Source organism: Gossypium arboreum, chromosome 5 (genome assembly GCF_025698485.1).
Source record: "Gossypium arboreum isolate Shixiya-1 chromosome 5, ASM2569848v2, whole genome shotgun sequence".
Lineage (NCBI taxonomy): Eukaryota > Viridiplantae > Streptophyta > Magnoliopsida > Malvales > Malvaceae > Gossypium > Gossypium arboreum.
This window is the reverse complement of record NC_069074.1, coordinates 4,774,110-4,908,081: the sequence shown is the minus strand read 5'-3', so window position 1 is coordinate 4,908,081 and position 133,972 is coordinate 4,774,110. Positions and strand designations below refer to the sequence as shown.

Here is a 133,972-nt window from a genome sequence, read left to right as displayed (position 1 = left end):
GTCTTCACTGTTTTGTCCTTGGACATATGGCGTTATTATTTGTATGAAGATTGCCAAACTGCACTTGAAATGAGGTATTATTCGCTTATTGTCATCATAATTTTGCCCTTAAACAAAAGGCATCATTGTTTATTAAAACGCACTTGCAATTAGGTATTATCTATTTCGAAAGTAAATCCATTCTCAAAATTTTATCCTTTCAAAAAATGAAACCTCAACGGAGCAAGTGATTGAGAGCTTTGTACTTACATTCAAATTCAATGTTTAAGTTTTTCCTTCTTCAAATTGTAATGTTCCAAAAAAAAAAAAAAAAACACCTCGTGAGAAAAAGGTAACCTTAGCATATACAACTTCGAGATTATTCTCCCCTCAATCATTATTGATTAAGAGTTAGTGATATTTTCTATGAACTAAATGAATAAATCAATGGAAAATAAATAATTAAAAAAAATGTCCACTTGAATGTAAAGGTTACATGGAGAGTTTCACTTTAAGAAATCATAGAAGTGCAGTAGTACTGGAACTCCTGCTGCAGTCTAAAAAGCCAAAGCATTTGCTTTTCTAAAATATTTTGACAGATTATGGGCGACTTGCTTTGCTTTGCTTTGCTTTGGATACAATACAACACAATGGCCAAAGCAAAGTTAGATAAAAGCTGCCACATATTTTTCCAGAAGAATCCATCTTTTCCTCTGACAATGAATTTGGCTTCCACCTTAACTTTTCCTTTCGTTTGCTATAACAATACAATGATCCAAAGCTGGTAATTCGGATTTGAATATTTGTTTATATTTGATTTTTCACAGATTTGGGATATACGACATAGTTGACCATACCTAAACAACTATCAATTCTTAGATATCTTTTATCGAATTTGAATATTGTAAAATTTGTAGATATTCAGCCCGCAGCATAAGTGAGAGGGGTGATCAAGTAATAAATTAACATTAGTGGAAAGCAATCTAGTGCTTGACAAATGACATGCATGCATGCATGCAGGGGTAGCTTTTTCCATTGTTGATCCTTTAGTAGTACTAGCTAAAGCACGTTGAAAAAGAAGATGCTAAGAGGTTAGCCGTTACCTTCAAAGTCTTGAGATACGTATATACTGCCTTTAAAGTTTAAGCCTTTTCAGAGTATTCGATCGACTCTATAATTTATTTATTTCCCAAAAGAATATCCTTCACATCACATGCATGTATTTTGGAAAAGGAAATATCAATTGCAATTTCTCTTATAACCAAAAGGGTTTATCATCTTATATACATATTACATATCCTAATAAGTAATTTGTGTCATCATTAGTTCACTCTTAATTCAATAATTCTTAACCTGCTTTTTTTTATAAAAAAAAAATCCAGTTGATTTTGCTGAACCCCACGTGTTTCTTATCTATATATACACCAAAAGTAATTTAATGTTAAAAATGAAAAAGCAAAAGATAAAAGACGTATATATAATTGAACTTAATTGATTCATGTAATAATTTTTATAAAAAAAAACAATATCTAAAATTTTGAAATTTTAATATCAATTTTTTATTACCAAATTGTGACCTCTTTTGTTAAAAAGAAACATTAATAATATGGCTTTTCATCCTTCTTGTTGAACTGCTTTTTTCTTTTCTTTTCTTCCATTTCTCCATCAATCATGTCCATGCAAAAACAAAGAAAAAGTAATAAAATGAAAGAGTAATGGTAATAAGTTAAAAACTTTTTGAGCAGTTAGTAAATCATCTTTAAGCCCAACAGGATCATAATTATTTAGCTAAAGCTCAGGCCACCACCACGCCCCCTTCAGATTCTAATGGCCTCAACTCAGCACTTGTTTCATTTTTAACCTTTTCACATGTTCTCTCTTTTTAGCAAAACCTAGGATACCCTATTAAGTACACCCCTCGATCAAACCCAAAATAAATAAATAATTTATGAATCATATTATGTACGAATGCAGCTAAAATTTTCAAGATCCACATACATGATGTTTTTTTCTTATTGCTCATTGATTTAGATATAAAATATAAATTTATAATTATTTTAGTGATTTTGAATGTAAAATATTTAAGATTTTAAAAGATGAAGGGAATGGAAGCCAACGTACGGCCCCTCTGTTCCTTCCCTTGGCACCTAATATTATGTTAACAATATGATGTTGGATTATTTCAATATTACTATAATAATTAATATATATATATATATATATATATATATATATTGGTGGCAATTCCATGTGGAGAGATGCTAAAATAGGATGATTCACATCATAAATGGTGTGAAAGGCAGTTAAAAATAGTGGTTTGAGAAAGAGTATAGACAATGAGATCGATTCGCATTATACTGAAAAAGAGCATTTGTAGGAAGTTGACTTGGCATGAGTCTTCGCCTTTGAATTCCTTACTCTATTGATGGGTACTATTAGAGACAAGTTAGAGGGACTAGATGAGTGGTTCATCAAGATAGGGAGATGATAGATTTAATTAAAAAGTCAATTCAATTCTTTTCTTTTGGACTAATATACCGGCCAATATCTAATTAATTAATTCCAATAACACAATAATTATTATTAATTAATTAAGAATTATTCAGCGCCATGTGCATATCATGAATAAAATTAAAATGAATTGATTTAATTATGTTTAAAATAAAATAACTATTTTAGCATTCTAAGAATTTTAATATCTTAATTTTTTAGTATAATATCATGATATTCTTATAAAGTTTTTTTTTTAAGGTACATACAATAACATTTTACAATTATATTTAATATATCCGTATAAATACGATTGAAATCAATAAGCACATAATATAAGATTGAGTACTTTCTGTATTTTACATTTTATATGAGATATTTCAAACAAAGTATCTTATAATAATTTAAATTCAAAACATTTTCAATCGAGATTATAATTACAAACGCTTTAAACCATATTTTCTAAAATTTTAATTTCTCTTGCGGTAGAAGGAATGAAAAAAAAAACACTTGAAAATCCAATTTCAAAAGATATAAATCTTAATGAGATGTGATATTTTTATGCAATGATTCTAATATTTATCATGAAACATCTATTATATTAATTTATTATTTAGTAATTTTAAATAGCTCAATTAATTATAATGTATTGTATTATTCAAAATAAATTTAATCAAATTAAACATGTACTAATAAATTTATAAAAATTATAGTTATTTAACTTTTCTAAAATATTATAAAAATTATCCCCATTTAATATTTTTTAAAATTATATAAAAATATTTAGTAATTATTATGGAAATAAAAAACTGAAACAACTATAATTTTTAAAAATTTATAAAAAAATGAAAATATGTGAATTAAACAATCATAACAAATTGTAATAAAATTTTAAGATATAATAAGTGATAATTAAATTAAAGCAATGTTGTAATTTAAATACCAATTGTACCAAAAACTAAATACTTTTATCTTTGAAAAAATTGATAAAAAAGATATTGTTGTAACATATTAAAATAATATTTTCATGCTTTTATTGAAAGTTTAGTGATTGTTATGTAAATAAAAAACAATAAAAAAAATTTTCTTTAAAGGAATGAATAAATAAAAAATCTAATTAAAACCAACAAACGTCAATTAAACAATCATAACAACTGAAATAAAAAATTAAGACATAATAAGTGATAAATAACTTGTAGCAATATTTTCATTTAAATGCTAACCACAACACAGTACAAACAAATCAAAAGTAAATTATAAGTGAAAATGTCAGTTTTACCCTTGTTTATATAATCAATAAACACAATTACTAGAGAGAAAATTTTGAAAATTAGAAAATATAAAAAGTAAACATGTTAATTATATGCATGAAAATGTCTAACAGTAAAAAAAATTTAACGCAATTAAAGTTACTGTAATGAAATTTCTATGTAATCATCAACTTTTAAAAAAAAAAGAGAATAAATAGAAAGAAATGGGTAAAAAGTATTACTCAACTAATAACCTTTTAACATTTTTAAACAGATAATCAATTAAATAAAAATAAGTAAAAATTTAAAATATTACTATAAACCTATTTTTAATCTCTGTGGTTTTCGGTTTTATTATTATTTGGGACGAAAATTACTTATTAGGGTACTAATTTGATGGGCAACTTCGGATTCTACAAAAGTTGGCAAAGCGGATACTAAACGAATTCATGATTGGAATGAAAAAGTAGAAGTGACATGTACCCATCCATATGCACCTAATTAATTTCATTAAAAAGCACCTAAATTAATTGGATCAACTGTTCATTTTATATCATTAATATCCCTCATTCCGAGGTCCTCTTCCACTCTTTTCCTCCCATTATACCCACACAAGGTACCATTTTATTTTGTCTTTACATTTTTTATTTTCAAACAAACTAGTACAAAAAGTCTTCGTGGATTTATTTTATTTATTTTTATTAAAATATGTTATAAATTTTATATTTTTTATAGATTTATCTTTTTATTTTCAGTAATTTAACTTTTTTTATTTTAGATTTCAAAATTTAAGTCTAATTGTTAATATTGTTATCTTTTGATTAAATTTTTAGTGTGGTATTTTGAAATAACAAATATTCACTTAATAGTAATGTAATTAAAAAGTAATATTGTAATGAAACAAAATTTAACAAAAAAATTAATAGTGTTAACAATTGGAATTTAATTTTGAAATTTTAAAAAGTAAAGGGACTAGATTCTTAGAAAAAAGAATTCGAAAATTAAATTCTAAATTTATGAAAAGTATAAAGACTTGTGGCATATTTTAACCAACCTTATGTATTTACAATTATTATTTTCCAACTGATTTCAAATTGTTATACCCCACCTCAGCACAACACATGGTGAGTTGTTGGACTGTCTACTTAATTATGACCCTTTGCAAGAAACTGTTCATATCAATCGTTCGTGTGGGATGGACTATAAGCGACCCCTCGCAAATTTTGTGTAAGTTAACTTAGAGACAACTCATTACGCACTCTTTCTAGGGACCATTGAGACATAACAATCTTGTACAATCCCAAAGATGAGCATGTCATAGTAGGACCACATAGCACGCTCCATTGCGACAATTGACCTATAACAACCTTGCCATCGTACCAATGTAAACAACCATCAAGACATTGTACTATCGGCCACATGGCACTACAAGATAAGGGGTGGCCTCTATATAAACTCGAGTGTACAAGAGACCAAGGATCAACTCCTTCTCTTCTAAAAATCCTATACAACATCTCTAATAAACTCTCGTCCATATAGGAGTTCTTTGTCTATCACAAATGAACTGACACTCCTCTCTATCATCTTCTCCTCCTTATTGGTGACTTGTATCAACGCAAACATATTTAATGATTACTTTTAGCATTATAATTATATATTAATAAAATTTTAATATGTAAACCATTTTTATTTTTTATTTTTACATTTTATCAGAACTATATACTTTTTCTAACATTGTATGTTAGTAACTTTTTCATCTGAGTAAAATTATGGAGAAACATATTACAAGCCACGGCAGACTCATGACCCCATATGTATGGTCATAATATTTATAACCAACAAGCAATGAACTACGACATTACTCTTTATAAAAAATTAAAAAAGGGAAAGAGATCTCATCCCATCATTGAAAGTTGAAAGCAACCATCTATATCCCTTTTCTTCATCATCATCATCATCATGATCATGATCATCATCATCATCATCATCATCATCATATATATTAGAATTTGTAATACACATATGAATGGAAAAAAAATATATTTTAAAAATATAATGATAATTAAAAGAAACGGGTTATCACTTGTCACAATGTTGTAGACAAATAAACTTTGAAACTAAACTAGTTTTGTCTTGCTTCCAAGTCTCGATACATTCAAACATCGAAGCTAAAATAAAATAAAATAAAAAAAAGAGGTTGGTCTTGAGACTCAGTCTTGAGACATAAAAGACCTTGCCTCGAGACACAATTTCTAATGTCTCGAGACAGTTTAATTTTGAAGCAAAAATGCTTAAAATAAATGGAAATTTATCTCGAGACAAGAAGTTTCCTGTCTCGAGACACAACATTGAAACTTGATAATTGAGTTTGGATTCGAATTTCAACTCCTAAATTGACTTAGTACCACCCTGTAAGTGGATGAATTAAACTATTATATTGTATGAAAATAAGACTATGATTGAAATGGATGATTGTTTTAATATGAATAATATTATGCTTTAAATGATATGATAAAAGAAGTAAGTTAGCTTCAATTGTTTCTACAACATAATGTGACATTACACATTCGGATCCGACAATTTAATCGAATGTGGGGTATTACATTTAGTACTCTTAGTATTATTGTACTTTCACTAACTAAATTAATGTCACTTGACTAGTAACATTAAACTTAGTTCAAAAATTTTATGTAGTGTACATGTTTATTTTCTTCCTACAAATTGTGTATGTGTTTATTTATAAATTGCAACAAAAGAAAAGGGCTTAATTAATTATGATATAACATTAACGGTAGTATTTCATATTCTATTATTGAAGGGTTAAAGTAAGTGTTTAATTAAAATAATTATATTTTAAAAGAAAATAAGATTAATATAAAAGTATAAAAGTAGTTTTTAAATTAGTGAGTTATGTTTTCGCAATTTGTTATTTATTAAACATTAAGTCTTAAAGTCAATTGAGTTTTAGCTCGACTAGTATGGACATTATTGTCAATATAGGAGAACGTGAGTTCGAAAAGCTTAAAACGCATTATTCTCCTATCTATGGGCATTGTGTAAAAAAAATAGATAATCAAAATCTATAATAAAATTGTTCAAAAGAAAACATTAAATCTTTAATATCCTCTCTTTTATTTTATTGTTGCAGTTATAATTTAAGTAATTTCCTTAAACTAATATAATTTTAATTCATAACATTAACTCAATAAAAAATTAATATTAGTATATATATATTAAAGCTTCTAAAAATTTTATATTTATGCACCAATGATTTTAACTAAAATGATAGATAAATGAAAATATATATATTCATACCATGGCATTGCCCACAAAGGTGAATGAAAAGCAAAAAAAAATGGTTAAATAACTGTACATGATGGAAATTTTAAATAATACTAGTAAGTGATTTTTTTATATCTCAAAAGTTAAATTACTCCTTAAATATACTATTTTATTTCATAATTTTATTTTTATTTTTATTTTATAATTTCTCTCCAACCCTTAAATAAAACAATAAATGCGCTTCTACATACTTTAAACAAACGTCGTCTTGCACTAACAACAACACTAATACTAACCACACTAAAACTCAATAGGTCATAATTTTATTTTATTTTTATATAAATGAGTTTATATAATTAAATCATGTAGTCGTAAACTCATTCTAACAAAATATATATATATATATGTTAATATTAATATCTCATCTTTGTGAATAAATTAATTTAAATAATAATAATAAAAGAATATATACTATAACAATAATCAAGTAAATTAAATATATATATATATATGGAAATTATGCATTCATTAATTACATGTTTTTATTTAATACATTATCAATAATTAATTATTTGAAACTTAAAACTTAAAATATTTATTTAAAGCAAAATTTTAAAAACTTTTCAGGTTTTTTTTTGTAAGCAAAGGGAAAAAAACAGAACTTAGGTATGAAAATTTAATTATAAAGGCAGGAAAAGAAAATTCCATATGATATAGTAAATTTTCATATTTTCATTAATTAAAATTTAAAATAAATCTTTTAAATTTCAATTGATTTTTTAATAAACTATACAGTGGATGATCCAATTTTATAAATTTTTATTTTGGACATCAAAAATAAAAAGTATGCAATATGGTCACTATTGTTACATAGTATATTATTTTAACTCACCATTCATTTTTCATTATATACACTCATTTTAGTCACTCAATTTTAGTATATATTTTCTCATTTTCCATCACCAAAAATAATAAAAATATGTAATGACAGTGTTAATATAATAAACTCTTTATTTTTAGTGCAAAATGAAAACGTTTGAAAATTAAGTGATTAATTATGTAATTTATTTATTTATTTTTCAAATTCTTCTAACTAAATAAACATACCGATTTTAGCATTTTTGTATTTCATCCATTATTTTTATAGTCACTGAGTTGATTGAAAGAGTTTAGATCACCATTCAAACTATCAGGATTTGAGAAAAAAATGGAGATACTAATATGAGAACAATAAAATTAAATATGAAAGCCAACTAAGGTTGGAATAGAGAACAAAATTTTTAAAGTAATTAAATCAAAAAAAGTGAAGTTAAGTGAGTTGAGGACAAAATTGGGAGTGGGATTTTTCTTATTAATAAAACTCAAATTCCAGATATTATTTAAATGGCATGAAACTGAAGGGAAAAAAAATGTTGGGATTTTGCAGTGAAAGGCGCAAGAATCTCTTCATAGGATTCTCCTAGCAAGGGGACGCTGGGCAGAGCTCAGACACCCGTCTCAACCTCAGGAAAAGAAAAAGAAAAGCTTTAATTTGGGATGTTGAGCAGCCGACTTCATCCATTTTATGTTCTTCAACAGTTGTTGTACGTGTTACAGTCATGATCTCAAGGGAATATTCTTTTAAATAATATATCTATCTCTCAGGCTCAGCCAGTGCCAGTCTTCACTCTTCACTCCAAAACTAGAAGTAAAATACGTGGGTTAACCCATTAATCACCGGATATTAATATATTTTATAGGAATATATCTTCAAGTATTTGTTACCCAAATATTATTTGCTTCCGAGATATTAGTTTACTGATAACAAACTTGCTCTATTGATCTGTAAGTTAATATCATGAACAATAAGAAAAGAAAGCACACAGGACAGGAAGAAGTATATATTCTTTCACTTTCTCATTTAACAAACAAAAATCACACTTTCAAACTTCAGATTGCAATCCTAAATTTCAAAAGTCATCAATATTGCTTTTGAAAAAGAAAGTAGGAATTAAAGCTAAATTTGTGATTACTGTACCCTACAAATTTGAAACTCAACTTATTAAAATTAATTAATTAGCACCAAAAATACTAGGCTATGCCTACCACCTTCTTCTTCTTCTTCACTCAAAACAGTAACTTCTCACACTATAACAAAACTCTTGAATTATATTTATATTTATTTATGGAAAGCACTTATCATCAGACTGAAATATCTCTAAATGCAAAGAAGAAGAAGAGCTCTAAATCTGGAGAAGCAAAGAAAGCAATAGGAGGAGTTCTTTGTAAGGAGCAATTTGACGGAACTGATCTTCGCTTCTTTGGTGCTGGAGGGCATGTATGGATTTCCGGTATTCGATACCTTTGAGCCTTTGGTGTAGAGCATGGACTTGTAGTAGAGACATCACCATCTCCTTCAATATTATGATCCAATGCAAATCTATCATCAATCTTGGAAGCCGAATCTTCCAACGTTGCTGATGTGGACGTTTGAATGTTGATGCTCGGCTTTACGAGCTTCTTCGTGTATTTACTTCTTCTGGGCTTGCTTGCGTTTCTTGTTGTTTTGCCTCTTCTGCTGCTGGGTGCCATTGAATGTGTAAAAAAGAACAAAGAAAAGCCAATCAAATTAGCATGAAACCGCCCAAAGAAAAACCTGTTTGTTGTTAACGTTTTGTAGGTAAGGAAAGGATTGAAAATCTAATTAAAAGAAAGAAGCTAAGTTAAACGAAGATGTAATCAAAATCCAAGAGAGAAAAGATGAATAGATAGAAAGATTTTTTAGAGAGTTGTGAAGGTTGGGGTGTTAATATTTGATTTGGAGAAACTTTGGGCAGGGTGTGACCGCTGCCCAAATGAGTACTAAAAAAAAAAAAAAAAAGTTGTAGGTTTTTTTTTTCAAATTATTTTTGTGCCAATTTGGTTTTACTAATAGAGGATGAGAGGTAATAACACACGAAGTTTTTTTTTACGTAAAATAAAATAAATAATTATTAATAAATTGTTATAACCATGCTAAAATAAAATAAATAATTATTAATAAATTGTTATAACCATGCTTTACAATAGAAATGTTCATGAGCTGGGTCGGATCGAGTTTAGATTGAGCCTAAATCGGGCTTATGCATGATTTTAACACACTTCATACTTACCCAAGCTTGGCCCGACTCAAAATATGAGCCTAAATTTTTATCCGAGTCCATCCTCATTTGTAAATGGCTAGCCCAAGCTCATTTTAGGTTCGCTCATATTGTTTTTTAAAATTATTAATTTTATATTTATTTATTTATTAAAAATTTATTTCTAGCCACCTTAATAATTTATAAGTCAGGGATAACTTGGCCTTGGTGGGACAATCTCGCACCCTATGAAGACCTTAACATAAGAAGCAACTAAGTGGCTTTCTCTCGCCCACCTCCTTCACGGTTGCCTCAGGTCTTACCTTATCTCGCTAGGGTTTCACACGCCCTGTCTCCTCATCCAACGAATGGTCATCGACTCCCCCACTTTTTTCTCTGCCACAACTCTTGCGGAACTTCATTCGTTCCTTGGGATACTTGACTAGGGACTCTACTACCGCCATGGCTCGCGTAAGGTCTAGAATCACTACGTTGAAGCTCAATCTTTAACCACAACTTAAGTCCATCGAGGAAATTAAATAGGGCTTCGCTTTCACCCATATTTGATATCTAAAATATCAACTCAACAAACTCACACACATAGTCGTGCACTGTCCAACATTTGGTAAGCCGCTTAAGCTTCGATCGGGCCTTTTCGTTTGCATACTTGGAGTAGAATTGTAGCCTAAACTCCCTCCAGAAGGCCTCCCAAGTATGAATACAGGCCATGTATCGTCACTCTTACAATGCCAACAAAGCAAGGCAACATCAGTTAAGTGCATCGAAGTAGTGCTTACCTTAAGAGCTATTTTTCTCAATTCTTATAATAGCCTAAATTTTCAGTATTGTCGAAACAGTGATTCGAGATCACTAAATTCGACAAATGAGTAGAAAATATTAATAATTTAGAGAATATAAGTTAAATGTGAAGTTAGGAAAATTTTTGAAATAGCGAATAGTATACTAGAAATAAATATTTAAAAAAAAATTAGAATCGGAAACGAGATATCGAGAGTTTGAAAATTTTAAAACGAGCCATAAATATTTTTATAAATATTTATGGAGTGTTAATAAGTTAGTATTAAAGTTTCGTCAAGAAATTTTAAAGTTTTGATAGGTAATTGAATAAAAAGGACTAAATTGTAACAAATGTAAAATTATGAAAAATGATTAAATAGCTTAAATGATAAAAGAAAGAGGGTTTAAAAGGAAAATAAACCCAAGGTCTACTTGGGCTGGACGGCAAGGGCATGAAATCAGCAGGAAAATTGATGAATTAAGGGCAAAATTGGAATATTTCAAAATTTACTTAATAAAGCTAGGACTAAAGTGGAATTATCTAGATTTCTCATTATTTTTCTGCATTCTCATCAGCAAAAACACCATAGAAGGGTTTTATTAAGCTGGTTTTTCATTTTTTACTGCAAGTAAGTTCAATTCTTGATTATTTCTTGAAATTTTTGTGATTTTATGACTTTTACAACTAGGTCCACTTGTTGAATTCATTAGTTTTTGATTTTATGAAAGAAATTGGAAGTTGCGATGAATATGTGCTGGAATTATATGATGATTTAGTATGGAATTAGAGCTTTAAATTGTTTATATGCTGATTTTATTGAAAGAATTGAACAGAAAGTGAATGTTTGGGACTTAATGGTGAAAGAGTTTGAAGTTAGGGTTTTATGTGGAAATTCTGAATTTAAATAATTTTGAAATAACTTATAATGTCTAGGTAAACCATTAATTGGGAAAAATTAGCTTCATTGAGGGGTAAATTGATCAAGGACTGAATTGTATGAACTGTGAAATTTGGGGCAAAAATCGAAATCAACATTTGCACTAAAACAGTTTTGGACAGCAGCAGTAGTCTAACTTTAAAAAATTACCAAAAATTTTAGAAATCGAATTATAGAAAGAATAAAATATAAAATTAAAGCTTATCGAGTCTAGTTTCTTATAGAAGAAACGGTGTAAGCAACGGAATTGTAAATAATGAGATATAATATATTTTGTAAGACAATGTCAGAATGAATTTGGGTTCCCCTGTTTTGACTTTGAAAAATCATAAAAAATTGAATAAAAATAATTAGGGGCTTAAATTTATATGTTTATAATCCTGAATGAGTCTATTTTTAAGAGAAACAAACAGGAAAATCATTTGAATCCTGTACAAGGAGATAATTAATTTTTAGTGAAGAAGGGTTGGAACTGTCAGACAACAGAACAGGGGAGATTTCAATGAATAAACTGTATTAATTGGCCCAACCAAAAATCATGAAATTTTTATGGTAAGAAGATATGTGAGTCTAGTTTCATAAAAAATTAGCGGATCTTAATTTTGAATTCTGTAGCAAAAGATAAAAATAATTTAGTGACTATGACACGGATTGACAGCATTGGAATATACATAAGTAAATAATGAAATTATAGATAATATTACTTATAAGCGGGTTGAAGATGAAGCCAATACTGATAAGTGAATGATTTTACAATGATAGATCGAGAACCCGAAGCAAGTCGAGGAAAAGAAAAAGTAGCTGATTAGTCCCTGAACTTTCACAAATTTTACAAATCGACCCAGGTAAGTTCATATGGTTGAAGTTTAATGATTATATGTTAATTTTATGAATTATATAATGTATGATGAAATATATTTATTGATGAATAGAGAATAAAATAACAACCCGAAAATCGAATAAATGATCAAATTGAGTGGAACGTCGGATTTGAGTACTTCTGATCAGTGACAAGTGATAAGTGGTAGCTTTAGCTACACTTATCTGATCAATGACAAGTGATAAGTGATAAGTGGTAGTTTTAGCTACACTTATCTAATCAGTGACAAGTGATAAATGATAAGTGGTAGCTTTAGCTACACTTATCTTATCAATGACAAGTAATAAGTGATAAGTGGTAGTTTTAGCTACACTTATCTGATCAGTGACAAGTGATAAATGTGATCAGTGTAAGACCGTGACAGGACTATGACTTCAAAAAGTGATAAGTGATCATACGCAAGACCATAGTTATACTATGGCAAAGTGAAAGTGAAATACTCAATTTTCCGTAACCATTCCCTAATTTGGTTAAAGAATGATATGTGACAAATGGGCCCAAAAGAATTAAAGGAAAAGAATTAAAGGGAACTCACCAATGACTGTGGTTGACAGGTGAACTTAATAATTGTATATATTGTATAAGTGTATAAATATTTGGTAAGATTTATGTTTTATGCCTATGAACTTACTAAGCTTCTATAAGCTTATTTGAGTGTATTCAATGTCTCTTGTAGATTGACGTGGAAGTATACGGAGGATCGGATTAACACAGAGGATCGCACTATCTAGATTATCTCCGGTAGCATTTGTAAATTTCCTTTTTGATTTATATGGCATGTATAAGGTTTGATGATTATATAAATGCTAAGACTTGTTTAATGAATATATATTAAAGTAAAGAATGATGAATATGTTAAATAGTATGATTATAATAGAAGAATAATTTGGTATCAAATTGATTGAAATGAATTGGTTGGTTGGATTGGTCTCGGTTTTAAAATTTGCAGGGAAGGTTAGATATTTATAAAGAGGTTATATTGAACAAAAAAAAAAAAACTTTGTAACATTCCGAAATAGGGCCTAAACGGAACAGTTGTTGCGAAACCACAAATTCAGGGTAAAAAAAATATTTTATTATTATTTTGAGGTTCATGGTATGATTACATGATTGTGTGAAAATTTCGTGATAAAATTCTATGCATAAAGTGCTTAAATTGAGGTTAGGGACTAAATCGAATAATTTGCAAAACTTGCATTCTAGAAGTTTTTAGTATGAAATTATTTTGGAATATTAATTAGGAGATCTTAAATGGTAATTTGACCAATTTTAAGTTCATGGACAAAATTAGGACATGGAAGGAATTTTTGAAAGTTTAGTAAGGAAGGGCATTTTGGTCATTTGGTTATTAACATTAATAAAAAGGTAAAAAAGATGATAAAATTGTATCATCTTCTTCAAGTTACTAGCAGAACCTTACCTCTCTCCATAGCTGGGGTTTCTTCAACTTTCAAGCTTCATAATCAAGAAGAGCGAAATTCGAGAGTAGATCGGGAAAAGAAAAGTAAAGGACTAAATTGTAAAGTTTAGTCACATTTTGTATCGAGGTAAGTTTACAGTAAATAAATGCAATATTCTTTTATTTTACATTATTATTGTCAATTTCAGCATTTATATATTTATGTTATGAAAATATTTAAAGTCGAATTTAAGGTGAAGTGTGAGAGGAAAAGTGTTAGAAAGCCGGTTGAACCACAGGAATGTTAGGATATTAGGGTTGACAGGACGAGCGAAATGAGCCATGTAAGTCCATATTAGAAATATGGCTTTGGAGACAGGATTGAGCCATGTAAGTCCATATTATATATGGCATTGGAGAGAGAATAATTCATGTAAGTCCATGTCAAAGACATGGCATTGGCGAGATATTGATAGGCAGAAGCGACCCTAGTATCCTTAGTATTCCGAGTGGTTCAACGGGTCAGGATACGAGTTAAATTACAGTGAATTAACAGCAAAGGAAAAGTAGATTATACTTATGAAAAAGGAAAGGTCAGGTAAGAAATAAGGTAAGGGAATAAAGAAGAAGATAGAAATTGAGAAGTAAAGAAATTTATGATGTTAGATGATATTATGCATAATTATCCATTATGTTGAATGTTGTGATTTATTTGCTTGTAAGCTTACTAAGCCTAGTGCTTAATCTCTTTATTTTCTTCTTCTTATAGTACTTATCTAGCCACTCGGGGATCGAAGGAAGCGTCGGAGGCCGATCACACTATCAAAGAAATAACTCGGTATAATTAGGCGTTTTGTTTTGTGTATGGCATGTATAGAAACTTAGCCACTTTTGGTATAATATGAACAATGAATGATGTGTAAATACTTGCTAGTGATTAGCTAATAAAATGGCCGATGATATGCATGTTTATTAATATGTATGATTGAATGGTGATTATCACATGAAAATTATGAAAATGTGAAAGTAACCTAAAAACAGATTCAAGTAACAGCAATGACGTAACTTTGAAAAATCACTAAAATTGTATAAACATAGTTTGAAGATGAATAATATATGAAACTAAAGCTTATTATGTCTATTTTCTTATGGAATAATAAAAATAGGTAAAGGTATTATATTTCATGATATATTTGAGTTTTAGTGAAACAGGGTCAGAGCAATTTCTGGAACCCCTGTTTCAACTTTGGAAATTCACCATAAATTTTACAAAACTAATTAGAAGGTATACTTTATATGGTTATAATCCTTGTTGAGTATAGTTTTAAGAGAAACAAACGGCTTAGTGATATGAATTTTTTACAGGAACAAACATGGTTCGTAGTAACAAGAGGTTAGTGCAGTCGAGTTTTGAAACAGGGGAAACTTTAACTAATAAATTGTACTAATTGGCCAAGTCAAAAATCTATGAAAAAAATTAGTAGATAGATATATGAGTCTAGTTTCAGGAAAAATTTACGGATCTTAATTTCAAGTTTCGGAACTCAAGATATGAATTTTTAGGCGACTACGACGCAGAATGGCAGCACATTCCGAAATGCTTAAATAAACAATTTAAACCTATTTAAGGGATAGAATAAGTTTAGTAATGCCTCGTGCTTGATTCTGGCAACAGTCTCGGGTAAGGAGTGTTACATTTATTGGTATCAGAGCAGGTTTAGTCAGTTCTCGGAACAGTTAGTGTGAGAAAAGTCTAGCTATACATGCCATACTTGTATTTTGATAGTGTGACGACTCGGCGATTTTTTTAAATATTTTGTTTTATAGTAATGGATCCGGGCAGCCGGTGATGATGATGTAGAAAGTAATGTGCCTGCTTCCACGGAGGGCGGCGCCATCGAGAATAGGCCGATAATAGTTGATCGGGGAGGAGTGACTCGAGAAGCTCTCTTCCGAGCTTTGAATGATTTGTTTGCCGAGTTCGTTAAATGCGAATCCGGATTAGACCTCCACCCCTCATGATTCTCGGGCTACCCATGTAGCTCAAGCTTCCCGATCACAGTGCATGAGTAGAGAAAAACCACCAGTTGATAGAATCAGGAAACAAGGGGCAGAAGAGTTCCGAGCAACAAAAGATGATGATGCAGAAAGAGCAGAATTTTGGTTAGAAAATACTATCAGAGTCTTTGACGAATTATCTTGTACACCCGAGGAATGTATGAAATGTGTAGTATCACTTCTTAGAGACTCAGCCTACTACTGGTGGAAGACACTTGTATCAGTTGTACCGAAAGAGAGGGTCACTTGGGATTTCTTTCAGGAAGAATTTCGTAAAAAGTACATCAGTCAGAGGTTTATTGACCAGAAGAGAAAGGAATTCCTGGAATTGAAACAAGGCAATATGACGGTGACCGATTATGAGCGTGAATTTGTCGTGCTCGATAAATATGCTCAAGAATGTGTGTCCACAGAGGCTATCCTGTAAAAGGTTTGAGGATGGGTTAAATGATGATATCCATTGTCGGTGGGTGTCCTAGAAATAAAAGAGTTCGTTATTTTAGTTGAGAAAGCCTGTAAGGCAGAGGAGCTATTAAAAAGAAAAGGCAAAGTTGAGACAGAGACACAAGATACAAAGAAGAGACAGATGAGCAGATCATTTCAGGCTACATCCAAGAGGCCCAGAGAGTTTTCTACCAGATCTAGCTTTTCGGCAGGACAATCTAGTCAGAATAGAGGTAGCATATTTAAGGATCCGAAGGCTCAGACCACCTCGACTACGAGTGTAGGTAATGTCAGACAGGGTAGATCAGGGTGTCCACGGTGTGGTAGACTTCATTATGGTCCTTGTCGGGCAGGCGAAAATGTTTGCTATAAATGTGGTGCTCCAGATCATTTTGTACGAGAATGTCCAGAAGTGGCTAGCCGAGAGGTAACACAGAGTGCTAGATCCGGAAATGCTCCTACTAGAGGCAGATCACCGAGGCAATCGGGAGTAGGAGCAAATAATGAGGTACCTCTAGAGATTCTATTTGTGAGACCGGATGTTAGAGCCCCTGCAAGGACTTATGCTATTCGTGCACGCGAAGAGGCATCCTCCCCCGATGTGATTACGGGTACATTTTCTCTACATGATATTAATGTCATTGCTCTGATTGATCCGGGTTCAACTCATTGTTATGTTTGTATGAAATTGATGCCTAGTATAAGTATGCCTATAGAATCTACAGAATTTGTGATTAAAGTATCGAATCCATTAGGCAAGCATGTATTAGTAGATAAGGTATGTAGAAATTGTCCTTTAATGATTAGAGGCTATTGTTTTCCGGCCGATCTCATGCTATTGCCATTTGATGAGTTTGATGTGATTCTTGGTATGGATTGGTTGACTACACATGATGTGATAGTGAATTGTGGAAAGAAATTCATTGAGTTGAAGTATGAAAATGGTAAAATTCTTGGGTTAATTCGGAAGAGTCGATAGTTCATTTCCTATAATTTCGTTATGTCCGCTCGTAAATACTTGAGAAAAGGGTATGAAGCTTATCTTGCTTTTGTGTTGAACACTAAAGATTGAATTGAAAATTGAATCGATGCACGTGGTATGTGAGTTTCTCGATGTGTTTAGGAAGAACTACCGGTTTGCCTCTGTTAGAGAAGTTGAGTTTGGTATTGAGTTGATTCCGGTACCACGCCCATTTCTATTGCTCCTTATAGAATGGCTCTATTGGAATTGAAAGAATTGAAAGCTCGATTGCAGGAATTAACAGATAAAGGCTTTGTAAGACCCAGAGTTCACCATGGGTGCACCAGTGTTATTTGTGAAAAAAAAGACGGATCGATGAGATTGTGCATAGATTATCGGCAACTTAACAAGGTAACGATGAAAGAACAAGTATCCATTGCCTATAATTGATGATTTGTTTGATCAATTGAAGGAGCTACTGTGTTTTCAAGATAGATTTGAGATCCGGATACTATCGATTATGAGTTAAAGAGTCGATGTCCTGAAGATCGCTTCCGGACTAGGTATGGTCATTATGAGTTCCTTGTGATGCCATTTGGCTTGACTAATGCTCCTGCCATTTTTATGGACTTAATGAACCGAATTTTTAGACCATACTTAGATAAGTTTGTAGTTGTGTTCATTGATGATATTTTGATTTATTCTCATGATGAGACTGAGCATACAGAGCATTTGAGAACAGTTTACAAATTCGAGAGATAATCGGTTGTATGCCAAGTTCAAGAAAAGTGAGTTCAGTTACGAAGTTGGTTTTCTTGGACATATTGTCTCGGTGAAGGTATTAAGGTTGATCTGAGTAAGATTTCAACCATTGTTGATTGGAAGCCTCCTAGAAATGTATCGAAGTTAGAAGTTTTCTTGGTCTTCGGATATTATAGACGATTTGTGGAGGGATTTTCCATGATAGCTACCCTGATTGTGAGGCTGCTATGGAAGGATGTTAAGTTTGAATGGATGAGAAGTGCCAACAAAGTTTTGACAAGTCAAAGGCATTATTGACTGAAGCTCCTATCTTAGTACAGTAGGAACCGGGTAAAGAATTTGTGATTCTGATGATGCATCCTTGAATGGGCTCGGTTGTGTACTCATGCAGGAAGGAAAGGTAATTGCTTATGCCTCTAGACAATTGAAGCCACATGAGAAAAATTATCCGACACATGATTTAGAGCTAGTGCTATTGTATTTGCATTGAAGATTTGGAGACATTATTTGTATGGTGAAAGGTGCTGGGATATTTACCGATCATAAAAGCTTGAAATACTTGATGACTCAAAAGATTTGAATTTGAGGCAAAGAAGATGGTTGGAATTGCTTAAAGATTATGAGTTAGTGATTGATTATCACCCGTAAGGCAAATGTAGTTCTTGACGCTTTAAGCAGAAACTTTTATTTACATTGCGAGCTTTGAATACCAATTTAGCCATGTCGGATGATGGTTCTATTTTAGCTGAATTTAGAGCTAAACCGGTATTTCTTGAAGAGATTTGTGAAGCTCGGAAAGATGATAATGAGTTACAAGCTAAAAGAGTTCAATGTGAGTCGGGCATAGAATCGATTTCGGATTGGTTCGATGGTTGTTTGATTTTCGAGAGGTAATTTGTGTACCAAAGAATGATGAGCTTATTCGAAAGATTTTACGGAAGCACATAGCAGTTCTTTATCTATTCATCCAGCGGTACAAAATGTATAATGATTTGAAGAAATTGTATTGGTGGGTAGGAATGAAAAGAGATATTTCGAGTTTGTTTCTAGATGCTTGATTTGTCAACGGTAAAGGCGAACATCGGTACCTCGGGATTATTGCAACTTTGTACTAGTTAGGAATGGAAATGGGACAGAGTTACTATGGATTTTGTGACAGGATTGCCATTAACACTGAAAAAGAAAGATGCAATATGGGTTGTGATTGATAAGCTAACTAAGTCGGCTCATTTTATCCCAATCCGTATGGATTATTCACTTGACAAGTTAGCCGAGTTATACATTTCGAGATAGTTAGACTACATGGAGTGCCATTATCGATCATTTCGCATGAGATCCAAGATTTACTTCACGGTTCGGAAGAAGTTACAAGAGGCTTTAGGTACGAAGTTGAGTTTTAGTACGGCTTTTCACCCTCAGACCGATGGTCAGTCAGAGAGAGTTATTCAGGTACTTGAAGATATGCTTAGATGTTGTGTATTAGAATTTCAAGGTAGTTGGGAAAAATACTTACCATTGGTAGAGTTTGCCTACAATAATAGTTATCGATCAAGTTTGAAGATGGCACCTTATGAAGCTTTGTATGGACGTAAATGCCGCACACCTTTATATTGGATGAGCTTAAAAAAGCCGATTCTGAGGTTGATCTAGTTAAAGAAACGGAAGAAAAGTGAAAGTTATCGAAATTGTTTAAAAGCGACTTGAGACGAGCGTAAGTCGTATGCGATTTAAAAAGAAAGAGATCGAATATCAAGTTGGTGACAAAGTTTTTTGAAAGTATCCCGTGGAAGAAAGTTCTCGATTTGGCAAGAAAGGCAAACTAAGTCCACGTTTTATTGGACCGTTTGAAGTGATTGAGAGAGTCGGACCATTAGCATATCGGTTAGCTTTACCGATTGAGTTAGAAGATTAATAATGTATTTCATGTGTCTATGCTACGTCGTTATCGTTCAGATCGTCACATGTGATTTCTCAAACAGAGGTTGAGATTGAAAGACATGACTTACGGTGAAGAACCCAGAAAGATTCTAGCTCGAGAGGTAAAGCAATTAAGGAACAAAAGTATTGTACTTGTGAAAGTACTATGGAATAGGCATGGGGTAGACGAGGCTACATGGGAACCCGAAGAGGCTATCAAAACAGTACCCATATCTCTTCACGGTAAGATTTTGGGACGAAAATCCCTAAAGGGGAGAAATGTAACATTCAAAATATGGCCTAAACGGAGCAGTGGTTGCGAAACCACAAATTCAGGGTAAAAAAATATTTTATTATTATTTTGAGGTTCATGGTATGATTACATGATTGTGTGAAAATTTCGTGATAAAATTCTATGCATAAAGTGCTTAAATTGAGGTTAGGGACTAAATCGAATAATTTGCAAAACTTGCATTCTAGAAGTTTTAGTATGAAATTATTTTGGAATATTAATTAGGAGATCTTAAATGGTAATTTGACCAATTTTAAGTTCATGGACAAAATTAGGACATGGAAGGAATTTTTGAAAGTTTAGTAAGGAGGGCATTTTGGTCATTTGGTTATTAACATTAATAAAAGGTAAAAAGATGATAAAATTGTATCATCTTCTTCAAGTTACCAGCAGAACCTTACCTCTCTCCATAGCTGGGGTTTCTTCAACTTTCAAGCTTCATAATCAAGAAGAGCGAAATTCGAGAGTAGATCGGGGAAAAGAAAAAGTAAAGGACTAAATTGTAAAGTTTAGTCACATTTTGTATCGAGGTAAGTTTACAGTAAATAAATGCAATATTCTTTTATTTTACATTACTATTGTCAATTTCCAGCATTTATATATTTATGTTATGAAAATATTTAAAGTCGAATTTAAGGTGAAGTGACGGAGGAAAAGTGTTAGAAAGCCGGTTGAACCCTAGGAATGTTAGGATATTAGGGTTGTGAGGAGAGAACGAAATGAGCCATGTAAGTCCATATTAGAAATATGGCTTTGGAGACAGGATTGAGCCATGTAAGTCCATATTATATATGGCATTGGAGACAGGAATAATTCATGTAAGTCCATGTCAAAGACATGGCATTGGCGAGATATTGATAGACAGAGCGACCCTAGTATCCTTAGTATTCCGAGTGGTTCAACGGGTCAGGATACGAGTTAAATTACAGTGAATTAACAGCAAAGGAAAAGTAGATTATACTTATGAAAAGGAAAGGTCGGTAAGAAAGAAGGTAAGGGAATAAAGAAGAAGATAGAAATTGAGAAGTAAAGAAATTTATGATGTTAGATGATATTATGCATAATTATCCATTATGTTGAATGTTGTGATTTATTTGCTTGTAAGCTTACTAAGCCTAGTGCTTAATCTCTTTATTTTCTTCTTCTTATAGTACTTATCTAGCCACCCGGGATCGAAGGAAGCGTCGGAGGCCGATCACACTATCAAAGAAATAACTCGGTATAATTAGGCGTTTTGTTTTGTGTATGGCATGTATAGAAACTTAGCCACTTTTGGTATAATATGAACAATGAATGATGTGTAAATACTTGCTAGTGATTAGCTAATAAAATGGCCGATGATATGCATGTTTATTAATATGTATGATTGAATAGTGATTATCACATGAAAATTATGAAAAATGTGAAAGTAACCTAAAAACAGATTCAAGTAACAGCAATGACGTAACTTTGAAAAATCACTAAAATTGTATAAACATAGTTTGAAGATGAATAATATATGAAATTAAAGCTTATTATGTCTATTTTCTTATGGAATAATAAAAATAGGTAAAGGTATTATATTTCATGATATATCTGAGTTTTAGTGAAACAGGGTCAGAGCGATTTCTGGAACCCTGTTTCAACTTTGGAAATTCACCATAAATTGTAAAAACTAATTAGAAGGTATACTTTATATGGTTATAATCCTTGTTGAGTCTAGTTTTAAGAGAAACAAACGGCTTAGTGATATGAATTTTTACAGGAAGAAACATGGTTCGTAGTAACAAGAGGTTAGTGCAGATCGAGTTTTGAAACAGGGAAATTTTAACTAATAAACTGTACTAATTGGCCAAGTCAAAATCTATGAAAAATTAGTAGATATATATATGAGTCTAGTTTCAGGAAAAATTTACGGATCTTAATTTCGAGTTTGAACTCAAGATATGAATTTTAGGCAACTACTGACGCAGAATGGCAGACATTCAAATGCTTAAATAAACAATTTAAACCTATTTAAGGGATAGAATAAGTTTAGTAATGCCTCGTGCTCGATTCTGGCAACAGTCTCGGGTAAGGAGTGTTACAAACTTTGAGATTTTGCGAAAAATTCCCTATGGTTTCGATTTAATTCTGGTTTGGTCTCGAAGTATGTTTTGGGCTTTGGAGGCCCATCTAAAGGACGTCATGACATGTTTTAGTAAATGAATAGTATTTAACTCGTATTAACGAAAAAAATAATTCGGTAAACTCCGGTAATGCCTCGTACCCTATTTCGGTGATGAATACGGGTAAGGGGTGTTACAATTCTGGTTACACGAAAGTATTGGTCAGCACTCCAAAGGAAGTTGTCCACATCTTTGGCATCCCTTGTGCCTTTAAACTTCTTTGGCTTCCACACATCTCAATAATTTGACCATATTGGCACACCACTATCCTTGGTTGCCTTGATGCTCGAAAGCTCACTCTTGAGCTTCTTGATCTCGCCTTGCGTCAGCTCCACTAAAGCTTCAAAGTTTTCGTTCTTCCGGACAAACTCGCCCAATGCCTCTCTTATAGCCCAATTAAACTCCTCCATGAGTTGCTCATTTAGCCTATCTTAAGACACAATCATCTCAGACTTAATCTTTGTAAGGGAATCTTCGATGTCCTTTACCCTTATAAGGACATCGCTCACAATAAACTCGACCTTAGCCATCCTGGTCTTTACAGTATTCACAAAGTCCATCGACAAAACCTTCTAGCTCTTCACAGTATCTTGATTCTTAACCACGTTGTCCTATTGCTCGTCCATCTTCTTAATCTTATTAACTATCGTCACTCACCACCACGGTGCTAGAAATGCAAACTCTGATACCACTTGCCATGTGCCAAGACTTTAGCTTCAGTCATGTGCTGCCTTAGACTTGGATTTCTTGCCCATGAGCCTAGGTGATACATGCATGGATGGGATGAAATTTATTAAATTTCATTCACCGAAGCTACCAATTTTCAAGATTAAGAAATCAACAGACTTGTGATGACTTTTTGGATGGGATGTAACACCCCCTACCCGTATCCATTGTCGGAATAGGTACGAGGCATTACCGGAGTTTACTGAATATTTTCAGATAATTCTGAGTCATTTATTATTCATATTTTGAAAATAATCATAACATCTCTCTATTGGGCCCTCGAAGCCCCAAACATACATTAAAAACCAACCGGAATTAAATCAGGATCATAAAAAAAATTTTTGCAAAATCTTAAATTTTATTTTTATTTAAGTACTTACCATTTCAATGTTTCTTATAATTAAACATGTTATCATTCAATCAATAGCTTGGCACTTGTCTAAGCGTCAAACAACATCATTGTTAGTATACTTGCACATATTTCATATAAATTCAACATTGATATACTTATTTTCTCGACATGTCACACTTGAGTTTAATAATTGTCTTTATTTACATAATTTCCTTGTATCAACATCTCAAAGATAATCATATGTACATGTCATGAAACATATCATTCTCTTACCGTTTCTTCATAAGTATATATCAATCATTTCATTATATCAATATTTCATGCTCCATCATTTCCATATATTTTATGCATATTTATTACGGTAAAGTTTATATCAAACTTAACATAAATTATATTCCATGTACTTATTCTTATTTCGTTTATCTATCTTCATAATTATTTCATACAACTATTATGTACATATATTTCCACATGATCAGTTATTGTAAACATTCCACACAACCATTTCATATAACCATTCGTCATCTGATACATATTACCTGAATATCAATTGTTTAATAGATGTCATCGCGTCTCCCATCCACGGTCTTATTTATCTTTGACATGATGCCATAGTGTCTTTCAACTATGGTCTTACTCATTTTCTGTCATTTTGCCATGGTATCTTTCAACCATGGTCTTATTCATTTCATGTCACGCTGCAATGATATCTTTCAACCATGGTCTTATTCATTTCCCGTCATGTTGCCATGGTATCTTTCAACCATGGTCTTAATCATTTCATATCACGTTGTCATGGTATCTTTCAACCATGGTCTTACACATTTCATATCAGGTTGCCATGGTATCTTTCAACCATGGTCTTACACATTTCATATCGAGAGCACACCCATGAACCTCATCCTTACGATGGGATTACCGGTCGAGCTAAATCCGTAATATAAACTCATAGAGTATTGTCGGGATTACCAGTCCAATCCAGGCTAAATTCAGACCCTGATTCGGATTACCTGTCCGGGCTAAATCCATTTACACGTATTCTTCGGGAGGGTTATATCAGGATAGAATCACCCGTCCGGGCTAGATCCTTTTTACCGTCAATTCCTTTTCAGAGATCCATCGAATTTTCCTTTCATTCAACCGGGATTTCTTCCTCTTTTTATCAAATATGTTAATGTTTCATCAATTTTCATACAATGAACATTCAAATCATATTTATATCAAAAACATACATTTCAAGCATTTAAGAATATAATTCAAGTTATACGAACTTACCTAGCGAAATTGTAGAAATATCAAGATTCAGGGATATTTTGGTAATTTACCATTTTCCCAATTTTCACCCAATCTTAAATTGAAAATTTCTTAAATTGAAAATTTCTTAAATTGAAAATTTCTTAAATTGAAAATTTCATTCAATTTATTAATTTAGATAATAAAACAATTCATTTCCTTCAATTTGGTCATTTTGACATTTTTTTACAAAATTGCCCCCTAAAGTTTTACTTTTATTCAATTTAGTCCTTAAGCCTAAAACATGCAAATTAGCCATGCTAGCTGAATATTCATATATATTTTCCTCCTCCTCCTCTCCATTCCACATCCTTAATGTATATAACACATTTGTAAGTAACATTATCTATAATCTTTATTATTTACTTTTATGAATATTCAAGTTGTCCATCTGTGTCATAGTCACTAAATTATTTATATCTGGAGCTCTAGAACTCGAAATTAAGATCCGCTAATTTTTCCTGAAACTAAACTCATATATCTTCTTTACATAAAAGTTTCAGAATTTTTTGTTTAGTCAGTAAGTACAGTTTATTCTTTAAAGTTACCCCTGTTCTGTTGTCTAATAGTTGTGACCCTGCTTCACTAAATATTAATTATATCCTAGTATAAAATTCAAATGATGTTTCCATTTATTTATCTTTAAAATAGACTCATTCAAGATTCTAAAAATATAAATTTAAGCCCATAATTATTTTTCTCCAATTTTTTATGATTCTTCAAAGTCAGAACAGGGGAACCCCAAATCATTCTGACCTTGTCTCACAAAATTTACTATATCTCATGATTTACAACTCCATTTCTTACATAATTCTTCTATAATAAAATAGACTCAATAAGCTTTAATTTCATATTTTATTCATCCTATAATTCGATTTATATAATTTTTGGTGATTTTTCAAAGTTAGACTACTGCTGCTGCCCAGAACTATTTTAGTGCAAGATATTAATTACCATGTTTATAACACCCTTATTTTATTTTTCTACACTATTTCTTATCACTTTCTCTTATTTTCTCTTCACTAACATGACAAGAACATAAGACCATATATAAGAAAACTCTAAATCAACATCAATTCCATGCTTTTTCAACAATATTAAACTTAAAAATATATTGAAATCTTGATGTTCTTACCTTTTCTTATTGACTTCAATCTTTAACTTGATTTTTCTCTCTCCTCCAGCTTCTATTTCTTGAATCCAACTTGATATTCTTACTCCCCATCATCTCCTTGCTATCTTTCTCTCTTGATGGCTATGGAAATTCTTTCAATTTTTAAGTGAAAATAATGAATTTTTGGTGGAAGGACTAAATTGTAAAGAAATAAAACTTATTTTCTTCTTCTTCTCTTACGTTGGTTTGCATGGGAAAGGAAAGTTGATGATAATTCTTCATCTTTCCTTCCTTTTATACTAAATAAATAATAATATAATAGTAATAAATATCTCATAAAATATTAATAAAATAATATTTATCTAATTAATTAATTTAAAATATCATCAACATAATCATTACATTCTAGAATTATCTCTCTTACTAATTGACCATTTTTCCCTTCATGATCTTTTAGAATTCCATCCGTGAGTCATCATTTAATTTGGTAAAATTACAATTTAGTCCCTCATAAATTTTCACCTATTCAATTTGGTCCTAATTCATCAATTTTTCTTGGTTTCTAGATCATTCCACCCTTAAAATATTTACACCATTAGTCCTTCAGCTTTTTTATATTTACACTTCAACCCCTTAAATTTTGAGTATTTACTCTTGTGCAACAAAACTTTTCTCATCTTTGCAATTTAGTCCTTTCTTGAATTAATATATCATAATATTCTTCCCAATATTGGCATAACTCAAAATTTCCCCTTTTTTCACTTTATTTCCTTATTTTACTATATCACGGATAATATTTTACTGTAAAAATTTTCGGGGTATTACATGGTATCTAGGCATTTCTAGGTTGAGATTTCTCATGGCGTTTGAAGATCTATCTCTTAACTTCAAAACGAACTTTGAATCACTGAGAAAATTTCAAGTTTGGGAGCTCAAGTTATGATCATTTTACTGAAGACTGAGCGAGCATAATTTTTGGACGAGATTATGACGAGAATTACGAGCTTTGAGCTTTTAATTCAAGTTTAAATCATATTGGGTTTGGGTTTTAGGCTTAATTTTGAGTTTTATGTCAACAAAAAAGTTTAATTTAAAACTACTTCTAGTATACTTAAAAGGAGACAAGTTGTTTTCATTAACAAACTTTTTAACTCTAGGAGTTTGTTTCTTTATGCAAGATTTCTTTTTTTGTGATTTTTAGAAGTAATTTTCTTCTTGATTTTCTTCAATGAGCCATGGGAATTTATTGTTCACCTCTCAATTTGCCAATGATTATTTTTTAGAGGGTTGATTAGAGTCATTAATTGACTTTGTTGGGATTTATATCTCAAAGGGTTCAATTGGACATTTATGCTTCTATCCATCTTATCTATCTGTTTATCATTCGATCTTCCACTTTGCTTTAATTTATCTTTTCTCTATTTAGTTGTTATTCTGAATATTTATCTTTTATTATTTTTTAATTTTATTATTTTTTTTATTTCCTTTGTTATTTTCTAAATTTATTTAGTTTCTTCCTTTCAGGTCACATCCAAATCTTTTTTTTTTCGAGTCGAACAACTTGAATTCGATCCTCCTTCCACTTCCTCCGCTCCAATTCCGTATCACTAGGTCAGCCTTCAATAATCACTTGAGAGAGGCTTGGCATATTTAACCTAAGCAAGTAAACAAGGGAACTTACATAGCACAAGAGAAGAATGCAAGAGAGAGTTGGGAGAATGTGAAAGTGTCTCTATTACTTAAATAAGTTAGCTTGGGTACCAAATGAGGGAGGGGAGTCTCTCCTTTATATAGGCAAGCCCCAAACAATCTAACGATTACAATTAATCCTAATTGACTGTTAAGATCTAATTTTAAATCCATATCACCTAACTCATTAAATGTTATATAATGGTGGAGTACTCTAGAACTTTCAAAATATTCTACATGGACCTGGCCCTTCTTTAGACTTCTAGAGTCTTCCAAGGCACTCCAAGAACCTTGTGACTCAATTTTTTCATGCTCGGCTCATTCCAAACTTGATGAGGCCTTGCTCACTCTTGAGATGTGACACTTGCAATTACTCCAGATATGTCATACTTGAGTTGTGACAAAGACAATTGTCAATGTGTCATAATGTTCTATTGATTTTGAGGTTGAAGCTTTTGTTGTGTTGATGGAACTTATCATTCACTACCTGCAATAAATTTTTGTTGTTTTTTTCCTGAATTATATAATCTCATTCATGGAATGAACTAATGAATTTTCCTTTCAAAAAAAATTGATTTCTTTTGAAAGCTAAATAATATTTTATTTCTCAAATATACAACATCTCCAGCTTACTTTGGCTGATCCTCTTTGATCAATATGGATAGCCAGAAATATTTAGAATCATTTTGAATTATTAAAAAATAAGTAAATTGGTTAAATATCTGAATAAACCATAAGCCTTTTTAACAAAAAGTTTTTAGATTTTCATTATATTTTAATTTATCTTTGGTTTTTAAATTCATAATATATAAGTGTCAGACATCAGCTTCATTCACTATTTAAAACAAATTTTTTATTAATTTTAATATTTTTAATATATTTAAGTTATTATTAATTATTTATTTTAACTATTTTAAATAGGGACGGTTGAATCGAAAAAAAAAAAAAGTTTACCCCGCTACAACAAGAAATTGTAACACGTATCCATCTATAACCTAAAACCGTTTTACACTCCAATTTACTATCATCATTCACAATTCCGTACTTTGTAACACGTTTTTTATTTTCAGTAATGAATGAAATCACTATTTTTTCAATGTCACTCAGGGTTGGAAATCAAACCACTCTCAACTCAACTACCATTAAAGATTTCTGATAAGAATCCATCAACGAAAATCTAGATAATTGAAGATAAACAAACCCCACCTTATCCGCAAAAACTCCAAGCCCAATTACCGTGAGCTCCCAAAACACCACCCTCAAATCAGTCTCTTGTCGATTTCATTTGTATTGGATCCTGAAATTTGATTTTTCCTTGCCTATCTCCCAAGGCTTTATCCATTCAACTCTCCAAAGGCCTAACACCTCATACGGTTGGTTACTCCATACCAATATTTGACCCTTCCCAGCTCCCACCCCAATCACTTGTCCCTCCCCCCACCGAACTGCACCCAATCCTTTCCTAAATTCCACGTTGCATTCTCAGAAATTCTCCTTTTCTTCCCTTTGGATGATGGAGGACTCGAATACAATTTTTTATACAACTCACACTCTACTATATATTTTATTACTGGGCATTTACATGATTTCAATTATAAAAAAATGGTAAGTGAACTAGTTTCGCAGAAATTTTAATATTTTTAAAGTCCAGATATGTTCCAACCTGATGATTTATTCCACTCTACTACTGGAGTTAATGATTTTCGTCGAATATATTGTTATTCTTTCTTGATTTAACATAACTAAAAAAATTGGATTAATTAATTATAATTAGAGTAGAGAGTAGCGGTGTAGATAAGCGGAATTTGAATAAAAAATTATTATTATTCTACTCTAAGACCCTAATATGGTAAAATTTTAAGTTTAGTCCTTTTAAAATTAAAAAAGATTTTTTAAAGGATTTTTTTTAGACAATATTAAGGGTAGGGAATAGGGATAATACGATTTGAACCCGTACCAAACAAATGTTTGATAAGAACTTTAATCACTACTTTATTCAAGTCAAGGCATAACAAAAATAACTTAGGATCAAACCCATTATAACATTTGCAGTAGACAAAAAACCATGACATATGCACATGTTGAAAGTGAAGACAACATACATTATAATTACAAAAGGTGTAACTCAAACCTAGATCCAAAACCCCCCACTTTAACCAAATAATGCCAAAACTTCTTTGACTTAAAATTAAAAAGTTGCATGAAGTGTTAATACAATAATAAATTTACATTTGCGGACCTTTTAAAAAAGATTCGTTTTACCCCTAATTTGAGTCTTAACTTTTTTAATATTTGAAATATATTAAAAATATAAAAAATTAAAATAAAATCTAAATAATTTCTTTTTAAAATGTCTGACTAATAATTTTAACAGAATAAATTAAAATGATAAGAAAGTGAATCTATTTGAATTGAAGAATCCAGATAAGACAAATAAGGTGACTAAAAGTGGTTAACAAGCTATGGTGTCAAATTTGAATACTGTTTTTGCGGTTTTGAAGTAATTGAAATTGTAAACATAACACATACAGCCGCATTGCGTTTAAATTTGAAACATTAAGTTGAAAAAAAGAAAGAAAACTGTGCTTGATGAATTTAACACGTTTAGACAGACACCCCGCAACTAGATTAGATTCAAACATATGGCAAAGAACAAAGGGAGCCACCAAATTTAGGCAACCGTCCAGGTGGTGCTTCCCTGTTGGACTTAACGAATAATCAAACCCATGCAACCTATCTTTGATTTTGCCTCTTTAAAAGCCTTTTTGGTTTTATTTTTTTCCCAACCATACTGGCCTGGACAATTTTGGACCTCAAAATCTACGTTTGGTTAAGCTTTCACCTGCCCTTGCAAATACACCACATTCTTCACACGTAGCCTTTGCCTCCCTATTTCCTTTTTCATCTCTTCCTGTTCATGAATCTTTGACTTCCCATCTTCAAACTCCATTTTCTTGGATACCAACTATACCATACCATACCATACTCTTTAATTCTGTTTAGTTGGTATCCTTTGTTCTCTTGGGTTTCAAGTTCATACAAATAAAAACGAGAGCAAAAACTTTTTCAGCCAAGTTGTCAACTGTTGTTCGTTTAAGCTCAGGCCAGCAAGAAAAAAAAGATGGTGGGGGCTTTATCAATGGTGGGTTCATCAGTTATGGACTCTCAAGCTGGTCCTTGTTTGTGCTTGGATGCATTGCCATCCACCAACATGAACCTGAAAACCGGTGCGGAGTTGGTGATGCAAAGGAGGCATTCAATGAAAAGAAAGCATGCGATGGCAAGGCCTGGGTGTTTGGAGTTAAGCAGTTCTTTTGTAGATTCATGGCATGATTCGAGGTTGTCTTCCAAGGTGATTCCAGGTATCATGAGTAAGAATTCAAGGAAGCAGCGTAAAGACCGGAAGCTTGCGGTGGTCGACAACTTAGGAGGGCAATATGAAGATACTTTTTCGGATGTTAAAACGGTAATTAAGATGTTTGGAGCTATCTTTTAGGCAATCAACAAACCCAAGTTTTAGCCCTTGTGATAATTTAAGTTGTATTAAAATAGGTGACTTTTTTTTCTTCTATTTGCAGCAATTGCTCAACTATTTCACATACAAAGCAGTGAGGACTGTTCTTAATCAGCTCTATGAGATGAATCCACCACAATATACATGGTTCTATCAGTAAGTAGCATATCTGGTGGCCACTGTTTTATACAAATATAGTTTTGTTTGTTCTGTTTCTGATTTCCCTGTTGCTTTGTGTTTTTGCCCCATCTATATTATAAGTAACCTATATTATCCGGATTATTCATTTTTCTTTGCTACTTGTGTTCAACACCTATGTTCTGTAATTGTACACATTTGGACTTGAGCACAAGGGCATGGTATTCCAAATATATAAAGAGAAATTAAGAAAAGTACCCCATATTATGAACTTCTATCAGCGGAGTTTGAATAATCTTATGGGGGTTTGAAAATGATTCTAGGCCCTTTAAATTGGAAACGAATCCGGCCCGAAACCTCGTACTTGTCTGTTTGTTGAATCATTTTCCGAAAGCATATTATCAGGTAGGGGACAATAGTAACAGAAAGTGGACGTATAGAAAGCTGTGGAATTAAATTGTTGTGGTTTTGGCAGGTTTGTAGCAGCAAATAAGCCCAGTGAAGGCAAGCGTTTCTTACGCATCCTTGGCAAGGTGATTTTAAATAGTCTTCTCTGCTTTATGTTTTCTGTTTCACCAACACTTGGAGGTCAAGAAAATTTTCTTGATTCTTCTGAGTGACAGAACTTGAATTATATAACATGTATAATATCAACCAGCTAACCTAATGTAGAATTTTGAATTTGACGCAAAGTATTCTTAAAAAAAAAAAAAAAAAAGGAAAGAAATAAGGGTATTCATATTTGGCAATGACAGGAGAGGCAAGAGCTTGCTGAAAGAGTAATGATAACAAGACTTCATTTGTATGGGAAATGGATTAAGGTAATGAAAATTTTCTTAGTATAGCATTGGATGCAGAAAATTAAACAGTTGAACAAATGTCTGTTATGTTGGTATAGAAATGTGATCATGCTCAAATATACAAAGAGATCTCGGACGAGAACTTGGAACTGATGCGGGAGCGGCTCATTGAGACTGTGGTTTGGCCTTCTGATGATACAAACACTGAGAAGATTGGCTGAGGGACCCAATTCTATCTGATTTCTTTTCTCCTTTTCTTTCTTCTCTTTTATTAGAATTAGGCATCCTTTCTCTAGAATCATCAAGTCAATATGGTACCAATGACTGGTCACTCATGTATATAAACATTACCCATCATTTCAGATGGTTCCAATGGAAGGAATTGAAGCTGTGATTGCTCAATGTGATTTAACCTTTTTTCCTTTGGCAGAAAATAGACACATGGATTGCAGATGTTGTATTAAAATTCAAATTTGTTGGATGAATTAAGTTTCAGAAAGTAACCTCTTTTTCATTTATTTGATTTTGTGTAATTTGAGTACTTTAAAACCTCTGAATTGAAAGGGAATAACAAATAAGCTAGTCTAGATGACTTGAATAACCGCACAAACAGTTTGTACAAGAGTTAGTAGTAGGAGAAGAGTAGCTGCTATAATAGACAGGCTGCGCCATGGAGAGTTGAAGTAATCTTGTTTCAAGGTCGCATTCCACCTATGCCATCGAGATTTACAGTATGCTCTCATATCTTCAACCACACGAGCAAGCTCAAAGTTTTTCCTACTGACTCGAACCTCTTCAACAAGGCCCTTAAAAAGGGTCGAAACTTCTTCACTATCCTTCAAAAAATTTTCAATGATTCCATTTTTAATAGGCAGTTGTGCATCCCTCGGAGACTTGACAAGGAAACTGATCAGTGTCACATAGTCGGTTACATAGTTTCTGGAACAGTAATGTTGCTCGTACGCCATGAGATTTCTGAATATAACTTTGGTTCGGTCCATTACAAGCAACTGCGGAATTTCCAAAACCCCATTGTTGAATCTTATGTCGAACAAGTTTTTACTCGACCCTGGTCTAAGTTTGACTCCTGCTTGTTGGAGCTCCATTGCACTGGGAATCTTGAAGTTTTTTATTTCAGTTTTGAAAGAAAAGGATGTGGGTTGAAAACAAAGCCATAGCAAGTCCACAACATGTTCAACATGAGAGAAATCTTGTTGCAAATTTTCCTCTCTGACATAAGGTCCCCATGCCCATATCCCAAATTTGAGGACCATGTTTTTTATGGAAAATTCGTCACAGTAAAACGCGGATTCAATGGCCAGATTAAACAAATCTTCGAGAATGAAAAAGGGGAGCTGATTCTCAATCATGCACAAATCTAGCTGAATATCGTGTATCATCCGAGGGCAGCCAAGTATATGATCATTCCAAAGTTCACCAAAATTGTACCTAAACAAGAGTTCAACAATGAAGACTGCATCAAACAAGACCATTTTCAGAAAGTCATCACTGGAGAGCTCAATAATTTGGGCAAAGCAATCACGCAATTTGGCTTCTCTGTCTTTAACAATCATAACACAATCCTTAACACTAACCCTGGTTCGTACAAGAAAATCTCTTAGAAACCTTCTTTTGTACAGTTCCATTGGCTTGAAAATTTGCTGGCCATGGTGAAGGCGACCGATCGAAATTACTCGAGGCGTATAGGCCTTATCGTTCAACTGGCGAAGCCGGTCGGGAACTTGGAAGATGCAACGTTTATGAGGTAAAGGAAGCAAGGTTTCCAACTCCCTACGCACTGAAGTTGCTAATGCTGCGTACGGGTCCTCCTCCTGCATGTCAAACATGTCGAATGGAATTCGTAAGCTTCCATCCATTTGATTCCTCAGCCTTTTTTTGAGTAGTGAGTCTTTGATGATCAAATGGATGCTTGAATTTTATTTTATTTTATTTTTGAAGAGCTCCCCATTTCTCAAATTTAAGAAAACAAAAGACAAAATATCACGCCATTGAGGATTTGAGGTGGTAAACCGAGCAGGTACGTATATTTACAATAATAAATCTGTTTTTCACCATTCCTTGAGATAGATGTTAATGCATATTTATTATTGTTTTATAAAACAACTTAATATGTTAATTTGGTGGTATTACTATGCTTTAATGTTGATGTCTCTTCATTCACATCGATGGTTACAACAGTTTAGATTTGATTGTTAAAATAAAAATATTAAAAATTATAAGAATTTAGATTTGAATTATGTATATATTTTTATTTTCTATATAAAGATATAAAATGATAAGAATAGACTTAACTTTGTAAAATAGGATACTTCTATCCTTACTCTATCGAGATGATATCAAATTGACTCATAACATTAATTCAATCAAATGATTAATATATAGTATAGATTTGTGATTAAATATGTTTAACAATAATATAAGATATAATGATAAATTTAACCCTCAATGTTTACATTTTTGTCAATTTGATTTTTATTACTTTTTAACTAAATTTAACTCTCAATCTTTTAGAAAGAGTAAAATCACTTTTTTTCAAAAAATGTTGATTAAAACATTATTTTTAACAATGTTGGCGTGACAATCTATGTGTACTTCATACTGGCACTATTTGTCTTCTATATCACGTTAAAAATACTTTAAAATTATAAAAATATTTTAAAAATAACATAATTTAAAATTATACCATGTTTAAAAATTTAATGTTTTAGTCAATATTTAAAATAAAAAAACAACAATTCTACTCTCTTTGAAAGGTTAAAAGTCAAATTTAATTTTTATGAAAGATTGAGGATCAAATTTAAATAAAATTAAAATTAAAATTAAATAAACAAATATAAATATTAAGAGATAAATTTATCATTATATCATAGTAAAATAATAATAATAATTGATGGTTAGAAAAAAAAAGGTTAAAGGGGAACGAGCCCAAAAGAAGCCCACATTGTAATCCATACCCAAAAACAATAAAGGCCTACCATATCCCACCCAACTCATGTGGGGTGCCACAAAGTTTAATAAATGGGCTCTTACCACAAGTTTGGAACCAGTAGTCTTCGATGAGGGAATTTTTAGGTCTGCTGTTTTCAACATATAAAGAGGCAATGAATGCTGTTGTTCATCTTATGGCCGAAGAATAGTCTAGATTGCATGGGTAGTTCATATTGTATGGAGGGATTACACTGTTCTTCTTCTCCAAACTATATATTTTATATTTTATATCTAATATAAAATATATACATATAATATAATATGAAAAAAAATAAAGAATATGCCATCAAATTAAATAGAGGTATTTATATTTTAATAGACAAAATTATTCGTAAACTTTTTAAAGAATAATTTGTATCTTTTCAAAGAGACATAAAGGTATCTCTTAATACTCTATATATAGACAACACAATGATCAAAAATTGACAAAAGAATTTAGTTCATCAATTCTTGAATAAATATTTCTTTCTTTCTTTCTTTTGAGGATCTCTTTAGATTCATTCTAATTTGTTAAAATAATTTAAGTGCGGTTATATTATTTTAATCCGAGATAAAGACATTGTATCATGGGATAATGCGTCTTAATTTATCTGCACAATATAGAGGAAATAAACTATTTATAAGATAGTTTCTACTTAACGCCTTACAATTTATAACTTTATAAATTTACTATTTTAGATACAACCAAATTTTTTTATACAACAATTACTACATAATATGCTAATATTTTATTATTTTCTTAAAACAAAAAACTAATAAACACTTATGAACCCAAGGTTTTACCCTAATTGATTTGTGCAATCACTTTTAAAATGTGGCATTTGATAAGTTTAGTTTTAGAATTTTAATATTTACAAACTCCTCTTATCTTTTATTATTATTTTTAAGAGGAATAGCAATTTCATTAATTCAAAACATCAATAACAAACTAAAATGACAACACAATCTACTAAATAACAATAGCTAAGTACAAATAAGAAAAAAAATCTGATAAAAGAAAATTAAAACAAAAATGACATTCAAAACCGTCAATTCTCATCGTTATAACAGTTGCATACTTCAATGCTCATGAATTACTAAATTGTGGGTACCAAAAAACTACCAATGACGCACCATTATTACCAACCACTAATAATAACATTCTAGGCGTGAATGTTAAACTGGCCTAACAATAAACTTCTGCTAATGACAATGCTAGATATCCCAAAAAAATTCTTCCAAATTCAGTTCTCAAAACCAAGTCAATAGATGATAAATTGGCCCAATTTCTTTCAAAACGTGTTGAAAGCAAAACTAAAAAAAGCAATTAAAAAACACTAAAAAATGAAATTACTATATTGGTAGCGCTTTTAAGGAAAACATGATTAACACCACTTCCGCAAATCTATTGTGATTTGAGAAGGTGGTTAACAAAAGAAACTGTCAGGAAAAATAGAAAGAAAGGGAAGATTCTGGCTTATTCCATCTTTAACAATATGTTTGAATTTGTTAAAAATTAAGGAAAAAAGCTAAGCGATGATCATTCTCTTGTTTAAATAACATATTTTTATTAGGGAAATTTAGGACAATGTGAGACGAAAGAAAATATCAGTTTTGCACTTTAAATATTTTAATTTTAAATACAAATTTTTCGACTTTATATTATCATAAAATACTATTAAAAATAACAAAATAGAACCTGGAATATTTACTCATAATAAACATTTCCGCAATAAAATAATAATATGGAATAAAGAGATTATCTTTTGGATTTTAGGTTTCTATTATTTAAATTTGTTTTATAGAGATTAACAATCATTTATTCGAAGTTTTAAACCAAAATATTTCCATGTATTATGAGTAGTTTTTTTTATAATTTAATTATTATTTATGGTTACATAAAAAGATAAAATTGGAGATTTATTTTAATTATTTTATTTCCATAATTTAACCAAACAAAATTTGTTAGAATTTCCATTCCTTTATTTCATTTTATCAATTTTAATATCCAAACCAAAATAAATATATTCTTTTTTACTCTTTTAATAAATTTTATTAAAACATACAGTAAACTGCAACCTCCTTCTAAGTTTGAAATTGTTTAACTACATAATTGTTGAATTAATATTTATTTTTGAACTTTGTTTAACCTGTAAATAAATCAAATATCATGAATAATATTAGATCAATTTTTAAATATTTTCCAATATAAACATAAATAAATTTGAGCAATCACTGAATAATATATGCATATTAGCAGTTCATCAGTTTCCGTGGACATCGAATTAATCAAGTGGAAAAATGGATTTCATGCCCATAAAATTACAGAAAGCAATTTCAGGGACAACATCGCTCATTCATGCCCTTTATATTATTAATAAAGTAATTCTTTAGATTTTGAAATTGATCCTATAAACCACGACTATTAGATTTTAGAGTCCCAGCTCTTCCCTATTATAACACAGTGCAAAAATCCTCTCACTCAAAGCTTCCTCTGATCCCATTTTCCTACTTGTTTCCAATTCCATCTGCACAATCCAAAGCAGAAATAGTAACAACTCTAGTACGCCTGTGTATTTGGTCAATATATATATAATACAAGTTATAGATATTAGTACCTGAAGGTGAATATTGTAGAAGACGACACCTCCAAATGACTCGAAAGAAGAAGCATTTAATACGAGGAATCCTTGTTGCTCTAAGTACTGCAACATCTCAGATAATAATCCACTTCTCTTGTCAACTTCCCGAATTGATATTTGAATTGCAACTTCACCGTCACTTGACCTATTTATGGAAACACCAACTCCACCTAAACAACTTCCCTGCTTCCTGTTGTTTCTTTTTCGCGCCTCTTCTTTTTCTTCACAAGGCTTAACACCACCCTGCTCAGATATCCTTAACAAAAGCTCTTCTTTTTTCTGAACCAATCTCTCCACTTGCTGTTGCAGCTCTGGTATATATTTCAGTGCATGTGAAACTGTGGCCGGAAAGCTTAACTTCTTCTGAACCAACAAATATATTAAATGAGTTTGCATATTGATATTATGAAGGATGAAACAAGTAACTCATAAATAAGTACCATATTGAACATAAATTGATTAGTACCGTTTGATCAGCTACCGGCAGCAATGAACGGAGGGATGAATACATATTGTTAACTTTCTTCCGCCGGTCCCGTTCGCTTGCATTGTGGTTGAGTTTCTTAACTATGCAGGGGTCAGAATTACTGGTTTGGGTGAAATTAGATGTAGGAGATAGAGATTCAAGTGGAATTCCTTCTTGTGGTGATGGAGGAAATTGAAGGAATGACTCTAAACATTCACTGCCGCCTTCATACATCATATAGTTGTGTTCGTATCCAATGGGATTAACTAAGGGCCAGTTTGGGGTCGGAAAAGGAGCTAATGCACACATCTTGGATTGGTATAATTTCTTGGAACTTTCTTGACGAACTGAAATAATCGTTACATATGTATATATACAAACTACCCTCAACGATCATGGGGGATTTTAAAAAATTGATGAACATCTTTCATTAGTATTTAAAAATATATATTAATTCTTTTATTTATGTTTAAGTTACACGAGTCTACGCGTGTTTATTATTCTTATAAATAAATTATAAATTAAGATTAAATAATTAACTTAAATATATTTTAAAGTAGCAAATTGAGAATAACTAAAAGAATGAGAAGGGGAAGACACTCTAGTTCAATACCTATCAATTATTTAATTTAATGTTTTCACTTAGAATAATGGAAAGATTCAGCTGCATTGGGTTATAGATTTGACTTTTTGTAGGGAAACTGAGAGACTTATCCATTTATATAGAAACTGACGACAGGCTTTTCCAAATTATATATATATATATTTGTTTGTAGTTGTTGTTAAATTATATATGAAGAGAAACAGGCAAGATGGATTAGAAAAATTGGGAGAAGCAAAAGAGGGAGGAGGTGCATGGATTCCACAAGCCAGGGGTAGGGTCGCCACCTAAATACATACGCTAGATTGCGCAAGTCATGTGGAGAACATGTTCCCTACTTGAGGTGACAAATTCCTTTTGTTAAAATTAGAGCCAACTACATGACAATGATGTGCAAGCAATTGATCTCCCACCAAAAATAAATAATAATAATTTGCTTAAATACTGTTGCGATTTGAGCCATTTGATTCCAGTAGACGTAATCATTATTTCTTGTACAACATTAATCATCAAAACCTGACATTTTGCTAAAATAAAATTAGAAGAAGAGGAGGGAGTAGAGGTGGAAGTGGGGGTAGTTGACAGTTTTAGGAGTCGTTAGAGGTTCTAGATGTCTTGATATTTACTCAAATATTTTTTTTTTTTGAACAAGACTATGAGAATATTCTTGATCCTTCAATCAAAATGAATATTATAAGATTTAGTTATTAAAATAAAAAGCTATAATTAATTACTTCATCTTCCAATTTTATTAAAAAATCATTTTAGTTTTTATTTAATTTTCTCTTCTTTTAATTTTAAATTTAAAAATATTTTTATATTTTTTAAAATAATTTTATTAATTTTAAACTTTTAGAATAATTTTTATATTTTTAAAATTAAAATTTTAAAAAATTAACTAAATAATAATATGTCTTTCACCTAAATGACATGTCAATAAAGTTAAAACCCAAAGCAAAAATAAAATCCTGCACAACTCCTTGGGTTTGGAAATTTCATATTGAAGGACCGAAATGGTAGTGATCCCGCTAACTTCCTTTGGCAGAGTTTTGATTATCCTTGCAATACCTTTTTATCAGGAGTGAAAATTGGAATAAACTTTCCCCAAATTGGCAGATTCATGGTGAGAGACCATGTGCAGCAAAATTCATCAATTGAGACAAAAGAATGTCGACGTTCAATTTTCCTTTAAAAACTTATTTCTTTTTTTTTTGTCATTTTTAAATGTTTTTTTTATTTCAAATTTAGGGTATAAATATAATTATTTTATGTTTTAAAATTACATTATTTTTTCTACATCATTTAAATTTTGTCCACGTCAAATTGTCACATTATCACCGTTAAAATTTAACAGTGCAATCAATATTTCCTGTTAAAAAACAATCAATTTGGCTCAAAATGTAATGTTGAAGGCCAATGTGCTAAAAAAAAAGAAGAAGAAAAAACTTTGACTTTCTTTTCTATGTTTGCTTCTCTTTTTCCTTTTTATTTTTTTATTTTTTGTTAATGATTTTGGGTTATTTGGTTTTATTAGGTTTGGGATGTTGAGTAGAGATGATGAGTGGGGCAATGATGGTGGTGCTCGAGTGGTGAGGTGATGGAGGGTGTTGCTATGGTTGTTTTGAGATGGTCGATTATTGGAGACTCTATTTCAATTAAGGGAGAGAGAAAATGATGATCGATGATAGAGGGCTCTTTTTTCTTTGTTTTTTTCCTTGATTCAAATTCTATTAAACAATCTTACTAAACCATCATTGAAGAATCAGTTCGGATGGTGATTGGAACTCTGGATACCGGCAATGAGATGTGGTATAGTGTTTTTATTGTTGTCGTAATCGTGCTGAACTGGAATAAGAGCGAATTGCGAACGAGAACAAGAAGAAGAACTAGAGTCGAAGATAAAAAAAGGACAAAGACCATTGGCGGAATATAAAGAGAGGACATTTTTAATATATTTTTAAAATTAAGACATCACCATGATATCATTAATGCCATGTGTCACAATACTATAGTGCCACATGTCTTAAACTTAATTGTGTTACAAAAAAATACTAATTTAGTTGACGGGAAAAAAATTCAGATATCAATGTGGGAAAAAAAACTCTAATATACTAATTTGGGAGACATGCACAAATTCAAGTATTAGTTTTATATTTGGCCCTTGTGTTTTTGTAAGCCGATAAAAATTCATGGAGGCATCCAGAGCGATTTGATAAAGCGGATTAAATTAGAGAGTTTCTTTATTGTTACACATAATTAGAATAATTTAAGGAACCTGTAAAAGCTGAAAAAGTAAGTTGAAAAACAAGTGAAAAAGAAATTATGATGAACTATATAATTCTTAAGTGTTAAAAAAAGTTGAGAGAACAGCTTAAAAACACTTACTTACAACATTTATTTTTATTTGGTAAATTATTAGTTTATTATTTACTTCTCTTGGGGTGTAAAATTTGTTCATTCATTATTTGTGAATGAGTTAATATTAATTTTGTTTATTTTCTGAAATTATTAAAATTTTATAGCTAATATCATAACATTTGATCATTTCGTTGAATCCTATTGCTCTGTATTTATTTTTTAACTAAAAGTTAATTATTGTTATTAGTTTCAACTGCACCGAAGAGTGTGCGTTTTGGCGCCAGGGGAAACCATTATCTCGCCTGGTAATTAAAATTTTACATCTCCATTTTGAGATTTTATTTAATGTCTCATAAGTTCTTATATTCTTTGTAAACTTGAAATTTAGATCTTATATTTTCATTTTTGAAAATTAAATCCTTCTACTTTTTAGATTTCAAGATTCAGGTCGTTGAGAAAAAGTATATGGACTGATTCTAAATTTTGTGATTAGTTCAGGGACTGATGTCAAATTTTGACCATAAATAAAAACCATAAACCCCCATCTTCCTCTTTCCTTATTCCTTGACCCTTACCCTCCCAAACATGGCGAAATTCATCGTTTCACCTAAATTGCTGAGACTGAAACCCAGGCTAACGCCAATAGTCTCGCTTCCTTCCTCTCATTTCCTTCACTACCACTTCCCAAAACCAACCTCGTCTTCTTCCACTGCTTCATTTCCTCAAACTCTCCCAACATCTTATTCTCTTCCTCCTAAACCTGTTTCTCCACTTAACACTGCTGCAACTTTCAATAACGTTATACTCGACCCGCGCCATCTCTCCTGCTGTATGCCTGATAAACGCCTTAAAGTGGCCGTTCTGCTTAGCGGCGGTGTCGATAGCAGTGTCGCTCTTCGTCTCCTTCATGCCGCTGGTCACTCCTGCACTGCTTTCTACCTCAAAATTTGGTTCCAAGTAATCCATTTTTATGTTTAGGGTTTAGGGCTGTTAGTGATCATAATTTGGACCGTTGGTGGCTGACTTTGTTCTGCATTGAAAAAAACAAGTGTATAAACAAGCTGATAAATTTATTTATGTTTGTTTGTCATTGTTGGGTCTAGGTAAAAAGTTGTCCTTTGGAACGGTAGTTAATTGATTTTCTATAATCAAATTACGATTGTTTTTTAAAAAGAAAAAAATTTCTGTGAGCATTGTTATTAAAGGAGTATAAGGTTGTCGACTTCATATGTAACCATTAAAAGAGGGTTTAATAGAAAACTTAATCAGGACTTCCTAGTATATAGAGTCTACAACTTACTTTGTCATATGGGATGTGGCATTATGGACGTAGCATGAGGATTGCCTTATGATCCAAATTTTGTTTTTGAAAGTTTGTTCTTACTGTTTGATTACATCAGATCCTTTTTTTAATTTGAGTGGTAACATGAGCTTATTTATTTGGATTATATGATGATCTTTAACTGATATAAGTAGTGGATACAATTTAATCAAAATAGTGGAAATATTGGTACACGATCTTTATGGAGTATGCATCTATACATACATATATGCAATTTCATCACATTGCTTGATTTGTTGAATTTCGGATAGAGATCATAGCATGATATTGTCAGTTGAAAAGAGTTACCTTTTAGTTTTTGGGAAAAAAGAAAGAAAGAAGATGTCCTTCATAATTGAACTGACCAGATATCGTTTAATAAAAGAATGAATCCTCACAGTTGACAGGAGTGTTGGTCTCTTGAATCATCAATCAACAAAAATAAGTAGAAGTTCAACAGTGGCATGATAAAATTTCTGTAGCTTACTTTTGGACTTAACTTTAAAGCATGCTAAGTGTCAAGATATAGTAGTAGCTTGTTTTGGAAAATGCATTGGAAGCGTATGGATGCAAGTTGAGGTCCTTTTTGAAGGTTTTTTTTCTATCCACTAGAAACTAAAAGACTTGACCTGATGCTTGGTTTTGTGTAGGAAGACTTTGAGAACTACTGGACAGAATGCCCCTGGGAAGAAGATTTGAAGTATGCTAGGGCTGTTTGTGATCAGGTTATTTTATTTTAAGAATAGTTCTTATCATTGTTCTTTTCTATTTTTGAAAAAATCTATCTTGGTTGAAGGTGGAACGGCTGAGTTGGATAAAATGCAACTATTCAAAAATCTTTGGACATGTAGATTTTTTTGTTGAGTTTTATTTATATTCTAAATGATTTTGCAAATTTTTTTGGTATTATTCTCACCTCATTGTTCATATGTTAAATATCTTCCACTTTCATCTGCTTTACTGTCATTTAAATCTCTTGCATGACCGGTGCCTGTCTACACTAATTTTGTGGAAAAGCATTTTGCTAACATGGTATTGGAGCATGAATACTTAAACTGAATGTTAGTATCATGTTGGTTTTCAGGTTGATGTTCCTTTGCAAGTTGTGCAGTTGACTGATGAATATTGGAACAATGTGGTACGTATTTAACCTTTTGAGTTGGATTTTCAACTTGTCTTTACTAAAATATAATAAAATGGACTAGAAGTCAACTTATCAATAACACCCTAAATTTAAATTTTCAAAAATTTCAAAAGAAAAAAAAAACCCAAGAAAAACCACTAAAATATCAGAACATATAAAAATATATTATCAAAATACAATATACTCATAAATTTATACTCAATTTAGTAATTATTGATTGCCCCAATTTATCATAAAAGTTACCTCTCTTTCAGGTTTCCTACATTATTGAGGAGTATCGATGTGGCCGTACTCCAAATCCAGATGTTCTTTGCAATACAAGAATAAAATTCGGTATGGACTCCATATGATTTTTTAATTTATCAATGTAGAAGGTGTTTGGATGTGTTTTGTTCTTCTTTTTGGGATCGGTAAATTGTTAGTAGTGACAGTTATAGCTATGCTATGTTCATTTTGCATTTATGTTAATAGTGGCTTTCAGGTGCATTTATGGACGCTATCTACAATATGGATTATGACTATATTGCTTCTGGGCACTATGCCAATGTTGTTCACCCATCTGCTGATCAAAGCAATAAGGCTTCTATCTTAGAACTATCACAGGACATGGTACTTATGCAATTGTTCTTTTCAATTCTGATGGCTGTCTTGATAGTGGCTTGTTAGACTAATATAAACTGGATGCTCAACAAGTGGTTTGTATAAATGTTTCGTCTTTGCTTATTGGGAATGTATCTGGCAACCATATGATAGATAATAAGGGATGTGCTTGAAGTTGAATTTGCTTTGATATAGAAAACCTGAGTTTGATACCATGATTAAACATTTTCTGGACAAATTACATTGTAAACATGTTTTCTACCATTTCTTTTAATGTTCTATATCGTGCTTTGGATATAATCAGAACTTTGCACTTTCTAATGGAAACTATTAATCAATTCTTCAAATTCATGATAGGAAAATATTTTACATATTTAATTTTCATGTGAGAAGTGATTTACTGGAATATTAGTTCCTTTGGTACATATGAATCATATATATATATTGTTGTACCAGTAAAAGATGCAAAGCAAATTCATGTGTTTTTTAATTACAACAATATAATATTCTGTTGATACAAGTTTGGTATAATGATTTGTTCCGTTACTACAAAAGGCTTTTTCTGAGATCTATAATGTTAACTTTGCAGGTCAAGGATCAAACATACTTCCTTTCGCATCTCTCACAGTTCCAGCTCAAACAACTTATTTTCCCACTTGGATGTCTCTCAAAGGTGAGTTGCACTAGATTGATCCCAATTTGGTCAATTGGGATGCTATTTTCACTTTCCCCTCTGTTTCTCACTTAAGGTGGCGCCTGCTGTGTTCTTGTTGTTTCCTTTTTGCTTCCTAACTTTCCTGGTCTTGTGTTGCATTTTAGTTCTGATTTTCTTCTGTATACGGCCATATTATCTACAGGATGAAGTTCGCCAACTAGCTGCTAAATTTGACTTGCCTAACAAAGGTAGGAAGGATTCACAAGGAATTTGCTTTCTTGGGAAGGTATATAATGTTAGCACCTGTTTCAAACCACATATGCATGCATTTTAAAATCTTTCATTGAAATATATAATTGAAGTTATTTATCCCCTTTTGATAATAATTTGGTACTTTGTAGGAAAGCTAACACGTGTTTCCCCCTAAGTTCTGCTTAGAGGTGTTCATGGGTCAGGTCAGGCCAGGCCTATGCATGATATCAGTACCATACACAGTTGCCCAAGCTTGGCCGAACTTGAAATATGGGCCTCAAACGTTGCCCCAGTCTGCCCATATTTGTAAATGGCTAACTCAAACCTGTTTAGGCCCTTCCATATTATTATTATTTTTAAATATAATTATGTTATTTAATATTTAGTAATTATATATATTTACTACCCTTATATATTTCTTTCTTTTATAAATTTTTAAACATAAACAACTTAAACATACTATTTAATATTTATGTTATAGTATATTTAATTTGATTTGATGTAAATTGCATGATATATAAAAGAAATATCAAAATGGGCCAGCAACGGCTTTGAATATTGAAGCTTGAGCTTGAGCTGTATTTTAAATGGGCCTACTTTTTTTTGTTTGACCACATGTTTTCGGGCTTAATATTTTTTGCCCAAATCCTCTCAAATTTCGGGCAGGTCTTCAGGCTTGGGCTGATAGTCCAGCCTTTCAACAGGTTCATAAAGAAGCAAATACTTTACATGAGATAATTGAGGAAAATTTAGAAAATATTCTAGTGGTCTTTTATGCACATAACTGGAATTGGCCAAACAGTTCTTAGTAATATATGAAATATTTTGCTGATTGGATATGGTGGTTTGTTATAGATAAGGTTCAGTGATTTTGTTGCAAGGCATATTGGGGAGATGGAAGGAATCATATTAGAAGCCGAGACAGGAGACTTCCTTGGGAAACATAGAGGGTTTTGGTTCTACACAATTGGTCAACGCCAAGGCCTACGTCTCCCTGGGGGACCTTGGTATGCTATATAACTATTGACCTTTCCTATCAGTAAGTCATTGTCATATTATCCTGGGTCATGAAAATTATTGTTTCAAATTTGTGGAAGAATAGCTTTAGCATCCCATGCTCAACAGTGCTTTCTCCTTTTGTTATACTTTGGAGTTTCAAGGAAGGATTCTTTTAAATCAAGCTTGTATGATAATTTGTATATAACATTAATTGCATACATCTTAAAGATGCATATGTTGATGGTTGGTTCAATTTGCTAGCATCAATACTCAATACATTCCTCTGCCGAATTGTCTGGGCATCCCAACACAAGTTGGCTGAAACAGAGACGCTTCTATTAAGTAAATATGCAACCTTAGCTTTATCAACTTGAGATGATAAGATCATGAAACAGGGGTTAGGTCTGCTCGAATATGGATTTAAAGTAGGAAACTGAAAATAAGATGGTATTATGTAATGGGGCTCACCTGGAGCATAAGATTCTAGGAAAACCTTCACTTATCACTGTATTCTTTGACTATTTGTTGATAGACATTGTTGTAATTCGCTTTCCAATATTTTTAAGATCTTAGGCACTTGAAAATTCCATTTCTTCCTACTTTTTGATCTTGTTTCCAACCGTATCTTTTATGTTTCCCTCAGGTATGTGGTTCAGAAGGATGTAAAAAATAATGTTGTATTTGTGTCAAGAAATTATTTCTCGTTGGACAAAAGAAGGCGTGTGTTTCGTGTTGGCTCTTTGAAGTGGTTTAGTGGGTCACCTCCTAACCATATTGATCAGCTCCAATGCAAGGTAAAACAATCTTTTATTCATTGACAGTCTTGAAATAGCATAATTGTGGAAATATTTTTACTGCTAGTATAATGGTTCAATTTTAGCTTAACTTGTCTGAACTCTTCAGGTCAGACATGGTCCTGGCTTTTATAACTGCAATTTTAAAATGGAGCATGGTGAAGATGGCAATGACGATATTGCGGTTGTCCAGTTATATGAGGATGATCAAGGTCTTGCCGCTGGGCAGTTTGCAGCCTTCTATGAGGGACAAACCTGCATAGGTTCTGGTGTGATACTGGAGTCCTGGGATGATCGGGGATTTCCCGTTTGTGCAAAGGCTCTTGAGATTGCAAGAATGGAAGATAAATCAGAACTTGGGAAACCAGTTAAGATCATGACAAAACCAGGAACTCTTGCATAAATATCTGTTGCCAATGACTACACTGAACCCTCCCCAAGCTCGATTGGTTGCTGAATTTCTGTCTCAGATAAAAGGGAACATGCAACTGCAGAGCATGCAATGAGCAGAGTTTTAGTTGATAATTTGGTTGCATCTACTTGAGGTTACATATGTGGCCTCCTAATGCTGGGAAATTTTAATGGACTCTGGAGGTGGGGGTTTATGTTTCGTCCATATTTTCTTCATGGAGAGCTCTTTTTATGGATTAGCTCCTTCAATTAAACTTATTTCACCCATATTGTTCTATATCACTGCTGTTAAGTAATTTATGGAGCAAGTCTTGTTGCCATTGTTTGGAAACGAAGTGTAGATAATGATGGGTTCAAATTTGAAAACATAAAAATTTACCACCAAAAGAGGCGATTAACTTAGAAAAATGGTAAGGTAACAAAGCTCACAGCTTGAGTTTTTATTGGAGGAGGACAAGGAGGACAGTTCCTGTGGGCTTCTTTGGCAATAGTGATAGAGCGGTTCACAGGATTAATTGTGAGGCAATAAAGAAGGATTTCGCTGGAAGCTGGGTCCTGTTGTTTTCGAATTTATGAAACAAAGGCACAGAGGAGTAATGATGGAGCAGAAAGTTGGCAACCTAATTTCTAGATTAGGATACATTAATTTTGATTTGGTAATATTATACACATGATATTTTGATTATGGTTTAAATATATATTTAAAAAATAAAAATATTAAATTATTTTTTATTAAATAAATAAAATTATTTTTGTATATAATACAAATATAAAATAATGTTATATCAATAATTATGTTAAAATTTTGTGAGAATTTTATGAAATCAAAATTATATAAATAATAACACAATTTATAATTTTAAGATTTAACCCTTCTTGTGTTTTTAATTTTATAAATTCAAGCTTTGTTTCGATATTTTAAGAAAAAATAGTTAAGATGAAAAGGAGAGGCAAGGACACATCAACTTTGAAGGGAGGACATGTGCTTCTTTTAGTCATTTCAAATCAAATGTGAGAACCAAAAAGAAAAAATCAAATGTGAAAAATAATTTTCCAACTTCTTGGTTTGGATAATGAAATTGATGAGCCGCCTCTTTCACATTACTACAAACCACCACCTTGTCAACTCTATTATTAGCACTACTATTATTTTCCCATAATAATCTGAAAATTGTTACAGTAAAAAAGTGAGATATTATCTTTGATATAGTAAAATAAAAACATAAAATGATAAAAATGAAAAATTTGAGTTGCATCAACAAAATTTGGCTAGGAAGAATATTGTGATGTATTAATTCAAGAAAGAACTAAATTGTAAAAGTAAGAAAAGTTTTGTGGTTCAAAAGTAAATACTCAAATTTTGAGAGATTAAAGTGTAAATATGAAAAAATTGAAAGCAAATAGTGCAAATATTTTATGGGCGAGAGGATTTAAAAATTAAGGAAAATGGATGAATTAGGACCAAATTAAATAAGTGAAAAAAGTATGAGGGGTTAAATTATAATTTTATTAAAATGAGTGATGATTCAATGGAGAAATTTTAAAAGATCATGAGAGGCAAAAAGATCACCTAGCAAGAAAATAATGATGATGTTGGTGATATTTTAGATTAATTAAATAAATATTAGTTTATTAATATTTTGATTTGACATTTAATTATATTTTCTTATTATTTTACTTAGTATATAAGAAAAGAAAGATGAATAATCTTTCCATGTTCTCAACGTGAGAAGAAGAAAAATAAATAAATTATTTTCTTTATAATTTGGTCTTTTACCAAAAATCTACCATTTTCACTAAGAAATTAAGAGAATTTCAATAGCCAGCAAGAGAGAAAAATAATAAGGAGACTATGGGGAGCTAGAATATAAAGTTAAATTTAAGAAAATAGAAGTTGGAGGAGAGAGAGAGAGTTAAATTAAAGGTTGGTTTCAAGAGAATAAGGTATGGATGTTGAGGTTTTATGTTTTTTTAAGTTTAGTAGTGATAGAAAAGCATAAAAATAATGTTAAAGTAAAGATTTCTCATGAGGAAATATTGTGTTTTTGACATATTAATAAAGAGAGAAGTTGAGTAAGTGAATCAAATGGTAGGAGAAGAGCAAAACAAGAGATTTTGATAGAAAAGGTAAGTACCTATGAACTTCCTTGTTATTTAAAGATTAAAATGTGATCTTTGTAAACTAATTGGTAATTAAGTAAATAAAAATAAAAATAGTGTGAAATAATTTACTATGTGAAGTAGGAAATTATAATAAAAGTATAATAGTTGGGTTATGTGTTAGTGACAAATATACAATGTATTAGATAAGTGAAATCATGGGAAAATATGAAATTTTATAGGACAAGGACTAAATTGAAAGACTTGAGAACTACATGTGGTAGAAATAATACAAGTGAAATACATAGAAATTTGATTGGAAAATAAGATAATGGAATTAATTATGTGAATTAAGTGAGTTGTGAAAGAAAAATTGTTTAATAATGAATAAAAACTTTTAAAAAAGTTACTAAATTGGAAAGTTATAAAAAGTTTACAAGGAAATATTGATAATAAAGTAAATAATGAAAAATAAAAGAATATATGTGTAACACCTATAACCCTTTTCTGTCACCGGAATAGGGTTATGAAGCATTACCAGACTTTACGGACTAATTACGAACATTTCACAACCATTAATATACATATAAAGAATTATTCATATATCACTCATATTGTCCCTTAGATGGGCCCTCGAGGCTCGATATACACTTTAGAAGTGAATCGGGACTAAATTGAACACTCAAGAAAGTTTTTCCAAAATCTTAAAATTTTTCTTAAGAGCAGGGGACATACGCTCGTGTGGCCAACTGTGTGGCTTACACGATCAGGAGACACGCCCGTGTCTTAGGCCGTGTGAGCATTCGATGTGAAACACATGGATGTGTCCTAACCCATGTCCAAATTTAGGTAGCTACTGACTTGGGTCACACGACCAACCCACGCCCGTGTGCTAGGCTATGTGTGAAGTGCAGGAGTCACACGGCCAAGTCACACACTCGTGTGCTAGGCCGTGTGTAAAAACCTGGGCATTTTATTTTGAAATTTCAAGGTGCAGGGGACACACTACCGGACCACATGCCTATGTGCTAGGCCGTGTGTCAAACACGGCTGAGACACACGCTAGTGTCTCTACCCGTGTGGATGAAAATGTAGCTCCCCCACGCCCGAGACCGTCGCCGGAATCGAGCTTGAGGTGTTACCGAACATAATTTATCGAATTAAGAACTTCGAATCATTTATTTCTACATTCACAGCTTTCTAGCTACCTGCGTCACAGTTACAAGAAAAATCATATCTCGAGTTAAAAAACTCAAAATCAAGATCCGTAAATTTTCCTTAAATCTAGACTCATATATCTATTTACTAATTTGTTTCTAGAATTTTTAGTTAGGCCAATTAATACAGTTTATTAGTTAAAGTTACCCCTGTTTCAGGACTTGACTGGACTGACCTCTGTTTACTATGAACCATATTTCTCTCTGTGAAAAGTTTATATGACTATGCTGTTTATTTATTACGAAACTAGACTCAATAAGGATTCCAAGAATATAAAATACACCACCTAATTATTTTTGTACAATTTATGGTAAATTTCTAAAGTTGGAATAGGGGATCCAGAAATCGCTCTGGCCCTGTTTCACTAAAATTAAAATATCTTATAACATATAATTCCTTTACTTGTTTCATTTGTTTTATATGAAACTAGACATACTAGGCTTCAATTTCATATTTAATCCATCACACAAATTCAATTTCTATGATTTTTAGTAAATTTTCAAACTCATGTCAGTGTTGCTGCAATATTCTGTTTATGACAAATTTCATCTTTTCATGAGTTTTTATGATCTAGATAACATATTAAACTTCCATGACATCAAACATGATCTAACTTAGCATTTTCCATGACTTATCATTATTAAGCATTTTCTCAACCAAATCATGGCCATATCACAAAATTATTTACACAAAATAGGTATATTGCTATACATGCCATACTTAAGTTTTACAAGCCATTTACCAAAAAGAGTCCTTTGGATAGTGTGATCTAACCTTCGACCTGTCCCGATTCCTAAGCCGGCTTGTTCAAAACTACAGTGAATGAAAAGGAGGGAGTAAGCATAAATGCTTAGTAAGTCATATGCAAATAACAAGTAACATAACAATACAATTATACCAAACAACCTTAGCATGGTATCACCAAAACATATATCACATTTCTAAACATCATTAATCATCTTACCACCTTATCGTTGTTGTATCTATTTTCAACCCGAAGGTTAAGTACATACCTGTCCAAAGTGTCCATTTCACAATACTTACCAATACGTCACCTGCATCTTAAGTGTTCTTCCATTTCACTAGAAATTTTACCCGTTGAACACATCAGAATATAACTTCGGATACATGGATAATTTGCACATAAGTGCCACATTTGTAGCCAAGCTACCATGTAACCCGCCCATAAGTGAACTCGGACTCAACTCAACGAGCTCGGGCGTTCGCATCCATAAGTGAACTCGGACTCAACTCAACGAGTTCGGATGCCTAGTTACATCTCACGAACTCGGACTCAACTCAACGAGTTCGGACATTTCACATCCATAAGTGAACTCGGACTCAACTCAACGAGTTCGGATGTTCAACCATCCTAGTGACATGTCACTTGTATCCTAATCTATTCCTAAGGTTCAAACGGGATTTTCCTCGAACACATCTCCTTGCCATCTTCCGTAAAATACCGAAACCAATACTCGGTAGCACTTTATATTTAACAAATAATACACTTAATTTGCATTTTATTCGAAAATAACCACAAAGCATATATTTCATGATAAAAATCAGCATATCATATATTTAACATCAATAACTTAAAAATAACAATTATGCTACCTTATTTACACATGAACTTACCTCGGTACAAAATTTTTAACAATCGAGCCTATTCCTCAGTAAACTTTGTTTTCCTCGATCACAACTTGAATCTCGTTTCTCTTGATCTATAATACCAAATTAATCTTATTTAATACATACATTCATTAAAACAGTCCTTAATACGAACTTTGGCAAAATTACCATTTTGCCCTAAACTTGCATAATTACACTTTTGCCCCTAGGCTCGGAATTAAACTTCATCCCTTATTATTATGTTTTATGACATTCTGATCATTTTTCCCTTCTATGGCAACATCAAATTCTCACTCTAATATGTATTTATGACTACTAAATATTTTTACCGATTAAGCCTTTTTACTCGTTTTTACTCAAAACCGAGTAGCACAAGTTGTCTAACAAAATTTAAAACCTCATATTCTGTCATAAAACACCAAAATACACAAATTTCACCTATGGGTATTTTTCCAAATATGAACCATAGGTTGAATTATTGTTAACATAAGCTAAATCAAGCTACCAGGATTTCAAAAACATAAAAATCATTAAAAACGGGGCTTGAAATCACTTACTATGAAGTTTGAAAGTTGAAGAAACCCCAGTTATGGAGAAGAGCAAAAATCGGCAGAACAATATGGAGAAGATGATCATTTTGGGTTATTTTTCCTAATTTTATTTCATTTAATATCCAAATGACCAAAATGCCCTTACTACTAAACTTTCCAAAAATTCCTTCCATGTCCTAATTTTGTCCATGAACTTAAAATTGGTCAAATTACCATTTAAAACCTCCTAATTAATATTTCAAAGCAATTTCATACTAAAAACTTCTAGAATGCAAGTTTTGCAACTTATTCGATTTAGTCCCTAACTTTAAATTAAACTCGTTATGCCAAAAATTTCTTAACGAAATTTTCACACAATTATGCAATCATATCATAAACCTCAAAATAATTATAAAGTAATTATTTTTATCTCGAATTTGTGGTCACGAAACTATTATTCCGATTAGGCCTTAATTCGGGATATTACAGAAAATAAGCTATTTTAAGGCCATATTTCTCACCCCTTGTGATACAAACCTACACACAAAATTCTCATATACTAATATATCCCAACCAAACAACCAATGCAAGCCAAAGATCTTGTTTTAACATATTAAGGCGTCACAAAACTCATTTATATAGACTTACCAAAATAACTTCATTCATTGATTTACTAAATACCAGTACTAATTGTATGCATACAAACATATATATATATCATTCGCAATCATAATTCAAGTTTAAATCTTTTCTATCCAACCTTATACATGTTATATGAACCATAAATTGTATTACAAAATATACTAGAGTAATTTGGATAGTGTGTCCCGATGTGTTGATTTGATCCTTCGAACTTCTTGAAATTTACAAAGAACATTGAACAACACAAGTAAGCTTAATGAAGCTTAGTAAGTTCATTGGCTTAAAATATAAATCTTACATAACATACTATAACAAATCATTTAGGTAAATCATTTCATAAACATTTCCTGCCAATCACAACTCAGTTGATGAATTCATTTGTTTGAGCTCAATAACAATAATAACTTAACTTCTTCCATATAAATTTCATGTGGCACTTACCAATCCTTATCAAACCAGAGAACTTCTTACGGATTTGAGTACATTGTAAACAAAAGCCCGAGGGCTACACAGAAGCACATAAGTGCTAATCGGAAACCCGTAAGGGTTAAACGGAAGCTCTTAGGAGCTGAACGGAAACCCATAAGGGTTAAACTGAAGCTCAAAAGAGCTAAACTGAAACCCAAAAGGGTTGAACTAAAACTCATATGAGTTGACTGAAGCTCATGAGAACTAAACAGACAGCAAATATGAAAGTTTTTAAAAATTGCTGAACCTTGGTTTACTTGGGTAATTTACCATCAATTCCTCTTTTGCAATGAACGATTGTACTCAATCCTGCATTTCGTTTACTTTGAATATTTAATTCAATTTCATAATTTTTACAATAGGTTTATTTTCAAAAAATAACATAAATAAATACATATTAACATTCATAAATTTAACAAATAACATTATAAATTTAACCATACGAACTTACTGGGCTAATTTGTAAAATTTGTTATAGCTTAGGAATTATTAAGATAATTTCTCTTTTCCACGATTTTCTTTGGGCTCTTAATATAAAATATAAAATTATTTATCCATTAGCATATATTTCAGCCTCATTTCACTTTACAATTTATACCCTTTAATTTTTGAAATTACATATTTACCCTAACTTTTTACAATGTTTACAATTTAGTCCTCGTCAATAAACCCATCAACTGAGCTAATTTGTCTCAATTAACATTTTATATATTATACAGCCTTTTATATTCATAATTTCAATACCAAACCCTAATTATTAGCTTTTTCACAATTAGGCCCTAAAATCAATTTCTATCAAAATTACTTAATAAAATCATCATATAACAAAATTAAAGCTTCAAATCCATGTTAATTCATCATAAAATAATAGCACTCATCAATGGTAACTTTTAAAATTACCCATGAAATAAAAAACAAATGAAACATATAGTTGGACCTAGTTGTAAAAGTCTCAAAAAAATAAAAATTTCAAGAAATAAACAAGAATTTAATACACTTGGAGTAGAAATATGAAAAAACAGCTTCTTGGGGGACTTCCTATGGTGTTTTTGGCTCAAGATTTGTGAAGAAATATCTAGATTTCTATTAAGTCCCTTTTTTATCTATTTAAATTTTATTTTATTTCCTATTTTGCCCCTTAATCACTTAATTTCTTTGTTTTTTTCTTGCTTATACATTTCAGCCATTTTTATTTAGGCTAATATACCCTTTAAGTCCTCCTTCAACTATCACTTAAGCTATTTAATCACTCTAGTAAGTTTTGCACCTTTTTTCAATATAGTCATTTTTATTTAATTAACTATCAAAACGTTAAAATTTTCTAACGAAACTTTAATATTAACTTATTGACACTTTTTATATATTTATAAAAATATTTTCGACCCGGTTTATGAAATCGAGGTCTCGATTTCTCGTTTTTAACCCAATTTGCTTAATAAATTCTTTTAAATCACGAAATTCACTAATTTAATAATATTTCTAAGATTGCATTTGACTCATAAATATTAGTTTACTCAAATTTCCAAACTTAATCATTAGATTTATTGATCTCGAATCACTATTTCTGACACCACTGAAAATTGGGCTGTTATAATGTGAATTGTGTAATCCAAACTACAATTATTTCCTAAGTTGTGGAAATTAAGGGTTAAATCATAAATTTGAAAAAAAATTAGAAATAGAAAAGTGAAGTGTATAACACTTAAAATGTGAAAAGTTGATGTTGTAGTAAATTTTGAATATTAATAAGAATTGAATTAAATTATATGTGATATTAAAAGTAAAATATATTGCTACACGAAATATTGTGCTAATGACTAAATTACAAAATATATAAAAGTGATATGTGAAATACATGATAATGATTATTAGTGAGTTATGGATAAATATTGAATTTAGAAATATATTACATGTATTAAAAATAGTGAATATATAAGTATATGGATTATCGTTACAAGGATTAAATTGTAAAGCATGTAAAAGCATTATGCGAAAGTGTAAAAGTGATATGTGTGCATGATATAATTTGTCCAAGTAGATGAGATTAGAACTATTAGGATATTAGTGGCATGCCATTAAGGGACCTTAGTGTGCTCTCCGATTATTAGCGCATTAGTGCTCTCTGTTCAATAGTGCACAATAATGCACCTCTGTATCAGTTCTGTATATCCTAAGTGTTTTGTTTAGTTTACTGGGCCTTTACTAAAAAGGTAAACAATTTTCATTACAAGGTAAAGGTTTATCTCCGGTTAATGTTCGAAATATTGAATCTGTAAAGTGAAGATGTAAATAAATTGAATGTATTTAAGGAAGTATAAGAAAGACGATGACTAGTAAGTTAAATATGTAAAAAAAAAAATTCGAAAGAATAGTGAGGGAATTATGAAATTTTACACTAAATGATGAAATATGATATATGTATTAAAAGAATAGTAAGTTTTATAGATTGATTTGAGGATTTAAGGACTAAATTGTGAAATAAGTAAAAAGGTTACAAATGAATATGATAATAAGTAAAAAGGTTACAAATGAGATATCGAAAATTAAGAAATTTAATAGAATTTAAATATCATGGGTACTTACTAAGTCTTCACCGACTTAACGCGTTTATTTTCATTGCATAGGTAAAGTGATTTTGAAGAGTCGTAGTTGAGGTAGTGGACATCCATCTCATCACATCTCCAAGTGCCAAGAGGGTATGTTTAATAATTTGGAATAGAATGGAATTTAGGAAAATCAAATGTGTTCCAAGTAGTAGGGACTAAAATGTAAGTTGTTAAAAATTTACTTATTTTAGGGTCTAAAGAAGAACTTGGTGATATTTGCATTGAATTATAAATATCTAAATGCATACATCCATAATTAATTGAATATATGTTAAATAAGGTTGATTTGAGAATATTTTGAATTGATTTTAAACTTTGAAATGGCTTGAAATTAGTGCAGGGGGTTTTTAGCAAATTTTCCAAGTGTTTTGTCCAAAAATTTACCCAAGGTATCGATACCTAAAGGTAAAGAATTGATACCTAGAGCTTGGCTTTGAAAGATTCCAAAACATAATGCACTTTTGGTATTGATTTTTATATTGGTATCGATAATGAAGGAAAAATATCGATACTTTGCCCCTGTTTTGTGCAAAAATTATATTTTTAAACATTTCCAGGCAAAGAAGAAATTTCGGTAATGTCCTTGAACATTGAGAATGATAATATTTAATTAATTTAGTGAAAACTTTTATTTCTAATGTTAAAATTTATTAGTGTTTAGCCAAAATCATTTTGGCACCAAATGTAATATTCTTATATCAAGTTCCTTGGGTCGAACCAAGTATAGGCGTGATACAGGCTTGGTACCTTAAGGTTTATTACTTGCATGGCTTTTAGGTCGTTAGGTATGAAAAATCGAATACTTTACTTTTTTCCTAACATTTATTTAATGAAAAACTAAATTTTCTGAATTATTCTAAATTAGTCCTGAATTGATTCTGAACTATTTTTAGGGCCTTGAAGGCTCGATTTTAGGCCCAAATGCATATGTTTGCTAGGTTTGTAATAAGTTTTAGGTTATTTTTATTAAATGATATTATTGATCTGTTTTGAAGTTAATTGTTTTGATTTGGATGGTAATGGTCTGTAACCCTAATCCGACAGCGAAGATGGGTTAGGGGTGTTACAACTTGGTTTTAGGCACTTGGAAGATCAGAATATGTCTTTCGTGATGAAGCTTAGGTTCAATGTTGTATCCAACTCAAATGCTTTATAGGTTTCGGTTCTCAAGTCGAAGTATAAAGTCCCTAATGGATTACCTGGGTCCTTAACTCATGGGGTGATGCTATTTTCTTTGGAGAAACCTTTAGTCTTGCCACTTGTCAGAGTGAATCTTCTATGGTCTGTCTATGATGGTAAATTGATCAATTGTTGGCATGATCCTTGGATTTCGAATTATGGTTATTTGGTAAATCATATCCCCTCCCATTCGAATATGGAGAAGGAAAACTTGCTTAGTGAAATGGTTACTGAGGATTGTTCTTGGAATCTTGATTTATTTCGTTTATGGGTGGTGGAGGATGTGGTGAGGCACATTATGAGTATTCCTCCACCTCAGCTAGAAGTCAAACCATATAAGATCATTTGGGTCGAGTCCTCAAAAGAATCGTTTTAAATCAAGAACGCATATTAGAAAAATCGGGAAAGGTCATGTCATAGCCCAAATTTCAGCGATGTAGGAAATAGTGGTTCGAAACCACTAAATTTGGAAAATGAAATCGTAAATTATATTATTTAATATTTACGATTCAAATGTAGTTTTTAAAAGATTTTTGAAATAGTAAACTGTGTTTTATAAAGATTTATTTAGTTAAGAAATTGAGAAAAAAGAGGTATTGAGATCTTGGTGTTATAAACCAAGCCATAAATATTTTTATGAATATTTACGGAGTGTCAATAAGGTAGAATTAAAATTTCGTCAGACAATTTTAACGTTTCGGTAGTCAATTAGATAAAAAGGACTATTTTGAAAAGGTGCAAAACTTGCTAAAGTGATTAAATAGCTTAACCATTAAATAAGGAAGGACTAAATGAAAAATGGACCATTTTAAAATGGTTGAGGCGGCATAGCGTGAAAAAAATCAAAGATTTTTTTGTGAAAAGGATAAAATTGGAATTTTAACAAAAGTTACATGGCCAAAGTTGATTTTAAGGATTTCTAGGTCATTTCTTCTTCAACTTTCTATTAAAAACAGCCATGGAAGAGGGTTTTGAGCTGATATTTCATATTTTATCTTCAAGTAAGTTCAATTCTTGCTTTTTCCTTGAAATTTTTATATTTTAGACTTTTACAATTAGGTCCAACGTAGTATTCTATTAGTTTTTGATTTTGTTGAAAATTTTGGAAGTTATCATTGATAAGTTCATATGATTTTTGTTATTTTATGATGAATTTGAGATGCTGATGGATGTTTAAAGGTGTTTTATTAAAGAATTTTGGATGAAAACATGTTTTAGGGGTTAAATTGAAAAGTGCTAAATCTATGGTAAATTATTAAATTTCATGGAATTCATGGGCTGTGATTGGTATGTATGAGAATAATTAGGCTTGGAATAAGGATTAAATTGCAAGAATTTCATTTTTCGAGCCTAGGGACGAAATCGTCATGTATTAAAAGTTATGGGAAAAATGGTAATCAACATTTTGTATTAAAACAGTTTTGGACAGCAGCAGTAGTCTAACTTTAAAAAAATCACCAAAAATTGTGGGAATCAAATTAGAGGATGAATAACATATGGAATTAAATCTTATTAAGTCTAGTTTCTCATAAAAAAACAGTGTAAGCAATGGAATTGTAAATCATGAGATATAATAAATTTTGTGAGACAAGGTCAAAATGATTTTGGGTTCCCCTGTTCTTACTTTGTAAAATCATCAAAAATTGGAGAAAAATAATTAAGGGCTTAAATTAATATGTTTAAATCTTTAATGAGTTTATTTTCAAGAGAAACAAACGGGAATATCATCCAAATTCTGTGTTAAGAGATAATTAATTTTTAGTAAGCAAAGGTCAAAGCTGTCAAACAGCAGAGTAGGGATAAATTTGAAGATTTTACTGTACTAATTAGCTAAACTATAAATTTTGGAATTTTTATGGTAGAATGATATATGAATCTAGTTTTAAAAACATCAAGCGGATATTAATTTGGAGTTCTGTAGCTCAAGATAAAAATAATTTAGTGACTACACGGATGGACAGCTTTGAATATACATATAAGCAAATAGTGAAATTATAGATAATGTTACTTATAAGCATGATATATATACAGTAAGGATATGAAATGGAAAGGAGGAGCAGGAAAATATATGAATGACTTGTGTATAAATTGATCACATACCCAATTGTAATCGATAAAGGTTGAGTTAGAAATGATATAATGTTTTATTTCATATGTTCATTATTAAATTTTAAATATTGTAAAAGTATGAAAATTGAATTAAATGTTCAAATTGAGTAGAACACAGGGTTAGTACTTTTGTTCAGTGGCTAAGACGAATTGACGGAAAAGACCATGGTTGAATCATGGCAAGATGTGATTATGTGTATAAGACCATAGCTGGGCTATGGCATCGATATGTGATTATGTGATTCTATGTAAGACCATAGCTGAGCTATGGCATCGGTATATGATTATGTGATCTCGTATAAGACGATAGCTGGGCTATGGCATCAATACGTGATATATGATTACGTGTAAGACTATAGCTGGGTTATGGCATTAATATGTGAATATATGTAAGATCATAGTTGGGCTATGGCATTATTATGTGAAGATGTGTAAGACCATAGTTGGACTATGGCATCGAGGAAACGAAGTACTCAATTCTGTAAGACGTTCACTAATTTGACAAAGTTTGGCAAGTGTTACATGGAACTATGTGTTATAAGGAAGTATGAGTTGATAAGACATGAGTATAGAACTTGGTTGATGAATGAATTCATTTGTGATTATATATTTGTACATCTTGAGTGTACTGTCCGTATGAATTGGTATTTCAAATGATTTAATGAATAAAGTTCCGACATGGAATAATCTGAACACGAGACAAATAATTATGAAATTGAACTCGAAATTCATGAAAATGATGGTTATTGATATATGGATACATGAGACTATGATATATAAACAGAGAATATGTTTGATAAATGTGTTCATTCATAATTATGGAGTTATGTACTTCATGTGTACTGTTTGCATAAAGATGATATTTCAAATACTTTGATGAGTAAAGTTCAAATATAAAATAGTATGAAATCAAGACGAGTTGTTATGAAAATGTATTTAAAATACAGAGATATGATTGCTATATGTTATATAATTACATAATGTGAAATTGTTTATATATATAAGAAATTTAATGAGAGTTGAGCCCAATAGAGGGACATTATAAATACATTCGGAATATGAACAGTAAAATGACTAGGTTTAATGAAAAATGGTTCTATAAACTACAGAAATGCCTTGTACCTTATTCCGGCGACTGATATAGGTAGGGGGTGTTACACATTTTAAGTTTTATTCGTTTTTATTCCGGTTATATACATATTAAGCTTTACTGAAATTTTACTGTCTGGATTTTAAATGATTAAATGTTTCGATTCGACGTGACAACTTGCTTTGTAAAAAAAAATTACCTACGATCACTCCGGTGGTCAATGCGACATCCGAGATTTGGTCTAAACTTCTAGGCCGGGTTTAGGGTGTTACAGGTCATGGAATCTTAATAATGGCATTTGACACTTCCCTTGGAAGTTTCAATGGCCTCAGAGGGTTGGATATTTTATTTGGTTTATTCTCAAGCAACGTCTTCTTACTAATTCGGAGCATACGAAAATAGGGATTGGCCTAGATAGTTCTTGTTGTCTCTGTGACAATGAATATGAAGATATCTAAACGTCATTCGCGATTTTCCTGCAGCTAAGGATACATGGACACAAATGTACCAGCAATCAAACTTAATTCTTTCTTCTCAGGTAATTTGCATAAGCGGATTACTGATAATCTTCAGAATAATCTTAATTTGCAACTGGATAGGGTAGATTGGTATTATTTCTTTGGAATGGTAACTTGGTGTATTTGGAAGAACCGAAACTTATTTTTTTCCAAGGAATTACGTGGAATATTGAAGATCCGATTAAAGTTTCTTACAGTTTAGCTAAATTGTAACAGCCCGTTTTTAGTGAAATCAGAACAGTAGTTTCAGGACCACAAATCCGAAGTAAAAAAAAATTATTATTATATATGGTTTAAAGTATGATAGAAATACCGTATACAAATTTCGTTAAGAAATTTTACTGTTTACATACCTAATTTGATGAAAAGGACTAAATTGCATTAAGTGCAAAGGTTGAGTTCGAATAGCTAAAAGTATTAAATAGCTATAGAATTTTAAATTGAAGGTCCTTATATAGTAATTAACCCATTAAAATGCTTAGTGGATAATTATGAACTTTGAAAAATTTTAATATTTTTCGAAAAATTCTTTGAGTATTCGATCTAGTCCCGACTTATTTCTAATGCGTATTTTGGGCCTCGAGGGCTCGTATAAAGGACAATATGTAAGATTTTGATTGGTTATTGATATGAATAGTATATGATATGAAATGTTTACATTTTCTGTCTGTTTGATTTGTAAACTTCTGTAATGCTCCGTAACCCTGTTCCAGCGACGGGTTCGGGTTAAGGGTGTTACATAAACAATATACCTCTTCACTGAAGGTAAATGTTTCCAACTGGCAAGTTCCAATACCAGTTCTACCTATGTTCGAGAATTTGATTCAATTAAACTCTGATGGGGCAGTAAAAGAGGATTCCGATTTAGCTATGATTGGGGGAATTCTTCGTGATAAATACAGTAGATGGATTCTTGGGTTTAATCGGTTTGCGGGCATTAACCGGTTTGCGGGCATTTGTTCAATTTTAAATGCTGAATTGTGCGGAATTTTTATAACACCCCTAACCCGTATTCGTCGCCGAAACAGGGTTACAGAGTGTTACCAGTACATACAGAACATTTACAGATTAATCGAAACATTACAATTCACTTTTTGAGATCATATATATATATATAATGACCTTTATTTGGGCCCTCGAAGCCCAACATGAAGGTTAAAATCAAGTTGGAGCTCAACTGATTTCTCATAAAATTTTTCGCTTAAATTTTTTTTAAAAAAAAAAATTACTTGTGAACAGTACCCACACGCCCGTGTGGCTTGGGACATGCCTATGTCCCTTATCCGTGAAGCTTTTTGTTTATGACATCATCATCAATTTAGGGGCACACGGCCACATCGCACGCCTGTGTCCTAAAGTCGTGTTCCATATACGGCTGGGACACACGGCGTGTCTCTGCCTATGTGGTCAATATCTAAGCTATTTTCCAAGCCTTGGTCAACCTTAATCTCTTTCACACTTATACAAAATCAAAAGCATATAACATGGTATTCATTTAATGATTAAACATTCTCAATTAAACTAAAAACATAGAATTTGTATGTCATCATACATGTGTCTCTCATACTCATTTTACCTTGTCTATTATGGTACCACTTATACTTTTATACCATGATTATCATCTTACCAAATATTTTCAGCTTAATCATCAAGCATTCATATTTAAAGCTAGATCATATCTTTATAAAATACCATATTTCAGATGCACAGAATAAAATACTTGCCTTAGACATTTTAATCCAACTTCATACCCAACAAGCATCATATTGAAACTAGTCATATATATACATGTCATGATATGTATCATTCTCATACTGTTTTCTTATAAACATATATCATTTGTTTTCCTCCTCCTCCTCTCCATTCCACATCCTTAATGTATATAACATTCTTGTAAGTACAATTTCACAATTTACTTATTAATGCTCACATCAAGCTGTTCACATGAGTTATAATCACTCAATTATTTAAAATTCGAGCTAAAGAGCTCCAAATTAAGATCCGTAAATTTTCCTTGAAACTAGACTCACATATCATTCCACCATAAAATTTTCAGAATTTTTGGTTTATCCAATTGGTACAGTTTATTCATTTAAGTTTCCCCTGTTTCACTATCTGACAGTTCTGACCTCTCTTCACTAAAAATTAATTATATCATAGTACAAAACTCAGATAATGTTCCCGTTGATTTCTATTGAAAATAGACTCATTAAGGATTCTATGCATAGAAATTTGAGCCTCTAATTAATTTTATCCAATTTTTGGTGATTTTCCAAATTCAAAACAGGGGAACCCGAATTCATTCTAACCTTGTCTTACAAAATTTATTATATCTCATAATTTACAATTCAATTCGATTTTTACAATTTATGGTGATTTTTCAAAGTCAACCTACTGCTTCTGTCCAAAACTGTTTTAGTTCAAGATGTTTATTACCATTTTTCCTCTAAATTTCATAGGTCATACAATTCAGTCTTTGCTCAATTAGCCCATCTATTAAGCTAATTTTTCTCAATTAACATTTTATTCCATCATTCTAAACTATTACACAACCTTTGAAAATCATAATTTTAACACTAAACCTTAATTCACAACTTTTTCATAATTAGGTCCTAAAATCAATTTCTATTAAAATTACTTGATAAAGTCATCAAACAACAAAATCAAAGCTTCAAATTCATTTTATTTCATCATAAACATCCAACACTTATCATTGATAGCTTTTAATTTTGTTCATAAAATCAAAAACTAATGAATTAAACACTTGGACCTAATTGTAAAAGTCACAAAAACATAAAAATCTCAAAGAAAAGGGAAAGAATTGAACTCACAAATGTCAAAGTATGAAAAACAGCAGCTTTCAGACTTCCCATGGCGTTTTTGCTGAAGAAAAATGATGATATCTCTAGATTTTTTAAATTTGTCTTGTTTTATATGTTTAATTTACAAAATTTCCCATTTTGCAATTGTTTCTCCTTGTCTTTTTTGTTGATTTTCTTGCCCAACCGTCCGGCTCATACAATTTGTGTCCAATTTCCTTTTAAATCCCTCCTTTTTAATCACTTAAACTATTTAATCATAATTTAATAAATTTTGCACTATTTTCAATTTAGTCCTTTTTAATTAATTGACTAACCAAACGTTAAAATTTTCTAACAAAACTTTAATACTAACTTAATAACACTCCATAAATATTTATAAAATATTTATGGCTCGGTTTATGAATCCGAGGTCTCGATACCTCGTTTTCAACCCAATTTACCTGATTAATTCTTTTAAAATCGCAAAATTCACTAATTAAAAATAATTCTTTTAAGTTCGCGCTTGGCCTATAATTATTATTTGTTAAAATTTCTAAACTTACTCGTCGGATTTAGTGATCTCGAATCACTGTTTCCGACACCACTGAAAAATTTGATTGTTACAATTTTGGAAGGCTTAATATTAGCTAAATTGGAGTACTGGTTGATTCAACATGTCTCCAGAGACCATAACAAAGAGGCTGATAGTCTAGTTAAAATTTTTGTTGGTAATAACGGTGGTACTCAATTTTTTAAAACGCCTCCAAAAGGGCTTGGATGTTTTTCTAAGTAGTTTTCTTATATTGATTTTTCATTAAAAAAAAAGAAGAAGCTCACAAACTTTATTTAAGTCCAAAAATAATTCCAGCTTGTATTATGCTACATTTAAGGTTGAAACTTGTGAGTTTGTTAATTCTATTTGTAAAATTTTTAAATTTTATTATCTGTCTACAAAATAATCCTATATTTTTGTGGGTTCGATTATGAATTTTACATTTACATTATTGTAAAATTATTATATTGTAAATTCATAAAAACCTAAAAAGAAGACGAAGAAGAAGAAAACAGTGACATAAATGGGTAGGAACTAGTGACATAATAATGATTTGTTTAAGTAGTTTGAGGGTTTCTTTAATATATTAAAGTTTTGTGTTTTTTTTTTGTTAATATCTCAATTTATCTTATATTTACCAAAGTAATTTGCTTTCAACTCTAACTTTATTTTCTTAAGATATAAAAATTATTTAAATATTTCAAAATCATTTACTTAAAATTTTTTAACTAAAGTATAACTGACTAACAATTTCTGGCAAGTTAATTTGGAGTCCATATCTGCCCAGCTAGGAGAAAAGTTAAAAAATAATATTTATATTAATTGTAAGTGATGTAACCATATAGGTTGAATCACACTTCACATGGCTTGTTTTTCTTTTAAATTTATTAAATATTTTTAAATAAGTTGGTCAATGAATTCGACTTAAAGTTTGCATCTATTTAGCTCGAAACAAAAATAAGTTTTGGATTTTTATTTTTATATTAAATGCTTCGTCTTAAATAAATGTTATAAATTTTATTAAAAATTAAACCATAATAATTATTTTTCGAGACAATGTCTACAATTAGACATAACTCATCACCAACTCTTAAATAAAAAGATAAACACGATTTAACATGCTTAAACCCATATCCTATTATACGGGCAACAATATTAATACCAATTAAGCTAAAACTCAGTCAACAATTTATACTATTACTTTTGTTATTAGAGCCTTTTTTAATAAACAAAGTTCTATAAATATTAAATTACACTTTATATTTATTTTTATACTGCATTAAATTACACTATTAGTATCATTTAACTGTTAAAATTTATAGATAAGAAAATAAAAATAAATAATTTTGCATCTTTAATTAATTAGGTAATTAAATGTGCGTAAGAAACTAGTTAAAATATAAAATTATCAAATAATTCTAATTTTATAACATGAATAAAACAAAATTATTGAATGTATTATGAATAACAATGTCCCTTCCTCAAAATAAAAAATTTAGTTATCATGACTTGTATTTGAATTTTGTGGGAATGACAACGCAGTAACTTTACGTTAGGCGTTGGCCAAAAACAGGCACCAGGATTTGGGTCTCAGTTGTGTTTGTTGGAAGGAAGGTAAGAAAGAACAGTGAGTGGCTATAAAATGTGGGCAATTAATTTACCCAACCATTTCTCTAATGTTTAAAACAGTCTGATGTTTACAACTTATTGTCACGTTATTTCAAACCGGATAAGGTCACATCAACCCTAACTTATGAATTTGGAATTCCGAAATATGTCTAACTTTTAAAATTATTGGACAATCTGTATTTTTAGGCAAAACAATTTTATTTTTATAAACCAAAGTAGTTCTTTTTTTCTTTTTCTATTTTTCCATTTTATCTTCTAGTTTGGTATTTAAAATTGTGCTTAATTAAACACGTTCACCTTTTGGTTAATTGCTTTACTCAATGTTGGGTGGCAAAATAGTGTCTCATAAAAATACAAAATACCACTTTAACACTATGATATCTTTATTAAATGAAATGATTTTTAAAAATAAAAACCAAATTAAAATTTTAAATATAAAATAATTCAAAAATAGTTTTTTAGGAAAATTAAAAACCTTTTGAAAGGCCAAAATAATACTTATAATTTGTTTTTGGGATTTATATAATTTCTTATATATTATAAATATTTTTCAAATTTTAATTCTATATACTTTTTTATTTTATTTTATTAGAATTTTAGTATTATGATATTTATTTTAGTTTTATGTAATTTTAATAAATTTTAAATTATAAAAGTAATATATAAAATTATAAAAATTTTATAAAGTTCAAAAATGATTTTTTAGAAAAAGATATAAATGGTAAAGAATGCAGATTATTTTTGAATTTTTACAATTTTATATTTTAAATATAATATGAAAATTTATAACATTTTCCAGAAAAATAAAATTAACGTTTATATTATATTATATTATATTATATTATATGTATTTCAATTTTACATATTTTAGAAATTATAAAAAAATTAGAAATTCAAAATAATATCTTTATCCTTTTGGAATTAAAAAAACAGCTTTTATATTGCTTTTACAATTTTATTTTTATTTTATGATTTTTGAAAATTTCAGGTATCCTACTTAATATTTGCGTAATATTATTGAGGTGACTTCTTTGTCACACGTTGTATTATTATTGGACCGTACAACGTAGTCCAACGAACCAGTATGTTTAAAGAAGAAAAGACTTTACCTAATTCGTTTCGATTGAGGACCCACCCTAACTTTTATGTAAAAGACAAAAAATAAAAAATAAAAATTCAACATTTACTCCTACAGTTGGAACATTGGATCAGCAGATGAGGACACCAAAGGCTCAACGTCCTCTAATCATCTGCTGATTCTTGCTCTACTGCAAAACATTGTAACTGTACTTTTTTTAATATATATTTACTGATTTGAGTGGTTGTCATGGATGTTGTAAATAAAAATTAAAATATTTTATTTTGTATAAGCATGGTATGGTGATCGGTGAATCCAATAATGAGAGTCCTTTTTAATATATATTTTCTTCTCCTCTCAGAATAGTCCTTCCATAACTTTTATAGGTCCCTCCACTATTATGATTTTATTTATTTAGCGTTGCTTCTATTTATAATGTTAATTCAATATTTCATTTATAACAACGTAATTGCAGTTTCCTCCCCAATTCTTCAAACATGATTCCAGATCTCCAATAACTTAATCTATCTTAATGATCTTCACAACAACGTTCTAAAATTAGAGAAATACATATTTTCTTTTAATGTAGTATAAGTTTCTGTGATATTCATAAATTTAGAATGTTGAGCAGAGGTGATGAATGGGGCAACGAGGGTGGTGCCCGAGTGGTGAGGTGATGGAAGGTGTTACTATGGTGGTGCCGAGATGGTTGGTTATTGGAGGGAGGGAGAAAATGATGATTGATGATGGAGGGCCACTGGTGATCAACCTTCTTTCCTTGGTTCTTTTCTTTGATTTTTAATATATTTTTAAATTATGATATAATCTTGATGCTATTAATGTCATGTGTCATAATTCTATCTTGTCATATGTCTTAAAGTTAATGGTGTTATAAAAAAGTATCAATTTAATTAAAAAAATCGAGTACAAATATAAGAGAAGTGAATAAATTCAAGTACCTATTTTACATTTTGTCCTTCTCTTTTTTATAGCCCGATAAAAATTCATGGAAGCAACCACAGTGATTCGATAACTAACTGTCCTTCCCAAAGAAAGAAAACACAATAGTGGATTAAATTGGAGAATTTCTTTGTTATCATACATAATTAGACTAATTCAACGAACCTCTAAAAGCTAAAAAGTAGGTTGGGAAACGAGTGAAAAAGAATTGATCATAGACTAGGTTTTGTTTTATATATAATTCTCAAGTGCATTATTATTGTTAAAAAAAAAAGGTAATATTGTAGGACTAAAGGTCACATTTTTGTCTTTCTTTATTTCTTTTTTATAAGTTGAAAGAAAATAAAATTAAAAAAATTAAATTTTAAATGTACAAAGAGTATAATAATTTAATTTTTAAAATTTTATATTATAATTTAATTAAGAAATAAATAATTAATCCAACCCATACCAGCAGCATTTAAAAGAATGACATAGAAAGGGCTGTGCCTCTTTTAAAGGAGAGGAAAATAGAAAGTCAACAGCATTAACTCCTAAGTTTTCACTCTTAAAAAACCTACAAATTGAAAAAGAAAATATTTTGATCAAAATATATTAATAATGTAGCAAACTGTATTTGAACTGAAGTTCAATCCAATCTGTGATTTAAAAATTATATTCTCGAAATATTTTAATAATCTATAATTAAAAAAAAATAAATTAAAATTTAAACTGAAATGGTTGAAGGAGGGTTGGGAAGTAATGTATACCGAATGCAAGCCCACATCATAATGGTGAGTGGGTGAGAAAAATAAGTAGGCTGAAATGACTGAGAGACGCTAGCTGGCTTTTTAAGAAAGTCCCCACTCAAATGGGCAAGGCCACAACGCCCAGAGCTGCATACAAACACATGTATATATATATAGTTATAGGTTGTTGGTAGAAATGAAGTATGCAGGCAGCGTAAGATAAGAAAGCATGGAGAAAGATTTGGGGAAGGAGATTATGGAGATGAGGGAGTATTATAGGAAGGGAAACACCAAACATGTAACATGGAGGAGGGCTCAGCTCAAAGGCTTGCTATCTTTTCTTGCGGAAAAAGAGGTGGAAATTTTCAGGGTTTTAAACCTGGATTTAGGGAAGAATTATGTTGAAGCATTTCGTGATGAGGTATGGAGAATTTCTTTTTTCTTCTTAGATGTAGGGTAGGTAGAATGTTGAAGTATTATTTTTGTCTCCTTTTACTTGTTGAAAATTTCAGTGTTTTGCAGGTAGGACTTTTAAAGAAATCATTGAATCTTGCATTGAAGGATTTGAGAACATGGATGGCAAGCAAAGAGGTAATCATCATCCTTAATTACATTCTCTTCTGCTTTTCCTTTTGTTTTCCTCCCGTCTTCATCTCTTTTAACTTAGTCTTTCTATGTTTTCCATTTATCAAAGCTAATCCCTATACTTTTATTGTTTTGAACAATTTAGTTTTTTTTTAATTTCTTTATTTTCTTTTTCTTCTTCTCCTTTACTTTTAACAAATGAAAAATATAGAAAAAATACATTAAAATTGATGGAGAAGAGATGAAAACAGAGGAAGAAGCAGAAGAGAAAGAAAAATAAAGAAAAAAAATTAAATTGCTCAAAACGATAAAATATGGGGGACCAATTGTATAGTTTAACTTAAAATTTTTTGTTTGAAATGATGATTTAACGTGTCATATCAACTTATCATTACATTGTTAACGGCAATTAACGGCTTGGCGACTAAAATGTTATAACACATTAACGTAAGTGACTAAAACATAACATTTCAAACATAAGTAACTAAAATGTAACTAAAATGTAACGTGAGGTAAATAAAAGTGACTATTTTGATTGTTTATCCATAAATTTTTTAGATTTTATAGAAGTAAAATGATTGATTTATTAAAGTAAAAAAAATATAAAGTACATAAAAGTGATTATTTGTACATATTTAGTTTTAAAATTACATTTTCTTTGTACATATTGAATTTTAAAATTATTAAAAGAATTAAACTTAATTTCTTTTTATCATAATTCAATTTGCAGATGACACAAATTTTAGAGAATTTCATAATAACTAGAATTTGGTACACTCTCTCCATGACTATTATTAATAATAATTATATTATGCTGTAGTTCTTTTAAGAGCAACAAGTGTTACTAGTTTTGTTTTTTCTTTTCTAAGTATAATTTGCATTTTTTGAGGAAAAAATTATTTTACTAAAACTTATACAAGATAAAAATATTCTTGTTAATTTTAAAATATATATTTAATTAAGTAAATTTAAAAAAAGGCAAATGAAAATTATATATTTTCACTGCTTCACTTATGGAATTAAAACCCATGGGAATGATGCCAAAATATTAGCTAACTCTTCGAGAAGTTATTATGGCTTTAAATATTTTCAAGTTAATTGCCACATTTAAAATTAGCGTTATCAAAACATTTGACTTAATTATTAAAAAAAAACATGCGGAATTAGTCAAATTGTGTCAGTGTTTGATAGTTGCATGTTGTGTAAGCTGTCTTGAGCAGTGTACTGCACACTGTAGGTGAAATGTGCACCAAGTGCCAGCACACTGAAATTAGGCGTACGTCAACAGTAAATGAACAATAAAATAGAACCTATTATAGCAACAACTGCAAGTCTGCAAGAATGCAATTGTCGTTGTTTTTATTTAGAAAGTAGTAGTAATTAGCAATTTCAAATTGGATTCTGAAACATTATTTAAATGCTGATTCCATGACTAACCAAGTTGACAAGTAGATTGTTTTAACTTTGAATTTATACTGTTGTGGCAATCACAGGCTAAACTTCCTTCAATTGCACTGCTTTCATATGCTGAATTGGTTCCTGAGCCTCTTGGCCTTATCCTCGTTATCTCTTCTTGGAACTTTCCCATGGGTTAGTATATCTTTTCATCATTTCCTTTTTCACATGAATATTGAAAAGCTCAAACCCAAATGAGATTTCTGTGTTTTTATATTATATATTCGTTATGGGACTCTGGAAAGCCTAACAATCTCCAATTTGTAATTTAATATAGGATTGTCCTTGGAGCCTTTGATAGGAGCCATAGCTGCAGGAAATGCTGTGGTTATAAAACCATCAGAGTTGGCCCCTGCAAGTTCTTCTCTTCTTGCTAATGCCCTCCCCAATTACCTTGATACTCAAGCTATCAAGGTCATTGAGGGTGGCCCTGCTGTTGGTCAACAACTGCTTCACCACAAATGGGACAAGATTTTCTTCACAGGTATATATCAATGTATATCAGTCGCTTCACTTGGATAATTATTTGTTAAGGATCCATTTCAATTTTCGTTAACAACATTAATGGTAGCAAAGGAAAAGGGGCACTACACTGCAGGCACAATAGGAACGAGTTTGATAACAAAATGTTAATAGAAAATGTAATTTAAAACTGGGAATCTTGTTTATGAACTTCCATTAAACAATGTTATTCTTCTACCTTAGTTTAGCTTATTATTTTGTTTTCGAGTACTAAAAGTGTACAATTAATGGTAGGAAGTACAAAAGTGGGACGGATAATAATGTCAGAAGCAGCAAAGAATCTAACGCCAGTTACTCTAGAGCTGGGTGGGAAATGCCCTGCTATTCTTGATTCCCTTTCCTGGTCTTGGGACAAGGAGGTTATATTTCTTTTACTAAAATTACTTCGGACATTTAATTGCTTGATAGTTACAACTTTTGACAATATATATAGATATATCTCCAAGTTTGCTCATTTAAGATGTGTATTGTTCCATCAAGGTGGCTATAAATCGAATCATTGGGGCAAAATATGGATCTTGTGCGGGTCAAGCATGTATATCAATTGACTATCTATTAGTGGAAAAGCCATTTTCATCTACCGTGGTATGTCCAACTTGAATCTCTCTTTTTCATCATGTATGCTATGCTTTTTACCTTCTATATGGTAAATAGTAATAACATACAGATTAACTGTCTTTGCAGATGGAACTGATGAAGGCCCTGATCAAGAAAATGTATGGAGATAACCCTAGAGAATCACACAGTATTTCGAGGATAATTAACAAACATCATTTCTTGAGACTGAAAGACCTTTTAACTGATCAAAAGGTTAAAGACTGTATTGTCTATGGCGGTTCAATGGATGAAGACAGCTTGTAACTCACTCGCTCACTCTCTTTTCTAAAGCTTGAATTATTGATATATCTGGTTTAAGATACAGGTTCATGGTTCTTTCACTAGGGGCATGAGCATGAATGATGGATAATCCCATGTTTCTTTAGCTTCTGACCGTGTTAATATGAAATCCATGCAGGTTCATTGAGCCAACAATATTAGTGGATCCCCCACTAGAATCAGCAATGATGACAGAAGAGATCTTTGGTCCATTGCTTCCAATAATCACGGTAAGAAACTTTGATGTACTCTTAAAGCACGTTTGGAGGGAGCGGTCCCTTTTTCTTGTCTTGAAAATTCAGGGCTTTTTTCTGGGCAGTTGGATAAGATTGAAGACAGTATTGATTTTATCAATTCAAGGCCTAAACCATTAGCACTATATGCTTTCACCAAAAATAAGGTGTTGAAGGAGAGATTGGTATCTGAAACATCATCTGGAAGTGTGGTTTTTAATGATGCAATCATTCAGGTATTTAGTAGCCATTTACAGTAAGTTTCAAGTTATCAAACCAAGCATTGAATAATAACAATGGTGATTTGAATGAAATGTAGTTCGCAGCTGACACCCTTCCATTTGGGGGCATTGGTGAAAGTGGGATAGGAAAATACCATGGGACATTCTCCTTTGACACATTTACACACTACAAGGCAGTGGCCAGAAGAAGCTTACTCACTGATTTTTGGTATAGGTTCCCTCCATGGAACAATTACAAACTGGAACTCCTTGAGAATACTTACAATTACGATTATTTTGGATTGCTGCTTGTCATTTTGGGGTTGAAGAGGTCTAGAAAGACTTTTCTCGTCAACTAGTACTTCAGATATATACATATACCTCTTTATCCATGCATGGCTATATTATAAGCAACATTAAAATGTTGGTAACGATTTGTAGCCATCCATCAATCCCCAGCATTTCTCTTCCATTCTCGTTGTGTAATGTGAAATGTAGTTATTTCAGCATAAAATGTGTATATAGTGGAGTTTCAGATGATCCAGATATTGCTAATGCCTGCTCCATAACTTACCAGGATTTGGAAAATAGTGAATTAAAATCCTCTGCTATAGCCCTTTATGTGCCTCATCACTGTTTTTTTGACACGTGGATCAGTGAATTAATAAATTATTGGCAAATTAAGGGGAGTTTGCCGTTTAACTTTTATGTCATTTGTATTCCCAATTTACTGTTTCTCTCCCCCTCCCCCAAAAAAAAAAAACCATAAAGATAAGTCTATGTATATAGTTGAGGGGCAAGGAAGATGAATATGACAATCCTTATCTAAGTTTGAGTCATGCTTTAAGGCCACGACGTAGATCATAAAGATGATTAAACGGGAGAAACATAACCAAAAAAAAAAAAAAGTACTGCTTTTGAGTGTTTGTTATTAGAATACTTTTTGTCAAAAATATAAATTAAAATTTTACACGTTTGAAAAAAAAAAGGAGCATTGAAACTACAGAAAACACAAAGAAAGAAATAAAAAATTGCCTTGGTGAAACTGTAGAAGAATTTGCAAAATTTTGATTTTTTCTTTATTAAAAAAATACAGAAGTAATTCATTCTTTGCTAGCCCAGGTGTACTAATTTAGTAGTGCTAGCTTGTCACCAATAATCATTACAAGAACAGATGCTATCTTTAAAATGGTGGAAACGATTTGAATCCCTAACAATGATCTCTTTTTGAAGGAAACCTGATGCCAACTTCATGAAGTTATGGCAGTCAACACAAATTCGGATGTTCTTCATTATTATCACATTCCCACCACCATGCAACTTCCCTTCATTCATTACTGCAAAAACCAAAGCCATCTTCTCACTATGGTGGAACAATTGCTCTTGTTTGTGCTCCTCCTCTATATCATGCAAGGCCAAGCTTATTTCCGGTACATATCCAATCTCCTTTAACTGTCCAATCAGTCCTTGGAGCTTGGTGCATATGGCCTCTCTTTGAGGATGATGTCTGCCTCCCGAGGCAAACTCGTGCACCTGATTTCCAACCTCAATCCAACTTAGTCCGGGCTCTTTTCTAACTCCTGATCCATCCATTTCTTTTCTAATTGTTCCTGCTTCGTTGAATCTGCCACCTGATGAGTATATATTTGACATTTGTACATATCCTAATGAATTTTCAGGCTCCATCTGTTTCAGTTTGGATACAGCAGTTTTAGCCAACTGGGTTTCACCATGCTTCCTACATGACCCAAGTAGTGCACTCCAAACTACAGAGTCAGGCTCCATAGGCATTCTACATATAAGCTCCTCCGCCTCGACGATGCGTCCAGCTCGTCCAAGAATATCTACCATGCAAGCGTAGTGGTCTAACTGTGGAATGATACCGTGATCCTTGAACATGGAGTCAAAGATTCTGAGCCCCTCTTCCACCATCCCACAATGGCTGCAAGCTGAAAGAAGAGCAACAAAGGTAGCAGTATCAGGTTTGAGGTCCATTTGTGGAAAGAGTTGCAGTGCTTCCTTAGCTTTTCCATGCAAACCATAGGCCTTAAGCATCGAGTTCCAGGAAACCAAATCACGACATCCCATTTCTTCAAACACTTTCTTAGACAAAGCAATGGAGCCACATCTTGCGTAAGCATGGATCAAGGCATTTCTTAGCACCGTTTCATCCTTAAAGCCAGCTTTAATCACTTGTGAATGAATTGCCAAGGCATGCTGCTCAGTTACAAAGCCTGCACAAGCTTTTAGTACAATGGAAAAAGTATACAAGTCTGGTGTCAAGCCCTCTCGCAGCAATCGTCGATAAAGGAAGAAAGCTTTAGCTGGGTCGGGTTCTGCTAATGCAGTTATCATGCTAGTCCAAAAAATTATATCTTGACAACTTGTCTCCAGGAAGAGATGATAAAATTCAGAAACATCGCCTCCAAGCTCCGAATAAGCTTTCATAAATGCGGTTGCCACTTCAACTTCAGAAATGAACCCAGTTTTAACACTTAGGCAATATACCTGAAAACAAAATTTAAGACCCAAATTTATATCAATACCGTGGCTTCCACATAATGAAGAGAAGACACTGAGCAGTGTGGCACGATCAAAGCCAATGCCCTCGTGATGCATTTTGACAAAAACGCCAACAGCGTGCATCCCAAGCTTTGCTAATTGAAACCCAGCAATCATTGAATTCCAAGAAACTAGACTCCAACAGCTCAGACTCTTAAACAATGTCCAAGCCTCCTCTACCTTATAACTCTTGCTATACATAGTAATAAGAGAATTTGTTACGTAAACAGAAGCACCCAATCCCATCTTCAACACCAGTGCATGCAATTGCTTACCACACAAGTAATCACACGAACTAAGGACGCTAGTAAATGCAAAGTCATTCGGCCGACAGTCACGCTCAGCTAACATATCTGAAAAGAGACGAAAACTCTCCACACCCCGACCACATTGTGCATACCCTGAAACAAGAGCTGTCCAAGAAACGACATTCCTTTTAGGCATTGCGTCGAACAGTTGGTGAGCATATTGCAAATAGCCACATTTAGAGTACATATTGATGAGATGGTTAGTGACAAAGAGGTCAGCGGTGCAGCTGGGGAAATGGGCAAGCATGAAATGATGCAAACGAAGGCCTTGTTGAAGATATCCATGGCGGGCGCATTCGTTGAAGAGAGTGGCATATGTTTGTAGAGAGTGAAGTTCTGGTGATGAATTGTAAAAGAGTGAGAGAGCTTGGTGGAGTTGTCCGCGTGAGGACAGCAGGCGTACCTCGTTGAGAAGATCGTTGGGTTCATGGCCTGCAAGTGCTGGGAGAAGATTGGATGAGCTGAAGCTCCGGATTGAGACGAAGCAGGCGCGCGTAGTTGGGCACCTCATAAATAAAACCAGAGTAAAAACCTAGCAGAGATTCACTTAGATTAGATCCCTCCATGACTCATGTTAATTAATTAAATTAGCCGCCCAAATAATTTACTTCTTCCTCTTACCTCTTGCATTTTGAGGAGCAGATGAATTTCATTCCCTTCCACTATAAATTTTGAAACTAATTAAAAATAAGGTTATACTCTGTTACTAAATTATTAATAAATATACATTTTAATTATTTTTAAAATGTTATAAAATTATTATTTAATTATTTTAAAAATTTATTTAAGGTATTAGGTTATTAAAATTGCTGCCGTATAACTTTTCTATTAAGATCATTTGTACCAATCGAAGGCTCTCATTTTATTTTTTTCTATAGTTTAACTTTTTCTTGAAACAATATTGAATGTTGCAAATTTGTAAATTAAAATTTAAACAACTTTTTTTCTTTGATAACCGATATTAACATTCAAATCAACTTAAATCTAAGATATATTTCTTTTACTCATCGATAGGTTCTTCACTGTACCGATTGTCGAATCATTATCTGAAGCTCACTACCCAAACCTTTTAAGAAAAAATTTAATAACCCAATGACTAAATAAAAACGTTAAAATAGTTCAATGACTTAAATTAAAACTTTCAAATAAATAAATAATTATTTTATAACATTTTAAAGTTAAATAATTAAAACGTAAATTTACTAATAATTTAATAATCTTAAATATAATTTACTCTAAAATTGGAAAGCTTTCTTTCCTGTATCATAATATTGTACTAAATACCAACAAATGTTAAGAGAAAACCTAAGTTGGAACTTAAAGATAACTTTATTGAAAAAAAATTGCAGTAACTAAAGAGTGTATACATAAGATATCTTTAAAAATATATAAATTCTGCAATATTTTTTAAAGAAAAACTTCATTAATATCATATATATTTTGTAAAAAATTTTAAAAATTTTACTGCAATAGTTATCACATTGGTTGAATTTAACAAGTATCTTAAATTTTAATATTTTAGAAATATTGATTAAAATATTAAATTTATATTTTAAAATAAAATAATTTTTTGAACAACTTCATTGATACTATAAACTTTTAAGCAATTAAATTTAAATATATATTTTAGAAAATATTAAACTACATTATTTTAAAATATTTTGCGAAAATATCATTGATCCATTAGATTTTTTTTTTTTTCATTACAAGTGAAGGAAAAAAAAAAAGAAGAAACAGAAACATCTGAGTGTCTCATGGGCACAAGTCAGCATGTAGAAAGGGGAAGAGTTGAGCCAAATTTGCTAAAAGATCAACATATTTATTAACGCATTTTCAATATTTGGTCTTTATTTGTAAAGGTTAAATAACTATAAAGTGTACTCAGAAGAATAATAATCAATTAATGTTAAAAAATAAAAGCGAATAACCTGAAAATGAAAAAGCTTTTTTGCTACGAGCATCTCTTCTTGCACACCCCAAAGCTCATAAGTATCATTCTCTGGTTTTCAAAATTGACATTAATTTCAACATTTTATTATTATGGTACCATTGTGTTAATTGTTTAAATTATATATTGTTATAATTGAAATTAAAAAGATTTTTTGGTAAAATTAGATTATGATATACTTACGATGTAGCTGAAAAATAAAATTATGTAACAAATATATTTATAAATATTAAATGAGACTTTAGTTGAATGATAAATTGTATATTTTAAAAATTATAAAAATTCAATTTTAAATTTTATTATATGTATATTTTCTATTTTTCTATATAAAAATATAATTTATTTTAACTGAGTTAAATGTTGTATTAAGTTGAGGGAATTTGAATCCATACGTTGAAGTTTGAAGTTTTAAAATTATGTGATAGCTTAACTTAGTACCTTGAGTGCCTCAAGGCTTTGAGTACTTATAATATAATTTAAGTAACTTTCATTTATTTCTCTTATAATTTTGGAGAAAATTGTTATTATACTTTTAATTGCAGCATGGAATTCAATTTGGCAGTAATAATAATAAAATATGAAGTGGTACGAAGTAGTACAAGTGCACATTAGTATTAAATAACTCATCAAGGATCTTAACAAGTACTGGACCCTTTTTGCTAAAGAAAAAAAAGCAGACACAATTTACATATATAAATGAAGAATACTGAAAAACATGTTCAAGAAGCTTATCAAAGAAATTCCACAATTATTCTTCTTCCTTATCAAATCTTCAACCTGAGTAAAGAGATTAAATATTAACTTAGCTTTGTGGCCCTTTGAAACTGGTGGTGATGTAGGGTAATAATGAGGTGGAAATTTCACTCAAGGAGAGGTGACTAGTAGTGATAAGGAGGTGGTGGAGGAGGTGACTTATAATAGTAAGGTGGCGGGGGTGATGGAGAAGGAGGTGGTGGTGATTTGTAGTAGTAAGGAGGAGGGGGTGATGGAGACGGTAGAGGAGGAGATTTGTAGTAGTATGGAGGTGGTGGTGAGGGAGATGGTGGTGGGGGACTAGGAGATGGTGGAGGTACTGGAGACTTGTAGTAGTATGGTGGTGGAGGACTAGGTGAAGGTGGTGATGGTGATTTGTAGTAGTAAGGAGGAGGTGGTGAGGGGGATGGTGGAGGTGGTGACTTGTAGTAGTATGGTGGTGGGGGACTAGGTGAGGGTGGTGGTGGTGATTTGTAGTAGTAAGGAGGAGGTGGTGAGGGAGACGGTGGAGGTGGTGACTTGTAGTAGTATGGTGGTGGGGGACTAGGTGAGGGCGGGGGTGGAGACTTGTAATAGTAAGGAGGAGGTGGTGAAGGAGATGGTGCAGGTGGTGACTTGTAGTAGTATGGTGGTGGGGGACTAGGTGAGGGTGGGGGTGGAGACTTGTAATAGTAAGGAGGGGGTGGTGAAGGAGATGGTGGAGGTGGTGACTTGTAGTAGTATGGTGGTGGGGGACTAGGTGAGGGTGGTGGTGGTGATTTGTAGTAGTAAGGAGGAGGTGGTGAAGGAGATGGTGGAGGTGGTGAGTTGTAGTAGTATGATGGTGGGGGACTAGGTGAAGGGGTGGTGGTGATTTGTAATAGTAAGGAGGAGGTGGTGGAGGTGGAGACTTGTAGTAGTAAGGTGGTGGAGGACTAGGTGAAGGCGGCGGTGGTGACTTGTAAGGTGGTGAATTGTAATAGTAAGGAGAATAATGTTTGTAGGCAGGGTGCTTTGGTGGAGAGGAATATTCGTAAGGTTGATAAGCAACCGCAATTGTTGCTACAAGGCAAAATGTGAAAGCAAAGAGGAGTGGAGGCCAGTGGGGCGGTGGGCGTGCTGAAGTCCCCATTTCCCTGGCAATACAATTCTAAATGCTAGGAAGCTAATTACTCAATCAACTGTTTGAGGCATATATCCATGGAGAAGAGAAAGCCCCCTTATATACTCATTGAGTGAATTTAATATAGACAAGATAGCAAGCTGGATATAAATGTTTTTCCAATACACTATCTAACATCTGACCTTATAATATAATAAATTAAACTCCAAATTGCCATCACGATTGGCTGTTTCCCTGGAAGTATGTAAATATAAAAATGGGTTAAGTTTGACCAATGCAAAGGTGATTGTCATTAATAAAACTCCAACGCGTTCAAGCTGAAAGAAGAGGTCTCACATGATGACTTTGCAGTACTTATATAATAATATGGTTTAAACTCAACATGCAGGCTGTCGCCGGTAAATAAATCATTAGTAGAACTAAAATTTATTTATTTGACCCTTCCATATCTTACCTGCTCGCTTTTAATGCTTCAAAGATGAAGGATTTAGGTATTGTATGCTTTTAACCAACGAATTAGTCTAAGCTACTTGCCGGATCTTCTTTTATTCTTTTCCCTTAGTTAAGGTGTAATTAAAGGCAAATTTCTGATCTTATAATTCATTTAGAGGCTAGAGGGGATTGAATTTCTGTTTTGTTTTCTATTTAAGTTATTTTTGGATATATTATTTTACTCCAAAATTCAAACTCCGTATGATCAAAGTTTTTATGCAATCAACCAGTTTTACTGTAATGATGTTGGGTTCGGTGGTTGAAAGTTTTGATGGAGAAAATGCGTTTGATGCAAAGAAACATTGGTAACTTAAGTTTTGCATATGCAGCTAGCTTAAAATATTGCTAATTAATGTATACTTGATATATATAATATTGCGTACCAGAGAATAAAATAGATAATAGTATGAGGCAAGCTCTTGGCGAATTGTATTTCTGTTTTTTTTATTGAGAAAATAAATAAATTATTCATTATACATTTATACATTTAAAACGTGTAAATTAATTTTTCGTTCAATTTTTTCCTGTTAAATGATGATGTATAACATTAAATGGAAAAATTCACATAAACTCAGAGTGACTAAAATATTAAATTTTAAAAATTTTAGTGACTAAATACTAAAAAAATTTAAATATCTAAAATAGAACGAAAATGTAGTCGAATAACCATATTTATAATTTACCTATAAAAATAATATTTCAACATGAATTTAACGTTTCACATTATTATTTAATAGAAAAAATTTAATAAAAATATTAATTTGCATGCTCCAAGGTTAATTTAATATTTTTAAATCCCAATATTTTTACCGAAAAAATATGAACACCCAGACATTTTAGCAAATTTTGGGTCGCTGCTAATTTTATATACCATTATCCCCACAAACTAAACCCTTAAACTATCTTTAAGAATACATAAACTAACAATATGGATAATATTTAATGTATCATTAGTGTGCAAATATCATACATTATTAGTTATAACATATTACCATTAAATAAAAATATAAAGAATAATTTTATTTAAACATAACCAATAATAATTATTTGGATTTGAGATTTCTTTGAAAAAAATATATAAAATTACTATTAATACTTACTTATATTTAAGTAAAGATTTTTTATTAGTTACAAAAAGAAGTTGAACTATAATGCTCAACGGATAGTAATAAACTAGTTACTCGGCACTTATCTCTTAACATTACATCTTGCCAATTCCTTATTATTCCGTTGCGAATCTCCAATGCCAATCTCGACAACCCCATCACTTCGGCTCCAAGTATTAGGTCTACTGTTGTTTTACTATCACTATTAATTAGCAGCCAACGCACCCCCTTCTCCCAAGTAGTTTCTAGCCCATCAACAATTTCTCCAAGTTTTGCCTCTAGGATTGAGCTAACGCTTATGTTGCGGCCTTACTCAAATACTCAGTTGCCCTGGTGACATCTTACTATCTCGCCGTCACACATCTAGATCGCATTTCAACTCTCTCATACGTATTAAGTTTATATCATCGTGTCCAAGAAATTTCATACCATGTAGATACAATCTGTTGTAACTCAGAGACCACCTGCGTCAATACTTCAAACCAAAATAAACTATCATGACTGCCCTTTACTTAATATAAAATGTCATATTATTATTCACTGATGATGTACATAATATTCCTACATTAACATATCTTATTACAAAATATTAATATTCTATTTTGTGGTTGCATAAAATTATGATATTTCCATTTAATTTAAGACTTCAATCGAAATTTGTAAATATTGTTGGAACCTTCTTTGCACTAAAAGTTTGATAGAATTAGAAGTTATAAATAAATTAAAATTATTAATATAAATACATCAAAATCAAACATGCTCCTATTCGAATCTCATATATCTAAGTTAAGTTGAGATTGAAAATAAAAACAAACTGATTGTTCGTCTTTCTTGTGGACTTAATCAAAGAATGATTCTAAACAAGCCGAATCAAAAGACGGGCCGAACAATTTAACTTTTGTAAGGGCAGAATAAAAGCATCTTCAGTTCAAATAAAACAGTCGCCCTTTCCTTTTTGTGGGAATTTTAATATTTTTTTTGTTCTTCTTTTCTTTTCAAATGTGTTGGGTTCGTTTTCATGTGAATGCCAATAATTAACAATTTCAGATGTGAGATTCCATGTATTATCCTTCGAACAAAAAAATAAAAAAAAAGAGAGATGTGGGATTCCACGAAATTGCTAATTTAGGCATCACATTCTCGTTCCCTAAATACTGTGATTAATTTATTCTTGGAACTGATCAACAAGAAGAGTGATTATTGAAGCTTTAATTTTATAATTATAATTATACTAATATCCTTAAAAAGAAAAAAAGTAGCCCAATGTTACTAACAAATTGTACTCCACCTTCTCCCATATATCCCACACCAGAAGCCCCAAAGTTAAAGAAAGAAATTCGAACTTCTGTAGTCATTCAGCAAGGGTTATTCTCCCTGCCGCTGAGAGCTCCCTAAAACTTCTTTGCTATTTGAGATTAATCACATTCTCAGAAGTGTGCGATTATGAGGAAAATGCATAGGAAATGGACAATAATTTGAATACGACAAACATTATCGAAGACTTTATACAACCCCCGCTTTTTCTAGTTAACACATCCATATTCTACCATATCCATACTCCCTTTCAATTATTGCAAAAGTCAAAATCAACTATTCTTCTGTTAAACAACGTAAAAGGTCGAAATAGAACATCTTCGTATTAGGGGGAAATACCCAAATCCAACCCAAAAATATTTATAGCATACGAATATTTTCTTTATGTTCATCGTCATTGTCCCTTAATGTTTTGATCCATTGCCAAACACCTCCGTATAACATATAGGGCAAGCCTGGAGAAATAAAGCTTCAATTAGCAGCTTCCAAAAATGCTGCCTAAATAAATGGAATAAAGATCCATGTTCTTAACGCTTTATTTTTTTATTTTTTTATTTTTTTGTCGAGGGGAGGGAATGTTTTATGATTTCAATCATGAAAAAGGAGGGGGGAGTACGTTACCTTATTGATGCTAAGCCATCTGGTGCCACACCCAGCATGGTAGACATGCTTGCAAGGTAGGGTAATCTGTCTCTCACCTCTTTTATATTCCATCTGGCAAATTACACATCTGGTCCAAAAAATAATAATGATAAGATTCACCATATTGACCGACAGAAAGAGAAGAGACCAAATGAGGGGAGTGGTAATCCATATTAAAACAAGCTGCAAATCTCAATGGTATATGGAGAATGTCCAGGGCATGCATATTATTCACACAACTAATTAGACCAAGCCATTATAAAAATAAAAAAACCCTGGCATTGATTTTGAAAATTATGAAAACATTTATGTACATGATCGATGTTCCTACTCTATCATTGAACTGCTAATCGATCCAAGAGGCAAAGACAATCTTTCCTTTAAAGTTTAAACTGACCTGCCAGAAACTTTTACTAGGTTATCCTAAGAGGGTTTGATAAAATATTATTACTGCATCGAAATGCCCAACCATTCATCTACATGTGTATCTGTGTGCCCATCACAATTTCAATATATAACAGCTTTCAGTTTATCAAAATCCTATCAAGTAAATAGATTTTTCCATTAAGAAGAAGAAAGTCGAAAGATTTTACTTGAGACATAAAATCCCAAAGGCCAGTAGGTTACAATTAGTTTGTTAACCTACCTAGACATTCTTATGTTACTACGTTTCTATACAATGGCATCTGAGGGTGCCTTGAAGAAAAGGCAACTCAAACGTCAAATCCCCCTACTGAAGTCTGCTCATCACTGCTAGTATCCTAATTGGTATAGGTTCAATATGAGCCTTTTACAAGAACAAACAACAGTTATAACACCAAAGGAAAAAAAAGCTGAGGACTCGGGCATGGAACGTGGAAACCAAACATAAATTTAACCTGGATACATATTTATAATAAATGCAAACATAACCTTGCAAACCAGTAAAACTTAAACCAGTAAAACTTATGCCAAGATGAACTAGGGTTGTTGAGTATTTCAATTTAAAATCTGTGGAAGACCAAAAGCAGCAGCTGATAAAAGCAAATCACATTTTAACGAGGCAAAGATGAAGCATAAGCAGTACCTCTCTTTCCTTGATTTCTTCCTTGAGAATAAGCTGCACTTGTATTTTGAAACAGGTAGCAATGAAATAAGTTCTTGGGTGAGACCCCGACTTTGTGTTCCAACACTCTCCCCTAACTCAAGTAATTCCTAAAGAGATAAATGTAATCATGAATGATTAATAAAAAAAATAAAGAAACAATTCACAAAAGCTAAATTATTGTGTTTTAACCTATTAAAATTAAGCAACGATTTCAGCTAAGTCTAAGGATGAGTATGGACTGGTTTGGATTGGTTTTAAGGAATAATCACATCAAACCAAAATATTTTGGTTTCAGAAATTTTGAATTCAAATCAATCTAAATTATAACAAAAATCAAACAAGCAGATCAAAATACTTAAATGAGATTGTAAGGAACCTATAATGAATAAAGAGGATGACCATGGAACAGGACCAGTATATAAAATAAAGCAGATATAAATAATGTTTATATACAACGAAAATTAGCCTTGAACCAAAAAGTGTAAATTAAAGAAAGTTTATATACTCAATTACTCATGAACAAGCATGAACCAATGGTGAAGCTTGGAGAATACTGGTTTGAAAAAATGTCAAAAGAGTTTGAGTGTCAGCATATAGGAAAACCCTAAATTAAAGAGAGCTTATATGTTATAAGATAAAATTATTAATAACAAAAAAAGATATATAAATAGAACATAAAAAACTATATAATATCATTATATTTATTATTTCAAATAGACATTTTGGTTTGGATTGGTTTTAAATAATAGGAAACAACAGTAAAACCAAAATTGTGGTTTGGTTTGGTCTCAAACCAAAATTGTGGTTTGGTTTTTAACTTTTCAAACTAAACCAAACCGATCTAAACCAAATTAGTTGTTCCGTATTAGGTTTTGACCAAATAATGCTTGGGCCCTAGCAAGACCACTGAGTCATAAGCCAGTTCCATCATCCAGACAGCTTCCTTAGTTGTCTATAAACAAGCAACATGAGTCATGGGACGGTTGGTCCACCCTGCCTACCCACCTGCTGGGGTGCTAAACATGAAACTAGGAAGTAAAGGTTTGGCTCTAAAAACTTGTCACGGGACCATTACTCTCTTCCTAAAAGACATAAAACTTGCATGATTACTGCAGTAACTCTAATTGCACTTTGAAATAATGCCAGAATATTGGAATTCTAAATATCAGAATTATGCCCTTTCAGGAGAATAAAACTCTTTACTCAGAAGCACAGTGGGATAACTAGGGAAAATATTGTCCATGAAATAATTTTTTAAAAAATTGAGTAAGCAAACCGTATTCCAACTTCACACAGAATTCATTGAACTAAAAGTATGCTAAGTGATTCTAGTACTTTTTTGGGGGCTAATTTTCACCTATAACAATAAACATATACTAGCTAAGTTTTTCCTTCACTAATGTAGGTTACCAGTACTCTACTAAGAGCAGAGCACCGGTACTTTCTAAATAAATGCTCCATCTCTGTCTCTCTCTAAAAGCTTCTGCACCTCACTTATTCATTCTTGGCAGGGAAGAGCCAACAACAGCCCTTCCTGTTTTCTCTCCTCTCTTTTTTTTCTTCCCTTTTATGTGGAGCTGGTGGCAGCCACTCACAAACTTCATTCATACGTCTATTTCCTCTTATTTTTAAAAACATTTTTGTAAATATGCTAGCACCCTCCCCCTCTCCCTGAGGCCTCAATGTTCTCAACCCCAAAACATTTGTCACCTTTCATGAGACCACCAACCCAAACAACTAAAACAGGAGAATGACCTCTGAATCCATTTTGTTTTACAGCTGTCTCAACGACATAGCAGCCAAATACAACATTTCATTTCCCAACCTGAAGACGTAATTCTTTCAGACCTAACCTCCTACTTTTACATAGGTCCTGAAAACAAGGTTTAATCTGCAAATGCACTGCATTGTGTTTTTCTCTTTTACTCAAACTCAAAAGTGCAACAAATAAAGAGTTAATTAAAAGCCTACTGAGAAAAGTAGAGAAATAATACACCTAATTAAACTAGAAAAAGATAAAACATAGAAAATTTCTTCTAACCTCATATGTCATGTTGTCAGGATCAACACAATCTTGCCAAATAACCTGCATATTTTAACAACATTTTGCAACATTTAACTTTTGTGAATCACGAAACTGAAAAAATGGTAGGATTTAAGCTCTAGAACTCATTATTAATTCTTGGAAAAGCATAGAGACACATTTAGACATACATACAGCTTCATAACTGAGATGATTGAAGTCACTAATATTAAATGCTAATCCAAATAATCTACTAAGATATATAGGTATGAAAATTCATACTAAGGGAAACGAGTTGCACACATCTATTCAACAAAGAAAATAACAGTGAGAGAGAGAGACCTGGTAATCATGAGCATTATGTTGTCTCCGTGGACCTAAAAGTGAAAGAAAGCATTGGAATCAGGAAACTTTTTCAAAAAAACATAGATAGCTATCGTTATAAGAATAAGGTGCCACCAACCAAATGATAGTGAGAATTAGTGATTCATTTACGTAATTAGAATGTGTAAGTTAACAAGGCTTCTCATAGTTCAGGTAAGCCACACAACTTTTATACTAGTCAATCAATTTTCTTAAACAACTCTGCACATATCAGTGGGAAAGCATACTCATAAGTAGTTGTTTCTACTGATGCGACAAGTTAGCTAGGCTAGCACAAGAGCCATGCCATTCCAAACTTAGAGTTAGAGGTATTTGCACACAGTTTACAACAAAAGCTCAAAATTCAAGGTGCAATATTTAGCAAACGAGCTAAAATTCCAAATGGATGAAGCTTGAGAACTTCAAGCCAATCAACTCAATTTTTCTACATCAGACCCAAGTCAAGATCAGTGCTGCTATATGGGGCAAAGTAATTATCTCTTGGTTGGGAATGAAGGCAAGGAATTTGCTTGAGAATACATGAAACCTTAACCACTTGACTGGCAGTGGACCTAGTTCTTAGTTAGACATGGCAACCATGGACACAATATGATTGCATGACAGAGAAAAACAAACTAAAACACAACATAGAACTCAATATGAAAAAAATAACACGAACTCATGAGCATGTCAAAATCTATAGAATACAAATTATTAACATATCAGAATATACACTGCTTTAGAATCACAACTATGAGATTTGACAATACAGTGACACAACAATGATACACAGAGGGCTAGGTCTACTCTTAGTGGTGGTTTCCCAGTGCTGCAGGTGTTATGATCTCAACAGCAACGGTGTTCTAGTGGTGGTATTGGCATTTAAGTAGCTCGCACCAAGAAGAGTTAGAAGGAATAAGCACAAGCAAATGTAGAAGCTGAACTGAAAAAATCCTCCAGGTAGGAAAAAAATAAGAAAAAAGGATCCCGAAGAATCATTTTGCAGGAGGTGGAGAAACCAGAAAACCAGTCTACTCGTACTGCAATTAAAAAGTCTCAGTTATCATTGTATTACCAGTTTTGGTCGTAACTTTATGATCAGAAACACTCATACAGATAAAGAGACTGCATTTTACTTCATGATAAAAAAGAAAGGAAGAAAGACAAACACGTCTAGTAAGTCAATCTTGGAAAAAAGCCAAAAAACTATCATCAAGACAAAAGATTCTTAGGATAGCTTTGAAAATCTTGTAGCTGCTAAACTGGGCCTTTTATTTGGGGACCAAACGGGATATAAACACAACTTAATCATGAAGCTCGCTGAATCCTTAATTTCTCTTCAATCAAGTAAGATCTAAAGTTTAAAATCCATCAAAACAGAGATGCTGGGTAATATTCTGGGAGCCAAGACTAGATTGATAGAAAACACAGCATCTAATCCATTCATAAAATTTAGAGAAAGCACGAAGTTGCAAACAATTTGATAATTAATTAATGACCAATTCACCATAGAAGCTCAAAAACCTGGGGAAAAAAATATTTCATCACATTACACAACACTGATTAGAAAAAAGCAATCTTAAGAAGGAAAGCAAGTGAAATCTTGCCATGCACATAAATTCTCAGCATAATTCAAAAAAATACATGTTACCTTATAGGCATCATTATAAACCATTTTAGCATTATGTTACATACCCTTAAACTTGTACCAAAAATAAACATTCCCTTAAACACAGAATTGAGAAACTTACAATCTACCGAGTTTTCAAGTGAAGTTGCATGTGCGTTTCTTTCCCATTCCACATTCATTGCTGCAGTCTGTCCATTACTCCCTGACAAGGAACTATCTGATGCCCTTCTATATTCATCAATGCACAGGTCATGGTTATTCACCTCGTAACTATGATCATTACGATGATCATAATATGAAATACTGCCAGAATCAGATGGGCCAAACTTGTAAAAGCTTGAAGTCATGGATGGGTACACACTCTCCTGCAGACAGAAGTTCAATTTTTGGCTGTGACCAATAGCAACAATTCATTTGCAATAATCTAATCAATGGATCAATTACAATCAACTCATCCAAAAAGTCAGCCTATTTTTCATCTGATTATTCTTGAAAACACAAAGACATTAAAGGAATCACTTGAGTACATCCAAAAACAAAATTGTTATGTTTTGAAAAACAAACATAAAATTATTGATAATGAACGGTACCTGGACATGAGAAGCACCGTCGAAAATAAAATTGACATGTTGATAAGTAAGACCTTCAAAATATTCGATAAAGCTGCCAGCACTATTATAAGGGTAGTTACTGTTTATGTATTGAACCTCCATATGTGGATCCCAACTCATCCTCCAAAATTCAATAAATCTACGTACATAAATTTAGACAATTAAAAATTGTAATTAGTAATAGAAACAGACAATGATAATAAAGTAATCTAAATAAAAAAAACTGATCTCCAAAAAATTTTCACCAATTTCCTAGTGCATTTCGGTATTCTAGTGTTAAAGGAAGAATCACATAAGAATATAATCATAAACAAGAGTAAAGAGTAAATTACATAGAAAAATTTAAGAATCTCCAGAAGAAATTATCAAAATAAATAAAGAGTCTAGAAAAACAAGTTAATTGAAACAATGAGATTCAGTTACTGCAAGAAAACGTGGAACGTATTAGCAAATATTCAAGTACATGACAAATGTTTAAAACAAAATGATCAAGTTTCCATTTGGTAACCGAGAAAAAAGCAAGAAAATGAGGAAGAAAGAGAATGAAATTACAGTTAAGCTTAGTCAGAGCTGATAAATGATTAAATCTTCTACTGAGAAAGCTTACTTTTCCGGTTGCTTTGATGCTGAACTGAACTTTCTGGGCAACCAAACAAGAAAATGAGAGCTAGACTTAAAGCGAACTATCTCATTCTATGATTATAGGATCTCCAGCTAAGGAAATGCGAGATCTTCTCGCGACAGAGATAGAAATGGACTGAATGGATCCAGAGAGGGATAAGGATAGAATTAGAAATAGACTGATATATATAGAAATGGAATAAATAAATCTTTAAAAGAAGAGATCCTTTGAGAAATAAAGAGGAGAGATTAAAGAACTAGGCAGCCGACATTCATCGCTTTTATTTAAGCTCCGCTTAGCAAACAACACACACACTCTCTCTCTCCCCCCTTCCCTCTCTTTGTGTCTTATGTCTCTTTTTTTTTTTTTTTTTTTGTTCTTTTTTCATTAATAACAGTAGTATGTGGCTTCATTTATAATTGTAAGGGAGGGCGCCTTTATGCAGTAGTTTCAACAACACGCAAACTCCGTTAAACTTAGATGGGAAATGATAGCATGTCTGGCGGTATCAGATGAGACTGTACTATTTTAATATCCCCTCTACCCTTTTTCTAATCTTTAAATTTAAATTCACATTACCCACATTTACTATAAAGAAAATTAAATTCACATAAATATAAAAAATAAATAAATTCATATAATCATTTTAAATTTTGAGAATTGTTATTTGACTTCAAATTTAAATTAAATAATACTATCCAACAAATATTCAATTAATTCGAATTTAATAAGTAAAACAGAAAATGAATTTAGATTTAGATTATTGATTTTATCTCCAAAAATAAATCATTTTTGAATTATGGATTCTAATATTTGCATCCACTAAAAATTAAAACGAATTTGATAATAAATATAGGACCATTAATATCTACATGTGTTCTAAATTTCTACAAATAATAAAGTATGCAATATTTTAATCGAAAATGCGGATCAAATATCTAAAATGTCCAAAGTTTTTCTTTATCAAATATCCAGAGTTACACTATTCGAAATCATCAACACTCTAATTGAGATATAAAACCAAATGTTAAAAATACTTAAAATTTAGAGATTATTTTAAGGTTGTTGATTTTTAAAAATAATATTTATTTGTTAATTTAAAAATATGAAATTTCAAAAAATTTATTAACAGTAGAATCAACAAGTAAGAATATAGGATGATTTACCCTAAATTAAGACAAAGAGTCACCGTTCTCAGTGAGGATGAAGAGAGTTAAAAAGGTTAGAGTACTGTTGATTGGGAAAGAAGGCACTATATAGGAGATAATAGAGGCCTCACATCATAAGTTTATTGACTATAGAGTCATATCTTATCTCTTTGTAGTGTTAGTAATGTAACTTTCTAGATTAATTATATGATATTTTAGGATAAGTTGAATAATTAATATACCCAAAGTTGCCAAAAGTTTATCATGGTGTTGCTCTATACATAAAATTCACTATTTCACTTGACCAAATAAAAACACAAATATAGTATATTTTATTTTAGTGTAATTTGTTTGATAAAGTTGGTCAACTAGAGGAGAATGGGCACTCTCTAACAGAAGGGAAACCTCTTGAAAATGCTAAGAAACGAACCGCAGCTGCGGCTGCAGCTGATCAATTAGGAAAATGTAAGAAGGTCAAATATAGTTGAAGCTGGTTAAAAAAGTTTCAAAAATAAATAATTCGCTTTTTGTAGATTATATGGAGCAGACATCTTCCATTTTTACTTTAAACATCTTTTATACAAAAAATTAAACATTTGAGTTAGGGGGAAATCATTAATTTACATTTATAATCCTTTAAATATCATCTTAACAAATCTCTAATCACTGGTTAACATTTTCCTAAAATAAAAATAATCGTTAGGGATGGTGAGTAGGCACAACTGGCAACAGATTTGTTCACCAGTCAGCTCTTCCATCAACCTTTGAATTTTTTTCAAACCCTTTATCAAAGTTTAGTTAGGAAAGTCTGTTTTAATATGAGTTATACTAATGGAATAAAAAATAATTAATGAATCAATTTGAAGGAATAACCAAAGTCCAACATGCATACACGATCGCAGTTAACATGTTTTTTAAGTCATAATTATATTGATAATTAAAAAAACTCACTTCTTTGCTAATAAATACAGACTTAATGATCCGTCACAATTGGCATGTTGAAACAAAACAAAAAAATGCTGTTATTAACACAGAAACCTAATGTTATATAAATACGTGGAAGCAAATCCCAATATTTATTACACTGCAAATTACAAAATAGACCCCACAAAAACTTTTTTGTATTCACGGATTTCACAACACATGTTTTACCTTTTAATCCTTTTCTTTAAACAGCTTGCTTTTGATGATAATTCTAGTTAATTCAAGAAAAAAATAAAAAAGTAATTGTACCCCAGAATAGATGACTTGCAGTAAATTTCCACGTCAATGGTGATATAATAATATCATTTGTCCGTCAAAACTGTAAATATTATAGAGAAATAGTTATTATATATCTATAACAATATTTGAAACACCTTTAATGATATTTGAAATTTCGATCTTATTTGAATTTCTTTAAATTTCAAATTTAAAAATTATAATATATCAATGATATTAAACAGTGAGATATATAGATAATATCTTTAATAGAATTAACATATATAATTTTATTTAATAAAATATTATCAATATATTTATATATAAATTTTAAACATTTTATTTATATAACATCTTAATTAATATTTTATTTTTATTTCTATTAGCAACGGAATTAATTTTACTAAAATTTGAGACAAAAATTATTGTAGAAACTAATTAAGTAAATAGTATATATTATATTTTATGGTTATTATTATTATAAATGAAAATTGTTATAGAAAATAAAAATAAAACATTAAAAATCGATGTCGACTAAGAGTTAACTTAGTTGGTATTAACATTGTTACCCATACAAAAGGAAGTGAATTAGAATATAATATGTTTTCATAAATATAACCAAATAATATAACCAAAAACAGTTATTTTTTTTAATTATTTTAAAAACAACATAAAATGAATCAAGACTTTTTGGAATTTACTTCAATGGCAGGGACCTACATTGTTGTTGGCCGGCAATTGCAAGCAAAACAAAAGAATTCAAACCAAACTTGTGAATCAAGATTTCAGCAATCAAAATTATTCCTAGGACATGCAATGCAGGGACTGGAGATTAATTAATTAATTATTGTTATTATTATTATTATTATTAGCTTCCCTACCATGTGCTGCAAAAGATAAGGATTCTCTTTTGCTTTTTTACAGATGATTTTTATCATTTACTCAACCCTTCACCATATATAGTTCTATTTTCCTTTTCCATCTTTATGTCCTTTAATTAATTTCTAGACATTTCTTACTAAAATGTTGAGAGAGAGAGAGAAAAAAAAAGACTTTTTAATGAAAGTAATGTATTAATAAAGAAAGAGTAAAAATATGAAATTGAGATAGTTTGGGTAGCTTAAGATATACCCTAAAATCCAGTTTGAAACTTATGGGTGTTTTGTTTTCTGCACTAGGGAAAGTAACGTAGTTAAACGTTAAATACTTGGCTCATAAATGACTGGTTTCATACTTTTTAAGACTTTATTTGGTATCCCAATGGAGAAAGGTAGAAAACTTGTGAATTCTAAATTAATTATAATTAACAAGTTTTTCATCCTTCATCTTTGGAGACAAACAGGGGGGCTTGCCTCCTTTGTTCTTAAAATTTCTATTACTCGACATAAAATATTTGACATTACCATTTATAGATTCGGGTAGTTTGGAATAAACATGAAACAAAAGGAGAAGTTGAGTTTGATTACCTAACTAAGAAATCGTGCTAAATGGTGTTAGATGAACTAACGTGACCTTTTAACCTGGTTAATTCATTCCATGAAATGAAATTTATCACTCATCTTCAGAAATATATGTACACAAGTGGTTAGCTTTCCCCATTCTGTTGAAACAAATGGAACATGGGTTCTTCATTCATATGATAAAGCAGGCAGACCCAGAGAAGGGAGAAAAAAAGTTGTGTGGTGCAGGCTGCCTGCATCCCAATAATTTTGTTGGTCCAATAATGCTAATAATAACTTCTTTCGCAGGTTGAACTCTATACAATCTACTAAAACCAATAGGGTGATGTTAATAACTGTCATTCCATGATACACAAAGCAAAAGCTGTAAGGCATGTGGGAGAGAGAGATGGCAGAGAAAGCAAACAATGAATTATGAGTCAGACAGAGAGTGGAGTGTCTGTGTGAATGGAAAAACCCAACAGCACAAAACAAAACAAAACAAAACCCAACCAAACCTAGCGTGCAAGCAAGGACTGCGAATCATTATATTCCTACATTCCTTTTGTCTCTACACTTTGTGTAAACCGAATCTCTAAAGTCTAACACCAAACCCATCAATCACATGTTAACTTTATCTAGAATTTCGTTTATCTCCTTCCATTTACATTATCTACATTCAGTCTGAGTGTCAAATAAGGATACTTTTAGAAAGAAATGAAGAGTCCTAGTAGCCTAGGCTTGAAGTTTTCTTAAGGGACCATAAACATGAAGATGAAAATTAGTGTCAATTCTATCATTTTTCTTGAAGCAAAAAAAGTAAGCATTCCTCAACTCTGAGTCATTTCCAGTGGCCTAGTCATGTTAAACAACTTTATGCGTCAGCAGGGGAATGAAATTTGGCTTTTCAATCATTTCCAACATCACTTTATTTCATTGATCGACTGCAGTGCATCATTTCCTATATAGGGTCCAAAAATGTGTCCAGTATCCGAACAAGATAAAGAAGATGGTAGACGGAAATATACTCAATTTAGCTGCTGTAAGCATACAGCAAGGCAATTTTGATAAGTCCTAACAATATGTACAGCAAGATTGCACCAACATGCACCAGAATAAAGAGTACTACTGAGAGACCAAGAGCTTATTTTTGCAGGGTTTGTAGTAACTGCAGAAAGACAAATTTAGATACAAAACAACTTAGACATAAATATTGATGAACATATACATTGCACCTGCCTTCACTGTATATAGATACAGTTTAACAACATGTAGGCACAGCTTGATTGCTACTCTGAGCCATGCCTGAAAGATTCTTCTAGGATTCTTTGTCTCCCTTTCTTTGAACACAACATCAACAACCTTGGTTTATAGCCACCAGTCCAACATGTTGTCCAACTGTTACGATGGAAATTTTGAAAAAATAAAACCACATTATAGTTTTTGGTTCTTGTTTCCCCCCAATTATTTCAAATGCATGCATGCTCTGTGATGAACCAAATGAGCACAACGGTGAAAAGTATGATTATCATTGCTCATTGCTCATCCGCGAAAAATTGTCTAACTTTTTCCCATCATATTATTAGAATGATCATTGGTTAAGAATAGATAATCCAACAACTCCGCATGAAACACAACATCTAAAGTCAAATCCAGTTAGACCCAACTTGTAATGGAGTCAACCAATTGCCTCTTCCCTAATAGCATGCAGCCGTCGATGTTTTTGTCACAGTTCAAGACATTTGTGGCACCCGTATAAAAATGGAGAAATTACCTCGCAGGTGACCGGATAAAATTAATTTCTATCATTTTAGTTTTTGTACTATTAAAAAAAATTAAATAAATCTAAATTTCAATAAAATTAATATTTACAGTTTACCAGAGTAAATATTTTGAAAACTTATAAGATTTTGCAAAGGAACAAATAATTTTAATCACAGTTTTTAAACAATGAATGTAAAAATAATTCCTTGTAAGACTTCAAGCCTGGGAAAGTTTAGACACTAAAGAACATTATATAAGGAGAGTAGTAACTTGAATCTGCTAGCCCTTCAAATTTAGACAGATAATGGAAAAAGAAACTGCAATAATAAGTTTACCTTTCAACTTGAAATGAATATTAGTTTGAAAGTATAAAACTATAATTTGAGAGCATACAGATTGTTAGTTTACATATTAAATTAAGTCTCATGTATGTATGTATGTATGTGTAACGATTGATTGTGATTATAACTATTTATACAGTAATGATTAAAAGAAAAAGATAAAAAACAAAGTAATAATTAAGTATATATCCTTGGAATTTCCTAAGATATAAAGGACAATACATAATTTCAAAAGGTAGTGTAGTGTACGGTTGCAATCAGGGTAAAAATATTCCTCCCATGAGAGGACTAATGTTCTTCTATGAGACGAGACAACCTCTCTAAACTAAGTTATTCAAAATGAGAATAAAAATAATATTTGCGGTAGGCAAGGCAAAATTTGGAATGTAATAAATAACATTGCAATGAATTTGATGAACCATCTGTAGTTGCCATATGATTATGCCCCACCAGAACCATACTTCTTTCCGAAAACAATCATTTGGAGCTTATCATAGCCTGCAAGCACACCCGCACCAGCAACCGCACGCAGGATGTTGGCACCAGCTCCCTTAAACAGTGACTTAAAGCCCTCCTTCTTAAGGATTTGCGAGAACGCATCCATCGAGCTCTTGTACTTCACGGCTTCACCCGATGTCATCATCATTCTTCTGCGGACAGTGTCGATGGGATAGGAGGCAAGACCTGCTCCATTTGTAATAACCCAACCAAGAGCAAAGCTAGCAAAGAAGCTATCCTGATATTATCCAAAATATAAGATAATGCAGGTGTGAGTGTAATCCTTTAGCATGAATGTTGCTTGATGCAAAAGAAAGACAATAAAGTTCTACTAACCTGCAACTTTCCAACAAGGATAACCGGCTTTAGAGAATCATACATTCCGAAGTACAGGCCTCGGTACACAATGATACCAACACATGAAATGTTGAAACCTCTGTAGAGGCCAGCAATACCATCTGATTTGAGAGTCTTGGTGTATACATCAACCAAGCCATTGAATTGCCTCTCCCCTCCTGTCTTTGCGGCTTTGGCATCGTTAGCCAGACGAGTCCGAGCATAATCCAGGGAATAGACAAAGAGAAGGGAAGAGGCACCAGCTGCACCACCAGATGCTAAGTTCCCAGCAAACCACTTCCAGTAGCCATCACGGTCCTTCTTAAAGTTGAACAGTTTTTTAAAGTAATCCTTGAAGGCAAAGTTCAAGGCCTGTAAACGCAGAATTCAGAGAATGTAAGTGAGCAGCCAGATCTAAATTCTAAATTGTAATGAAGATAAGGGGGTTTCCGTGAAGACGTTAAGAACCTGAGTCGGGAAATAACGGATCACATTAGCTGTGTTTCCTCTCCACAAAGACATCATGCCTTCATCTGCTATTGTTCTTTTAAAGCAATTACCAATACCAGTGTAAGGTTCGGAGAGGCGACCGGCTCTAATCATCTCATCCTGGTTTTGGATTAAGAGCTTGACACGTTCAATAGGAGCAGCAGCAGTTTTGGACACAGCAGCAGAAACTCCACCCATGAGGAAATCGATAACGAAACCGGAAATGCCTTTCTCTGATGGAGCCTGGGCACATACAGTTGATGAACTCGATCCAAACAACGAGAGATTATAGCTTACTGGGTGGCATGCCAGCTGTGTCATGGGATGCTGTAATGTTGCATTGCAACTTGCAGATGCAAAACGCTTCTGATGTACAGCAGGCCTTTGGAATCCTCCATACCGATATCGAACATCTTGAGAAAGGCTGGAACCAAGATGGAGTTGTCCAGCAATCTTTAGCATGACAGAAGGATGTTGGTGCCTATCAGCCATCATTTCTCCAATAAACAACCTAATCAGGAACCCAAATATTATGAATACAATGAGTTGGTAAAGAACAAAACTTGGAAAAGATTACAACGATATATGGCCCTATACGAGTATAAACAAGAACCCATTTAAGTTCCATGTTGACAGAGAGAAAGAGAGTAAAAACTAGTTGAAATTGAAACAAATGAAAATTTGTCCCCCAGATCACAAGGTAGAGGCTTTTCTTGCGAATAAGCTTCATTTTCCATGGTTGCACTATCTAAAAACCAAAAAGATCCTTCTTAGTATCAAAGACTAATTTTACACAATGCCAATGTAGGTTATGTTGAGAAGAAACAATTAGTAAGGAAATGGTTTGAGGGGAGGAAAATCAAGTTAATCTTCTTGATGAGATCAATATGTTTAATCTGTGAGATTTCATGTTGGTAATATAGTAATTAAAATGGTTCATTGGGACTTAGAAAGTAAAGATCTTTCTAATGATTGGATTAAGGTCAGCTGTTACTGTGAACCAAAGGCGCCAAAAAGAACATGGTCTGCAATGATTCAGGTCAAATCAAACCAATTGCCAAAATATCACGTCCAGTAATATTATTCACGATTACACAGTATAAACATAGTATAAGAAGTAATTCAAAACATGCACACACACACAAAAGAAAAAAAAAACAAGAATATACAAATATATTAAATCTAAATAATACGAATTATTATCATATACAGCTTTCATTGAAAATTGCATTTTCTTTGAAAAGACATACACAATAGAAATCATAAAAATAAAATATAAAATAAAAACAAATACATTACGCAGAGAAAAAGATGTATTTAAGACTAAATAGTACTGACTGACCTGTAAAAAAAATATGCAACGAAACGAGCAAAAGAAAAAATGAAAGAGATATAAAGAAGGCAAAAAGAAAGAAAAGAAAACAAATTAAAGAGGGAGACAAGTAAAAGAGGGCGGAAATGGGGGTTTATAAGAAGAAGAAAGAGGAGTTAAAAATACAAGAGCAATAGCAGAATGTAAGCCGAAATGAAAGCATGCCCATAAAACCAGAAAAACAGTTATCACTCAAAGCAATCACACGTCACATATAAATTATGTAATTGGCACAGAAAACCTAGCAGTTTCCCTAGGGAAAAAAATAACCTAGAAAAGAAAGAAAAGGAATAAAAAACTTATCCAACCTCCAAATGCGGAATAATATATTGTAGATATTATGAATGGATAGTTCCCATTGCATGGCGAAGGAACATGAAATTATTACTCGATTTAGATTGATACACCTGAAAATTATCTTCTAATTTATCATCAAATATGTATTTTTTTTCAAATGAAATAAAAGGATGAGTTTAAAGAATATAAATTCTGATCTTGATTATATTATTATTTTTATTAAATGAATTTATATAATAAATTAAAATTAAAATTTACATATTTAAATTATTGAAAAAAGAAAAAGAAAAATCACATTACTTCAGTTTAAATAACCATTTTTATAGAACTGAAATAGCAAGTTTTGATTATTTATTTAATAAGTAAGTTTATATTTCATAATATATATATTTATAAATAAATGAGTTATTTTTATAGGATAAGTAGTTTGTGTAGATAATTGTTGCATTATGTTATTTTTATAAGATATTCTGTATGTTATATTGAAATATGGGTGATTACTGATTAGGTAATGTTAGCAGATACCCCCACGCCAAAAAATAATGAACCCGCCCTAACCCAGTAAAGCAATACCAGTAGCCTAACTTTTACAAATTTTCATGCTGCTGTTTTGTTTGCTTCTTTACGAGGAATCAAAAGCTGTTGTCTTCCATTTGAGGAAGCAATATCAATAACGGTAGACTGTACGCGCATTTTATTTAGTTAAATATGATATCAGTCCCTATACTTTTACAGAATTTGAGATTTAGTCCATCTACTCTAAAAATTAAAAATTCAATCCTCGATTTTTTTCTCAATTTTAAAACCCTATTCCAATCATTAACTTCGTTTGTAGTTTCCGCTAAAATTTGTTAACTTGTTTAATTTACATCAATCATACGCCTTATCACGAGGACAACTTAATTAACATGTTAAATTAACAAATTTTGATAAAAAATACCTATAATTGGTATAATTTGACTGGAATTTAAAAAATAATAATAATAAGTTGGAAGACTTAACTCTTAACTTTTAAGTATAACAACTAAATCTCAAATTGTAAATATACAAGAAATAACAATATATTTTAACCATTTTTTTCTTTTTGTTAATATATATATAATTTTAATTATGAATTTCAATGGGAAAAACTACCAAGCACTGGAAGATGAATTTAGGGGGGGAAATGGCTTTATAATGGGAGCCATCGTCAACATGTCTACTTAATTTCATATCTACTAAAAAATTTAATTGTGTTTCTTTTTCTTAGCTCATTCTTCTTAACTTGCTAAAACACTTACAAGTGATACCGATGAAGAGACAAATCTACAATGGTTCTTGAAATTGGATGAAATGCTTAGAACTTGAAACGCCACATGCATTTGTGACCATTGAAACATTAGAAAGCTACAGTGCCCATCCAATATATAGACCTTTATATTTCCATAATTTTTCATGTATGTATGCCAATCACTTCATTGGAAATGACCCATCCAATAATCCCAAACTTACAAGACTAGACAATTTTAGTTCTACAAGAAATGTAATTGAAGGACCTTCTACATTTCCATGTTAATAACTGATAATATGCAGTTGAATATGGAATTACCGGAGAATGTCCCATCATGTGGATTTGGAGCAATGGCTATGTCCTATTTTTGTATCTTGAAATACCCAAGATTTCCTATAAGACTGCAACAACAGAGATGAACAAACAACACTAAGAGAGGAGGCGGCCATGCATGCACCAGCTAGCCAAGGTGGTAACCTAACTCCTGTGAAGGGATATAAGATTCCAGCAGCAACTGGCACGCCCAGAATGTTGTAACCAAGGGCCCACACATAGTTAAGCCAAATGCGGGAAATGGTCTTTCTCGACAGATCTATTGCTGTAACTACATCTTCCAAGTTGCTTTTGATAAGAACTATGTCAGCTGCTTCTATGGCTACATCAGTACCAGCACCAATTGCCATGCCTACATCCGCTGCCACCAAAGCAGGCGAGTCATTTATTCCATCTCCCACCATAGCAACCGTCAAACCTCTCATCTGCATTCCATATTTAAGGCAAATAATGATCAGATGTTATGTACTTCATGTATGAAGAGTGAACAACTTGTAGGTTAAATTAAAATTTACATTGAAGCACATCTGGGTACATTTTCAAGGCTAACTGAATATCAAGCTCTCGTTCTCACCCCCACCGTTCATCCAATTTATTTATTGAAAATTTACTAGAATACCACCATGCCGCAGCAAATTATTATTCATAGGCATATAATAAATCTAATTGTCACTTTCTGACGACCAAAATTTCACAACTTTGTCACCCTATGAATAGCCTTTCATAATGCGTTTTTGAGAATAAAGCCATAAAATAAAGAAAGACAAGGAAAGTGAAAGGAAAAAGAAAAGAAGCTTACCTGCAAATCTTTGATCCTATCAGCTTTTCCTATTGGATCCGTCTCGGCAATTACCTTCTCTATTCCAACCTCTTTAGCTATGGCAGTTGCAGTAGCCCAGTTATCACCAGTTACCATGATGCTTGAGATCCCCATTGAACGAAGATACAATATGACATTATTAGCTTCTGGCTTCACTGGATCAGTTACTGCAAAAGCTCCAGCAATTTTTCCATCAATGGAAACTAAGACACATGTTCGAGCCTGTTGCTCATGTTCTGAAATGTAACCCTCAATCTCAGGACCAACTGTGACATTATAAGTCTGCATGAGCCTCTTGTTCCCAACTAAGACCATTTTGTCACCAACTTTCCCGCTCACCCCAGTGCCAGGGTGCACCTCAAAGTCCTTTGCTTCTGTGACATGTTGATTATTGGATTGCCTGTTAGATTCTATCTTCTGACGCAATTTTCTAGCATGCTCCAGGAAAGCTTTGGCTATTGGATGTTGACTATTTGCCTGAAATTTTAAGGCTTAAATGTAAAAAAAGCCCCTAAAATTAAAATTAAGAAAACCATCCAAACCCCTACTATTTTATTGCAATAAACTGAAGCCATTTCTGATTGGATGGAAAATGGTTAACGGTCATCGAGGAATCAATTAGATGACAACAGATGTTTGAGGACTCAATTGATTGCAATAAACAGATAAAAGTTTGGATTAACTAGCTTAAGTCACTCAATGGCATCTTGCACCATTCAAGATGCCATAGCTCTAAAAAGGAAAAAAAGGAAATCAACTTTGGGTAAATCTAATATATAGAATTGCATCTTCTTTCAAAATAAGCTTTGGTTTAATATTTCCACTCCCCAAAAACCAAAAGTAACAAAATTCAGATCTAGTTGTACAATTAGAGCTATCCAAATTTCTCACAAAGCTTTTCTATATTTGTTCCCTAGCAACTTCACTAAATAGAATCAGGAGAGTACAAAAAGCTAGGCATGTACCTCAGCAGCAATAGCAACATCGCAGAAGTCTTCCATTGACACGCTTGAAAAGAGCATAACATTTACAACCTCAGGTTTCCCAACTGTCAATGTCCCCGTCTTATCAAACACAATTGCTTTCACCTACAGGATAAAGAGAGAAGGTAGTTCAGGTTGCAACAGTCATCACTCGTTACATTAAATCTATCCAACTTCCGAGACCTAAGTTCACTTGTATTACTGTGTATATATTGGCCAATGCATTGTTTTGTTGTTAAAGGACTCGTAAAGATAAGACAATAAACAATACTTCTGAACAAGACATCTGTTATATTGTTATAAAATTATAAATGGCACAGACAAAAGTGTACCGAAGCTGATATTCTGGTTATCTGAAATGAAGAAGTGACCTTCCACTACAAGCAACAACCATGAAATATAAAATCAAAGGGTCATGCCCTTTTTAAAGAAATTCACATTTTTATATAATGTTAGTTGATATGTAGTTTGATAGATAAAAGTTGCTATTTTCCTAGGCAAAAACAATTATTTTAGAATGAACCCATAGTAGATAACTTCTAAAAATGACTACCACTTAAAACTATAACTAAAAGGTCAGCAAATCTTATAATGGCAATGAGTTGTGTTTTTTGTTCACACTATTCCGAACCGAGTATAATTATCAATCGACAAATTTTTCAGGTCAAAGAAAGTTGCTAATAATGCTCAATTATGATTGTAAACTCATACATACTAAATTATCAACCCAAATTCAACCTTAACCCGTTCTAGGTTTTTCTAAACACAAAATGGTTATACCTTATGTGCCTTCTCAAGGGCATTTCCACCCTTAATCAGCACACCAAGTGAAGCACCCTTCCCTGTGGCAACCATGACAGCTGTAGGGGTTGCTAGTCCTAGAGCACATGGGCAAGCAACCACCAACACCGAAATACCAAACTGGAGTGCAAGTTCAAATTTATCCATGCCTTTCGGGATCCAATGTTTAGGGTAAATACCAATAACTCCAGGGATCAGCCATCCCAACCAAGTGATAAATGCAGTGAGAACAATCTGATATTGGACCAAAAAAAATGATACATTCTGTTAGAAATTTGCACAGAGATGCATTATGTAACAAAAGGAATAATTAGTTACATAAAGCCCAGCATGATGCTCAAGTTCTACACTCTTCATTAATGCAAATAGGTTAAGAGAAAGTGCAAAGTAAAACAAAAACCACATACACAGCACAACTTGTAAGCCTAAACTATTAAAAACAGTAGGAAATATAAGTTATCAATAGTCATTCAATAAAAAATAATCTGTTTTCCACGGAAACAAAGCAAAAATGTGTTGAAAATAAGAAAAAGATGTTCTTTGCCTATCAGTGATGTTTCCAGCCATATTCATTTTGCCATGTTGGCCTCTTTGCAAGCAGTATGAGTGCAGCTGTGCATCATACACAAAATAAGTTATCATAAATAAGATCATCCATAAATCAGTCTCTCTCTCTTTGATTTTGTTTTTTTCCTTCTGCACAATATATGGTTTAGAACTTTGGCTTAACCTAGAAGATCAATTAAAGGTTCAAATGAATAAGCCATCCAACAAACAAGTCCATTGTCTACAATTATAGTGAAAAAGATCTAAACCAAAAACAGAAAGATTCATGTTATAGAGTTCAGGGAATCCAACCTCCAGCTGACAACCTGAGGTATGGATGATTAGAGCTATTTGATACATTCCAAATTAATGATAATAGTTTGAAAGTTTTTAAATATTTGAAGAAGCAAAGAAGCCTTTCAACTAAAGAAAAATCAAGAAAAAGAAATTATACCCATCAGTTTTAAGAAAAAGCAATAAAAATGGTATAAACAAAATTTTGAGCAAGGAAAAAGGAAGTTACTGCAGGAACAAAAAACCGAGAAATCCGGTCAGCAATTTTCTGAATAGGTGCTCTGGCGAGCTGAGCAGCTTCAACAAGCTGAACAATTTGGGAAAGCGCGGTCTCTGACCCAACATGAGTAGCGTTGACCAGTAAACATCCATTCTCATTCATAGTTCCACCAATAACCTGCTCATAGCAATTGAATTAAAAGAATTCAACATTTCATAAGTCAGGCATACCTTAACAAACAAACAAAAAAGGCAAGAAAAGAATACCTTGTCACCAGGCTTTTTAGCAATAGGTTGTGCCTCCCCTGTGATCATACTCTCATTCACATAGCTTTGACCATCAGTGACAATGCCATCAACAGGAACTTTCTCGCCAGGAATGATCTTGATTATGTCGTTCCTTTGTATTAGTTGGGTGCTGATTGCCACCTCTGAGACAACATTTCCATCATCATCTAATATCAGCAAACATGCACTATCAGGAGCAAGGTCTGTCAGCTTGGCTAAAGCATCTGATGTTTTCCCTTTAGCCAACACCTCTAAATATTTTCCTAAGAGAATAAAGGATATCAGCATTGCACTTGTCTCAAAAAAATCTTGTCCTTTAAATGTGTCAGAGCTCAGAGACTTAATTGCTACATAAACAGAGTAAAAGTATGCAGCATTGGTGCCCATGGCTACTAAAACATCCATATTAGCAGATTTCAGTCTCAATGCGTGGTATGATCCTTTGTAAAACCTGATAGAGACATCAAAAGACAGAATGGTTATGCTGCAAGAACCGGTCACAATTAGTATATGCCTCTCCTGAGGAATGGAAAAGCTGAATCTTTGACCCAAAAAAAAATATAAGTAGCTAATATTCTACATGGAAAATGACTACCAACTCATTACCTTCGGCCAACAATGAACTGTACTGGTGTGCAAAGAACCCATCTCAGAAGCAATCCGACAGTAAACATGTTGTAGATCTTGTACTCTAACCAATCACCAAAAGGAGGAAGCATTGGAAGTACCATGGAGAATATGAACAGAGGAACTGAGAACAGGCAACTTAAAAGGAACTGATTCCTATAGTTATTAATTTCATGGTGCTGCTCAGTTTCTCTTTGTCTAGGAGGTATATACAAGCTTGCCTTGTATGATCCATGAGCAACTTCTTGTACAGCTTCAATAATGGATCTTGGACCAGTAAAGTCTGGGTCATAGTTGACAGTGGCCATTTTTTCTTCCAAGTCCATCTCGACATGATTTACACCTATGGCTGACTCAAGGTAGGACTTAATAGTATTCATATCCTCCACTGATGACACTCCTTCAAGTTTTAAATGTACTTTGTTTGCTTCATTTCCAGAACTAATGAGATCAGCTCCAAAGCCAGCATCTTCTATTGCTTCAATGATGCGATCAGAATCAGTAACATTGGGATCAAAGTGAACCTTAGCTTCTTCAAGAGCTAGACCAACAACTGCCTTTTTAACTCCATCAAGGAACTTTAGAGCACGTTCAAGGGATTCGGAACAACTTGTACATGCCATTCCCTTAATCCTGAGCCGGCAGACTGCTATCTGTTGCTCTGAAAACTCCTTAACAGGGAAACCAGCATCCTCTATTGTCTCTTTAATTATTTTTGGCTAAAATAAAATACAAACAAGTGCTTTTGAGTTCCCAATAATAGAAAGATATAAACTAATTGTGAGGAAAACCACAAAGAAATACCAAAAGAAAAATTAAATTCATGACAATGGAGATAAACCCACAGATTAAGATCTCCACAAAGTGTTGAAGCCTATAAGAGAAACATGGTTTAAGAACCAAAGATTTAGCACTACACTTTCACTGAATAAATTTTATATGCTTGACCATGGTGCCATCATGGTGGAGGTATGGGTAGTTAGAATAACCAAGTTGTCAAAGTAGTCTACTGTGAGCAGTGACCATAAATCATTCTCCACATTATAAGGATAAAGATTCAATAAATTTCTTAAAACTTACATTGACGAGCTTTGGAACATACTCAATTGCCGCGTAGCCATGAATCGGTGACACTGATACACTCTCAACACCGTTGATCTCTCCAAGCACAGATTCTATGGAAGTCACACAAGATGCACACTTGATATTCCCTATTTTGAACATCACTGTTCTCTTCTTTTCCAGCTTATCAACAGGTTCAGGTATAGTTACGCAAACACTATCTGAGGGCTCCAGCAAAGGCCTCTTAAGATCATCCCTCCCATTCAGTTCCATTTTATTGTCTCCAACATTAATATTCATGGCCCCTGTGATTCTGTGAAAACATGGTAAGCAAAACATAAATATAAATATGTGTATACATCGCAGTTTAGACTTCTTCAGTAATAAAACGGTTTCCAATGCATAATTTCACGGTCAATTTGTGAAGCTTAAAACAAATTTTAGTGAAAGATATGAGCAAAAACTTTTCTGCTCGATGTTGCATAAAATTGAACTAAAAAAGAGATAAAAAATCAGGGTTCAATCATTACTTTAAAACAACTTTAAATATCAGATAGCAATAAAAAAAACAATTGAATGGTATTATTAGATAATTACGTAATCGAGGGGAAGTAAAAAATTGGAGCAAAAACAAAGCACATAAAAAAAGCCGCCGAGGCTTTGTACAAATCAAACACGATAAAAGTTGCTTAGAAATTAAAGTTCTAAATTATCGACCATAAATAAATAACGTAAAGTCCACAGATAAACTTTCGTGAATACAAATCAACTCCAGAAGAGAATTTCACGATTCAAGCTGAAACCAATGACTTTTACTTCAAAAATATAAATTTCTGTCAACTCGGAATATGAACCAATAAACAAAGAGGAAAACCTTTAAAAAAATCCAGAAGTTTAAACAGGCCAAACAACTAAAACTCGTAGTTCTGACATAAGAAGAAGAACAATAAACTCACACACAAGCACACACATGTATATACAAAAAAAAAAAATCAAAGAGACCTTTTTTCACAGGGTGGTTAAGGGTGAGTATTTCTTTTGATTGGGGAAAAAGATAAATGAAAAGTGAAAGTTCTTTTTATACTAAAAAAAGAGGGGGGAAAATGATTAGGGTTTTAGAATGGAAAGTAGATTATATTTGCTAAGGTTTGAGAAGCGGAATTGGAATTTTGTTCCCAAAGAGAAGAGAAGGGGAAGGGGGAATGGAATGGACGGTCGCAGGAGAAAGAAGAGAAAGTGGCAGACTTTGGCTTTTCGAGGGAGGGTTTCTGTTCGTCTTTTTTAGTCAAATTTATATAAAGGAGGAAAAATGAATATTTGAACTTAACGTCTTATATGCCATTTCCCACCACCTTGCTTAACCACCCCACGGACCACCGCTAACTTTATGATATATATACATATATTTATACACCAGTGTAAAATTCATTAATTTTTTTAAATCATTAAATAAAAATAAATTAAGGCCGATATTAAATTAAAACTTTCCATTTTTAAACATTAAAACATTTTCTTTTTTTACTAATTATTTTGAACCCATGATAAAAAAAATTATAATAACAAAAGTTTATGGTTTCTTTCCTCTGGTCCATTTCCCCATTTTGTTACCCATGATCAATCAAAATTTACAATATTCTTCTCTTTTGTTTTATCATAGAAGAAGCGCAAAAAAGTAATTGCAATTTAATATCGTTTTAATTATCATAAATCATTTATTTAAATATCTTGTAATTAAAAATATTTTAAAAAGTGCCATAAAATAACCATAACAACGCATCAAATTTATCAACAAAGAATTGCTCTCAACATAAGAAAAAAATATTCAAAGTGAAGATTTTTCACTCTCTCAATCATAATTTACCAACGAAGAATGAAACTTGTAGTGGGCCAAATTTGCCCGGCCCATTACAAACAAACCACAAACCAAATAATAAAAACCTAATAATTAAGTAAATGTCTATTTACAAATCTGGCCCAAATACAATAGGCCCAATGCCCTAAAGCCCAACTAGCCCAACTATCCTAAACATTTTTCGGCCAAATGAGAGGGGGAAAACTATAAGCACCGCTCAGCTCCTCGTGTGCGCCACCACCTCCGTACGCTCCAGTAGCTCCAAGACCACGCTTGGCGCCTCAGACGCCAAAGACGGCTCCAGACACACGCCAACGCAGTACTCAGACACTGCAAAGCAGACAAGGCAAACACAGCAGCAAATACAAACAAAGAAAATGTTGTATATTTTTTTATTGATTTTCCTTCTTTCTTTTCAGCTATAAAGCCATAGTTTTTAACCTTTGTAAGGGTTACGAACACACGCATATTACACACACAAAAACAGAGGCAATATACTCACACAATAGCAATCGAATACATAGAATGAAATTTCTTCAAAGGTGGTTCTTTTTTTTTTTCATTTTTATGTTTCCATTTTTCTTTATCTTTTTATTTTTGAAATCAATCACAAAAATATAAAAAAGAAAGGAGAAGTTTTACCCGAATCCCAACGTCAATGTCTGCTTCTTCGGTCCAAAAACTGACAGATCCCTAGGGATCCGGTTAAGATGATGACAGAGGATGATGTGATCCGGCCCGGGTAGATGAGTCGAATTCACGTAGTTGTCCGATCGTAGTTCGAGAGAGTCGTTCGTGTCTTAGCTGAGGCTAAACTCCTAAGCTGAAGTTGAGCTAAAATTTAGCTCGTGAGTTGAAAGTGAGCTAGGAGTGAGCTCGGTTTAGCTCAGGCAAGATGGATTGAGCTCGAATAAGCTGGATTTGAGCTGGACGGAGCTCGTGAAGCTGGAAACGAGCTTGGATCAGCTTGCCAACATGTCATTGCTCGGCTTGACAGACTTGTTCGATAAAGTTCGCGGGGCGTGCTCATATCAGAGGAGGCCAAGCGTCGGTGGTTTTATGGTTGTCTTCATGGTTTTGGGTTTCGTTTAGGGGATTTCGTGGCTTTAAATCGCCTTCTGCGAGAGGTGGGGACCTATTTTAGGCTCTGGACGTCCCTCCAGTCGCCATCTGCGGTGGTCACCTCCATCAGCAATGGTGGCCAGCCGCTGTGTTCTCCAAACCCTAAGGCCATGCTAAAAAAGAAAACAGATGACTGTCCTCTTATTTAAAAAAAAAAAACCTGGCATCAAAATGTTTTTTAAAACCAAAATTTCGGCTTTATTTTGGACCTATACGATGCCGTTTGGAGCCCAAATTTTGGTGGCCAAAACGGCACTGTTTAAGCATATGACCCGCGTGCATGACCCGACCCGGGGAAGATCCGTGTGTTTTCATTGCTTTTGGGGTATTTACGCACTAGGTCCCTCCTCTTTTGCGCTGCATCTCAATTAGCTATTTTGTATTTCTTTTGTTTTTTTAATTCGCCCTGTAATTTGCGCTTATTTGCAATTGGATCTGCGCCTAAACGCAGCACATTGGGACCTGGCATATTGCCAGTTTTAGTCCCTTTACATTTGCGCGCATGGCATATTAGTCCCTGTCGTCATTATTTTTTTTATTTCCTAATTTTCCTCTTGTTTTAGTTTAATTTTAATTAAATCCTTTTAGTTTATAACTTTTATTCTTAATTACTTATTTTTACAATTGTTTTGAAGATTTTTTTATGTTAATATTTCGTATTTCTTTTATTTTTTCTCTCTCTCTATATATATATATTTGTACATGCATAATTTTGTTTTGTTTTATAAAGTCATCATTTTAAATTTCTTTTTTTTTTTGCGTTAAGCTATTTTAATATCCTTATATAACTTTTCGTTTAAATATTAATATATATGTATACTTTGTATTAAAGTTAATTTTATTTTATATGTATATATTATTAACCTTATACTATTTTACGTACATAATTTCTTTTAAATTTATTCTTGTATTTTTGTTATATAATCCTACATGATGTGTCTTTTAAATCATTATTATCGTAAGTGTATATATTTATTAATGACTATATTTCATCTAGATATATATTTTTAAATCTATACGTTTTATACATATAGTTTTCTTACATATATAACCACATTCTTAAAGCTATTATATAATTTATTATAAAATTAACTTAACCTTGTATGTATTTCTATGTTTTTACAAATAATTGTTTTTAAAGTTTATTTATACATATATGTTTTGTAAACCTATTGTGTATGTTTCCTAGGATTATATTTTATCATGCATTCTTGCTATTTTTTTTATACTACATATGTTATTTAAATTTTATTTTATTGTGTGTATTTTAGCCAATATTTTAACACTTCATACATTATGTATTTTTTTAAAAAAATATTCATTCTATAACATATTTTTAATGATTGCATGTGTATATTAAGCTTGTCTTTACAAATGTTTTCTAATTTATCAATCCATCAATTCATATAGTGTGTATCATGTACTTATCATTGTTTTAAAATAGTTTTATACCATGTTGCTTCTTTGATTTGCATTTTGTTTCGTACATCTAGTAGTAATCATTTTATATTATGACGTGTATGTTGTCATTGCATATTATTTATTCATTGCTTTATATTGTCATGTTAATTATTCTCCATGCCTGATCGAAATTGAGTTATATTTTCAAGTTAGTTATACTTAGTTGTTTAAGTGCTTGTTAGTTGATTAAATAAATTGCAATATCTTCGTTCTTCCATTGTCATGCTTTTATGCGTACATATATTATCTCGTATCATCGTTTTCCACTTGGTTTATGAAATGTGGTTTTATAAAATCCAAATTTTTATGATTAATTTCGTCTTATTTCGAGTCGCATTAATATGTTTTAAGCTATTTTTATAATTATTCGTTTAAAAATTCTTTAAAACGAAGGCGAGATTTGATATTTGGCAATTCGCGAAATCGTGCCCTAACGTGCTAGGTTGCAATTTATCGTTTGCTCAAAATAATCGAATATCCCTTCAAAATTTCACTCATGTCTTCTAAAAATCCTTTAAAACGAAGGCGATATTCGATATTTGACAATTCGCGGAATCGTGCCCTAACGTGTTGGGTTGCAATTTCTCGTTTGCTCAAAGTAATTGAAGGTCCCTTTAGAATTTCACCCATGTCCTTTAAAAATTCTTTAAACGAAGGCGATGTTCGATATTTAGCAATTCGCGGAATCATGCCCTAACGTGCTGGGTTGCGATTTCTCGTTTGTTCAAAATGATCGAAGGTCCCTTTTGAATTTCACTTATGTTTTCTAAAAACTCTTCAAAACGAGGGTAATATTCGATGTATGGCAATTCAGGGAATTGTGCCCTATCGTGCTGGGTTGCGATTTCCTGTTTGTCCAAAATGATCGAAGATTCCTTTAGAATTTCACTCATACTCTCTAAATTCTAAAATAAGGCAATGTCTAACATCTAGAAATTCGAGGAGTCGTGCCCTTCTGTGTTGGATTTTGATTTTCTCGTTGGACTAAATAATTGGGCATCCTTTTGCGGTTTTCAACGTATAAATTTTTGGAAGTCAAAATTTGTCATGTTTTCGAGGGCATAAAGGATCATGTCCTATCGTGCTGGATGTGGTGCTATATTCCTCTTAAGCAAGAGAATTTTGATGACCAACTCGGGTTATTCAAATATTATCAAAAAGGGAGCCACATTTCAAAAACATTTTTAAATCTTAGACATAACGACAGTATTTAATCGATTTGGTACCAATTTTGGGCGTAGTGAGGGTGCTAATTCTTCCTCATGCGTAACCGACTCTCGAATCCGTTTTTCTCAAAAGTTCGTAGACCAAAATCGTTGTTTTAGTAAACCAAAATATTTTATTAAAATAACCAAATCCTTAGGTGATCCGATCACACCAAAACAGAAAAATCGGTGGCGACTCCATGTTTTATTTTCAAAAGTCGATTCCCCATTTTTTTTATTAATTTAAAATTTTGAAAAAAAGATAGTTTCCACAAAACTTTTTTTTTTTTACTATTATAATAACAACATAAAATCCTTCAAATCCCAACATACCTTAAATCTTCAACATAAATGATGGAATTGGATATGCCTTGATTTTTGTATAGGATAAAGTTACTCGTAAAATATTTATAATTTGATTTGTTATTACTATTAATAATTTAATAATAGGCCAAAAAGATTACTTTAGTATAATTTTAGCCAACGAACACTTTGAAACTTGTATGCGTCAGGCTGGCTTTGATAAACCCTACTTTTTTGTTTCTGGTATTAACAGCTTACTATTTATTAAATAAATTTTACCCCTTTTTAATTGTAATGTCAAAGTCAAAACATGCATCATAATAAACCAAATGCATGAATATTGCCTTGTAATATTTCTTGTTATAAGCTCATAATAGTTGTTAATTATTATTTATGAAGTCAAATTATACATTCATATAAAAAAAAACGTATTGTAGAAATTCTAGCATAAGCTATGAAAAGAAAAATTAATATTAACTTAGCCTAAGTTCCTAAAAGTGAGAGCGGTCAGATTATATGTAAAAGAAACCCAGAAAGTGAATAAATAAAAAAAGAGAAAATGAAGTAACCGGTATTACCCGGAAATCGATTACCAAAAAAAAAAAAGCCATGTTGTGGAAAAAAAAAAAAGCCCTCCCTTCGTTCCTCTCTTCCTTCTCATCGTTCATCATCATTGACCTCTATGATTTTGCCGTTCATCATCGTTGATTTATTTGCTCCTATCTCGTCAATCAACATTTTGATTTATCCACTCACATCCCAAAAAAAAAGAAAAAAAAATCTTCCCTCCCCTTGTCTCTCATCTCAACGTTCATCATTGTCAACTCATCAACTCTCATCCCACCGTTCATCATCACAGAGCCCCACCACTACCTCCATTTTTTCAACAATATTAAAACTATTCATTTTTTTCCTCTTAATCTTGTAATTTAAATTATTAAGATTTTTACACGTATATATTTCTTGATGGTTCTTTTAATAAATATTTTATATACATGTTTATTGGTGTTTTTATGTTTTTTTATTTTTTCATTTGGCGCATTCTTTTATATCAATTGGTTGTTGAGAATTTATTTTCAAACCATTTTTACTAGATGAGTGTTTTTTTAATCAATTTGGGGATTGGTATTTGTTTCATCATCTAATTTTATTTTATTTTGTTTTGTTTTGTTTTAATTTTCATTATCCTTCAAATATAAAGAGCTACTTGTTTCACATTCTTATGCTAACAAACACAATATATTATATAAGGATATGCATTTTAATTATAACATTAATCAACTAATTTTTTTGTTTTTCTTTATCTTGAATTGATACATACAGGACTCGTTGATAAAAACATTTTCATTTTAATTAAATAAATCAAGAGGTGCGGAACATAAATAAGTTACTTCTTAAATTTAAGCCTGTTCATTTAACTTTCAACTATGATGTTTTTTTAACATATAGAAATTCTTTTATTAATGAAGTTTGATTTTTGTCATTTGTTTAACATCCTCTTAGTTCTTTTCAATATTTTTCTACAATATTAATTTTAAGGTAAATTACACCAGCAGTCACCCAATTTAGGGATAGCTGACAAAACAATCACCTAGGTTTCATTTCAGTCACTCAACTTTCGAAAAGTAACAAAACAGTCTTTTTTTGTCGTTTTCTGTCACAGACATCACGACAAAGTGACATGACAGATGACGGCGTCATTGGTGTCAAAAAACCGTCTAGCTAGCCTATTACTCTCACTTTAACAGTCCTACCAACACCATTTTAGGGTTAAAGAAAGAGAAAAATAATAAGAAGAATAGGAGAAGAAGAATAAGGAGAAGAAAATGAAAATGCCCGGTATGTAGACCCAATGACCCTCCATTCATTGCATCTCATATTCAACCTCAAGCTCATCACTCATTTCCTTTCACGCTCTCATTCACTCAACTGGCAACAATATTCTCCTTTCAAAGAACTATACCAGGACTTTTTTTCTACTATGGCAATTTAGAAGCGAAGTTAATCACCCAATTATCTGCTTTGGACGAATAACACTAAGAATATTGGCCAAGAAATCAACCTATATAAAAAAATAATAGTTATGCAAAGCTCTTCCCTTCCCAGTTTGTTCCCAAAAACCAATGTGGTTGACTGTTGATAATAAAGAGATAGAGGCGTTAAAAAAAAAAACAGAATATAAGAAAATATTTTCTCCAAAACAATTCATACAAATATTATAACCTTTTTTGCTATATATGCTCGTTGGAAATTTAGATTGTAGAAACAAAAAGCCAATGACACAATTCTTCATTTTTTTTTCGGGGTAAATTACACCAAAATTATTATCCCCAAATAAAAAAAACCAATCACACCCTAAACCTTTATACCCTGTTAATCGACTATTGAATTGAATTTTAACCCTAAACCCTTCTTGATCAATTTCCTGAATTAGTTTCAACCTTAAACCAACCCAAATCACAATTGAAATTTTCCCAAATCCTCCTAATCCTAATCTGTTTCTAGTTTTTTACCCCTAAACCCATAACCCTTCAACTTTTTTCCCTAAACATGCCCCAAACCAAGACCCATCAGCCGCTTCACCAATTGCCACATTAGTTGGTTAACTTGCCATGTCAGCATCCCGTTAACACCTTAACGGAAATTGTTAATTAGTGACTATTTTGTCACTTTTTTATAACGTTATTGATTGTTTTGTAACTTTTCAAAAGTTGAAATCGATTAAGATAGACCAAATAGAGAGTATCCACCCTCTGATGTACAATATGAGAATGAAAATGTTAGGTTTGGTAGTACTTGAATTGTTATTTACAAATGTAAGGGATGATTATAGGTATATATGGATGGTGCACTTTTGCCAGTAAACCGACTGTCTAATTACGGATGTTAACTATTACTATTTTTTATATTAGTTTTATTTCAATTTTTTATTTTTAGATATGGATTACATGATATAATTTAATATATATATATATATATATATATTTATTTATGTAAAGTTAGTAAAGTGTGGTCAAATTCAAAGAAGTAAAGACTTATATTTTATTTATACAACATTCATAATGCCGTCCAAATAGCTAAGAAGCTGTTAAGATGAATGAATGCATTTCAAAATTTTATACTATAAGTTAATAAATTGTATAATGATTTAACAAAATATTGATTTGCCCATATTTGTAAGATTTATCAATATATCCATTCTTTCTAAACCTCGTATCAAATTATTTAACAAGCTACCAAAATTTCTATTGTTTTACCAGCATTTATGAGTTTACCATTTTTTTATTATGATTTTACCAATATTTCAAAAGTTTCTAAACACTAAATCAAATCTTAACAATTACCAAAAGTTCAATGGTCTTATCAAAATATTTAAGGATTTACCAATACATCTAACTATTTATCAATATATCTAACGATTTATCAAAATTTCTATTGTTTTACCAACATTTCTAAGGATTTAACAAAATATCTAACGATTTATTAAAATTTCTATCATTTTATCAATATTCAGGAGACTTTACCAAATTTCTTAATATTTTACCAATATTTTCAATTTTTCTAAACCATATATCAAGTCTTAACAATTACCAAAATTTATATGACTTTAACAAAATTTGTAAGGATTCCATGAAATATTTAACGATTTACGAAATTTCTAAAGATTTATTTAAATATCTAATGAGTTACCAAAATTTCTATCATTTCACCAATATAACTAACAATTTATCAGGATTTCTAAGGATTTACCAAAATTTCTATTGTTTTACCAATATTTATAAGACTTTACCAAAATTTCTAAGATTTTACCAATATTTTCAAATTTTCAAAACCATGTACAAAGTCTTAACAATTACCAAAAGTTCCTCAACTTTACCAAAATATCTAACGGTTTACCAATATTTTAAGAACTTACCAATATATCTAACGATCTACCAAAATTTCTACTTACCAATATTTATGAGACTTTACCAATATTTCCAAATTTTCTAAACACCATACCAAGTATTAACAATTACCAAAGTTTCTATCACTTTATCAAAATATCTAAGGATTTACCAAAATATCTAACAATTTACCTATATATCCAATAGTTTACAAAAATTCTAATGATTTGCTGATATACCAAATAAATTACCAAAATTTATAAGGTTTACCAAAACATCTACGGTTTACCAAATTTTGTAATGTTTTATCAAAATATCTAAAATCTACCAAATTTTTACATATTATGTTACTTTATCAAAATTTCTAAGATCTTATAGGTATTTCCAAATTTTCTAAACTTTATACAAAGTCTTAACAATTATCAAAATTTCTCTAACTTTACCAAAATATCTAATGATTTACCATTTACCAAAATTTTAAGGAATTACCAAAATATTTGACGATTTACTAATATTTCTATGGATTTACCAATATATCTAACAAATTGTCAAAATTTCTATAGATTTACAAATATTTATGAGACTTCACCAAAATTCCTATCTGAATTCTTAACAATTACCAAAATTTTTATGACTTTACCGATATTTTTAATGATTTAAATTTGCCAATATTTTTTGGATTTACCAAAATATCTAAGACTTTATCAAAATTTCTATTGATTTACCATTTTTATATGAATTTACTAAAATATCTAAAATTTTACCAAAACAATTAACATTTTGAATTTACCGAAATATTTAAGACATTACCAATATTTATATGGATTTACCAAATATCTAACATTTTATTAAAATTTTAAAATTAAATCCTTAAGAACTTTTTATTTGGAAGCATATAATAGAAGTGTCGCGCGTATTGGTAAAACTTGAAAACATTTTTATATGGAGAGATGAGCATCTCTATAGATACAAACATAGATATATATTATTTATATATATATATATATATAAATTCAGATGGTTTCGAAATTTTATAATGAAAATCAGATTTATATTCTTAAATCGACGGAAATTTCATATATATAAACATAGATATATATTATTTTTAAAATTTTTCCCATGGTCCAGTAGGGGCTTCCTCAAAAAGAAAAAGAGAAATTAGATGGTTCCAATTTGATAAGTTTCTTTCTTCTTAAACCACCAACAATCTAACGGAGTGAGTTGTAAAGAAAATCTTATGCCGATATTAAATATTAGGGTTCAAATCTTAATCTATAATGTTAAAAATACATAATCCCGAGCATGGCCACATTATTTGAATTGCTCCAGAATGGGATATGTCATCTTTTAGGGCAAACCCAAAGTTTACTGACCCCTTTATCTTTCTAAGCTGCGCTACTCTTCCTTTTTCCTTTCTTATATTATTCCTTCTTATCACCTACTTTAAAAAGGAAAAAAATCTAGTCAGATCTCTACTATATCAAGGTTTTGTTGGTCAGTGATCATCGGCCATTTTCAAGTTGGATGACTTTGGTCGTCAACCGTTGGGCTTCGCCTTACACCCAATTGTTAGAACTTCATGTTAGCCAGCGGATGGTCAAACACTGGTAACTGAAAATATTAAAATTATTCGAAAATTTTTATTTAAAATTTTAAATTATTTAAAATTTATAATTTATAACTGTAAAGTGGTGAGTCTTGAATCATTAAATCATTAATATGTTTATATTCTAATTTTTGAATTTAAAAAAATATAAAATAGTAATTAAATTATTTAAAATTTTTATTTAAGTCATTTAACTATTAAAATCTTTACAACATGATATTTTCTATTTGCATTGTGTACACCAATTAAAAACTCCCTTTTGTTTTCTCTTTCATAATCAAATTTTCTTTTAAAATAAAACACCTTTTAACAATATGAATCGGTGAACCAAATCAAAACAACTTTTTTCTTTGATATCTGACACAAATCATCATATCAACTTGGATTTAAGTTAGTGTTTTTCTACTTGTCCATAGATTTTGATTGACTATACTAATTGTCGATTCGTCACTCAAAACTCGTTAAATGGATTTTAAAAAAATAACTTAATAACAATTTAAATAAAATTTTTGAATAGTTCTAAACTTACACTTAAAATTTTTGAACTTTAAAATTAAATAATCAAAACAAAAATTTATTAATAGTTTAAGGAGTTTTATACTATTTAAATATGATATAAACACAATAGAATTACAAACCCAATACTCGACAGGGAAAGAGAGGAAAAAATTTGGGAGCTGAGGGACTCAGAAATGGGAGGGCCTATGAGCTGTTCATCCTAATTTTACTCGAAACCTGTTTAGATTGATTGCTTCATAAAAACCCTAGCCCAACCACAATGAGAGTTTGTGTTATACTAGTACTAGGCAACTAATGTTAATGTCGTTCCTTTCCTCCCTTCTATAACTAAAACAATAACACCTCAAATTTCTCAACCCCCAAAATTGTTGCACGCTGTGCAGTATTCTTTCTCATAGATAGTATTTGAGTATTGAGGAACTCATTTCTTCATATCCCCATCCGCAATGCATCGCAATGATGGCGTTTGTTTCACCTCCTCTTCTTTCAAAATCCCTCTCTCTCCTCCCTCCCAAACCCTAGCCTCTCCCCTCTCCAGAGCTCGTCACTCCCTTTTCCAACTTCTTCACTCCCTCAGGAATCGCTCCCTCCCTCCTACCACATCCACTCACTCTCCCCTACTATGCTGTTCGTCTCTCTCTCTAACCGCCCAGACCTACAACCTTGTTAATGCGCCTCTGCTATGTTCCGCTTCCTTGGCCCTGTCTCAACCCTACTCTCCCGACTCCACTCAGTCCGGCTCGGAGGTGCCTCAGAAGGGACAGTCCACTACCACTGGTCGTTACGACGAGGAGAGGGTTTTGATAAGCGAGGTTCTTGTCAGGAACAAAGATGGAGAGGAGTTGGAGCGGAAAGACCTTGAAATGGAAGCCCTTACCGCGTTGAAAGCTTGCCGAGCCAACTCTGCCTTGACTGTGCGGGAGGTTCAGGAAGATGTCCACCGGATCATCGATAGCGGTTACTTCTCTTCCTGTATGCCTGTGGCCGTTGACACGCGGGATGGTATCAGATTGGTGTTTCAAGTATGTTGTCTCAAGCCAAATTCATTTTACTTACATTTTGGTGTCGTTTCTATTTTTTTCCTACTTGTTTTGAACAATCATAGGATTGTAAATAGAGAATTGATATGGAGTTGAGCTGCTAGGTTTTAGGTCATTGCAATGGATAGCATTCCATTTGAATCTAGAAACTGGCCTTGGAAGCTGAAATTTGTCTTAAAGCCTTGGAACAAGACCGTTATTGGTGAGGCAAAGAGGGGAAAACCAATGAAAGGGAGGGTGTCGAAATGTAAAGGATGGTTTTGGCAAAAACAGAAGTAGAAAGTAAAAACAGGGGGAGAAAAGGCTTGTGATTGGAAATGGAAAACATCTGTTAGGTTCCCAGGCCACTATGACTATGACAGACTGTTACTATGTTTCTTCTGGCTGTTACAAGTCTGATTCAAATTCTCAGGGTCGTAGCAGCATAGTGCAGTCTTGGAGACTGCTGCTACTGCAGGACAGTGGCCACTAGTTCACCAGACATGCACATACATATGTCTTTATATGGTCGGGATGGAGTTGGGGGCTTAGGTCAGTGATCTCTTTGGCACTAGTATATTCTTCTATGTTAGAATTTTGGGGAATTGGAGGTAAATTGTCTGTTCTGTGCCCCCTTTGTTCTGTCTTTGTTGTCATCTGTTTCCAGTAAAGTAGAGCACATGCTTACTTTATGGAGTGTCTCTGGGAAAACTTAATAGAATGAGATAGTCTCATAATCATATGTTGCGAGCAAAAGTATAAATGCTAGTTTTGGCTGCCCTTTCATGTTTCATAGTTTTTTTTTTCACTTTTGGTTGAACATTTTGCTCCTGTCTTGGGCATTATATGCCTATAACTTAGGCACATGGAGAAACACAATACTGATTAGTGATTTGGTTGACATTGGCTTCTTGTGGCATAAGGTAGAACCAAATCAGGAGTTCCACGGATTGGTCTGTGAAGGAGCCAATGTTCTTCCATCAAAGTTTCTTGAGGATGCTTTTCGTGATGGACATGGTAAGTTTTTTTTTTTTTTTTTTTTTGCATTCTTAAGTATGGATGGACTTGCTCTTAGATGATTAGCTTGATGAACTGCTTGTTAATTATGGTCATAGGAGGCCTTCATTATTTTCACTTTCGGTGTCAAGCTGTGCAGGAAAAGTGGTAAATCTCAAGCGTTTGGATGAAGTAATTAATTCCATCAATGGATGGTATATGGAACGTGGTCTTTTTGGCTTGGTTAGTACCTTGCCTTTCTGGGTTCTTTAATTTGTACGTGCAAATGTTCTATTTGTTAATCTTTGAAGACAAACCATGTTGTTTAAACTGTCCTTTGCCCTTATAGGTTTCTGGAGTAGATATTTTTTCTGGAGGTATTATAAGGTTACAAGTTGCAGAAGCTGAGGTCAACAATATATCTATACGCTTCCTTGATCGAAAGACGTAAGAAGCTTCCTTCAGTTTGCTTTATCCACACTTGGGTGTGTGTTTACTTAAATAGGCAGACTCTCAAACATGTATATTAGACTCTTGGATTTATTAGTATTGGGATATATGACTGCAAAAGCTTGTAATTGTTTCAGTGGTGAACCAACTAAAGGGAAGACAAAGCCTGAAACAATACTTAGGCAACTCACTACCAAGAAGGGACAGGTGTGACTCTAGGTCCAGCTTTTGTTACATGCATTGACTTTCAATTGATGATTAATCATGAAGCTAGTCTATTCTTATCAAAGAAGAGTGCTTGTGGTGAGCACCACTGTCCTGACTATCTTGTGTTGCTTCCTTTGAATGATCCTCTTATAGGTGTATAGTATGCTTCAAGGGAAAAGAGATGTGGATACAGTGTCAACTATGGGTCTTATGGCAGATGTCAGTATCATTCCTCAACCAGCTGGAGGTGAGTGGGTATATCTTTTAAAGAAGCTTGCACAAAATTGTATGTTGTGTTCCTGAAAATGTATTTCATGTGCATTCTCCTAGTCAGTTTTTGGTTTATTGTTTTATGCATTTACTTGATTAATGCAGAATTTTCAGGTTGAAAATAATGCAATAGCAAGAATGTCTACTGAATTTTATTCTGGATTAGTATTGTAATGGTTGTAAATATTATGTTATAACAGGAATGTGCACTGGTTTTCTGGATTCTTATTATGGATTAGCGTAACTGTAAGCAGGTTATAGTAAACAGCAGTATTAGCAAATTAAATGTTATTTGCTTTGTTTATTCCCATTGTAATTGATGGAAATCTTTCTTAGTGACTTCAAAATAGATATGAGAACAGATTGACATGGAATTTCCTTTAAGCTTTTAGAATATGGCTACCATTTTTATTTGTCTGAAATACTCCCATACTCGCTTTCTTTTTACAAAGGTTTCTTGTATCTTTTTTGAGTGTATGGTCCAAAGAAATTTCCAATGCTTCTAAGAACACATGTTCTGTTGAATATTGGCTTTGGTTGGTTGAGGATTGCTGCAATAAAGTTGAGTATTAAATTAGGAAGACAAAGGCTTTGTACTATAGGTGCTTTTAGTTCTTGCTTTTTTTTTTTTGTGTGTGTGATAGATTATGAAAAGCAATAAAATAAAATAAAAATAATAGTATAAAGGAACTGAAAACAAGGGATAAATAGTCCCCCGAAAAAGAGCAAAAGTGTCAACTAGATTAAGTCAAAATTTTTGATGGTCCGACAGTAAAATTTTCTTTTTTCTACTTTTCAGTTGCCATAAAGACTTATTTTAGTTGCTAGGGTAGTATAAAGTTTTTGTTGAAAACTTGAAACCAACGGAATACATTTGTTTTTTTCCTTTACAGGATTTGATGCTAATTGATTTTAAAGGCATCACATGACGTGCTTTTTTTCTTTTATCTTTTCGATAATAGTTTGCAAGTAAATAAAATTTCAGAGTTTTTCTATGCATTTATTTGTCTATTATCGTTTGATTGTAAACATTTTAGATGCTGGTAAAGTTGATTTGGTAATGAATGTTGTTGAACGTCCAAGTGGTGGTTTTTCTGCTGGTGGTGGAATATCAAGCGGGTAAGTCATGTTAGTTTAAATTGCAATTCTACATGTTCTACCTAATTTAGTTACTGAAGTCCATACTTATTTATCTGTGGTATATCCTAAATTATATTTATGCAAGTGATCTGTAATTTTGCAGGATTACAAGTGGCCCTTTATCAGGACTTATTGGAAGGTAACATAGCATATTTAGTTCCTGGCTGATTCCTTATGTGCCATTCATCTTACTCCTTTTGCGGTTCCATTTGATTTGTGCATACAAATGTTATGTTTCATATCACTGACCTGTTTATGTCGCTTTGAGCCTTTAGCATTGCTTGATTCCTGTCCTATTGTTCTTGAGACTAAAGGGAGAGGAATTTGAGTCTTCTATATGTATCTGATGCAATGTTTTATGCTGTTTATCTTGTCTCATTTGTTATGTCCTATGTGCAGCTTTGCATATTCTCATAGAAATTTGTTTGGAAGAAACCAAAAGCTTAACATTTCCTTAGAGAGGGGCCAAATCGACTCTATATTCCGCATTAACTATACAGACCCATGGATTGAAGGAGATGATAAGAGGACATCTAGAACAATAATTATCCAGGTGGGTTTTGCTTTTACTTTTTAAATAATTGGAAGGTTGATTTCTACGTTGAGCTCTTTTTTTTTTTTTTTTTTTATTACAGAATTCAAGAACCCCAGGGACACTTGTGCATGGTAACCAACATGACAATAGCAGTCCGAGCATTGGCCGTGTAACAGCTGGTATAGAGTTTAGTCGACCACTGAGGCCAAAATGGAGTGGGACAGCAGGTCTTATTTTTCAGGTATGGAATGTTATTTCACTCCATAGGTTCTTTCTTTTTTGGTCAGCTAGGTGTTTGTTCTCTTTTTCCTTCAAAGAGAAGTTTGTGAAATTAGCACCCTACAAGTACCTTTAATTCTGAACGTGAATTTGATATTTTGGGGGATTATGGGTTATGTTTCAGTTATATGATTTATTTATAATATATAAACATGCAGCATGCTGGTGCTCGTGATGAAAAAGGAAATCCAATTATCAAGGACTTCTATGGCAGCCCACTTACTGCAAGGTTTGTATGTCTGTGGCCTTGTGTTTATAGCTTCTATAAGATTCATTTACAGCATTAGTTTGCTGTTATCGGTATTCTTTTAATTTTATTTGCTTGCTTCTAATCATCTATTAAATCCCCGTTTTCTAAATTGAAATCTTAATGTAGTGGTAAGCCTTACGACGATATGTTAGTGGCTAAATTTGAATGTGTCTATACTGGTTCTGGTGATCAAGGTTCCTCCATGGTTAGCATCTGCACCCTGTGGCTTTTCATCACTTCTGACATGGATGGGCCTAACTTCTGTTACATTTGCAGTTTGCATTTAACATGGAACAAGGGCTTCCTGTCATGCCTGAGTGGCTGTTCTTCAACAGAGTGAATGCTCGGGCAAGAAAAGGTGTTGAAATTGGTCCTACTCGCCTTCTTTTAAGGTATTATGCTTATTATTTACATTTTCATGAATTCATGGAACGGTATGTTATAATTGTAATGGTTTATATTTGGATGGTAATCATCCCTGAGCTTAAATTTTTATCCAAAGAAACAAATTGAAGGGGAAACAGTTGGAGAGTGTTGCCATATGGTTTGCTGACTTGCTCTGTTCTTTATTGCTAGTTTGTCTGGTGGGAAAGTGGTGGGAAATTTTTCTCCTCACGAAGCGTTTGCTATTGGTGGAACAAACAGCGTGAGAGGTTATGAAGAAGGTGCTGTGGGCTCCGGACGATCTTATGTAGTTGGATCTAGTGAAGTTTCTTTCCCAATGGTGGGTGCATAAAAATCCTGCCTCTTCTTTTGTTGCTTCATGAGTATCTTGTGCTTGCTGTAAGGCTTCCTTGCACCTAGGCTAGTGTTTAAGGCTCTGTTTGGCAGAGCCATTACAGTGTGATGAGCATGTTTCGGAGCAAGGTTCTGTGTCTGTTCAGCAAAAGTCTAGCAGCACAATTGGACTGCTTCCAGCTGCACTGGTGCTGCACAGGCCACTGGCCTTTGAAGCTCCATTGCTTCAATTGCACTATTGCCTCTCCTTTTTCTTTTTCCAGTTTTACCCATTTTCATTATTCTTTGTTTTCTTTTCAATCCCGACTTGACAGTGATGATAGATGGGAATAAGATAATACAGTTTAAGAAAAAGGAAGAGTGGGAAAGATGCAAGAAAAAGTTCAAAATGCTTGGAGAATTCTTCTATTCAGTTGATTATCTTATTTTATATTTTTGCTGTTGTGTAGCTGGGGCCCGTGGAAGGTGTTATTTTTGCTGATTACGGACATGATCTATGGTCAGGCCCCAGTGTGCCTGGTAAGTCTGTTCTGATTAATCTTCGTTTTCATTTTTTATTTAATCTGCTTGTGAAATCTCTGCCCTTGTAACATTCTTTCTTTCCTATGAACTTTTTGTTTTGGTTTTTCAGGTGATCCTGCAGGGGCAAGATATAAGCCTGGAAGTGGATATGGATATGGTTTTGGCATCAGAGTGGACTCACCGTTAGGGCCTTTGCGACTCGAATATGCTTTTAACGATAGGCAGGCAAAGAGGTTTCACTTTGGGGTTGGCCATCGGAACTAAGAGAGGTTTGACACACAGGATTTTCTCAATTGAAAGCCGTGAACCTTTCTGCTTCGAAGTGTGTACTTTTTTATGTTAATTGCCTTTCACAAGTTCACAATTTTGATGATAATTGTCAATATATTTATAGATATATTATGGAGAAAGAACATGGGTCATGAATGGCATGATCTATAAGTGTATGGAGCTCAGGATTCGATATCTCATCATTTTTTGGCTTTGCTGCATTTCATGCGTCCATTCTATGCCCACTCTCGTTACATTGACCCTAAAGTTTCACCTTCTGGACCGCCAAATATAGTTTGTTTGCATATCAGGGATAACAGTGTTCAATGTAATGATTGGGGTTAAGAAGAAAAAAGATTTATTGATTTTGAAGTTGGATTCCAAAGTGAAAAAAAAGGAATAAAAACACATGGGAGCCCTCTATGAGAGATTAGCTAAAAAAGATGCAAGATTTCGAGTTATCAATGGAAAATATTAGTATGAAAAGAAAAGGCTATATTGGCAGACAAGAGTTTGTGTTGTGCAAGTAAAGCTAGCAAATATTTAGGGGAGATTGACCCCTAGTTTCACTAGTAACCTGTTGATTACCATCAACATTGCTCTTAAATCAATACAGGTGACATATGCTTTGGACGTGCTAACCGATGGAGTAGATTATAAGTAGCTTTGTTTTACAATTTGAATACTCCAAATTTAAATGCCCAAAGGATATTGCGTTTTGTTTAACGTGCAAAATTATGGGATCCAAAGAGCATCTCTGATTTCGAAAGTAATTGAATCCTATCAGCAAAATGCACTGCCGCATTTATAATATCATAAACTTTTATAGTAGGAGATTTGATATGGACTACATCAAAATTTGCACCAAGTCTAAAAAGGGCATTCAAAATTAAAGTTAAACTTGGCATTCATGTGTTACTTATTTCCTACTCTATAAGAGAAGCAATTAAAGCTTCAAGTGCACAGAGTCAGAATTATAGAGCCATCCCACTAGATTCAGCTTCGAGATACTTGCAGATCCTCTCCATAACCTCTCTGCCCTTCACACTATTTTGCATAAACCTCTCAGCACATCGTTGCTCCACTTTCTCAGCCATGGATGCCAGAGTTGATAATGGCTTAATACGAATGCTAGTCTCCTGTCGACAAATGGTCCATCCTGTTGGATTATCTGGGTGAGGATCATACCTTATCTTCTCCTCTACTTCTATAAACTTCTGAAGACTGACATTACGGGTTGTAAGCTGCATTGACTTTGATTGGGCATCAACCACTGTTGATTCAACACAGTGGCAGATGTCCTGGCCAATGATTTTGCGAACAAACCATGGCCCTGGAGCATGGATGGTAAGAGCCCGAGTAGTGTAAAGCTTACCAGAGAGAGGATCGAGTTTGCGATTCAATGTGTCAACTTCTAGAATATGAGACAAGGTACGCTTGTTTTCAGGGTCAGCAAACTTACGCCAAGATGCAGAAGTTACTCGCTCCCATGGATGTTTGTAAATGTGCTCTTGCGCATATGCTTTCACCATCACGAAAGCTGTTTTATAGATAAAGAACAACAACTCAGGCCACATAACAGTGTGCATCCATGATTATTCAGGTAGACTTCACTTCATCTCAAATGAAAAAAAATACGAACTAACATTCAGAAATCAGGTTGATTCAGGATTTTGTATTCTTCACAGCAATTTTAAAAAATTAACTTGGTCAACTTCAAATTCAATCTCCAATCAAGTGTAAATTTGAGAAATAATAGCTATTACTTATGATGCCTACAATATCATCCACATCGTGCATAAAATTCATTTCAGACAAACATTCGTGCCAGCATTATCAAATTAAAAATCATAAAGTTCATATAACTATGCAGTAATTTACATGACAGAATCAAGCTCCAGGAGCTAAACCCTAATAATTAAAAGAAACAAGAAATTCTAAAAACAATTCAGCATCTTTTTCTTGAACTTTCATCATGATCTAAACAAAAGAGGCTAAAATTGTGTTCTAGACATAATTTAGCAGCAAAACCTGAACTCATAAAAAATAAAACAATTTAAACCAAAGAGAAAAAGGGGGAGGGGGGGACACCGATCTAAAAGATAAGCATCCAAAATCCACAAAGACCTAGAAATTAATTACATACATAGATCATCCAAAACTGAACAACCCATGTATCAATTGGATTACAAAAAAAGAAAAATGCCAGAGCACGAGCTCAAGTCCATCTTAAAAAAAGGGAAAAGAAAAAGACAGATAAATAATCTTTAGTATAACCAAAAGAGCCTCCAGCCATTAGTTAGAGTTGATTACAAGTGTGATCATTATTAAACATTCATGAAGAATGCATGAAGATCAATTAACAATAATAATAATAATAATAATAAGAAGAAGAAGAAGATGATAAACAGTAATGAATAAGAAAAGCAGAGAGAATAAAACGTACCATAAAGAAAAGCAGCGAGGAGAGTGAAGCCCTAAAAAAGATCTGAGAAATGTAGAAGAGGAAAAAGTTGGATATTGACGGTGATGGATGGCAGGGCCTGTACTAAGAACCTTGACGGTGTCGTTTTTATTGGAGTATGTATGACCGGCCTTTTGAGTTGAATTTTCTTGCAGCCCAATTTTTTCTTCTCTTCTAGATTCTTCAATACGTTTAGGGCAAGTCAATGTAAAAATAAAATAAAAAAAACCAGAGGTTACAATAGATGTAAATATGAATATTTTAAAAATTATTGACCAAATTAATTTTTGTTGAAAGATTTTCCCATGTTCTTCAAAATTACATTTAATTTTTCATTTATTTTACCATCTGAGTCTAATTTTAGTGAAGTTGACTGCCGTCTGCCCCTCAAGGACGCCTAAGTTTCAAGGCTTTGATTGCCTGGTGTTATTTGGGGCTTATTTCTCTCATCGTATTTTATGGGTTGTCTTGTCTTCACCATATCATCAATTCATCCCAAGTTTGATTTTAAATAAAAAAAGAAAAGAGAAGTGGCGATAACATCAATACTCTACATTAAATGAATGTACATCAAAGTTACAGCTAGCACAAATTACTTTATTTGAATTCGGGCTCTGTCCAAGGCCTGATTTGTTTTTAAGATGGGCTTATTTGTTTCCAAAACCCTTATTTAAGGCCTTGTTTTTTTGGTTTAAACTCTCTGCAGGTAATAATATAAAGGGTTCCACTCGAAGTTTTAACTTCAAATTTTACTTAGGCTCACTTGTTATTGTAAATGCCTCACCCATGTCCCTCTAGACTTCCTCGTATGTATATTTTTAAAATTTTTATCAAATATTTAGTAATTTTATATATAAATATTTCCTTTACTACATTAATATATCTTTACTAAAATTAAATATATATTATTTTTATCATTACAATTTTAGAGAAGAAATTGATAGGATTTTAATTTGTTTAAGAGCCATTCTTTTTTCTTTTTCTTTTTTTAAATCACATCTAATTAACATCATGCATTTTAATCAGAACTCGAGTGGATAGCTCAACCCTAAAACATGTCTATATGTATGGTAATAATAGTATATATGGTTGCCAAAGTCACACCTAACTTAAAATATGAGTTTCAAATTTTGTCCAAATCCGTTTATATATTTAAATATCCTATTCTGGTCCATCTATAACCACCCATATTTTAAAAAAAAAATAAAATTATATTGTTTCTATTTAATATTTAATAATTATATATATATATATTTCTTTTAGTATCATTATATGGATTCTTATTAAAATTTTAAATACAAAAATATTTATTTATTTGTTTTGATAAATGGGAGAAGGAAATGAAATTATTGAAAAAATATTTAATTTTTATATTATACAAATTACACCATATAATAAATTTAAAATAAATTATTAAGTCCAACTAAACTTAAAAGTATAAATATTAGAGTAGGAGCTAAAGTCATTATTTAAACATACTTATTGCTGAAACCATATTTTAGAATTAATATTGAAGGTTAGATGTTTAATTAATACAACACAAATGGAGTTTTGATTAATACTTAGATGTTATGTGAAATAAATCAGCGGCAAGTCAAATTATGTATATATATTAAAAGACATAATTATTAGCTTGGATGGAGTGGTATAATTTGGATAAAAAACTATGTATGTAAAAGGTAAATAGAGGATTCAAGTCATATTCATCATCATAATAAATATAGAATGATTTTTTTAATAATAAACTTAAATATAATTAAATTATGTGAGACCCACTTAATGGGTACATTTACATTTATATCTTTAAAATTATAAAACCTGAGTAATGGATTTTTCTCAAACTTTAGTATTCTACTTTTTAAATGTACATCATTTGAAATATTTTATATACACTATTAAAACATATAACTATATTTCTATTTCTATTTCTTGTGTATTACCTTTTCTCAAATAACAAAACTATTGTTATAAAATATTCTAATCACTATTACAATTTAAAGTACATCAAAACTTACCCTTATTTATACATTTTTTTCTTTTCATCCTTTAATTTACTTTTTATTTACAAAATTATCTCTCAATTAATTTCATCCTCAACAATTTTATCTTCAATTATTTTATAAACCACAAATGTATTCATCTGTTTTACAGTTTAGATATAATTATGTTCGAATCAGAGTAATATTCAAATAAAGTCCTCTCAAACTTGATTCAAATGTCCAGAAAAGAAGTTGACTTTCATTTCTTTCAACTACTTGCCAATTTAAAATGATGATTATGGATAGATAATATTAGTTTAGAACCATATAGTACATGAATTCTTTCATGTTATCAAGCTCTGCAATGAATTATAATACACTTATAAAATATATAATTTAAATAAGTAATAACTTTTAAATATAGCAGTATAAAAATTATGTAAACATTGTATAACTTAAATAAAATAATAGTTTTTTTGTAAACGGCAATTTTCTTTTATTTTAAAGAATAATTTTAAAATATTTTTTAGGTTTAGGGTTTTTAAATATTTTGATAAAGTTAAAAGTCACATACACCCATTTAATAGTTATTACTAATTTACGAAAAATAATTTGTATATAAAAGAAAGATTTTTGAGTTTTTCTTAATTGGATTACTGTTTTATTAACTCTTGATGTTGAATTATAGCATAGATTAATTAACAAAATAAATGAAAAAAGAAAAGAGAGAAAATATTATTCATAATTTGTGAGGTGAGCATGTGGTAATAAATATAAAGTTAATTTCTCCAAAAAAGCACTTGAGATACAACTGCAAACCAAACTAAAAAAGGAAAAGTTCGTACCAAAATAACTGTATGGTCGATCATTAATCATAAATTGTGGAGTTTGAATTTTGATGATATCAATCAGACGGTCGAAAATGATTGGAAAGGAAATGAGATGAAACATGAAACAGGGTGTGGCAGGTCCCACTTTTGAGCTCAAACAAAACAAATGTACATTGTTGTATCCCACATTAACCAAGATTGAATTGAAGCCTCTTTCTCTCTCCAATGAATCCCATGCAGCGCATCATTTCATTATCTTTTCACTTTACACCCTTCTTTTTATATCCAAATAATTCAATTTCTTGCTCCAAACCAACTAAGCTACTTTTCTTTTTCAAGTTTAAAATTTATAACACATTTACATAATAACACTTGCAGAAAAAATATTATCAAACAATCCATTAACTTTGTTCACATTATATCCATATCAATATTTTTAAAACATTTAAAAGTATTTTTAAAAAATTGAAAATTATTTAAATTATTTAAATCTTGACATGTCATTTATATAATAATCTATGTGTATGTTGCATTAACAAATTTTTTCGTTAACAAAAATAAAATAAGACAGAAAATTTAAACCAACCTTTTTTTATAAATAATAAAAAGGGAGGGGGGGGTCGTTCTATGTGGTGAAATCATGGCCAACAACAGCATCATAAAAGTATATATACTTTTTTTCTTTCTTTCTTTAAAGTACACATATATTCCTAACATTGACATATGGGGTGAGTGGAGGGAATATAATTACTGGTTTAATTTTCTCATTGCTTTTTTTTTTTTTTACCATGAGCTTAGGTGGAAGTGGAACCTTACATTTTCTCCCACCAAATCATGGCAGACAGGAATACATCATACTAAAAACCCAACTTCAAAAGGCATAAAAATTAGGTTTTGTGTATGCGTAAATATATAAATAGTTGGTGGGGTTATAATCTCCAACTGGACTGAAACGATAGCAAAAAGAAAACAGTAGAAAAGATTTTATGTATCCTAAAGTTGTATGATATGGGGTTTGTAGGTTTGTGGATCCTTTTCCAAAGTATATATATATGTTTAATCAAGAAGATGCCAACATCTAGAACCCCACGAAATGCCTTTCTTTACCACTCTATTTATATCTTTCAAAAAAAAAAATTTATATATAGCTTTTATTTGTTAGCTAACACCCTATTTTCTCTTTGCTCAATCCCGTGAGTCTTTTGATGGAAACATGCAATTCCAAAAGAGATTCTATGCAAAAACAGGAGCCATTAGATAGGAAATAGGACATGCGTTAATGTTAATTATCTATGTAATAAAAAATTTTAAAGCAACCCTTAATATCATTCTTAAAGCAAATTAAGGTCGAAGCCCAATGGTATATATTACTCAAATTTTGAGAGTTAGCTTCCTTTTTTGATATACATTTCTATCAACTAGTAAGGAGTTTTAAAAACTTCGACTTTCGTATGTATAATATTTCACTTTTTTATTTTCCATAAATTTGATTCATAATTTTTAATTCAAAATAAAAAATCATTAAACTTATTTTGGAACATAGGGTGTTTGGTAAATAGGATTTTGAGTCTTTTTTTAGTTGATTTGGATAAAAATAGAGAATTGAGTAGTCAAACCTTCTAAATGCAGTGTTTAATGAATAGAGGTTTGCAAGCGTTTGTTGAGCTAAAACCTCCAAACAAAAAACACATGGATGGACAAATTTTTTCACAATTGATTAGCAATGAGATATGTGGAATGACATATATGACTATATTTGCTAAAAAATTACTTCATTTGTTAAATGCTTTCAAACCTAATAGGGCTGCAAAAATATCAGTAGCCTTCAATCACTAATTAATTTATTTTCAATCTACTTGTGTAAAATAAATTTTATCCAACTTAAGAAATTTGTTTATTTAAATTTTAAAAATATTCACTAATTAATTTCCATAATAGATGTTATAATTCCTTGGTAGTAGTGTTTTATTTCAATAATTTCACTCACTATAGACTAAAATATTATAAAGGAATAAATACTTAACAATAAAATGTGTCATATCCTTATTTGTCATTTTACACATATCAACTTTCAGCTATTAGCTTAAATATATGAAACAATTTTAAATAAATAGTTAATAGACTCAATTAATAGAATCATTTAGTTAAACCGATCACTGCAATTAATTATCGATCTATTCTCAAACGGGGCCATAAATTTTTTTATATAGAAAAAATATGGAATGAATAGGACATAGAAAGAAGAAGGAAAATGGATGGGTGGGATGTGAAATATATAAAACAAAAATGTTTTCAATTATTGCCTTTTTCTATAAGCTATGCAAAAGATTAACTTAAATTTAAGTGGAGAAACACTTTTTTAAATTTGGTTTTATGTGTCAATAGTTTCGGTTAAATATTTGCATAAAACTATTTCAAATATTAAATAAAACATGACTAAGAAAAGTAGTATACACAAAGGCACTAAGGTGGAAATTTGCATCGTATTTGAATGTGAATGAATTTAAAAATATTTTAAATAGATGGCAAATTCAATTTTATTTTTTTAAACTAATTAATTTCTTTTTAAAATAGTCAATAATAATATTAAGTGACAGTCTACTTTGAAGTCGTAATTAATATTTCTGCAAATCTGAGTTTGTAGTTATAAAATAGTAATGCATCAAGAAAGAAAGAGGTAATGATTATGGTGAGAAGATACACGTTAGATTTTATTCACCTTTTTAAGAGCATAATGATCAAACAAATCAGAAATAGATTTCTGCCTTAATAAATTAATTAATACTGTCAAATATCCCTACAGATCTTAACCTTGTTGCAGTGTCACTCTAAATCCAGAAAAAACAACCCTGCCTAATTTATCAACTTTTTGGGGATTCTGAAATATTGGAATTTAAAATTACCATTAAAACCCAATGTTATAATTTTATTGATTTAAGAATTACATCATATTTGCATCAGTCAGACATTATTACAAGTGTTTTGGTCAAAACATAATGCTTCAATTAAAATTCTCAAAATAAATCAGAAAATTGTTATTGGAAGACCATAAATAAATAATAAATTTTGAATACTAATTTGTAATTCTATTATTATCATATTATCATGTAATTTCATCAAAGTTAAAAGGCATTATATAAATACTTTTTCATTTTAACGCCATGCTAATATTATCTCTAAATTTATTCTAGTTAATTAATTATGAAATTAATTGATTTTAATTAAAAGATTATTTGTAACTTAAAAATAAATATAAAATAATCAAATATGAAATTAATTAAGCAAGGTAGTGACGTTGATGTTCAATTTTCATACGACATCTGGGGAGGTGATTGAATCCGACAATTCCCATAAATCCACATTTGCTCATATTTTTGCTATAAAAGAAACGCTTCCTCATTGGGACATTTCCCTCAAAAATTGTGACTGCTACTAAGCATATCATTCATCAACAAACATTTCCGCATTATTTAAATGAACTTAATGCAACCCACATGCTATAGCTTCAATAATTGAAATATTAACTTCACGCTCGGGGAAAACTAACATTACGATGATTAATAAAATGTTGGCTCAAATTTAAAATAGATTCATATTATGTATTTATTTGTAGAAAAATAAAAAAAGGGACAACAAACCTAAATTCATGAAGATGCACGATCGTATTATTTTCCCTTAGATTATGGGTAGCCCCATGTGAAACCCGTATATCAAACCAATCATTTTTGTCTTTCATTTGGCTCGATGCATCATCTTTTATTTCTCACAAACACGTGTGCTCATTTTTTTTTCTTCGCTAATTTCCTTTTTGTTTAATAAAAATAAAAAAAGGGCTATCCACTTTAACCAACTCATTACACTTATAAAGACATCCTTCCATATGGGTGGCAAGAGTAGAATTATTGTACTCTCATAATAATAGTAACAAATAAATAAATAAAATAATAATGGTGGATACCACTATGCAAAAATGGTATAAGCATCTTATTGTACCCTTACCCCGTCCCCTGCAATATTTGTCTTAGTGATATCATATTGATAAGTTTGATGGAATATTTTAGAGTTAATTGTACCAAATATTTTTTAATTATGATTT

At 31.8% G+C, this 133,972-nt stretch overlaps 13 protein-coding genes and 1 long non-coding RNA gene across 17 annotated transcripts; 5 read left to right on the top strand and 9 right to left on the bottom strand.

The window, feature by feature from the left end:
- Positions 1–9,182: 9,182 nt before the first annotated feature.
- Positions 9,183–9,572, bottom strand: LOC108471518 (cyclin-dependent protein kinase inhibitor SMR9-like). The gene has a single exon (XM_017773127.1). The coding sequence runs from the start codon at positions 9,570–9,572 to the stop codon at positions 9,183–9,185; it is 390 nt and encodes a 129-aa protein (XP_017628616.1).
- Positions 9,573–14,602: 5,030 nt separating this feature from the next.
- LOC128292693 (uncharacterized) lies at positions 14,603–21,113 on the top strand. The gene is made up of 2 exons (XR_008282635.1): positions 14,603–14,832; positions 21,079–21,113. It is a non-coding gene; the product is annotated as an uncharacterized LOC128292693 (long non-coding RNA).
- A 9,516-nt stretch (positions 21,114–30,629) lies between these two features.
- LOC108472790 (chaperonin-like RbcX protein 2, chloroplastic) lies at positions 30,630–32,820 on the top strand. The gene is made up of 5 exons (XM_017774345.2): positions 30,630–31,335; positions 31,448–31,539; positions 31,997–32,054; positions 32,277–32,342; positions 32,420–32,820. Exons 1-5 carry the CDS (start codon positions 30,991–30,993, stop codon positions 32,540–32,542), a joined length of 684 nt encoding a protein of 227 aa, XP_017629834.1. The 5' UTR covers positions 30,630–30,990; the 3' UTR covers positions 32,543–32,820.
- Positions 32,821–32,831: 11 nt separating this feature from the next.
- Positions 32,832–34,198, bottom strand: LOC108471517 (UPF0481 protein At3g47200-like). Its single transcript, XM_017773126.2, has one exon. It carries the CDS (start codon positions 34,196–34,198, stop codon positions 32,906–32,908), a length of 1,293 nt encoding a protein of 430 aa, XP_017628615.1. The 3' UTR covers positions 32,832–32,905.
- Positions 34,199–37,594: 3,396 nt separating this feature from the next.
- Positions 37,595–38,811, bottom strand: LOC108471516 (transcription factor ORG2-like). Its single transcript, XM_017773125.2, has 3 exons — positions 38,418–38,811; positions 37,928–38,314; positions 37,595–37,837 (listed from the first exon to the last, which is right to left on the bottom strand). The coding sequence occupies exons 1-3, from the start codon at positions 38,724–38,726 to the stop codon at positions 37,742–37,744; spliced, it is 792 nt and encodes a 263-aa protein (XP_017628614.1). The 5' UTR covers positions 38,727–38,811; the 3' UTR covers positions 37,595–37,741.
- Positions 38,812–41,941: 3,130 nt separating this feature from the next.
- Positions 41,942–47,883, top strand: LOC108470486 (uncharacterized). The gene is made up of 10 exons (XM_017771810.2): positions 41,942–42,333; positions 43,348–43,422; positions 43,782–43,835; positions 44,096–44,174; positions 44,323–44,450; positions 45,031–45,114; positions 45,299–45,382; positions 46,204–46,355; positions 46,991–47,141; positions 47,251–47,883. The coding sequence occupies exons 1-10, from the start codon at positions 41,962–41,964 to the stop codon at positions 47,542–47,544; spliced, it is 1,473 nt and encodes a 490-aa protein (XP_017627299.1). The 5' UTR covers positions 41,942–41,961; the 3' UTR covers positions 47,545–47,883.
- Positions 47,884–69,361: 21,478 nt separating this feature from the next.
- On the top strand, positions 69,362–73,796 carry LOC108470750 (aldehyde dehydrogenase family 3 member F1-like). 2 transcript variants are annotated; one of them, XM_053028167.1, is made up of 10 exons: positions 69,362–69,811; positions 69,903–69,981; positions 71,469–71,565; positions 71,708–71,914; positions 72,187–72,311; positions 72,433–72,537; positions 72,637–72,809; positions 72,968–73,058; positions 73,148–73,297; positions 73,381–73,796. In XM_053028167.1, the coding sequence occupies exons 1-10, from the start codon at positions 69,789–69,791 to the stop codon at positions 73,639–73,641; spliced, it is 1,311 nt and encodes a 436-aa protein (XP_052884127.1). In that variant the 5' UTR covers positions 69,362–69,788; the 3' UTR covers positions 73,642–73,796. The 2 variants fall into 2 exon arrangements, with proteins under 2 accessions (XP_052884127.1, XP_017627685.1); XM_017772196.2 differs by having other exon boundaries at positions 69,388–69,811; positions 69,913–69,981.
- Positions 73,797–74,338: 542 nt separating this feature from the next.
- LOC108471212 (pentatricopeptide repeat-containing protein At1g71420) lies at positions 74,339–76,865 on the bottom strand. Its single transcript, XM_017772826.2, has 2 exons — positions 76,774–76,865; positions 74,339–76,684 (listed from the first exon to the last, which is right to left on the bottom strand). Exons 1-2 carry the CDS (start codon positions 76,780–76,782, stop codon positions 74,432–74,434), a joined length of 2,262 nt encoding a protein of 753 aa, XP_017628315.1. The 5' UTR covers positions 76,783–76,865; the 3' UTR covers positions 74,339–74,431.
- A 1,784-nt stretch (positions 76,866–78,649) lies between these two features.
- Positions 78,650–79,964, bottom strand: LOC108472899 (extensin-2-like). Its single transcript, XM_053028746.1, has 2 exons — positions 79,884–79,964; positions 78,650–79,767 (listed from the first exon to the last, which is right to left on the bottom strand). The coding sequence occupies exons 1-2, from the start codon at positions 79,962–79,964 to the stop codon at positions 78,979–78,981; spliced, it is 870 nt and encodes a 289-aa protein (XP_052884706.1). The 3' UTR covers positions 78,650–78,978.
- Positions 79,965–82,994: 3,030 nt separating this feature from the next.
- Positions 82,995–90,278, bottom strand: LOC108471515 (E3 ubiquitin-protein ligase BIG BROTHER-like). Of its 2 annotated transcripts, none has more exons than XM_053027489.1 (8): positions 89,776–90,278; positions 89,203–89,362; positions 88,734–88,977; positions 86,962–86,996; positions 86,638–86,682; positions 84,576–84,703; positions 83,489–83,597; positions 82,995–83,322 (listed from the first exon to the last, which is right to left on the bottom strand). In XM_053027489.1, the coding sequence occupies exons 2-8, from the start codon at positions 89,341–89,343 to the stop codon at positions 83,272–83,274; spliced, it is 753 nt and encodes a 250-aa protein (XP_052883449.1). In that variant the 5' UTR covers positions 89,344–89,362; positions 89,776–90,278; the 3' UTR covers positions 82,995–83,271. The 2 variants fall into 2 exon arrangements, with proteins under 2 accessions (XP_052883449.1, XP_017628613.2); XM_017773124.2 differs by having other exon boundaries at positions 89,831–90,275.
- Positions 90,279–95,870: 5,592 nt separating this feature from the next.
- LOC108473114 (ADP,ATP carrier protein 1, mitochondrial-like) lies at positions 95,871–98,518 on the bottom strand. Its single transcript, XM_017774673.2, has 4 exons — positions 98,403–98,518; positions 97,040–97,571; positions 96,572–96,943; positions 95,871–96,473 (listed from the first exon to the last, which is right to left on the bottom strand). Exons 2-4 carry the CDS (start codon positions 97,553–97,555, stop codon positions 96,177–96,179), a joined length of 1,185 nt encoding a protein of 394 aa, XP_017630162.2. The 5' UTR covers positions 97,556–97,571; positions 98,403–98,518; the 3' UTR covers positions 95,871–96,176.
- A 1,624-nt stretch (positions 98,519–100,142) lies between these two features.
- LOC108474047 (copper-transporting ATPase HMA4-like) lies at positions 100,143–107,347 on the bottom strand. 2 transcript variants are annotated; one of them, XM_017775931.2, is made up of 9 exons: positions 106,847–107,347; positions 105,991–106,285; positions 104,890–105,629; positions 104,263–104,734; positions 104,006–104,173; positions 102,916–103,170; positions 102,118–102,240; positions 101,132–101,629; positions 100,143–100,757 (listed from the first exon to the last, which is right to left on the bottom strand). In XM_017775931.2, exons 2-9 carry the CDS (start codon positions 106,270–106,272, stop codon positions 100,332–100,334), a joined length of 2,964 nt encoding a protein of 987 aa, XP_017631420.1. In that variant the 5' UTR covers positions 106,273–106,285; positions 106,847–107,347; the 3' UTR covers positions 100,143–100,331. The 2 variants fall into 2 exon arrangements, with proteins under 2 accessions (XP_017631420.1, XP_017631419.1); XM_017775930.2 differs by having other exon boundaries at positions 106,975–107,347.
- Positions 107,348–118,026: 10,679 nt separating this feature from the next.
- On the top strand, positions 118,027–124,824 carry LOC108473987 (outer envelope protein 80, chloroplastic). Its single transcript, XM_017775828.2, has 16 exons — positions 118,027–118,949; positions 119,870–119,963; positions 120,103–120,185; positions 120,292–120,389; positions 120,530–120,599; positions 120,753–120,846; positions 121,907–121,988; positions 122,113–122,148; positions 122,409–122,562; positions 122,645–122,785; positions 122,982–123,052; positions 123,200–123,278; positions 123,350–123,465; positions 123,650–123,797; positions 124,261–124,330; positions 124,443–124,824. The coding sequence occupies exons 1-16, from the start codon at positions 118,374–118,376 to the stop codon at positions 124,595–124,597; spliced, it is 2,067 nt and encodes a 688-aa protein (XP_017631317.1). The 5' UTR covers positions 118,027–118,373; the 3' UTR covers positions 124,598–124,824.
- A 583-nt stretch (positions 124,825–125,407) lies between these two features.
- LOC108470733 (uncharacterized) lies at positions 125,408–127,543 on the bottom strand. The gene is made up of 3 exons (XM_017772175.2): positions 127,413–127,543; positions 127,050–127,248; positions 125,408–126,143 (listed from the first exon to the last, which is right to left on the bottom strand). Exon 3 carries the CDS (start codon positions 126,133–126,135, stop codon positions 125,578–125,580), a length of 558 nt encoding a protein of 185 aa, XP_017627664.1. The 5' UTR covers positions 126,136–126,143; positions 127,050–127,248; positions 127,413–127,543; the 3' UTR covers positions 125,408–125,577.
- Between the last annotated feature and the right edge of the window lie 6,429 nt (positions 127,544–133,972).

Excerpts from the sequence above, each read along its gene's own strand:
- LOC108473987 (XM_017775828.2), top strand. The coding sequence starts at position 118,374 with ATGCATCGCAATGATGGCGTTTGTTTCACCTCCTCTTCTTTCAAAATC. Across the intron at positions 123,053-123,199 it reads GGCAGCCCACTTACTGCAAG|TGGTAAGCCTTACGACGATA; the intron begins GTTTGTATGTCT and ends ATCTTAATGTAG. Across the intron at positions 123,466-123,649 it reads CCTACTCGCCTTCTTTTAAG|TTTGTCTGGTGGGAAAGTGG; the intron begins GTATTATGCTTA and ends CTTTATTGCTAG.
- LOC108471515 (XM_053027489.1), bottom strand. The coding sequence starts at position 89,343 with ATGAGTTGGGATCCACATATGGAGGTTCAATACATAAACAGTAACTAC. Across the intron at positions 86,997-88,733 it reads ACTTGAAAACTCGGTAGATT|GTCCACGGAGACAACATAAT; the intron begins GTAAGTTTCTCA and ends TTTCACTTTTAG. Across the intron at positions 83,323-83,488 it reads GATGGCTTAGCATCAATAAG|GCTTGCCCTATATGTTATAC; the intron begins GTAACGTACTCC and ends TTATTTCTCCAG.
- LOC108471518 (XM_017773127.1), bottom strand. The coding sequence starts at position 9,572 with ATGGCACCCAGCAGCAGAAGAGGCAAAACAACAAGAAACGCAAGCAAG.
- LOC108472899 (XM_053028746.1), bottom strand. The coding sequence starts at position 79,964 with ATGGGGACTTCAGCACGCCCACCGCCCCACTGGCCTCCACTCCTCTTT. Across the intron at positions 79,768-79,883 it reads GCCTTGTAGCAACAATTGCG|TCCTCCACCACCTTACTACT; the intron begins GTTGCTTATCAA and ends GCCTTCACCTAG.
- LOC108470750 (XM_017772196.2), top strand. The coding sequence starts at position 69,620 with ATGGAGAAAGATTTGGGGAAGGAGATTATGGAGATGAGGGAGTATTAT. Across the intron at positions 71,566-71,707 it reads TTCTTGGAACTTTCCCATGG|GATTGTCCTTGGAGCCTTTG; the intron begins GTTAGTATATCT and ends AATTTAATATAG. Across the intron at positions 72,312-72,432 it reads CCTGGTCTTGGGACAAGGAG|GTGGCTATAAATCGAATCAT; the intron begins GTTATATTTCTT and ends TGTTCCATCAAG.
- LOC108471517 (XM_017773126.2), bottom strand. The coding sequence starts at position 34,198 with ATGGATGGAAGCTTACGAATTCCATTCGACATGTTTGACATGCAGGAG.
- LOC108470733 (XM_017772175.2), bottom strand. The coding sequence starts at position 126,135 with ATGGTGAAAGCATATGCGCAAGAGCACATTTACAAACATCCATGGGAG.
- LOC108470486 (XM_017771810.2), top strand. The coding sequence starts at position 41,962 with ATGGCGAAATTCATCGTTTCACCTAAATTGCTGAGACTGAAACCCAGG. Across the intron at positions 44,175-44,322 it reads CAATACAAGAATAAAATTCG|GTGCATTTATGGACGCTATC; the intron begins GTATGGACTCCA and ends AGTGGCTTTCAG. Across the intron at positions 46,356-46,990 it reads CGTCTCCCTGGGGGACCTTG|GTATGTGGTTCAGAAGGATG; the intron begins GTATGCTATATA and ends TGTTTCCCTCAG.
- LOC108473114 (XM_017774673.2), bottom strand. The coding sequence starts at position 97,555 with ATGATGGCTGATAGGCACCAACATCCTTCTGTCATGCTAAAGATTGCT. Across the intron at positions 96,944-97,039 it reads TCCGTTATTTCCCGACTCAG|GCCTTGAACTTTGCCTTCAA; the intron begins GTTCTTAACGTC and ends CTGCGTTTACAG. Across the intron at positions 96,474-96,571 it reads TCCTTGTTGGAAAGTTGCAG|GATAGCTTCTTTGCTAGCTT; the intron begins GTTAGTAGAACT and ends GGATAATATCAG.
- LOC108471516 (XM_017773125.2), bottom strand. The coding sequence starts at position 38,726 with ATGTGTGCATTAGCTCCTTTTCCGACCCCAAACTGGCCCTTAGTTAAT. Across the intron at positions 38,315-38,417 it reads TGCCGGTAGCTGATCAAACG|AAGAAGTTAAGCTTTCCGGC; the intron begins GTACTAATCAAT and ends TTGTTGGTTCAG. Across the intron at positions 37,838-37,927 it reads TCTACAATATTCACCTTCAG|ATGGAATTGGAAACAAGTAG; the intron begins GTACTAATATCT and ends TGGATTGTGCAG.
- LOC108474047 (XM_017775931.2), bottom strand. The coding sequence starts at position 106,272 with ATGAATATTAATGTTGGAGACAATAAAATGGAACTGAATGGGAGGGAT. Across the intron at positions 105,630-105,990 it reads ATGTTCCAAAGCTCGTCAAT|CCAAAAATAATTAAAGAGAC; the intron begins GTAAGTTTTAAG and ends ATTTTATTTTAG. Across the intron at positions 100,758-101,131 it reads ATAGGATCAAAGATTTGCAG|ATGAGAGGTTTGACGGTTGC; the intron begins GTAAGCTTCTTT and ends TATGGAATGCAG.
- LOC108472790 (XM_017774345.2), top strand. The coding sequence starts at position 30,991 with ATGGTGGGGGCTTTATCAATGGTGGGTTCATCAGTTATGGACTCTCAA. Across the intron at positions 31,336-31,447 it reads CTTTTTCGGATGTTAAAACG|CAATTGCTCAACTATTTCAC; the intron begins GTAATTAAGATG and ends TTCTATTTGCAG. Across the intron at positions 32,055-32,276 it reads TCTTACGCATCCTTGGCAAG|GAGAGGCAAGAGCTTGCTGA; the intron begins GTGATTTTAAAT and ends TGGCAATGACAG.